Here is a 144,179-nt window from a genome sequence, read left to right on the forward strand (position 1 = left end):
CATGATTATGGGGATGTTGCAACAGTCGTAAGTGTGAAAAATGGTCATGTCACTTTTTTCAGTGCCATTGTAACTTTGAATGGTCACTCCACACAAGCAAAGTACCAGCAAAGGAAGGGAAAAAAACTCCAGAGACATTCCTGAGACAGGAAGTCTAGTCCTGCCAAGAATGTAAAAAGGGTTAACGGAGAGGCACTTTCTGTAAGCAACACCAGAATGTTTCCTTCCTGCCTTCCTTACAGGATTAGGCCAGTAATTTCTTCTAACAACCAGTTCTCTGAACTGCTTAGAATGTGAACAACCGGTTCTAGCGAATAGGTGCAAACTGGTAGAATCCCACCCCTGAATTTAGTGCAGAGAAAATTAAAAGACTGGGGTGCCATTACAGGAAAGGCTCTGTCTCCATGAATATCTATGGGGCGTACTTGACATAGAAACACAATTGAGCCCAAAATTTCTGTTGCTAAGTGAGACAGTTTTTAATAGAGTTTTGTCCCATTTTACAACCTTTCTTGCCATAGTCATTAAGTGAATCACTACAGCTGTTCAATTAGTAACAGGGTTGTTAATTGACTTTGACTTCTCCATCGATTTTGCTTGTCAGAGGTCGCAAAAGTTGATCACATGACCCTGGCACACTGAAAAACATCATAAATCTGAGCACAGTTGCCAAGAGTTCAAATTCTGATCACATGATCATGAGGTTGCTGCAATGGTCATAAGTGTGAAAAATAATCATTGAGTCACTTTTTTCAGTGGCATTGTAACTTCAAATGGTCACTAAATGAACTGTTGAACTCCATTTACATGAACTCCAACTTCTGGAGAACTGGTAGCGGAAATTTTGAGTAGTTCAGGGAACTGGCAAAAACCACCTCTGACTGGCCCCGCCTCCATCTATTCTCTGCCTCCCAAATCCCAGCTGATTGTCTTCTTTTGTTATCCTGCACAGGAGAATGGAGCTAGAAAGCAGGTTAGTGTCAACTCATAAAACATTTTGTATATACATTTTATAGTTGACAACAGAAAGGGGGGGGGGGTTCAAAGAGCAGGCAGCAGTGTGGACTTGAAAGTACATTCCATTCATATTTTCTTCAAAGACTGATTAGATGGCTGAAGGTTCTGCTGTGAAAAAAATCTAATTGGAGAGCATGATTAATGACTCTTGTCTATGGATGTCTTTTGTTGGATGATACACTCAGAGGGGTGGGAGGAAAAGCAGGATCAAGGGTGACAGTGAATTACGTATCTCAGAGTTGGCTACGCCCAGGTTAGTGCCACGTAGAATGTTAACTTCCAATAAATCCTCTTTAGTTTGGGGAGTGTGGCTCGAGGCTTATGATTTAATTGGAGTAACTGCTGGAATCCTGACAGTTAGTGGGTGGGGAGGGAATGGGCTTTTGCAGTAACCTTCCCCTGCCATGCCCACCAAACCAAGCCAAGCCCAGCAAGCCACGCCCACAGAACCGGGACTAAAAATTTTTGAATCCCATCACTGGAATAGAACTTCTGAGGCAACCCAACATACTAAATTTGATCCATATGGAATATGATGAGGGTCTTTGGGAAACATTGCTTCCAAATCATCTAAGGTTTGAATAGTTTCAGTATCACCCATATTATGCAATCTATAAAATTATGTTGCTGATGTTTAATAATTTCCAGCTTTTCTCAGCCTTTTTTTTTGGAACCTGCCATTATGGTAGTCTTTGACTTACAACAGTTCATTTAGTGACCGTTCAAAATTACAACGGCACTGAAAAAAAGCAACTTATGACCGTTCTTCACACTTAAGGCCACTGCAGCATCCTCATGGTTACGTGATCCAAATTCAGACGCTTGGCAACTGACTCATCTTTATGATGGTTGCAGGGTCCCAAGGGTGTCCTTTTGTGACTTTCTCACAAGCAAAATCCATGGGGAAGCGAGATTCACTTAACAACCGTGTTACTTGCAGGAATTCAGTTAACAATTGTGGCAAGAAGTGTGGTAAAATGGGACAAACCCCACTTAACAAAGGTCTCGCTTAGCAACATAAATTTGGGGCTGAATTATGGTCGTAAGTCAAGGACTACCTGTAATTTACGCTCCTTAAAAAAACCTACCTTTTGCTTTGACTTCAGTGACATTGTTCATCCTGAATCCACAAGTAATTTGTATAGAGAATTTGTGCAAAAATATTCTTTGTTTTTGTTTTTCTTTCTTTACCCAGTTGCTTATCCACAAGAGGGCTTGCTCTTTTATCCCATGACTGTAAAGCCATGGCGGTAAAGGGACGTGGTGGCTCAGTGGCTGACCTTTCTGTTCGACGCTGAGCTTGTCGATCAGAAAGGTCAGCAGTTCAGTGGTTCAAATCCCTAGTGCTGCATAATAGGGTGAGCTCCTGTTACTTGTTCCAGCTTCTGCCAACCTAGCAGTTCGAAAGCATGTAAAAAATGTAAGTAGAAAAATAGGGACCACTTTGGTGGGAAGGGAACAGCGTTCTGTGCGCCTTTGGTGTTTAGTCATGCCGGCCACATGAACTTCTTCAGAGGTGGCTTCTGAGAGCGCTGGCTCTTTGGCTTTGTAATGGAGATAAGCACCGCCCCCTAGAGACGGAAATGACTAGCATGTATGCGCGAAGGGAACCTTTACCTTTAAAGCTTATGGTGAAGTCGTTGATGTGGGACTTTGTCAAAGGTGTTTTGAAAACCTAAGTAGTGTAATTCACTGGCTCCCTTGTTTATTATGTGTTGTACCTTATGATTCTTGACTCTTGACGAATATATCTTCTCTTTTATGTACACCGAGAGCATTTGCACCAAGACAAATTCCTTGTGTGTCCAGTCACACTTGGCCAATAAAGAATTCTATTCTATTCTATTCTATTCTATTCTATTCTATTCTATTCTATTCTATTCTATTCTATTCCATTCCATTCCATTCCATTCCATTCCATTCCATTCCATTCCATTGTTTATAGCACCCTCCAAAAACTCTAGCTGATTAGTTAGACAGGATCTTTGCTTAACGAAGCTTACGTTGGGTATCAAGACCTGTGCCAAATACTGAAATAATTTTTGAAAATACTGAGAATGATATTTGTCGAGACTCTATGAATACTTGCTGAATATTACTTCTTGCTTCCAATATGATTTTGTTCATTTCTGTCATAACAATGTTCGTAAAGACAACAATTGTAACAGCCTGTGTTTAATACAAATATCAATTGTATTGAGGTATTCCATCAGCAATGCTATCTTTTTTATCGACACAGCAATACAGACAGACAGACAGGTCATTAGCAATCAATTTAGAACCAGGAAACTTCCCAGAAAGTCAAAAAGATTGGACTAGGCTTTTTTTTTCTTTTCTTTTGCTAAAAAGTCAGAGTAAGATTCAAAAGCAGTATTTTCCTATCTGTGGAAAATTCTGATAAAAAGTGTAGGTAAACTTCTATCTCTGAATCAAATTGCAGTTGTCAAGTTAGCAACATGGTTGTGAAGTGACTTTGGCTTCCCCATTGACTTTGCTTGTCAGAAGGCCGCAAAAGGGGATCACATGGCCCTGGAACACTGCAGCCGTCATAAATACAAGTCAGTTGCCAAGCGCCTGAGTTTTAGTCATGTGACCCTCAGGTTTCTGCAACGGTCGTGTGAAAAACGATGATAAGTCACTTTTTTCAGGGCTACTGTAATTTTGAACAGTCACTAAATGAACTGTCATAAGTCAAGGACTACTTCCTTTGAAAGTGGTATTTGAAAACGAGGGCAAACACCTATTTACTTCCTTTCACACATTCAAAAATAAAAAAGGACTAGACAGGAAGAAAGGAAGGAAAGAAGGAAGGAAGGAGTGCATTTTTAAAGTGATGTTTAGTATCATTTAGAAATGCAGAACACTCTGGTAGACTTACTTTCTTGAGAAAGTGTTGCTTTGAGATCTGCTTAACCACTTTAACATAGCATTTTCAGTGGCTGATTAAGAATAATATGAAGAAGCTGAAGATCCCTATCAAATTCTGAGAATAGGATCATTCTCTTCAGCATTCGTAATACTAATTTGCATCACTTAGCTTCAGTTAGATACGAGGATATCTTTATCTGACAAACATTCCAGTGGCTTGAATCAGTAGTGGGGTCCAAATTTTTTTACTACTGGTTCTGTGGGTGTGGCTTGGAGGGCGTGGCTTGGTGGACGTGCCAGGGGAAGGATACTGTAAAATCCCCATTCCCTCCCACCCCACTAACCTGCTTTCCAGCTCTGTCCTCCTGTGCAGGGCAACAAAAGAAAACCCAGCCAATCAACTGGGACTGGGGAGGCAGAGAATAGATGGGGGCAGGGCCAGTTAGAGATGGTATTTGCCAGTTCTCCAAACTATTCAAAAATTCTGCTACCGGTTCTCCAGAACTGGTCAGAATCTGCTGAATACTACCTCTGGCTTGAATCCTCTTTTGGATTCTAAGAAGACATCAGATTAAATCTTAGACACATTAAAATATCAGAATGTCTTGTACCTAGTCTGAATATGAAAAATGAGAGCTCAGGTGGGATGAAAATATCAAAGTTTACAATGGTTTCTCTCTCTTTGCTTCTGATTGCCTCTTCTGATAAGCTTTTCTTCAGTTTTTCTGTTAGAGTGGTCTTTTTATGCCAACAGCCCCACAATAGAATTTCTTTGTTTACTGGTTTATTAAATTTATATTTTCTTGCTATCTGATGATGCTCGGCGGTTTATACAATATGAGAACATGGAAATAGTCATGGTTGGTCACGTCATCAAATGGTTAAATCATAAAATCAGAACTCCAAATTAAAACAAACTGAATAAAAAACATAAAAGTGAAGATAAAAATAAATATGGATTTGCTTGTGAATGTAGTTAGAATATTGTCTGAACCAGTTTAGTTTTGGGGATTTTCCAGAAAGCCTTTCAAGAAAGGGGTTAACCTCATCTTGGTTAAAGGCATGGTGTTGCCACTATGAAATTGTACTGCCTAACTTTGGCTCCCTGTACATCCTAGCATTGCAGGTTCAACAGGAGTTTCTCCCCAAATGAGGTGGAATTTGCAGCTAGAATAGAGAGTGGAGTTGACCCAATCCCAGTGGTGGGATTCAATTTTTTTTACTAACAGTTCTGTGCGCGTGGCTTAGTGGGTATGGCATGGCTTGGTAGGTGTGGCTTGGTGGGCATAGTTTGTTGGGCGTGGCAGGGGAAGGATACTGTAAAATCTCCATTCCCTCCCCACTCCTGGGGAAGGATACTGTAAAACCCCATTCCTTCCCCACTCCTGGGGGAAGGTTACTGCAAAATCCCATTCCCTCCCTAGGTTTTGGTGTCACCAAACAGAGTTCTTATCATATCTGGTATTCTTGTGAGAATAGATAAAGGTTTGGTATATAGGACTTTTCTTCATAAGCTCATCTGTGGCTTTAGGATGAACAAATTACAATTTTAGATGATTGCAATTCATGTATAATTTTGTTTCTGTGTGACTATTATATAAGGCAGATCACATGAGAAGGAACAAAAAAATATTTGGATGAACAAAGAAATCTATTGGGCTATTACATCCTCAAGGTATTCACGGGTCTGAAGAAAACAGGAAAGGAATGGTAAAGTATATCCTGTAAAAAAGTCTCTATGTCTGATTATTTCTGATCTTCTGGGGGTTATAAAAAAAGTTTAAAGAATTTGAAAGGATATGCATTTCATTTCTTAGCTGAGCTGCCAGTTTACATAACAATAGAAGTCACAAAATCTGTGATATGTTTTCGCCTTCTGAATTCCCCTTAAAGGTAATTTTCATTCAACTGTAACTGACGACTGTACATCAATAGAGTCTTCAAATCTCAGATCAATATCCTAGGCGTTTTCAGAGAATACTAATTAGTCTCACAGAGCAGTTCAGCTAGGTTGCAGAGGGGTTGCGCATGTGAAAGGGAAAGAGTCATTTCTGCGCTGCACCAAGTGTTGACTGTTCAGTTCCTAGACAGAAGCATTTTTTATTCCTCAAAGGGTCAGCTAAAGACTCTGCAGAGACCTATTTTCTACTCACTCACTTACAGAATGGAATATTTTTATATTACTGTACAAAACGAGTGAGTAAAACTACATTGGTTGATGTAAATATAATGTTTATTACTGAAAAGCTTCTTATTGCCATTTTAGGAAAGTTACTGGAAAACTTTAAAACCACAAGCAAACATTCATTTTTGTATATTCTGAAATTATATGGGATCCCTCTTATGTTGTCTTATCTAGGAAACTGGTAAAATTTCTGATTAATTTCAGCAAAGCCACATCTTTTACTGTATATGTTTAACTGGAGGAAGCAATAATAATTTAAATCTTCTAGACCAGGGCTGTCAAACTCCCAGCCCATGCCCGGTTCAATGAAGGAGGAAAAAATTCCCAATATGTCATGTGACGCTGCCATGACGATGTGAGTTTGACACCCGTGTTCTAGACTGTCATGCTTAGAAGGAGAGGAACTTACATGGGCAACTGATTATGAAGGTGGCTTGAGGGCATCTTATCTATAGTTCCTCAAATCTGACAGAATCACTGGAATTGTGACCTGGGAAATCTCTGTTGGATCTCCATCATCAGGGTCAGTTATCTCATCTGTATCAGGGTGGAGAACTACATTGTTTTTGTTCTGTTTCTTCTAAACCACTATTTCATCCAACTTTACTTATTCGTGAGTCTCATAGCAATTATGAGAAAATCTTTACCATGCGGCCTTTTGATATAATTCTTACATCTTTTAGAATTCAGCCATGCTAAGAAAATAAAAGCTACTAAATATCAAAATGAGGTTAGAGACCTCAAAGGAAACAAAGAGAAAACTATCACTTAAACCTCTTTTGCCATCCCTACAAAGATTCTTTTTAGAACTAATTACAGTTCTCTAAGGGAAGTTTAATAGACTTCCTACAGCTCTGATGTTTCTAAACCTATTTTCCAGGTGTTGCTGTACTGTTCCTTTTATGGTGACATTTTTTTTTTTAAAAAAAAACCTCTCAACCTCTTATTTCTCCCTTGGTGCTACATCCCCCAGTCTGCTTTGATGATTTTTACATTTATCTTTTCCTTTCAGAATAATTTCAGTCACCCTCTAGAATACCAAATATTGAAGAGCAGCAGTAAACATCCACAAGCAACAGATGCTGGTATAATAAACAACTGACACTAATAAAATTATTTACAGGTTTTTATATACAATTTTTAAACTGTTGGCATATAATTGTTATTTTATTTCATTGGGGTTTGTTTGTTCCGCGTGCTCTTTTGCCACAGAAAACTCCTATTGTCATAGTATATACAATATTTTCATTTTATTGAAAAGGTGGGAAGTTTAGCTAATCCTTAGGGGTCATTTTACACCTATCCAAATATATACAAGTTTGTCATCAAATACACACTAGGAATAGTCAATGGGATTTATATATTAGTTACTTTGATTTGATCCACAGTTCTAGTAAAATGTTTATGCAACCCTTTAGCAAACTCTGGGCCCCATATTTAGCTAATATAATTTTATGCACGTGAATGTGAATACTCAACCACTTATGGGTAGTACTCAACTTATGATTACTTGTTTAATGATGGTTCAAAGTTATGATGTCACTGAAAAGTGTTAAGCATAATCCATAAGATAAAGCATAACCCATCTTCAAAGTTCTGACTGTCATAATATGCCTGTAATTATACAATAGCAATTTTTGTCCTAACAAGCTGGCTTCTAACAAGCCAAGTCAATATTGGATTCACTTAGCAACCATGTGAGTCACTAATGATTACAATAAAAATGCTCTTAAAATTGAGTGCAGTCATGTGAAGACTTTTTTAACCACTGCATCACTTAATAACCAAAATTCTGGTTCGAATTGTGATTCTAAGTTGAAGACTACCTATACTTCATTGGTAGAAGATATCCCATGAACTCATCACACCCTGATTGAGACTTCCACTACACTGGAAGTGAAATATGGGCTAATCTGTTGGTTATTTAAAACTAGAAAGAAAATCAGATGTTTGGTTAGTACAGAAACTTCAATTAAAGTGTGCAGAGTATAAGGAATTCTGACTGGAGCTTTGTATAACATCTATTGCGACCCTAACATCTTAATGATCAGGGAGAGAAAATTATTGCAAAAAGTTGGTCCTTATTTAGTTATTAAAGTTGCTTTTTCTTCTCCCCCCGCCTTGACACTTATAAATTGACATACATAAGAATCTATGTTTATTGCAGATTTATGGTAGACCAGCTTTTCCCAGTCATATCTACTCAATCCACCAGAGCAGGGAGGCAGGGAATGCTTAGGTCCCCTCACCTAAGGGGTTCATCTTGTGGGACCAAGAAGATGGGCCTTCTATGTGGTGGCTCCCTCCCTGTGAAACATCATCCCCATGAAGATAAGATTTGCCCCCACTTTGAGACTCTTTCACAAGGTCTTGAAGACCTGGTTCAGCCAATGGGCCGGGGGAGTGTAGAGTGGGATGAAGCCGATCAAGTGGCTTATTTGATTGACTGACTGTTGTCACCAAGGGAATGGGGGTTTATCGCTTGTTATTGTTTTCATATTGGGTTTTTATTTTTGTAAGCCACCTGGAGTCTCCAAGAGTGAGTTGGGAAGCCGTATAAATTTTCATAAACAAACAAACAAACAAACAGTATAAATAAATAGCATCTGTGCAATAGGAATCCTGGAACATGGATGCCATTAGAGAAATTGTGTCATCCAGAGCCTCCACTGAGTTTCTATAGCTATAGGTAGATCTGAACTTGGTTTCCTCCAATTCTGAACCAAATATTTAACCACTGTTCAGCATAGTCTCCAGGCTCTTTAACATATTGAAGTGCATTAAATTAAAAAGATTCTATCCTTATTAATACTGTGATGTTGTTGTCCAAACACTTCAGGCAATTCCATAAAACTATTAGATGTGGAACACCCATAAAATAATGTAAATTAGCATTTTATAGGTGGATGCAATGGGGCTGCACATCTAAATGTGAATATATGATTCCAGGCCACTGAAGAAAACACCTCTCTTGATTTAAATGCAGGCACAGATAACCACTACAGTCCATAAACACAAAAAAGGCCAACAACAAAAAACAATGCAACCTGCACCATGATATCACAATACAAACTGAGGCCTTTGTGCTTGAGTCCTGATATTGGACACATGTCACAGGGTTTGTTTCACAATGTCATAATGCACATTCCAGAACTTCCCCCTTTCCTCCCTCCCTGCCCCCCACATGCCTATAACTGCTGGATTGCAAGCAATGGGTCATAATTACCAGCCTTTGGAGCTTCCCATGACAAAAAACCACAAAAAAAGTTCAAAATTCAATTATCTTCTATCCCTGGTGTTGCATAGTGAGATTTTTTTCTCTTTCCAACAGCTCTGTGAGGGAGCATCATTTTCACCCTCTTCCTAAATAATAATCAGGTGGGGGCCATCCTGAGGTCAAGCATTTACTGAGAACCCTTCGGGTAGGGAGGGACAAACCACTCAGGGTTGTTCCCTCTAGCTAAACTATGTAGGGTTGACAGATTGCGCTTGGAGTAGACAGTCCCTAAGGTAAAAGGAACCCAGTTCTATTTTGTGAGGCTTTAGAGAGAGCTGCCATTGCCAGCAAACAAGCAGAAGCTCTGTGAGCCAGCTGTAGCCTCTGGATTGTCTTCAAGGACAGCCCCATGTATAGCAAATAGAATAATAATAGTTGAATTGATATTTGACAAGGGTATGAATCATTGTCTTGAGTGCTTTCTGATCTGGGAAAGGTTGGAACTGGTGGGCCAACTGAAATGACCAAAGGGTCTTCTGGTCATGGTTTTTACTTGCTACTCAAGCAGGAGCTGTGAGTCCAAAACAACAACAATTGCAAAGCTGCTCCTTCAAAAAAAAAGTGCATTTCTTTCAAGTGTGATAGATAAAACGATATGAAACTAGAGAACTTGTGTACCAACAAGAGGATTTATTCAAGTCTGTTCCCCTCAAATCAGACTTCACAGTTTCTCACACCAGATTAAGATTCCCGCCACCTTTTCTGTTTGCATGTGGTACCAAAAGAACAGCCAGTGCAGTTTCTATACTATGATTAGGCTTGAACAGGAATTGGAAGATAATCCGGATCATCCAAGGTCTTCTGTAGGTGCACTTCAAACACCTTGAGTAATGGCACAGATCAAAATTCATTCTAGTTTGCTTCTTTAAGTGTTGACGACTCAAGCAAGTCGCAGGGGATCTGATAAGATGATCTCGTGAGACCTTGTCTGTAATAATATAGTCTTATATGGAGAAATCATGAGTAACTTTTTTATTTTAAATAGTTTTTATTGTACTTTTGAACATTTAAAAAAGAAACATACAATCTTCTCAGCACTATGACATCGACATTTCCATTTCAGTCAATATACATATTTACATTAATTTTTGTTTCTACTTTCTAACCAATTATACCACTTCTCCCATATGTATAGTATTCCATATCTTCTCTGTCTTGCAATTCCAATGTGAGTTTGGCCATCTCTGCACAATCCATTACTTTCTTTATTATCATGCTTTTGGAGGGGGTACTATCTAATTTCCAATTCTATGCATAAGCAATTCTTACCACTGTCAATATATGTATTATAATATATTTGGTTCCTTTGTCAAATACTCCTCTGATTAGGACTGTTCTAATGTTTTCTTACACGCTTCCTTCTTCCTTTCAATTTTCAACGTTTTCTTCTGCATTTGACATTCAGCATCCTATGGCTTCTAAGCACTGCCAATCTTCATTCTAAAGGATTCTCTCTCTTTTTTTTTGCCATCACTTATTAAACCAATGCAGGAAAAGAGGAAGGCACATGGTCTGCACGAAGGAGGAGGAAGAACACATGAGGGATTTCTCTGCTATTAATGCTGAATCAGTTGAAAATATAGAAAATATCCAACTAATCAGTTTTACTTATTTACATTATTGATGCCATTGTACTCTAAGCAACTCCCATTGCTTATACCTTCTACATTCTGTCTCCTTCTATGGCTTCTATCTTTCCTGATTTCTTCCTCTCGTGAAAAGTTTGTGCAGTCTGTCTAGGCGTCTTTATTTATTTATTTATTTATTTATTTGATTTGCCAATTGTTTACAAGATAATAAGTATAAGTGTATACATAGTTGTGAATACATGAAATGGGTACATATAAGAAAAATAAAAGAAGAATAAGAGAAACAATAGGACAGGGACGGTAGGCACGTTGGTGCACTTATGCACGCCCCCTACAGACCTTTTAGGAAAGGGGTGAGGTCAATAGTAGACAGTCTAAGGTTAAAGTTTTTGGGGGTTTCATAACTCTATCAAGGGAGGGATACAAGGTACATATGTGACCAACTCACATATTGATAAGACCTTTCAAAATTAATTTACCTTTTCTACTATAATTGAGAGCTAAGTATCTACGGCCTAGGAATACTTTATTTATCACCAAGGTCAAGGTTTTTAAAACTAGGACATCTTTCTTTGCTGTTTTACCTTTCCAAGTCTATGGAGGAGTAATGCTTCCCCTTGATCCTTCCTGGCATCCATCACTAAAATGTCCAGCATGTGTATATACTTTCTTTCTCTCCCTTTTTCCTCACTCCCCCTGGGTTTATATCTTCTGTGACTTGGGCTCACCAGATGCTCCTGATATATGGCATCCTTCCATTTCTCTAAAGCTATAATTGTCTTCAGATGGTAATAAGCGAACAACAAAACTTTATCTTTGTCCCTCTCACAATTTGCTATTCAGAAAGTGGCCACAAAGTCACTTCTCAATCATCCAGAATTCCTCCCACATTCTATAACTGGATGGAGATGCCATGACTTGTAATAACAGTTACTTTTTTGGTTATCCCTCCCCTTGCCTCCTTTTGTTTCATTTTGGAGAACTTGAAAGCTTGCATAGTTCTCCATAGTACAGTTCTGAGACCTTGAGTTAGTATAAGAAAACTAAGGGTAGTTTTTTGTCAGACAGCAGCTGAGGAAGAAATCTTGCCTAAGGAGCAAGGAGGAAAACGAAGGAAAAAAAGAAGGAGAAGGAGAAGGAAGAAAAGAAGGAGAAGAAGCTGACTCCCATTAAAAAAAACAACATATACCCTTCAGGAAACTTTTTACCTGCTCTTTCCCCTCTACCCCCGCTTTCAATTTGCCCAATAAATTAATGAATATTGGAAGAGCTAGAGCTATCAGATCTGGCCTGCAGATAACCTAGATAACTATTGAAAATAAATAGAAAATTCAGGGTTTTTGCAACCATTAAGTGAAATTTTCTCAGGACAGATCAAAAGCCTTAGTGGAGCAATCAAACCTGCCATTCTAAATCACATAATAGGGATAAGAGAAATAAAAAAGAGATTTTTCACATTATCTGCTATTAGACTTTTTAAGGGGATGTGACAGTTATCAAATATGTTTATGAACTTCATTTCTCTCTCTCTCTCTCCCTCCTTCCCTCCCTTAGCAATCTTTATCTCAGGAGACCAATTTAACCCATAGCCTGATTGATAAGCTGCATGTTAGACTTTAGAAGATTCCTTGTGGATGATCAAAAAGCACCCAAGCAGTTAATAAGAATAATAACAATATTAAATATACATTTTTTTACATTTCTTTATACATTTATACATATGCTTTATATGTAGAAATTTTATAAATATTTATAAATACACATTTCATTTTATATGTAAATATAGCAAATCTATAATATATATAATATATATATTTGTTTTCTGAGGTTCTCATGGTATTTGTATGTGGATCTTTGGTTATTCGGGTTTTCTCCCGCGTAAGATTCAAAGTATCTAGGCAACGCTTTCGGCGAGGTCCCACTCGCCATCTTCAGGCTGGTGCTTTCGGCTTAGTGCCAGTGCAAGCAGTGTGTGACCGGAGCTGCCATCTCTATATATACAAGTGGTGGGGATGGTGTGCTGGGCTGGTTGGCTGTGCTGCAGCCTCTTGATTGGTTGATGGAGTTGATGTTGGTATAATGGGCTGTGTAATGGCCTTTTGTTGTAGAGATATCCTGGATCTTGTGCTGTCATCTCCTGGGTCGTTAGCCTCTTGTGTTTTAACGGCTTGGGTAATGGGTTGTGTGATGGGCTTGTGAGTTCTTTTGTTGTGGTATCCTGGGTCTTGCATTGTAATCTCCTGGGTCGTTTGTGTTTTGATCTCTTTTCCATTAGCCTCCTGTGTAGTAACAGCTTGGGTAATGGGTTGTGTGATGACCTTGTGAGATTTATTGCTGTGGTATCCTTGGTCTTGTGCTGTGATATCCTGGGTCATTTGCTGTGTTGTGACTTCTTGAGTTCTTGAGGTGTAATTTCTTGAGTTTTCTGATGTGATGTCCTGAGCGGGTGGCTGTGATGTAGCATTTTGGGTTTTTAATATGGCTTTGAGTTTGGGGTCTGGGTCTGTGTTCGTTTGGCTTCGAGTTCGTGGTCGTGCCACATCTTCATGGTGGGGGTCAGTTCGCTCATGTATGGTTCAGAGGAGTTTGAAGTGGGAAGTGATGCAGCTGCAGTGCGGCTTCTGGTCTGTGGTCGTGTCTCATCTTCTGTGTGGGTGTGAGTCTGATTTTTACGTGGAAGTGTGGTGGTGGCATCTTGTGTGGCCCTCATGGGTGTGGGTCTGGTGTCATTTATCATGTTGGGTACTGCGTCTGTTCATGAGGGCGGGTTTCCAAATGGCTGGTAAGCGGGAGGTGTCATCTCTTTTATTCATGCTGTGTGGGCATTTTTCTATCTCTATGGCTTCTCTGATTATTCTGCTGTTGTGGTGTTCAGTTTTGGCGATAGTTCTGGTATTTTTAAAGTCAATCTCATGTCCTGTGGCTTTGAGGTGTTGGACCAGGGAAGAGGTTGGTTCTTCTTTTTTGATTGAGTTCTTATGTTCTTCAACGCGTGCACTTATTCTTCTGTTAGTTTGTCCAATGTATGTGGTGAGGCAGGCAGTGCAGGGGATTTCATATACTCCTTGGTTTTCTAACTCGATTTTGTCTTTAGGGTTTCTTAGGATGGTGGATATTTTTCTGTTTGTGCCCACACCCATGAGGGCCACACAAGATGCCACCACCACACTTCCACGTAAAAATCAGACTCACACCCACACAGAAGATGAGACGACCACAGACCAGAAGCCGCACTGCAGCTGCATCACTACCCACTTCAAACTCCTCTGAACCATACATGAAGCGAACTGACCCCACCATGAAGATGTGGCACGACCACGAACTCAAGCCAAACGAACACAGACCCAGACCCCAAACTCAAAGCCATATTAAAAACCCAAAATGCTACATCACAGCCACCCGCTCAGGACATCACATCAGAAAACTCAAGAAATTACACCTCAAGAACTCAAGAAGTCACAACACAGCAAATGACCCAGGATATCACAGCACAAGACCAAGGATACCACAGCAATAAATCTCACAAGGTCATCACACAACCCATTACCCAAGCTGTTACTACACAGGAGGCTAATGGAAAAGAGATCAAAACACAAACGACCCAGGAGATTACAATGCAAGACCCAGGATACCACAACAAAAGAACTCACAAGCCCATCACACAACCCATTACCCAAGCCGTTAAAACACAAGAGGCTAACGACCCAGGAGATGACAGCACAAGATCCAGGATATCTCTACAACAAAAGGCCATTACACAGCCCATTATACCAACATCAACTCCATCAACCAATCAAGAGGCTGCAGCACAGCCAACCAGCCCAGCACACCATCCCCCACCACTTGTATATATAGAGATGGCAGCTCCGGTCACACACTGCTTGCACTGGCACTAAGCCGAAAGCACCAGCCTGAAGATGGCGAGTGGGACCTCGCCGAAACGTTGCCTCAGATACTTTGAATCTTACGCGGAGAAAACCCGAATAACCAAAGATCCATATATATATATATATATATATATATATATATATATATATATATATATGTATGTATGTATGTATGTATGTATGTATGTATGTATGTATGTATGTATATGTATATGTATATGCATATGCATATGCATATGCATATGCATATGCATATGCATATGCATATGTATATATGTATGGCATTCAGCTTTGTTCGGGTATTTTCCCACGTCATTATAGTTGTGCTTTTAAAGTTGTAGCAACGTTTCGGTAGAATCTCATCTGCCATCATCAGGCTTCTGTAGTGTGTTCGTCTGTGAGTCAGACTTTCTGACACAGTACAGAAGCCTGATGATGGCAGATGAGATTCTGCCGAAATGTTGCTACAACTTTAAAAGCACAACTATAATGACGTGGGAAAATACCCGAACAAAGCTGAATGCCATACATGTAAGTACCTGCGAAAACTTAAGAATATATATATAGTATTCAGCTTTGTTCGGGTATTTTCCCACGTCATTACAATTGTGCAGATGACAAGAAAGCCCCCAACAACTCACAACAACACCTGAAACAATTAGTATATAACGTTTCCAACAGAGAACTCACCAAAACAGAAACAGTTGTCCTAACCAAAGGATTCAATTATGCCATAGCACCCAAAAAAATCCCCACAGAATCCATCATATGTGCAGTAAAATCCAGCCGAACTAGATTAAATACAGATGAAGCTGATAGAATAAGACACCAAGTTACTAACATCCTATGCACAAGCAAACCACCCAAAAGAAACTTGCACAAAGAGGAACTAAAAGCCCTGCAAGCCCTAAGGAACGACAGCAGCATAATCGTACTTCCAGCAGATAAAGGTAATGCCACAGTAGTAATGGATAGAAAAGACTACGAAACAAAATTGACAGACCTACTCCAAGACTCCACATACAAACCCATAAACATGGACCCAACCACATATCTGGAAAAAATAACCAAGAAGAAAATTATAACCAGCCACATGAGCAAAGAGATCCAACAGACGATCATCCCAAGAGAAAAATCTTCCAGATGCCCCAAACTATACGGCCTCCCAAAAATACACAAAGAAGGCATACCTCTCTGACCCATAGTCAGCTCCAGAGGAGCACCACTACAAAACTGAGCTAAACACTTAGCAAAGCAGCTACAGCCCCATGCTGAAGCAGCAGCTTCACATGTACAAAACTCATACCACTTCTTGGAAATGATCAAAGATCTACACGTGGAACAAGAAGATCTGCTTGTAAGTTTAGACATGGTTTCACTATTCACTCAAGTCCCGATAAAAGAAACTCTTGAAATCATCAAAAATAAATACCAACCAGCTAAACACCCCAAGGAACTAGCAGAACACTGTTTAACCAACACATATTTCATATACAAAGGACAAAGATACAAGCAAATTGAAGGAGCCCCTATGGGATCACCACTGTCACCCGTCATTGCAAACCTGTTCATGGAAGAATTCGAATCCAGAGCCCTAGCTAATGCCACCCACAAACCCAAACTATGGTTAAGATACATCGATGACACATTTGTGATTTGGCCCCATGGAAAAGAAAACCTAAACAATTTCCTAACACACCTAAACAGCACACACCCCAAAATCAAGTTCACCATAGAAACGGAAACAAACAAACAACTACCATTCCTAGATGTACTAATCTACAAAAAAACAGTTGGCACACTAGGACACACCATATACCAGAAGAAAACACACACCAACCGCTACCTCAACGCCCAATCCCACTGCCACCCAGCACAGATAAACTTCGTGGCCAAAACACTAATCGCCAGAACCAAACGCCTGGCAGACAAGACACACATAAAGACTGAACTATGCACCCTGACTAAAATACTGACAGCTAACGACTTCCACAAAAGCAAAATCACCGGCTTGATCCACAAAAACACACTGAGACATAATGGAGACCTAGAAGATGAACAGACCTATGGAACAGCTGTCCTGCCCTACATAAGAGGTACTACAGACAAAATCAGTAAGATACTACACAGGCATCACATCAAGACTGCCTTCAAAACAGACAGAAAAATAGCAGCCATCCTAAGAAAACCCAAATATAAAATTGACCTGGAAAACCAAGGCATATATGAAGTACTCTGCACATCATGTCCTACCACATACATAGGACAAACCAACAGAAAGATAAGTACCCGCCTTGAAGAACACAAGAATGCAATAAAAAAGCTGGAACACACTTCCTCACTAGTCCAACATATGAAAGCCACAGGTCATAGCATCGACTTCAATGGCACCAAAACCCTAGCTACTATAGAAAACCACAGCTACAGAATTATCAGAGAAGCCATGGAGATTGATAAAAGACCTAATAGTATGAATAGAAGAGATGACTCCACCAGACTATCAATCATCTGGAAGCCTGCACTCACAAACAAACAAATCTCTATACCTCAATCCAGGCAAGCACCTGGACACACACAGACCCCCTCTAATACCTCCAGCCCAAACACGACCCAGCCAGCTATCCAAATAAAACCTAGCTTCCTAATAAATAATTATCGGCCATTCACAAGAAACCAAGCTGCACTAAGAAACCCCAATGCACAAAACACAATCCTGCTAACCAATCAAGAACACAGCAACTCGAAGACCAAAAAAAAACAACAGACCTAGACTCCCAGCCAATCAGGATGAGGAAAAAAACAATTCAAATAAAGCAGAAAGCCAGCACCAAATTCAAACAAAAAACGGCTGCCAAGCCTGACACAGAAGATTAAAAAGAACCCAATACACAAGCCTGAAACCAAGGCATATACGTACGAAGTCCCCTGTGCATCATGCCCGGCCACATACATTGGACAGACCAATAGAAGAATAAGTACCCGCCTGGATGAACACAAAAATGCAGTCAAAAAGCTGGAACACACTTCTTCACTAGTCCAACACATGGAAGCTACAGGTCATAGCATCAACTTCAATGGCACCAAAACCCTGGCCACTATGGAAAACCCTAGCCACAGAGTCATCAGAGAAGCCATAGAGATTGAAAAAGACCAGAAAGCATGAACAGAAGAGATGATTCCACCAGGCTGTCAATCATTTGGAAGCCTGCACTCACAAACAAAAAAATCTCCACACCACAAGCCAGGCAAACACCTGGGCACAAACAGATCCCCCTGATACCTCCAGCTCAAACACACCCCAACCAGGCACCCAGATGAAACCCAGCTTCCTAACTAATGATAGCCGTCCATTTACCAAGCCAAGCTGCACTAAAGGCCTCCATTAAAGTAACACAATGCTGCCAGCCAATCAAGATACAAAAGAGCCAAAAACAGACAGAAGATATCAGAGACACCCATCAAGCAGAACACAGCAAACTCCGAGACCAATAAACACAGACCAAGACTCCCAACCAATCAGGATGAAGAAAAACCATTCTGGCACAGCAATAGGCTGCCCCAAATTTAAATCTGAAACCACTGTAAAAGTCTGACCCACAGACGGACACAATACAGAAGCCTGATGATGGCAGATGAGATTCTGCTGAAACGTTGCTACAACTTTAAAAGAACTACAATGACGTGGGAAAATACCCAACCAAGCCGAACACCATACATGTAAGTACCCATAAAACTTAAGAATATATATATATATATATATATATATATATATATATATATATATATATATATATATATATATATATATAGATATAGATATAGATATAGATATAGATATAGATATAGATATAGATATAGATATAGATATAGATATAGATATAGATATATATATATATATATATAGATAGATAGATAGATAGATAGATAGATAGATAGATAGATAGATATAGATATAGATATAGATATAGATATAGATATAGATATAGATATAGATATAGATATAGATAGATAGATAGATAGATAGATAGATAGATAGATAGATAGATAGATAGATAGATATAGATATAGATATAGATATAGATATAGATATAGATAGATAGATAGATAGATAGATAGATAGATAGATAGATAGATAGATAGATAGATAGATATAGATATAGATATAGATATAGATATAGATATAGATATAGATATAGATATAGATACACCCCCCCACACACACACACACATACATACATACATACAGTATATATATGGTATTCATATATATTGGCTGGCAACATTGTGTTTCGTGTATTGGGGGCTTTTAGTGCGGCTTGGCTTCGGGTGAATGGCCGGCTATCGTTCATTAGGAAGCTAGGTTTCATCTGGGTAGCTGGTTGGGGTGTATTTGGGCTGGAGGTATCGGGGGGGGGTGTCTGCTTGTGCCCAGGTGTTTGCTTGGCTTGTGGTGTGGAGATTTTTTTTGTTTGTGAGTACAATATACAGTATATAACAGATTTGCTATATATATTGTATATAGGACTTGTCCTAAATAAATATTGCTCTAAAGGGAAGTTTTGGGTTGGATAGGGTTGGATATTTTATTGTAAGGAAAAATTGAAAATATTTCAAATATAAAAGCTTGGAATTGTCCCCAAACAATCATATTGTCTACTTTAGAATAAACTGAGACACCACTTTGAATAGAAGTTTATAATAACAGTTCCACTGTGTAAAAACTGAAGACTATTACAATCATATTTTCTACAAGGCATTGGCTAAAGAGTGACAGACAAGACTCAATCCACAGTTAGATCACTTTTGAAACTTCCTGTTGGCCTCTTTGATGTGACTTTTGAGAGGACTCAGCACCTGTCCTGCTTTCACATAACAGAGAAACAAGAAACTTAATAGGCCATTAAGTAAACCTTTGAGTAACCTTAGATGTGACTCATTAATTGAGAGTTTTGGATTTAATTATAAATGATATCAAAATGGGATAGAAAATTATGCAGATGACATTTTTTGGAAGGCCTACCATTATGTAGAATGTAGTTATTATCCCATTAGAACTGATTTTGAGAATTACGAATACTGTTAGAATTACTAATAGCGTTATGATGGGAGGTTAAATATAGCAATATATGGCTTTCAACAAACCATTGATATACAATATCTATGACTTTTTTTGTGTGTGAAATAGAAGTACTGTTCCAGGAAGAATTCCTGGATTTTTCTTCTGGCCAATGATGATGTACTTGCATTTTGTATTAATTTATTGCTAATTGTAATTTTGTGGAACTTATATCACAGCACACAATCCACAGTGTTAGCTTTCTGAAGCATCATATTAAAATTAGGTTTTAAGTGTTTGCAGTAGTAGGAGATATACACTTCATAATTATTTGACATTACAACTACTTATCTCAGAGAATACACGTGTACATAAATAGGATTTTTTTTTCTGAATCACTCACATAGGATTAATGTGTTTCCCAAGCTGCTTTTTCATACTTTCTAAATTCCCTGTACAAATTAAATTTCCCTGTATAAATATTTATTTCCACTGTATCCTATATTGCCTCCAAATTAAATTATGTAATCAATTGTCATAAAACAATACTGAGCAACTAATGTATCACTCATCTCAATAGGCAATTGTAAATATGTTGCAGTACCCATCCTATGAATGATGAAACTGTTCTACACAAAAGAATAAACAGCAGTTTTTTGGACTTAGGCATTTGTAGTAAACACTTACAGTATTCACGAGTTTAGTGAATCCTAAAAGAAGACATACAAACATTTACTTAAGTCATTGATATAACATTTGCTACAGTTGATAGCTAGTGATTACTGTGGAAGGAAGGAAGGAAGGAAGGAAGGAAGGAAGGAAGGAAGGAAGGAAGGAAGGAAGGAAGGAAGGAAGGAAGGAAGGAAGATAAAGGGTGATTAGTATTAACACAGCCAAACTGCAGTACAAAAAATGTAAAAAGGAAATAATAGAAATGATGAATGAGACAGAAGAGTTGATCCTATTCTTGTTAATGGCCAATTCACACATGCAATTGGGTAGTGGATCTTTAATTATAGCTGTCATATAATTGCACAATGAAATACAGATGATAAAGTTTGAATTAAAGTACATATTCAGTCACTTGAAAGGCTTCTTGGTATTTGGTGGTTACTTTTCCATAGAATATTTAAAAGTAAAAAGCGTAAACAACCACCCCAGCATTCTGCAAAACATAGAAAAATATCTTAACAAGCTCACCAGCTGCGAGGTAGGGATAACTTTCTGTTTCCTGGGTCATATTCATAACAATGACCTAGGGGTCAAAGTCACAACCTATTGTAATTCCCTGGAGCCATCTTCTCTCTAGCCAGCAGTGTATCTTTACCCTTTCTTTGAACAGTTGCTTCGGCAATTGTGGGGAGACATGCATTTTGGAGCAATCACTTCATTGACCAAAGCCTTTCTGTTTCTTTAATAAAAATCATCCTTTAAAATTTTTAAAAACAAACAGACAAACGAATAAAGCCATAAATAGCCTGATAAACCCTTTAACGTGAACCACGATGAAGTGAAATTTTGCTGACTGCTTTGAGAATGGCCTCTGCAGAATTAATGCAGGAGACAATTGGTTTTGAATATGAAGCCAGAGCCAGCCCTGCTGATCTTAATGGGAATACCTCAAGGGTGCTTCCTGCCATTGTTAAAAGAAAGAGGCAAAATAAATTGAGAATACATTATAATTCAATATGGATGAATATGTAAGTATGAATACGAAGGAGATTAAACAGCACTGAGGACCAGTATGAAATTCCAGGGGGGAATCCTTAACATCAACAGCCTCCCAATCAACTATATCCATAGGCAATCAATTATTTAAATGTGTTGACCCTCTTGGAACAGAAACTCTGACTTTGGCCATAGGTAACAATAAATATTAAAACCTTTATTATCAATGTTTGATAGAGCCATGAAAAATTTATCTTTGTCTACAAATTACATTTCCCCCCCCCTTCAGTTATACTACAGGAGTTTTTACATGATGTATTTATATTGAGTGGACTAATTATGATTATGATTATTACTATGGCTACTTCTACTATTATAGAGGGAGGCAAAAGAAATTATACTATTTTCATACATGGCCTTCTACCACCATTACCCACGTTCAGTGAGAACACATAGCTTCAGTTAAATAGTTCAGTCAACGCCAAGATCTCTAAGAACAGACTATATACATTTTGTTTCCTTTTTAGTTTTCATTCACATTTATTCCCCATTTATTTTTGGATGCATGTAGTGTTTAAGAAGTTGCAACTAATTTTCCTAATAAGAGCTATAATCAGTAAAATTGGCGAACAAATCTCTAGCATGAAAGCGTGGCCATTATGGAACCCAAACAAGAGGAAACCTCAATAAATTTAAATGTTAAGATATTACATTTTTATTTTAAGACATTGCAACCCAGTTTTCCACAATTTAGTGTCTTCCAGATGCTGAATTTTAACATGCAAGAATTGCCAGACATCACATTGTCTATATTGATCCATAAATTCTGGGAATTGCAGTTTGAACACATCTGAAGGTATGAAGCTCTGAGTCTATAATGTCTTAAAGAAATAAGTAACTTGTATTTCTTCAAATGCTCTTGAACCATAATTCCCCAAAACACCAGCCAATAGTAGAAAACAGCAGTTCAACAACATCCGAAAGGGAACAGAATAATCATACTGTTGTTATACATGCTCTTTCATCCACATAGAATTCTAAATGATCTTCATAATGGTTTATAAGAGTTAAGATTGCCAATATTTTATACACATGAGATCTTTTCTTGGATGGAAGCTTCTGCTGAGATGAAATATTATTTCACTTCAAAAAGAGCAACATTTCTTTAAGGATTCAAAGACAAAATGACCTTATGTCTCAAGGTAGCTTTTCTTTGGATAAAGTATCTTAGTTGATATGGTATCGACAAGGAATGCAAAAGTCTCTAACATTGTAACTAATTTTTTTAAAATGCCAAAACTCCCCCAAATGGCTAGACAACAGAGTGTGATTTTGCAAGATATATGGAATAGTTGAATGACGGCTAAGAAGTGGGAGGAAGAAAGGAGGGAAGAGAGAAAAAAAATGGAACGGACTGTGATAATGACATGAAGAGACAATGAGCTACAACAGAAGTGATACGGAGCAAGAGAACTTGAAGCCACCACCTGCACAGCTTGCTCATTCTGGAACTGGAAGTCAGAACTAAACCTGTGTGTGTGTTTTTTTTTTTAAATAAACTTTATTAATTTTACAATTAAAATAGACAAACAACACGTACGTAAATGTGAGAAAGAAAAATGAAACAAAGAAAGAAAAGTAGAAAGAAAAATCAGAAAACAATTAAAAACAGTTTCATCCTCGACAGTTTGTGGGCCTTATTTTCAACCTTATTTTATGCCCTCTGTACAATTAATCCTTGTGCGAATATATATATATATATATATATATATATATATATATAATATAGAAGCCTGATGATGGCAGATGAGATTCTGCTGAAACGTTGCTACAACTTTAAAAGCACAACTATAATGACGTGGGAAAATACCCGAACAAAGCTGAATACCATACATGTAAGTACCCGTGAAAACTTAAGACACACACACACACACACACACACATATAATTTTCACTACTACAATTATAACATATCTTCTTTTGTCCTTTATTGTTTAATTGATCTTTAATCTATCCATTCGTACCAGCAGTTCCAGCTGTCGTAATACATTGATGTGTCTTTTCCTTTTAATGCCAAAGTTAATTTGTCCATCTCTGCACAACTTGATATTTTTTGAATAATCATTTCCTCTGATGGAATACGAGGTTGTTTCCAACATTGTGCAAAGGCCAGTCTGGCCGCTGTCAAAATATGTACTATTGTATACTTCACTTTTTTGGGGAATTGTTTATTAAATATCCCTAACAGAAAGAGTTCTGGTTTGAATTAGATCTGTTCTATTGTAATTTCCTCCAATCATTTTCTAATTTTCTGCCAATATTTTTGAGCCTCTGTACAAGACCACCACATATGGAAGAATGTTCCCTCCTTTTTTTTGCATTTCCAACAAATGGAATTAGCATCTTCGCTAATCTCGAGGGGGGAAGGTGCCATCCGTAAAACAGTTCTATTCAGATAGTTCCTATTTATCCACTGACCCTCCAAATGTGCCAAGCTATCAGTTCCATCAATTACTATGTTTTCTGGGAATGATGGGAGTTGTGATCTAATAGTTAGCTAGACACCAGTTTGTTGGAATGGCAAATACAATAGCACTTAGACTTATGTACTGCTTCACAGTGCTTTATAGCCCTCTCTAAGTGGTTTTACAGAGTCAGCCTATTGCCCCCAACAATCTGGGTCCTCATTTTACCAACCTCGAAAGGATGGAGGGCTGAGTCAGCCTTGAGCCAGTGAGACCCAAACTGCCAAACTGCAGGCAGCCAGTGATCAGCCGAAGTATCCTGCAGGATTGCATTCTAGCCACTGAGCCACCGCAGCTCAATGCTCTGCTTGATAGCTGGCAACCAGTGCTATGTAGCACAATGGGATGTAAGTGAGCCAGTTTGTGTGCAAGTCCTTCTCAGGTCCACACCACCAGCAACATCACCATGCCTGAATTAATCTTCCTGTGCGATATCTTCTAGTTTTAGCAAAAGATCAAACAAACACAATTCTGATAAAGTGGTAACCTCATTAATAATATGCTGGATATATAACTATTTACACTTTAAACATTATTATTTGCTGTGACACCCCTAAACACTAGGACTAAAGCCAAGCTGCTAAGCAGACAAATAGTGTGAGTTATGAGGTGGGCAATTCCAGTTCCAATCTCATATTGTCCAAATTCACTGATAGAACAGACATATCTGAAGAAAGGGTATAGGTTTTTTTTTTTTTTAGCAATAGTCGAATGAAGACACCTGACCTGTGACATTGCAAAGTTCAAACCAAATATAATATGAAGTCATGGAATTCCCCTATCCCAACAATCACAGGAAATGTCTGTTGGGAGTGTAGATCCACAAAGATCAGAGAGGAGGGTGTTAATTGTCTTTGCACTCTCAAGTCCATAATTCTTTTATTTCAGATGTCCAGGTGCACTCCCTCTTTCTTAAATACAAGTAGTCCTCAACTTAAAACCATTTGTTTAGTGATTGTTTGAAATTACAACAGCACTGAAAAAAGTTACTCAGGAACATTTTTCACACTTACAACCATTGCAGCATCCCCATTGTCACTGATCAAAATTTGAATGCTTGGTAATTGGCTTGTCCCTTTTTCAAGAGGCAACTGGGCTTTCTGGTTTTTCTTTGAAGACGTTTGCTTCTATCTGAGAAGCTTCCTTCTTTGAAGAAACGTCTTCAAAGAAAAACCAGAAAGTCCAGTTGCCTCTTGAAAAAGCACCTTTGGGACAACCATGACCTGTATGACTGACAATCTCCATAGACATTTGGTAACTGGCTTGTATTTATGATGATTGCAGTGTCTTGAGGCCTTTTGACGATCATCTGACAAGCAAAATCAATGAGGAAGTGAGATTCACTTAACAACATGTTACTAAGTTAACCATTGCAGTGATTGACTTAACCACTGTGACAAGAAAGGTCATAAAATGGGCAGCTGCTAACCTTACAGGATACCATATAAGTAAAGACTAGGAAATACCACTGTTGCATTTACTACAATATCCAAATTTGTGAGGAAGGTTATAGCATGGCTACGGAATGTTATCAAACCACACTAATATAATGACTGACTGACATACTTAGAAGTACTGGTATAAAGCAGGACATTACATCAAAAAATTCTGCATAAACCAGTGTGAAAGGAGAAAAATTCTCAATCCCAGGCACAATAAACCAACAGGACATTTTTTTCCAAAGTGATCTGGGTCAGCGTTTTCTCCAATTAACCAAAGTCACCACTACCTGTTTCACTTCTGAGCTAAAAACACAACATGCAATGCAGTTGGCATGTTATGTCTATCAATGGAATTGCATTACTGCTCATGAAAACCACATCCATTTTTCAAAATGTTAAACCATAGTCATCTTTTCAGTGTACTATTTATGTGTGTCGTGGAAGGCATTCATTTAATGGAATAATGAAAACTTGTATAAGTGGGCCAGTTTGTGTGCAAGTCCTTCTCAGGTCCACACCATCAGCAACATCATCATGCCTGAATTAAGCTTCCTGTGCAATATCTTTTAATTTTAGCAAAAGATCAACAAACACAATTCTGATAAAGAATAATGAAAACCTGTAAGTATTTAAATACAAAGTTCTATTTAACTTACGGGTTATCTGAAATGGTTGGTGGACAAGCTTTAAACAAAGTAGAATTGTTTCATTTTTTAAAAAATGCAGTTTTCCTTACCACACTTCCCTATAGTTTTCTAAATACTGCTGTAAAAGTCACTTGATGTTTCTGCAGCTATAAATTATTGAGTATAACATTTTTAAAAGAAAGATTTATATAAACAGCAATAAGCAGCTACATCTAGGAAGCTTTAACTTATGCTCAAGGCAGCTACAATATCTCTGTGAGTGTTTAAATTTTTCTAACACTTAGAAAAGTTTTTTTTTAAAAAGGCCCTTGTCTAAAAGACACAGGGAAATGATGATAGTAGGAGATAATTAATCTGTGCATTTCTAAATAATATACTATAAACAGCAATCAGAGAAAAACCATTGTTTCCATAAGGAAACAAGATAACTTGTTTTAACCCACCCACTTTATACTCTATGTAAATGACCTTTGCGATCACCTTATAAGCAACTGCGTCCTCTTTGCGGATGACGTAAAACTATTCAACACCACCGACAATGCTACTATCCTTCAAAGCAACCTTGATTATGTGTCAGAATGGTCAAACATCTGGCAACTCCAAATCTCAACCAACAAATGCTCTGTCCTACACATTGGTAAAAAAAATCAGTACACCAAATACAAACTAGGTGGATATGACCTCATTGATGATCCTCACTCTGTTAAGGACCTTGGAGTTCTCATATCAAATGACCCAAGTGCCAGAGCTCACTGTAACAGCATTGCCAAAAAGGCATTATGAGTTGTAAATCTAATCTTACAAAGCTTCACCTCCGGAAATATCGAATACAGCTCATCAGTCTGGAATCCACACTGCATATCGGACATTAATACAATCGAGCGAGTCCAGAAGTATTTCACAAAAAGTGTACTACACTCCTCTGCTCGCAGCAGAATACCTTATATCACCAGGCTTGAAATTTTGGGCTTGGACAACCTTGAACTACGCCGCCTACGATTAGACTTAAGCGTAGCACACAAAATTATCTGCTACAATGTCCTACCAGTCAATGACTACTTCAGCTTCAACCACAACAATACAAGAGCACACAACAGATACAAACTCAGTGGAAACTGCTTCAAACTCAATTACAGAAAGTATGACTTCAGCAACAGAGTGGTCAATGCCTGGAATGCACTACCTGACTCTGTTGTTACATCCTCTAACCCCCACTCCTTTAACCTCAAACTATCCACTATTGACCTCACCCCATTCCTAAGAGGTCTGTAAGGGGCGTGCATAAGTGCACCATCGTGCCTACCATCACTGAGAAGAAGTTAGGACTGTGAGGTGGTGACTAATTATTAATGAAAGCTTGAACTGAAATTAAATGCCATCTTTTTCTTATATGAGAATTGTTCCTTCCAATCCACTGATCATCGTACTTCACTTTTTATGCTCTTTCTTCAGCTTTTTACTATCCTGTTTAAGGCACACGATGATCAGAACTGTTTATAGTATTGTTAAATGTGTGTTAGAAGTATGCAACTTGGCATGTTACATGTACGCAACCCCCACAATCTCTTGACACTGGGTATCCTCACTAAGGTGTTTGGAAGTCCATGGTTTGCACTTACAGTATAAGCAGTTTTATTTTCTACTCCTTTTCTAATGGTACTCAGTATGGAATTTATCATGTTCACTGTGACCATACATTGAGTTAATGTTATTGTTGAATAATTAACAACTACAAGACAGCATTTTTGCTACACTGCACACAGAATTGAATTGCTGCTACATGTTTTGTTGGTAGTTGTCCTGAACAGTGATACAGAAACATCAACTGCTATAGGACTTAGCTGTTGGCATGTTGATGGATGTAGGCTAAACTATGTGACACCCATGTTATCTACACAGATTACCAGCAGCTGCTATCAGAATATTATATACAGTTTAGTTTCCCTTAATCTCTCAAAGAGATATACAGATGTTACATTGTCATGCCCACATGTTTTACATGACATCTGCCCTCTCCTCTTGGAGGGGAGTGAATTTCTGTATTTTTATACAAAATATATATCCTGCATGGTATTTTCAGTATTTCCAGTATTTTTCTGGTAGTCAGTGTAACAGATTGCCAGTGTCTTCCTGTGCTCAGCTTAAAAATTATGTTCTGTGAAGCCTTAAGCAGTTTGCTGTTTCAACCCAGTTTCTAGCAAAGTTCTTAATTATTAGTTGCAGCATCCCATTAATAGATCATTGAGAGCCGGGAGTTAGGCCTCTCTCTTTGCAGGCTTTAGAACAGTCTGAAGGAAAGTGTTCTATTGTGTTTCACTTTGATATTTATGTTTGATTGCAGGCTTTTTGGAGTGGGGGGTGGGGTTCATTGCTTTACCATTTCTGTATTATTATTAATTTTATTAATCTTAACCTTGAAAGCTACTTTAAAAGGAATCTTTGGATTAATAAGTTGCATATAACATTTTTATTGCCTCACTTATTTTATAGTTTTAGAACTATAAACTTCCAGGAGTCACTGGCATTGATGGATGGCTGTTTATGTTAACTAACTAAATAAATAAAGCTAGATAGCTAGGTAGCTAGGTAGATAGATAGACGCAAACAGGCCCAAATAGCGTTATTTTTGTTCTTCCTGCATTGTTATCCATATCAATATATTTTTATGGCAAACAGCTGTGAGTTTGTAAGGTGATATAAATAAGTGATATAACATTATTTTAGAAGTGAATGGATTTTTGAAAAGCCTGTGCCTGTACCATTCTTCTCAGCAATATCCACCACCAACTCTATGCTGGCATAAACTGGATACCTATTGATTCTTCCCACCTGAGAGGCAGGCATCCAATTTAATATTCAGAGTATGTAAATCAGGCCTTATAGGCGGCTGTGGGGACCAATGGATGCAAAGTAGATCCCTCTATGCTGTACATACTTCCAGAAGGTCTCAGTAGCCCTATTATCTTCCTTCCAAACACAAAATGCTCAGTCTATATAGAGTTGTATTGGCTTTATCCACAGTGTTGCACTGGGCATATTCCCCTGTCCCAATCTGATTTTCTAATTTCATTACTTTTTCTAAGTCTCTACAGATATTCCGAAATGCTGGATGCCAACAGGATGGGAAGTGTCTTGACGGCATTTCCTCATGTGTTAAATCTCTGAAGAGTTTTCTCTCTGCACACTTTATTAGGAGCCATTAAGTATAAAAACAAACTTGTGCATTAGGCTTTGATGCAGGCTTCCTGTAATTTATTCCTGCTGCTTATGGCATGGGCTGAATTCCTACCTGATTGTTATTAGCTCCCAAATATTTATATCGCTGGAGATAATCAATGCTTATCACGGTCAATACAGATGTTACAAGTTCCTCCAAGAAAGGCATTGTCAGCATAATAACATTTTAATTATTGCAGCATATGTTTTCGAATGGATTGCTTGTAAAGAAACACACTATGCCTATAATGAATAGGCAATGGGAAAGTGATATTGTACATGTAAATTATAGCTTTCCCCAGCAAAGATTCAGAATGGTAATGCAACCTCTTCTGGAGGCATTAATGCCTGCCTTCATTAATTTAAATCATGAAAGAAGGCATTAATGCTTTCGGAATAGGTTTCTGAATCTTTGCTGGGGGAAAGCTATAATTTACATGTGCAATAGTACATGTGCCTTGTAGTCTTCTATCTCATGCCAGCTTTTGGGATGACCCAGTAGTGGGATTCAATTTTTTTTTATACCAGTTCTGTGGGCGTGGCTTGGTGGGTGTGGCATGGCTTGGTGGGCATGGCACTGGGAAAGGATACTGTAAAATCCCCATTCCCTCCCCACCCCACTAACCTGCTTTCCAGCTCCGTTCCCCTGTACAGGCCAACAGAAGAAGACCCAGCCAATCAGCTGGGACCCGGGAGGCAGAGAATAGATGGGTCAATGGCAACCAGAGGTGGTATTTGCTGGTTCTCTGAACTACTCAAAATTTCCACTACCAGTTCTTCAGAACTGGTCAGAACCTCTGGGATGACCAGCCAGATACTTTTAAGTCACCACTGCATCAAGCAATTCTTCCTTGGGGAGGATTGGGAGTTTTAGAGCTGGACTAACTTGTACTATTCCACATTTTATTCATACAGTATGACTCAGAACTTAATACATGACCATTTCTGGAAGAAAGGGAGGCGGTATTGATGGGAAGAGGTCTCGAAAGAAAATCTCATGCCATGCCTCACCTAATAATCTGTCATATCCTGATCATTCTTTGTTTTTGAAGAATTGCTTTGTAGCCATCATTTTAATGTCTTCCACAATATATTTATTTTATTCATTTATTTATTTTAGTTTGTCAAGCATGTATGAGAAAACAAGTATAAGTATGAACATAGCATATAAACATATAAGTATAAACTGGTATAAGTACATACATAATAAATGAGTACGAATAAATGGGAATAGTAGGACAGGGACGTTAGGCACGCTGGTGCGCTTATGCACGCCCCCTTAAAGACCTCTTAGGAATGGAGTGAGGTCCACGGTATGGTATGACATGATATGAGGAAGGAGTTGTTGATTTCCTCTGATCAGCTAAGGATAAGTAAGTCCAGGCTTCTTTAAATGTAAACATTTCTGCATCTTATCCTTCTATTTACAATACTTACATTTTGTGTGATTGTAGTGAATATTAACTTTATGTAATATTATTAAGTCCAAAGGGTCCCTTGTATGCCTAGAAATTTTTATTTAGATAAGATTATTGGATTCTTTTTAGCCCACATTTATTACTTTTATAAATAACTCAAGGTGGTGAATAATAATAAATTCTCCTTCGTCCTCCTATTTTCCCCACAACAATAACCCTGTTAGGTGTGTTGGGCTGAGAGAGAGTAATTGGCCAAAAATCACCTAGTCGGTTAGCAAAAGGAGCACAATAAAAGAGTTAGAATTCAGAAAGGTGAAGAGCTCCAATCTTGCTGCGATATAAACAGTCTGGGGAAGAGAGGGAGGGTAGGAAGAGGGGGAGAGAGAGAGAGAGAGAGAGAGAGAGATAATTACAGAACAGAAATGGAAGTTAGTTTGGAAGACATGTGAGTCTTTGCCTCAGAAATTTGTGGTTTGAGTTCCGGTTTGAGTTTCTTCAGCGACAGACCGAAACCTTGTCTCTGCGAGCCTTCGATCCGTGCTCGCCGCTGGAGCGCCCCGAGCCGGCTGGTTTTGGGGCTAAGCCACCCCGTAGAGGTGGCGAAGAGGGGGGAGACTGCCAGCAGGGTTGAGGAGAGCCGCATCTCTCCTCCCCAGCTGGCCATTACTCCCTTTCCCGAAGGCGGTTGCAGCGGTGGTCAGAAATGGCCACCACAAAGAAGAACTCAACCGGAAAAGAATGTGCAGGAAGAAGATAAGAAGAGAAAGTTTTGGTTGACTGGGTCAAACAGCAAAAGCAACAAATAAGGTGCCCTGGAATTGAAACTGTTAAAAAATAATAACATTGTTCCCTAAGAAGATTTTTAAGCTGCGAAGGAGAGAGAAAGGGGGAAAGATTGGGTTTTCTCCTTTTCCTATACTGACAGCTAAGCGACTTAAGCAAGAAATTGGAAAAAAATCCACTTTGACATCAATAGGCATTTAATGCTGAAAATAAAAAGTCAAAGGGATAATAAAGATTTCTGGATAATTAAAAGCTTTTGAAAACAGGAAAGGAGAGAAAAAGAATAAAAGGGTAGGATCTGGAAGGGAGGAGAATGCCTGGAATTAAAAAAGAACTTACAGCAAAATCTCAACAAGACTTCCAAAAGATACATTCTAACTGAAATATCGCAACAAAAACCCCAGGAAGAGAAAGTTGAAAAAGAAATAAGAAGATATAACTCGGGACTATCTGGATTACTTGATGATTTCTGGATTCTTGGTTATTGTTTTGAATGACTAAAATCAATCGGGTGGTTGTTTAAAACTGTTTAAAATGGCTCCACTTTTAGAAGAACTGAAAATGGAACTTAAAAAGTACAAAGAAGATGCACAAGAAGGGAGGGGTTCTTTTGACTTCGTATTTCAGTTTTTAGAAATGGAGATTTGGAATTATGAGAAACAACAAGAAATGCCTGCAGAACAAGAAGATTGCGACAAAGAAGAAGCCATCTTTAATGAACAAGTAATCTTAGATGGGGGGGGAAGGAAAGGGGGGGAAAGAGAATGGAAAGTTTAAGATTGGGAAAAACAACTCCAAAAAAAAAAAAATAGAGTGAAAAATAAGTATAAAATCAGAAAGCAACAGAAGAGGAAATGCAGAAGAGAGAATTAGAACTAGAGAGACAAGGGGGTAAAAGGGGAGGGAGAAGATGAGAGGGAAGAAAGAAAGGAAAAGAAGTTATAAAGGACAGAAGCAAAATATAGAGAAACAGGGCCTATTTAGAGATAATGGGTGAAAACTTAATGGAAAAAGGGATTCTGCAAAGATACATAAGACAGTATAGTTATATTAGAAGCAGAAATAATTTTAGAAAATATGAAACAATGTATGATTAAAATGTCTGATAAAATAGCTATCGTAATTCAGTGGAATGCTTGTCAATAAATAAATGTAAATAAATGTAACAAAAGGTATATTTAATGATTTATAAAACATATGTGAAGAGAAATAAGTGAAAAATTAATTATGGAGATTATATGTGTTTTTAAGGAAGTATGACATTTAATTGAAAAGAAGTGTTAAAGATGTTAAGATTTTAATGATTATTAATGATAGAACTGAACTGGAATGGAATGAGGGTTTATAATTACATATATTTACAATCTTTCTTTTTTTTTTTTAAAGAATATAGTGTGTATTATAAGAATGTACCAAGCAGAATTCGATTGGAAGTTATGTATTATGTGTTATATTGAAGGTCATAAACTTAAGGTATATATTGAAGTTTAAATAAGAGTTGAATGGATGTAATTAAAAGATATAAAGGTGTCATACTCCAATTAGTAACTACAGGAGAAAATTTGTTTAATGAGAAAAGATAATATGAAATTGAAACAGAACAGACAAAAGTATAAATATAATGATTTGAATTGAGATGAGATAATCAAAATAAAATTGAGAAAATTAAAAGAGGGGAAAAACTAAAATGTAAAATAGTATATGATATGGAATAGAATACAAAAAGGAGCATGAAATTGAGTTTTGTGTCTGTATAAAGAAGTTCAACCCGGGACCATGCTATTTTCAAAAAAGATGTTTTACTTGTATTTTATATGTGTGAAAACCCAAATAAAACTTTATTAGAAAAAAAAGAAATTTGTGGCTTCACTTTTTATTACATTTGTAAGTAACCGAGTACATATGGCATGTTTGTAAGTAAACCTGCCAGTGATGTTAGTTACACCTCTGCATTTATTACCTTACTCCTGAGTATTATTAACTTTTACATTCCCCATAAAATATAATTTATCACTTAAATAATTTGCTTTGTGTCAAGGTTCAGTGTGCTCCAGCGCTTTCCTGCTCATTAAATGAGATATTTTTACTTAATGAGCCGAGGATGTCCTTTGCATTTAATATTAAAATTGATTTCAAACACTCCATTTTCCCAACATTTGTGTATGTAATTTTTTGTGTGCGGTCTTTGTTTCACTATCTTAAAAGATGGAGAGAAAACACTACAAAGAATAATGACCCATGAATTCCATTGATTTTTTAAAAAAATATATGCAATATGCATAGCTGGTTATTCTGGAATAGAGCAACGAACTTTGAGTTCATTCATGCATACCGATATAAGTGCTTTGGTTATAGAATGGTGGCTTGGAAATTATTCTGTATCCTTAGTGGTTTACTCTGCAGCGATTCTCTCCCGAAGTGACTGAGCCCTCTCTCTCTCTCTATAAAAGCTGTCATGCATCTTGTCTTTATTTTGAACATTAGATTTTCATTTTTCTTATTCTGCTTCTATAACTTAGTTGTAAGTGAACATTTTGTTTTTCCTTGAAGACACTTCTCTTCTCATCCAAGAAGCTTCTTCAGTTCTGAGAAGCAATATGTCTTCAAGAAAAACACAATCCAGTTGCCTTTTGAAAAAACACCTGTGGAACAACCATGGCCTGATGATTGAGAATTTCCATAGACATACAAAACAAAGGAATTCACAATCTTCTTTCCTTTTTATTGAAATAAAATTTATTTTATTCTTTCTTCGCTGGAAAAAAAATCCCATATATATTTATGTATAACACCAATCTTTTTGCTCCAATCTGTGGTTGATTACAGTGTTTTATTTTTCCTGTTTTCCTATTTGTTTTTCTAGACCCAGAGCATTCATTTGTAAATTTCAAAAATGTGTGAATATCAACAGTTGTTGCTGAACATTTTGATGATTAGCAGGCAAGCATGTCTGTATCCCAAACACTGAATGAAAAAACGTGGGGCCAGTAGATTGAGAAGAACAAATAGTTTTGATGGGAAAAATTTTAAAAATGCAAAATTGAACAGGATTCAGAAGAAAAACAGGACAATTTTTGAGAAATAACTAATTGTGAAGAAATATCAGTACACTCAGCCCAGACAGAGTATAGATACATACAAGGGTTGCAAAAATATAAATATTCATTAGATGGAAGCAAAGAAGGTTTCATCTATCTCTTTGTTGCCATCTAGTAGTCATTTTTATTTCTTTGCACATCAGTCTCATACTTTCCACTAAGTGTTCCACTAAGTTCTATTTTGTCTGTTTTCTTTTATGAGGACTTATGATGGATAGAGAGTCAATGATCTTCCAGATGCTACAGCTCCTATTTGTCTTGCTTCCTGGAAATGATTACAATTTTGTTTCAGCAATATTGGAATGTCATATGTACCTCAGCATTGACTTTTGGGATGACGAAACTAACAAGAAGAAGTAACCCTGTACCATAACTTGGCAAAAGAAGCTAAGGAAGACCCAAAACACTAATTTCTTTTTGGTGCCAACTAGACTACAGTAACTAGATTAGAATAACAGAGTTGGAAGGGACCTTGGAGGTCTTCTAGTCCAGTGGTCGCCAACCAGTGGGCTGGGGACCACTGGTGGCCCATGAGAAAATTTTGGTGGTCCACAGAGAAATGTCACCCCCAAAGCACCCCCCAGAGCAATTAATCCAGGCTGTGTGGGAACACACGACTGCACCACCTACATGGCCCATGGGAACACAAGCTTGCATCAGTTGCATTGCAAACAACATGAAGAAGTGAGGGGATGGGGGAAAGGGCGGAGGGGGGGTCTTGCCCCACTCGCCCCACACGCCTCGGCTGGCCACCAGGCTGCTTCTTTTCACTTCTTTCTTCTCTGCCAGAAATGAGTCTTTGGGACCCTGCAAGGCATCCTGCTCCAAGAGACTGTGCCAGCATGACGAGTTTCACAAAGACTAATTTCTGGTGGAGTTTGGGGGAGAGAAAGAAAGACTTCTGCTGCTTTCCTTGCATGAAGCCAAAAGCCTCCTCTCTCTCTCTCTCTCTCTCTCTCTCTCTCTCTCTCTCTCTCCCTCCCTCCCTCCCTCCCTCCTCTTTCCCCCTGAGAATGGTATCCTGCGACCCCAAATAAAGAATGACCGATTGGTAGAAAAACAGGGTGGGGAATTTTCCTGCAGACTTTTTTGGGGATTTTCCTAGGGTCTCTTTTAAATCTGCAGGATTTAAAATTATCAGTTTGGTGGTCCCTGAGGTCCAAAAAGTTGGTGACCCCTGTTCTAGTCCAACCCCCTGCTTAGGCAGGAAACCCTACACCACTTCAGACAAATGGTTATCCAATCTCTTCTTAAAAACTTCCAGTGTTGGAACATTCATAATTTCTGGAGGCCAGTTGTTCCACTGATTAATTGTTCTAACTAATTGGTGTTTGACATCACTTTTGTAAGGATGTTTTATTTATGGAAAATAACTCATCTCTATATAAAGTTCTCTATATAAATTTTCATATTAAAACATTCTTGAGATCAACTGTATGCAGTATCAAGAATATTCACATATCTTTTCTTCTTTTTTGGCGCAGCAAAAGTCCAGTTATATATAGAAAGAAGAGGGTTGATGAATTATCTTCTTTCTATATATAATTGGACCTAAAATCTCATTAGGCTTAGCCAGTATTATGGATAATTAAAATTACAGGAATAGGAATACTGAATTCCAGTGGTTCTACTCCATTAATTATAAGTTTATATATTACATTCTGGGTGAGAATCCAGTGTATTGTGAGCAAGGGGTTTTCTTTACAAAAACCTTCCCTCTCTACCTCCACTATTTTTTGTGTAGGATATACAAAGCAAAAGGAGAATGACATCCTATGTAGGTGCCTTAGTATCAGTTAGAGTTCTCTGTGATCAAAACAATTTCCATCAAAAACTGAAAATTGTACTGAGAATTGGCTTTTATAATACACGTGTGTTACTCCTATCCATAAATTGTTCCAAAGGCCTGCTAAAAGGCTTCCATAGAAATCCTTTTAGTCGGTGGTGGGATTCAATTTTTTTTGCTACTGGTTCTGTGAGCGTGGCTTGGTGGGCGTGGCTTGGTGGGCGTGGCAGGGGAAGGTTACTGCAAAATCTACATTCCCTCCCCACCCCACTAACCTGCTTTCCAGCTCCGTTCCCTTGTGCAGGGCAACAAAAGAAGACCCAGCCGATCAGCTGGTACTCAGGAGGCAGAAAATAGATGGGGGTGGGACCAGTCAGAGGTGGTATTTGCTGGTTCTCTGAACTGCCCAAAATTTCTGCTACTGGTTCTCCAGAACTGATCAGAACTTGCTGAATACCACCTCTGCTTTTAGTGCTGCTGAGCTATCGAGATTGTTGTCAATCCACTGCAATGAAATTAAAATGAAAGATTAATCAAGAATTAGAATACATTTATATAACCAGCAAAACTATAACCCACCACAAAGATTCTATTGTAATATCACTTATAAATAGGTCCCATTCAGTACTAATCCTTTTCTAAGCTAATTGAAATAAACATGTTTTGATTTTCTTAAATCAGAAAAATGGCTGCATGTGTGTCACATATTTAGGTGGCCTCTTGAACCACACAGAAGATAGCAAAACAAATTCATTTTCAATCTTAGTGAAATTTCCTGATCATTCCGTTTTATACACTGCCCAAACTTCATCAGAGTTGAGTGGCTACAAATAAATGTAATTCAGCAAATAAATAAATAATGCAAACTCCTTGCTGGTTAGGTAGATGCAATCTACGGTATTCGATGCAGACAAGTTTGCCACATGGAAGAGTTCAACCGCACAGGACATTGGGGAAATGATCTACCCTAAAAGCTGACACTCATCTCCTGTACGGTCTGGAGGCTTCAAACACTCTGTATCATGCAATTGATCATTACCAGCAGGAAATTTCTACCACTAGCACCCTGCTGTTCCTTCTTACTTATTATAGGCCTCCTGTAAACTACAGTTATGGGACTGGAGTAAAACCTTTGGATGATAAAACGTCTTTACTTTGATGTATCAATTTCAATCATTCAATAAATGATTAAAACTAATATTGATTTTAGTGATTCAGCTGCTTAGGACAGATCATGGGGATTCATAATTTTGGAATGTATAAACTGTTCAAAACAAAAATTACATTATAGTATGCTGTTTTGAACCATAACCCCAACATAAAACATTCTATAAAAGAAGAAGAAAAAAAGGGATTTCCTCGGTAATATTTTTCTTTATAAAACCAAGTATATTTTGACATAACCCACAGTTTAGCTTTGGATTTCTCTAGCATAAACAGAGCTAAGTGCCCCCAAATTCAATTACAATAGGTATTATTACAGTAGGGATTATTTGTTATTATTAAATTCACAACAAAGTTAAAAATGACTACTACTCATGTACATATATGCTACTCCCAAGATCAGAGGTAGCCTGTTTTTTGAACATTAGTTGCTGGTAAACTATGCCAAAGGAATTATGGATCTTATGTCCTGTTTTGGAACTTCTCATAGGCACCTGGCTAGCTACCACATAAAAAGACGGTGGACCAGAATGCTGGACTGAAACAGTATGGACTCTTCCATTCTAAGGTATCTTCAGTATATAACAGAATAACAGAGTTAGAAGGGATCTTGGAGGTCTTCTAATCCAACCCCCTGCATAAGCATTTCAGACAAGTTTCTGTATAGTTTCTTCTTAAAAGCCTCCAATGATGTTTTTCCTTCTTGAGGAACATGTGATAGTACTTTATGTGCACAACACAAAAGATCTCTATATAAAAGTCTATGTGACTATAGTCTCTATAAATGGAAATGCCTTATATAGGCTAATGCCAGATATGTTGCTCCTAATAAATCTTCTGGATTCTTTTGAAGCTTGGCTCAAGGCTCATGATAATCACCCAGAATCCTGACAACAGGCATGATGAACATGAAATCTGCTAGAAGTTAAAAAAAAATATCAACTCCTAGTACTCCAGGCAATTATAAGTCCATAGTGAAGAAAGCTGGGAATTTTATATTAGAATATTCAGTTAAATCCCTTTGAAATAGATATTTATTTTGTGATGTACACACACAAAAAAGCCTTTATCATCGTAGAAGTTTCATGTTTCATGGTTTAGAAATGACCGGCTCGAGGTTGACTCAGCCTTCCATCCTTCTGAAGTTGGTAAAATGAAGACCCAGATGGTTGGGGGTAATATGCTGACTCTGTAAACCACTTAAAGAAGGCTGTAACCAGAGGTGGTATTCAGCAGGTTCTGACCAGTTCTGGAGGACTGGTAGTGGAAATTTTGAGTAGTTCGGAGAACCGGGAAATACCACCCTGACTGGAGATTTTACAGTATCCTTCCCCTGCTACGCCCACCAAGCCATGTCCACAGAACTGATAGTAAAAAAATTTGAATCCCACCACTGGTAGTAATGCACTATGAAGTGGTATATAAATTTAAGTGCTGTCACTATTGCCATAGTTAGATTGGGCTTAATGTTTAAATCTCATTCTCTTGCCAAGGCTCCACTCTCTCGTTCATGGTAGTATAATCCCACAGATTCAACGTAGAATGAATAAAACAAGTACAGACTGAAATAACCAAAAGAGTTACTTGGAAGCAGTGCAAATACGTTTTTAAAGTGTGGATAAGAATTATAATTTTTGGTGGCCAAGAGCTGTAATGTATTTATGTCACTGGAAAGAGACAGGATTGTAATTCTTGGTTGAGTTACTAAGGATGCATTCATTTTATTAGGGAGTTAATACCTCTATTTTGCATAATTTACAACTGAAAACTGACCTACTGTTTTTCAGTGTTTTATCACTAATTTTCATGCTGGTGATTTCCAAAAGCTGCAAAAATTGTTTCACATTGCTTTTAAAAATTAGATATGCCTAACTTCAAGAACAGTTTCTCAAAAACTTAGGTGTAGAATCAGAGGTGGTATTCAGCAGGTCCCGACCAGTTCTGGAGAACCGGTAGCAGAAATTTGGAGTAGTTCGGAGAATCGGCAAATACCACCTCTGATTGGAGATTTTACAGTATCCTTCCCCTGCCACACCCACCAAATCACGCCCACAGAACTGGTAGTAAACTTTTTTGAATCCCACCACTGTGTAGAATATAAGCATATTTTATTCTTAAGCAAACTCATTGCCAAAAGCAGAAGTAAAACTAAGAAGAAAATAATGCCAATAGAATATAATGGCATTTTGCGCCAGCGTGTCTGGCAAGGATGTTTAAAGATAAATCAGCTAAATGTTGGAAGTGCCACCAGATACCTGAGTCATATTATCACATGTGGTGGACCTGTTCAAAAGCAAAAAAAATATTGGATCAAAGTACATACATGGTTGGAAACAATGATAAAACAACATATTGATTTAAAACTAGAAATATTTCTTTTGTGGATCCTACCCGAAGAATATAGTAAGGAAAATACATATGTAGTTATTCATATATTGACTGCTGCCAGAATTGCATTTGCACAAAATTGGAAGGGTTAAGAGATGCCTACAGATGAGAATGTGATTAGGAAAATATTAGAATGTGTGGAAATGAATAGATTAACATTGGCAATTAAGGAGAAACAGCAAACTGAATAATATATGGTATGGGATTTATATATCAATGGTTATATAATAAAAATGGAAGTTAGAAATAGGGAAACAAAATAAAGATGATGTGTTAAAAGTGATAAGTTAATATGATGACTAACATGTTGAATACTACTATGTATAATTTTATTGTATAATCATTTAGTATAATTAATAGGTGGATATTACTATGTTAAATATTGCAGAATTAATATGTAATTTTGATTATTGTTTAACAAAGATGTTTGTATCCAGACAGCATACTGTTCAAATGAAGATGGAATGATTGTATTAAAAATAAAAAATATATATTAAAAAGAGTCATCTATATGGAACTGCTCTGGTGAACCATTGGAAAGAAAGATACATCTTTCCCAACTCTTTAGGAACAATATTTCAAAGACCATTGTGAGATCAGCAGCATATTGACCAATGATTTGCTTCTGCCTTCTTCTCTATTTGCACATTGTAATCCCAAGTTTATAGAACAGGTATTTTGCTGGCACTGAAATAATCCTCACAATGATATCCTCTCTAAAGACAAACCATTAAAATTAGTTTATTAAGAGATGTAAGATGAAGAAATGTTTGGTTAAAAAAAATCAGAGATTTGGGAAGCAGGGCATATGAGCAGGGTACAGTACAGATATTTGCATTTTCCTGATATTGTATAACTTTTATGTCCTGCTGCGCTGACATACTTTGACACTAACAACTGCACTGGGAGAGAACAGATTTATAAGTGGCAGGACCTTTTTGTCAAGGGAAGTGAAGTAGGCTTGAGGCCCTGTCCGAAAGAAGACAACATCATTCAACACTGAACTAAAATAGACCCCAGATGTCAGTTGACCCTAAAACCATGCACATTCAGTTCTTCTCTTCTCTTCTCTTCTCTTCTCTTCTCTTCTCTTCTCTTCTCTTCTCTTCTCTTCTCTTCTCTTCTCTTCTCTTCTCTCTTCACCTTCCTCTCCCCTCCTCAAATCTACACTATTAGGATCTTGTAATCTATCATGAAATTAAAATCTTCTAAATGAAAAAAGGAAGGTGTTTCTTTTCCTTATTCTTAAACATGAGGACCATCATGTTGTATGGAGAACTGGAATGCCTCATCTACTAATCTTGTTTCTATAGCTACTAATAGCCATGCAATTCTGGAGAAATAATAAGTCTCCCTCCCTTTTTACTTGTTAAGAGGAGAAGGTATCTCAAGCTTTAAACTGAAATCTTCACAACCAAGAGTCCATCACTCTTCATAGCAGTTTTTCATATTATAAAACTCTGTCCATCCTTTATAAAGTATGCCCCTTTCTCCCTGTACAAATTATAGGTGTGCACATGAAGTAGAACCTATTCCTTAAATAAAATGATTTTACTGCATGAATTAAAGCTGACTTCAGCAGCCTAATTCTCCTGTGGAACTATTACACACACACACACACACACACACACACACACACACACACACTATTTCACACAAACAATATTTCTCAACCTCTGTCTCCATTACAAGACTCATAGACATGCATAGATTCAGTTAGAAATTGTATATCTAGCAGGCAATGAATTTTGTATAGCCAAGTTCAAGAACAAAATGTATTTGCTAGGATGTTGTTTGAAACCTAATATAGACTGGATAACTTACTCATAGTGTCCCAAGTTGAGAGACAGTGTGGTGTGTTACTTCAGATGTTAGACAAAGACAATGGTGGCAAACCTTTTGGGCTTGGCATGCCAAAAATTCAGAAAACACCTAATTTGTCTCTGCCGGCGTGTCACAACCCTCCCTCTCCCTCTGAACAAAATATAATTTTCTACTTCTCCACTATCTAGACAACTTTGAACAACAGCACTTAGTGGCAGTAGCAACGCTGGGCCTGAAATAGAGGACTGAATCTCAACTTCAGGTTTCAGCCCTAGTGCTACTATTGGCCCTCAAAGAGGTTGCCTTGCACCTTGACTTTTTGTGTAGCAGCAAAATTCTGAGAGGCACAATTGCTCCCAAATATGTTTCTTTGGGGACTGACAAAAACTTGGAAAAAACTGAGGGAAGTTTGTTTTTATATATAATTGCAGCAAGACTCTTATAGGCACAATGGTGGAAAGATCTGATATTACCCCACAATGGAAGAGTGGATTGTAAAGACGATGGAGCTTGCATAGATGGCCTTAATTAGATAAAATACATTTTAAGTCCATTTTGGATGAAACAGAAAAAAATGAAATTATGATATATGGGTTTGATGACTAGAAGAAATAATAGATGGTAGAAAAATGCAAGTTATGTTCTAACAATGAGTATAATTTAAAGTTATGCCTATAACTGCTGTAAAGGAAATTTGGAAACCATTTCTTTGTATTTTTTCTTTCTTTTTTTCCTACACCTTTGGCTTTGTTAATTTATTTCTTTTCTTTATCTTAAATATTGGTTTCTAATTTTCCTGTTTAAAATTGAATAAAGTTATTTAAGGAATAGGAGTAAAGTCCTAGATTCAATCACATCCTTTGTCCTTCCTCTCTAAGAAATAGAAGATTAACATTATTTAAGTACCTGACTGAAGCTGTATGCATGTGTGTGCAAAAAAGTGTGATCAGTCTATGGATGGCAATTGTGATGTATTGGTGAAGTTTTGCCTTTGCACTTTTTAAGAATAACATAGCAGTACTATATTTCGAACATCAAGAACTCCTTAAGCAAAGATTCTTGACAAAACTCATTTCAATGGGCAGCTTAAAAACACTGGGAAGAAATTTATGCTCTGGCCTGCTTTAGTTATCTATCACTCCTTAGAGGAACATTAAAAATCCTTAACAACACCCACTACAAAAGTAGGGCTTACTGCCCAGTATATTAAAACCTCAGAACAAGAATTGGGAATTGGTGGTAGGAAATACAATGCTTAAACATTACTTCTTCATCATTCCCAGTTTTTGTGGCCCTGAGTTAATGGTAGATAATTTATTTACAACACATTAACTCCTTGGGTGAAGAACAAAACCATACTTCTGTTCTTCAGGAATAAAAAGCTAAATTGATTTCACAGTTTTGACGACGTCTTATTTTAAGTGTGACACAATAAAATAACTTAATTGTTTCCCAATCTCTCTCTCTCTCTTTTTTTAAAAAATAATAATCTATAGCCTGAAGGACAAAGTTGCTAAATAAGGATACTTGAACTGAGCTTGATTGAAATATTGCTGGCTCTTAGAAAGGGGGAGAAAATGTATATAATTCTAAATACACAGGTTGTCTGAATTATATTGACAAATGCTCAAGATGTAAAGGTGATGATGGTGTGCTTTACAGTAAGCGTTTAAAATAGTCCAATGCATTGACAAACATTATTTAATGAATAAAATATGAGGGAGTGGGTGTCATTATCATGATGAAAATTCTGATGAATATGAATCAAGAGCTGTTTCCCTATTGACGAGAGACCATTTTATGAGAGGGGAAACCAGCTAGAGCAAGCATGCACAGTTTTAAGAAATCAAATGCTAAAGATTTAATTGTCCTGTTGAAAGCCTTATCGATAAAATTATTATCACCATCTTTAAGGACGACACCCACAAAAGCATCATCAAAAGACTGGAGATGTTCCCAAATGTGAGACACTAAAAATAAAGAAATGCAAACTTTTCAAATTTGGTGCTTTTTAAAAATAACAAATTCAACCTCATAAATGAGGCTTTATCTCTTTGATAACAGAAAAACCGTGATATGTTTCAAGTAGGAAATCGCATAATGTGTGAGCTTTAAACAGAACAAAACTTTTTGTAAATAACATTTTTGTAAAGACTTCTGAAACTGATCATCTTGTAAACAATATGGAAGCAATTGGGCATAGCTAAGTCTTTCTGGATATATATATGGTGTTTAGCTTTTCAAGATCAGCCAGCTCCTACTCAATTATTACATAGCAGGTTTGCTAAAGCTCTGTAAAATTGCAAATGACATCATAGATTGTGTTGCTTATGGTTGGGTGCCATCAAGTCAATGTTGTTTCACAGTGATGCTGCAGATAGTTGTCATGAACCATGTTTTGTCCTTATCCAGGTAGGTAATCATTGTTATAATGGCATCCATGGCTGTTGTTTTTCTGTCAATTTATCATAAAGAATAGTCTCTTTAATTATTGTAATATTTGGAAATTGATCTTGTTCTTCCTCTTCCTCAATTGTTATAATAATTTTTTTTGTTGAAACTGTTGGAAATTTTAGTTCACTTCTCCAACTGCTTCTCTTGCTTTTCTGATTTTTGCTTGTCTACATTTCTGAACAATTCTGAGAGTTTATTCAATGAAATATTTTTCACTTTATTCAACCCTAACTTTCTTCATGTATTCCCATAACTAGAAATAGCATTTAGACTTATATACTGCTTTATAGTGCTTTACAGCCTTCTCTAAGCAGTTTTACCAATCTGGGTCTACCTGGGAAGGATGGAAGGCTGAGTCAACCTTGAGCCTGATGGGATTTGAACTGCCAAATTGCAGGCAGCCAATGGTCAGCAGAAGTGGCCTGCAGTACAGCACTCTAACCACTGCACCACCGAGGCTCTTATCATGTTGTTATTATCCAATGTAGTGAATTTATTTTGCAACTGGCCTTTAATTTCTGATATTCTCAAATGTCTGGTATTCAAATCAAATACATCCGTGTTTCAGGGAAAGACAATTGATATATATTTCTACAGAGGAAGTTCTATTGAATTAAATCAGTGATGGGATTCAAATTTTTTTACTACCGGTTCTGTGGGCTTGATGGGTGTGGCATGGCTTGGTGGGCATGGCGGGGGAAGGATACTGCACAATCCCCATTCCCTCCCCACCCCACTAACCTTCTTTCCAGCTCCATTCTCCTGTGCAGGGCAACAAAAGAAGACCCAGCCATTCAGCTGGGACTCAGGAGGCAAAGAATAGATGGGGCAGGGCCAGTCAGAGGTGGTATTTGCCAGTTCTCTGAACGACTCAAAATTTCTGCTACTGGTTCTCCAGAACTGGTCAGAACCTGCTGAATACCACCTCTGAATTAAATCCTATCAAATTCAGTTAAATCTATTCCCAGATAAAAAATTTAAAATTTGCAACCTTCTTGAGAATATTTCACATTAAAAGTCATGGAAGAGATATTAAAATTATTAATAAATGTAATAGAGAACTGATAATAATCCAGTTTTTATTGAAACTGGCAACTATGTATATATAGTAGATTATTTTTCCCATCTGCTAAGGTAGGCATTTAGGAAAGGCAGAGTGAAGAAATTTGTTTGATTATCATTTTAATGTGACCTTAGCCAATTTATACTTCCTACAACTTTACATAAAAAAAGAATATGATTACATGCTAAGATCTTTCTTCAGTTTTGACATATGGTTTACATTAGTTATAGTGCAATAATAGTGCACTGCAGGGCACCAAAAGGAATTATATTAAATAAAATGTTTGCAATAAATGTACATATTAGGCAAAGTGTATATTAAATGTTATATAGCAGGAGAAATACACATGAGACGCTTTAACAATTTTAGGTATACTTCCCAAATAAATTCCCAAAATGATACTGACTGTATGAAATGGAATGTGACTTGTGATCCTGATGTTATCTCAGGATCTTCCACAGCTTGGTGCCTTTCAAATGTGCTGGACACCAACTTCCATAATTCTCAGACAGCATGGCCAGCCTGATAGGGATGATGAATGGAGAGGTTGGGAGTTGAAGTTTTTTACACATGAGAGCACCAGACTGATGGATACATTAGTAAATTTTAGCAGAGCAAAACTCCCAGTTTCCTCTCGGTGTTTAAGCTACAAGTCATTGTGTTAAAGCAATTATGTTCTGTGGAAACTATTGCCTTGATCATTGTAGAAGACAGGATTAAAAAACAACAATGAAGGAGCCCAACCACCTCCCACTGGAATCTAAGGGCTTGTGTAGTTATTGCCCCCAAAGGCTATGAACAGCACTTTCTCTTCCATAAATAAATCTACAAACCCCTTTCCACTTTTGAAAATAATTTATAGGCTAGTCTGGCAGTTCATACTTAGATCTTTCAATATTTCATGGAGAATTTTGCAGATCCTTCACCATGTGGAAGGCTGTCAACTAAAACAGACCGTCAATTTGGGTTTCTTCAGAAAGGTACAATGGCACCATGGCAGAAAAAAGAGATTAGAAATAGAGATGCCTTGAATTTTTAAACTTCTCCTCCCAGATGGTAACAAATATTTTAACAACAGAAATTCTTCCCATCAATGACAAATCTAGTGTTTCCCATCTGTGCAAATCCAATTTTATCTCACTCCACATTTTATTATTTTTATACAAAGAAGAATTTAGAATTTTTATTACAAAGAATCATACACACACACATACACAGTACTTTACCTTTGTCACCACCTTAAATCCCATTTTATTTTCCAATTTTCTTTGGTCTTCTTCATTCATATTCTTTACCAACATTTTTGTTTTTAATTTATTTACTTCCCTGCCAGTTCTCCAAATATTTTAAGCTTCCTCATAACGTATTCAATATAAACTCTTGGCCAAGGGCTACAATTAGTCTTTACATAGCATATAGGTGACTGTACTCCAAGGAATTGTAGAGTTAAGGCATCCACATTTAAAACTGGCAACCAACCAAACTCTGAATATTTAGCACCTATAACAAACCAAGAAAGGAAGATTTTATCTTTTCCTCCCCTCTCTGCCACTTTCCTTCAACTTCCTTGCTTTGTCATTCTATGAGCATGCAACACTCTATTTTACAGATGGACAATTACCAGAAATGTACAATCTGAGTGTACAGGTATGCATGAAGCTCCTGAAAGCCTTTGGTGTGATCCACTCATAGTCCTCTTTTCATGTGTTCAGGCTTCCCGACTGTGAGTTCTGGCTTTTATCATGGTATAGTGTGAATTACTCTTATAATTAGCTTAGTATTGTAAAGATTTGGCCTTCGCAGAGTGCTGGTGGTGTTGGCAGCCATCTTTGGTTATTGTTTTGCTTTCCTCCATATGATCACTGAATGGAGGTAAAACATGAGAAAAAACTTCACGCATGAAAACTTTAACTAAAAAACCCCTGCACTGTTATTTCTTTCTTTTACTTGTTGTTAATCTAATGTATCCATGAATTAGTGTTCAGGATCAGATAAACTGTCCTGATATACACTATAACTAATTTAACTTTAAGAAAATCAGCACTATTAACACAATCCAATTCTGTATTACAAATTTATGCTATTAAATGGTGTGCATTGGTACCTGTAACTGTGATAAATATGTAAGTAACCATCAATAAATAGGTAGGTAGCACACATTTAATTCCTTACACTTAGATTAATTACTTGAAACATTGTTAGTAATTTCTACTTCAAATATTTTATTAGTTTATCAACATATAAAATACAGAAGTACAAAGAAAAATGAAAATAATGGGAAAATAGGGCAGGAAAGGGGGAAGAGAAAAAGTGTAGGGTAAGGGGGGGAAGAAAAAGAAAAGCATTGGCTTTCAATTCCTTTTGATGCAGTAGAATAAGGTGGCAACATAGAACTTCAATATTTTACTTTTGTATAATAATATGTACTAGCTATTTCTATAATAACAAACCCCTCTAATCAGAAAAATTGAAAATCAAAATTTCCCTTTTTTTCCCTTTAAGCTCAAAGTCAAAAACAGTCTGAAACATTATTAGTAATTTCTGGAGGAAATATCCAAACTGGATCTGGTGGAACCTTTTTCCATATTTCCTTTCTTTGGAACAGCATCAAAGTGACAGGTCTTTCCAGAGCAAGGGACAGTACTTGCATTCAGTGACTGTTCACCATATATGATATATTCAGCTTGTGGAATTTTCTCACAAGAATTGTTCAACTTCCATAGTTAGAAAAAACTTTCTCGGGTGCTCTATATCTACAGATGAAAGCATGTTCCTAAAGAAGATTGAAAGGTGATACCATGATTTAACCCAGGGGTCTCCAATCTTGGCAACTTTAAGCCTGGAGGACTTCAACTCCCAGAATTCCCCAGCCAGCTGGGGAATTCTGGGAGTTGAAGTCCTCCAGGCTTAAAGTTGCCAAGATTGGAGACCCCGATCTAGTCTGTTAAATGATTTTAAAAGATTCATTTTTAATTAAGTCTTTAAATACCAGGGATGATTTGGTCTGCAGTTTTTGTTTCCTCCAAGTAAGTGCTATTAGTCTAACTTGCTAATGCTGTTGTTCCATGCAAGAATTTCCTTCAACACAACTGGTAAGGGGGAAACCACCATCTCTTTTGGTATCTGATTCCACTGCCAAATTGTTCTCAGTTAGGATTAATATATTTTTTAAAAATTTTTTTAGTCAACTGTGGTTTCTTGTAGCCTATAGCCATAATTCCATATTTTGTTCTATGGGATGATAGATAATAAATCTCAGACTTTTATTACATACATTTTTCAAATACCCCCAAAGCAGTAAATATTCCCTTAATCATTTTCCCACTATTAAACTTCCCTCAGTCACAACTTAACACTTGGTCACCAGATTTTTTTCCCTTGCTTTTCTAAGCATTTGTTCCAGTTTCACTGAAACTTTTTAAAAATCTGAGGTTCTAAAATAAACACAATATTCAAAGTAGAATTTGACCAATGTAGAATACAGTAAAACTATTACCTTCTGAAATTTGGAAACTATACTTCTGATGTTATCTATGGTTGCATTTGTCATATTTGTAGTTATATCATGCTATTCATTTTGTGATCAACCTGTGATGACCCAGAGTAAATCAGAAATATAACAAAACCCAAAACATAACTAAAAGTCCTTTAATGCCTTCAACTTGAGTTCACTGTTTAATTGTTCACAGTGGAGGAGTAAACTATTTTCAAAATAACATTTCAAAAGCAAGAAACACAGTTCAAATTCAAAGAACCGATAATGAAGCAAAAACCAAAGACAAACCGCACTGAATAAAGTTCCATGACAGACCAGGATAGATAATTGCCAACTTCAGGAAGATAACCAGGTACAGTCCCTTGGAAGAACGCCAACCAAGATAAACCTTCTTTCGGAATAAAACACTAATTTGTCTCCAGCCTCTGTTAGCATGCAGGTCCAAACTCTTAAGCAAATCTCACACCTGCAACCCATGAAGAGGATCATGGCCCTCTCCTCCTGAGTAGACCACGTTTTACCCTGATCCTCTCCTCCCTGCATGCCTGAGGATGGATAAGGGATGGGCCTGGATCCTCCTCTGACTGCTCAACCGGCCTCTGCCCTTCCTCCCCTCCTCCACCACCTCTGGAGCCACACTTTCACTCCCTGTTGGCTGTTCCTCCTCTTCCTCACAGTCAGTCTCCACCAGGGGCATGACACAACCACAGTTCTAAAACCCTTTTGTACCAGTATTATTAGCAATACAAATCAACCTCCACCTTACATTTTAGGTAAATGAAGAACTATGTCTTTGTACCAAGTAACTTTCATTCTATTATTTTCAACTTCCTTCTATGTACGTATTAACATCAGGTGATTCTTCCTGTCTTTCTAATATTAGTTAACTCTCCCAGCTGCAGGTAAAATAATCATCTACATGGGCCTTCTACTATTCCATCCAAGTCCAAATATCTTGATCTCTCTTTCCAAATTGAAGGAATTTTTGATAAGATTGTTAGAGTCTAATTTTCAAATTTGTGAAAGATTCACCTAATAGATAACAGGTGAATCCATCACAGATGCAGCATCCAACCCTTACCCGCACTTGTTAATCATAATGTCAGAAGATATTTATCCATGGACAAAATATTATCAAATGCTTTGCTGAAGTCACAATATATATTATACCCCTAATTATCTAAACAAGATATGAAATAAGAGTACAGCAGCCTGAAAAGACTTGTTCTCATCAAATCTCTGATAAGCACTGCATTGTTTTCAAAGTGCCTATGGATAAATCCCATTATGATCTGCTCTAAAAACTTTTCAAGAATTGATGTCATATTGACTTCTGAATCTCTCTTCCTCCCTTTTTGAAGATATGGATAATGTTTGCTCTCCTCCAATTATGTTATACTTCATCCAGGTTCTATGGGTTCTCAAAAACAATGGCTACAGATTCATTATTTCCTGTAGATGACATCTTCAAATTCTCTAGGTCAGGGCTGACAAACTCGCAGCCCATAGGCCAGAGACACACTGGCCATTCCCACGCCCAATTTAGCAAAGGAGAAAAAGTCCCAATACATCATGTGATGCCATCCTGATGACATGAGTTTAACATTCCTGCTCTAGGTACTTAGGTGGTGAGCCAATGGTACTTTGCTAGATCATCAGCATGAAGTTTGCCACTGGGAGGTTAGGGGGAATACTTAGGTATAGAAGATCTTCTATGTGCCCTGGAAAATAGAAAGGCACCCAACACTGAGAACAGCTGACTTAATATTTCTTGGATTCAAATCTATGTTCTATTTTCAGCCTCTAGGTTGAAAAAGCTGATCCTACTTCCAATTTTCATTACAGATAAGACAGCAAAGGCAATTGCTGTGGGAGAGATGCCAGAAAAGTCAAGATGATGCCTCTGACTACATAAACAAAACCATCTGTTTTACTTTGTGTCCTACTCCCTACGGATGGCCCTGTGGGACAGTGCATCTACAAAGATCCATTGGCTGGAAAGTCCAGCAGAAGTAAACACGTTGGTTGGGGAGGAGGTGCAAATTCCCCTGTTTGGTATTCAATTAGTAATGTTCTGTGTTTTAGCAAAAGCTATGTATGTATGTATGTATGTATGTATGTATGTATGTATGTATTTATTTATTTATTTATTTATTTATTTAATTAATTAATTTATTTATTTCTTCAATAGAAATTCAATCTTCAATAGATCACTAGAGATGTGCTATGTTCCTTCCTGCTTCAAACATTCTACCATCATCCCAGTGCCAAAGAAGCCCTCCATCAAGGAACTGAATGACTACAGACCAGTTGCTCTAACATCTGTAGTTATGAAAATCTTTGGAAGGCTTGTGCTGTCCCACCTGAAAACCATCGCGGATCCACTGTTAGATCCCATGCAGTTTGCATACCGAGCAAATAGATCGACAGATGATGCTGTTAACATGGCTCTGCATTACATCCTACAACACCTTGAATCTCCAAATACCTATGCAAGGGTCCTCTTTGTAGACTTCAGTTCAGCATTCAATACCATCATTCCAGACACTCTTCTAAGTAAATTAAACCAACTAGCGGTACCTGGACACACTTGTCAGTGGATCATAAGCTTCCTAACAGACAAGAAGCAGCAGGTGAAGCTAGGCGGAATCACATCCGATACCTGTACAATCAGCACAGCCCCCCCCAAGGCTGTGTTCTATCTCCACTTCTCTTCTCCCTATATACCAATGATTGCATCTCAAACGATCCATCTTTTAAAATACTGAAGTTTGCTGATGACACAACAGTGATTGGCCTCATTCGAGACAATGATGAATCTGCATACAGACAGGAGGTTATACAACTTCTCTCGAGGTGTAACCGGAACAATCTGGAATTGAACACACTCAAAACCGTAGAAATGGTGGTAGACTTTAGAAGAAACCCACCCATACTACCACTTCTTACAATACTAGACAACACAGTATCAACAGTAGAGACCTTCAAAATTCTAGGTTCTACTATATCACATGACCTAAAATGACACCTAACATCAAAAACATCATCAAAAAAGCACAACAAGAATGTTCTTTCTGCGCCAACTCAGAAAGCTCAAACAGCCCAAGGAGCTGTTGATACAGTTCTGCAGAGGAATTATTGAGTCTATCATCTGCACTGTCTATCTAATGCACTGTCTAATTATTGAGTCTATCATCTGTCTGGTTTCGTTCTGCAACCCAACAGGACAGACACAGACTTCAGAGGATAATTAGGACTGCAGAAAAAACAATTACTACTCACCTGCCTTCCATCAAGGACCTGTATACTGCACGAGTCAAAAAGAGGGCTGTGAAATGCGGTTTTTTTCATCCCGCACCTAATGGGCCGCTCATGGGGTAGGCCTTACAATGCCGAGAAGGAAAAATGACATGAGCCAGGTTCCTTGGAATGAATGAGCAAGCGAGCAAGCCCAGAACAGTTTGGGGCCTGCTCTTTTATTAACAAGAAGTAATAAGAACAGTTACATTGTTTGCTAATCAGGGCCAATAATCTCCTTCCACATACTGGCCCATACGGAGGACCAATCATCTCCTTCCACATACTGGCATAACCTGGTGCATCATGGGTTTTTTTGATCACCCTATACTGAGCACGTGCTGAGTTGCTGGATTTCCTTGTTCCTGGTTCATGACCTACCTTCTGTGTCATGTGGCAGTTAGGCAGTCACTAATAAGGAAGCAGAATGGTTCCAGCAGTGAAAATATTTACTGACCCCTCACATCCTGGACATAAACTGTTTCAACTCCTTCCCTCAGAACGACGCTATAGAGCACTGCACACCAGAACAACTAGACACAAGAACAGTTTTTCCCCGAAAGCTATCACTCTGCTAAACAAATAATTCCCTCAACACTGTTCAACTATTTACAAAGTATACACTACTATTACTGTTAATCTTCTCACCACTCCTTATCACCCATCCCCTCCCACTTGACTGTTTCCTAGTATGATTTGATTGTTGATTGTACCCTATGACTATAATTAAGTGTTGTACTTTATGATTCTTGATTCTTAATGAATGTACCTTTTCTTTATGTATACTGAGAGTATTTATACCAAGACAAATTCCTTGTGTGTCCAATCATACTTGGCCAATAAAGCTATTCTATTCTATTCTATTCTATTCTATTCTATTCTATTCTATTCTATTCTATTCTATTCTATTCTATTCTATTCTATTCTATTCCTGCCTTTCGTATTTTTACAAATAACTCAAGATGGAAGAACATATCCAACACATCTTCCTCCTCCCATTTTCCCCATAACAACAACCCAGTGAGATGAATTGGGCAAGAGGGAGTAACTGGCCCAAGGTCATCCAACTGGCTTTCATGGCTAAGGCATCACAGACTCCTGCCTTCTAGTCTGGTGTCTTAACCACTAGACCAAACAGGCTCTCTAGGTATCATTGGGTGTTTTCTCTATATAAAAATACAAAGAGGTATGTGGGTACATCTGTCTATTGTAAATCATAGTTTATATACCCAATAGCATTAAATGACAAATTTTTAAAAATCTTTGTGCATTAAAATATAGGTGTTACTTGATTGTTCATGACACAGAAGCAATAAAGAGTCACTGGAACTCTTATTTGCTCCAGATTCTTTTCAAACCTATCCTAATGTTTTTTTCAATAAAATGTTGCTTTGAATATTTGTTAAAATGCAGCAGTCATCATCCTTGGTCACCATGGCTTATCTATGGAAAGATGATTCTGAACTCCCATTGATGAGTGGCTACACAGTTATCTTGGAATTTGGGTTTTACTTGTAGGAGTTGCTAATACACTCACTAGAGAAATACATCAAAAGGGGCAAGACATTCTAAATATTCTTGGGGATTCCAGGAGATAAAGAGCCTCCAAATTCTGAAAATCATACAGAACATTTGATGTACTGTAAATAAATACCCAAGTGCTAAAAAGTATTGATGTAGAAATTCAAGAAAAGGAAAGGATAAAGTACAGCAAGGGGGAACATTAGAGGCATGTAATTATTTGTTCTGCTACATTCACTAGGAATTACCTTCAGAGAGGTATGAATCGGACTTCAGTTCTTAACATTGAACAAGACCCCTTGGAAAGTCAAGGATAGCTTGAGAAAAGCTAACTAGGTAACCTCTATACTATTCAGTGGTTTGTAGAGCCCAAATAGACTGACAAAGAAGCCCAGATGTTGAGATTTTGGAAAAAGTGCTAAGAAGAGCAACTAAGATGATTAAAGGCTGGAAACAAAAACACATGAAGAACAGTTGCAGGATTTGGGTTTGAGAAGTCTAGAGAAAAGAAAGACTAGTGGGGACATGAAAGTCGTATTCCAGTATTTGAGAGGTTGCCACAAAGAGAAGGGAGTCAACTTATTTTCCAGAGCACCAGAGAGCAAGACAAGAAACAATGGATGGAAACTAATCAAGGATAGAAGCAACCTGGAATTAAGGAGAAACTTCCTAACAGTGAGAACACTTAACCAGTGGAACAGCTTGCTGTCAGAAGTTGTGGGTGCTTCATCACTGACGGTTTTTAAGAAGAGACTGGACAAGTCATGTTTGAAATGATATAGGCTCTCCTGCTTGAGCAGGAGGTTGGAATAGAAGATCTCAAAGATCCCTGCCAGCTCTATTCAGATTAAATATTAGGTAGGATTGAAGCTGCAGAGCTCAAAGAATGCCAGAAAAAATAAAATAAAGAGCTCTTTGGCTCTATATTCCCAATGCAATCAACATCAGCTTTATGCAGCTCCTCCATCCAAATGGAAGCTCCATAGGTGGCATAATTAATTTTATAACTCAAATAGAAAAGAGAATGCGTTAAAACAGTTCCAGAATTTTTAAAGCTATAGTTCTGTTGCCACTGGTGAGGTGCGAGCAAGGGTGAATGCAGCCAGGATGCTTTGGCAAGAACTCACCAGTATGTTATGTGACAGACAAATGCCGACCCATCTTAAATCTAAAGTTTACAAGACAACCATCTACCGTGTTGTACTATATGGCACTGAATGCTGGGCAGGAACAACAGGGACTGACAGCTATCTTCCATTCCATGGAAATGCAAATAATCCGTTGGATATTGGGCATCTCCCTTCTTGACCACATCACAAATGACACCATTTGACAACATTTTGGTGTGGCACCAATTATAGAGAAGATGAGAGAAGGCTGACTTTGCCGGTATGGACATGTCCAGAGAGCAGCACCATGGACTAGAAGTCAATGGCTGGCAACCTCACAGGCATCCAAAACAGAGATGGCAAGGCACCATCAACAAAGATATGCAAGCCATGAGCCTGCGCCCTGGAGACGCAGCTGTCCATGTAAAGTGTCATTCAATGATCCAAAAAGTGGACCCAGCACCTGCAGGAATACGCTAGGAAGAAGAAGATAGTCATGTTGCCACTAGACATAGGCAGGTTGTTGCTAATACAACAAACTATAATATGCTTGAAATGGCCATTGACTTCTAGTCCACGATGGATGGTGTTGCTCTCTGGACATGTCCATACCAGTGTCCAGAGGACATTCCAACTAATATTGTCTAGAGTAAAATTCTGTGGAATGCCAGCCTCCAGACTTCCACCCCACACCCAAGTAATGCTCTAAAGAAGATTCCACAATAGGTTACCATCTTCTTACAGAGCAGAGGAAATCGCACCTGCCCAATTCAAGAAATATGTAAAGCAAAGCACATCAGTAGGGAATCAGACAATTAGGGCAAGGGTGTTCAGCTTATTATCAGAGTCTATGGTGCACTCCCTCTACTGGAAACGTAAGCCAAAACACTCTGACCAGAAAACATCATGATATCTTAAGAAGCGGCTCAACGAGAGGAGAACAGTGTTTTTCTAATGGAGCATGTAGTTGTCTTGGAGGTGTGTCAGAAGATAAGAACGGAGTTTCAAGTTTCCCTGAATCAATGCCCAGTGTGGGAAGTGGGTTTGTGACTGCTCTTTTGGCAACAAAGAGTGTTTATCTGATAAGAGTTACCATAACAATCAAGCCTATGGTGACACATTCTTACCGCATATTGTATCCAATTAGGAGCAAGAAGGGAGCAGATATGGAGGGCAAGCACTTTTTCAAGCAAGCAAAATTAGCGAACTACTTCTTGGCCAGGCAAAAGATTAGCTAGTCTATAAACAGAACTTGCTTTGCTTCTCCGGAATAAACACAACAGCACTTGAGAATCAAGGCATAGAGATTCATTCCCTGGGATACGAAAGAGAGAAAATACAGTCCCCAGACAGGGACATTAAGATCAAAGCATCATCTATGCAGGAACCTCAGCAAGGATGTTTCAGTGCTTACAAAGCAGGAACAAGGCAGGAGCGCTCAGGATGGACCAGCAGGAGAATATTTTTTGAACAATTGTTTTCTTTTTTCTTTTTTTAATCCCTCAGAATAAAATAAAATAAAAGCTTTCAATTAAAATGGGTAATGGAAATCCTGGGTCAAGATGTCTCATCGGATTGTTTTCCACGATACAGACAATCTAAATTCTCTTAGCACTGTATTACTAAAATATAGCTCTACATCCAGTAACCAGCTGAGGCTGTTCATTTTTTAAAGCAGTTCATACAAACTCTAATAATTGAACCAATAATGAAATGGACGAGGAGACTTTCTAAATAGAACAAATTGAACTCCTGAATTTGAAGGGAAATGGAAAGAGGTCACAACCTCTTTGGGATTCCTCCATAAACCTCAGTGAAAAAGGGAAGCTTCCCAAAGTATTACGTGTTACTCATAATAACATTAATACCATAGTTAATAATTGGAGACATACTGCAAGATAAACACATAAGAGCAAATGTTGTATCTATATTATTTTGATAAAACACACAACATTCTGGAAATTGGGTCAAACAACATCAATATCTTCATATTGCAGATGGCAGAGTGGTTTATTTAAGACCATATTATGATTTCATGGTTCAAGTAGCATTTGAAGTGGACACTTCCAGTTTCCCTGGGTCCCTGTAGCTATGGTACTTTATGGTAAGGAGGAAGGACAATCCTCCTTTTGTAAGTTCTGTCCTCTCTCAAAAAGTGTCCTCCTACGTGTCCTCCTTTTTGATATTTGAAGACTAATCGGTAAATCTCTGTGTTTGATCGATGCTGATCCAATCCGTTGTGTGTGATGTGACGTATTTATATTTGACATGGCGATCCATCAAGGCTCGGTACAGTGCGTCGAGACGCGATTATGAGATGCATGTGCTCCACACAGGAGAATTGTTTTGAGAGAGTGTGCCGCGCGCAAGAGTGCACCATGAGCAAGAGTGCACCGCATGTATAAGTATGCTGCACGCAAGAGTACGCTCCACGTAAGAGTGCACCACGTGCAAGTGGCTTTGTTTCTTTTCTTCAATTTATTTGTGTCCTCCTTCTCATTGTAAAAAAGTTGGTCACCTTATTTATGGCATAAATTCTCTTCATTTCATGAAAGTAGATTTGTGATAGTACAGAGTACAGACACTTTGCCTCGAACAAAACTTTGGGGAGCAGAGGTGGTATTCTACTGGTTCAGCCCAGTCCTGCCAAGCCGGTAGAGGAGATGAGCACAGAGACTGAATTGGTTCTCTCTGACGCTGATGCTGTAGGTCCCACCCGCCTGCCTGGGCTCCCATACTAACCTTTATGTCCTGTTTTTGAAGAGCAGCTGCATGGCAGCTGCTGAAGCGACAAGGAGAGCGCAGGATTGCATGAGGCGAGTTGGAAAGCCTCTGCGCCTGTGCAAAGTGTGCGTTTGGTGCACATGTGCAAAGTGTACCAAGCCACACCCACTGAACCAGTGGTAAAAAAATTTGAAACACACCACTGTTGTGGAGTCAAAACATGGACAGTTTGTAAGGAAAAGGAACGAGTTGAACAAGACAATGGCTTCAGGAGTGGAACATATTCCCTAATGTTCTTCTAGATAGTTTATATATTTGTTTATGGTATACCATGAAGCAAATGTGGGACTTTCCTCTGTTAGGAAGAATGCAGCAGTTTAATCAATTAGCAGAATGTTCTGAGCTTTTCCAAATATTCCTTTCTCAGGGGAAACGAACCGTGCTTGCCTCATAATGTCTTTTGATCTTCCCAAATTACCTTTCCTCAGAGATGGAATGAAGGAATCACGGTCAATAGTGAGGAAAAAAAACCCAGCTCTCAGGCCAAGTTTCGTTGTCTCATCCTGCTGTTTGAAGAACAGAAGGGTGCATCAAGTTGTCCTTTAGACAGCAACATCTCTTGACTCAACTCCAGCAAAAATGGAGCAGTTTGAAGAAAAGGTGTAATATTCTTAAATCAAACTGGTACAACTTTTTTCCTGAGAGAACTGGAAGTCAAGGATAACCCAAAGAGAATTCTTCCCCAGCCTAGATTTCCTATCCAACAGGTGTCTCTTCATCTGGCCTATATATGACACTGGCTCTTACTAAATTTAACAATTCAAAAAAGGAATCTTGATCTTGAATTTTTCTCTCTATGCAATGATAACATATGTGGATCAGACTGTCGGTACCAAGGGGCATAGATTGTACTGAATCAAGTAAAATAGAATAGAAAAGAGATGAGAGAACTGTTTGGGGTTCATTGGTAACAACAGCTCTTAACCACCATTGTCATTGTCAATCTGTGCTTTCCAACTGACTGGGCAGTTATAGGAGCAAAGAGAAGGAGCTGCAAGCTGTACTTTTCTTAGGTCCCTCTCTGAGTAATGTAATACAACCACAGATAGAGACAATGAATGGAAGTGCAACAGTGCAAGCTACTATAGGTAGGAAAGCCCATTGAGAGGATCCTCCATTCCAAAAGTGAGGTTCATAATATTAGCACAACATAAAAAGATAGTGCTTAGTTTATCTTTCCAATAGAAAAGATAAAGAGCAATGTTTTTACACAGAACCACTTCTCTTTCTCTGATGCGTTTGTATAGATTAATAGAAGCAAACAGGAAAACTTTCTTCATAAAGTAGTTCCTAAAGTCGCCTCTATAAATCCTCTTTCTACCCTGTTTCTGAGAAATTTAGGTAGCAAAGCAAGTCAGTGCAACAACTAGCTTTGATCATGCTAGCCACTGAAAGAAGAGAACAAAAGCAAAGACGGGTTACAATAAATAAATTATTGTTACAGATTCTATATTGGAAGTCAGGTTTGCCTGGGCTCAGGTAAATTCACTGTTATTCTAGACTGTGCACCATTTTGTTGTCCTTTGTAAAAAAAAAAAAAAAAGAACCCTGACCTAACCCAGAAGTTTATTCAATATGTGTTGATTTAACAAGTTCCTGATTTATGGCCACTGTTTTAATTTATAATGTGACATGATTCCCCTCCTCCCCCCAGTTTTGGACAGCTTATTGCTGTTTAAAAGGAAGTGAAACAAAGAGAACTTGGGACTTTTTAAAATCTCAAACGGAATGTTAGGAAACCTTTGAAATAAAACTCAACCCATTTTTTTTACAAAAGGAAAAAGGAAAAGACAAAAGAAAAAACCAGCTCCTCTTCCATATGGTAAATGGTTCTCAAAATTAAAGAGTATTTCTAAAACTTGGAAAAAGGAGGGGCCTAGAAAGTTCCTCTGGGACTTTGTGGTTCCTGACCTAAGTTTCTACATCTCTCTCTCTCTCTCTCTCTCTCTCTCTCTCTCTCTCTCTCTCTCTCTCTCTCTCCTGTTTAAAAATAAAATTAAACAAACATGACAGCAACTCTACACCATTGGGATAAAATTGAGTAGACTTATTAATGAAAACAAATAAGAGATCTCATGAAAAGGCCTATGCTACACACATCAGAACCATATTGCTCGCCTCTGACATATTTAAATAACTTTTATTTAAAATACAGTTTTGGCTCCAGATGGATTTATGTCCCTCTATGTATTTATGAATTATTAAACTCTGCGGAGGGCGATTTCTTTGAAAATAAATTATCTTTTTTTGCACTGGTGTGATGTGGCACCACAACTGGACCCTTCTCAGTACCCTTTGAAGGAACTCCAGTCGCCGTGACTCCCAGAGCATCAATTCCTTGTATTTTCCAAGTATTCAACAGATCACTAACATGATGCCTTTTGCTTCCCCGACCTTCTCTATAACAAGCATCTCGATCAGATTGAAAAGTATTCGGTTCTAAAGGAAGCCTGAAGGAAAGTAAGAAAGAATTTGAAAAAAAGATCTGGAAAACGTATTTCTATCATTCCTGCACCCACCCATCCCCCAAATGGGGCATTATCCATAAAACATTTACTGCAGTGAGCTCAAGGCCAACTTATTCTTCCTCCTGTATACTATTCATAAAAGGCCATTGACAACCCAGTGACAATTGGTCAGCTTCAGTTCACTGAGTTAAACTATAAAAGAAAACTCTTTTTTTTCCTCTGCCAGAAATATTCTGAAAATAAGACGGAACATCTTTGCCCTTGAAATATTCAGTTATTTCTAACAATGCACCCTAAACACATGAGTCAAGATTGTTTTTCAGTAAAAAAACAGGAACTGATCCCTTCTGCTTAACACAGGCTACAAAGTGTTTTATCTTGATTGTTAGTTTGCTTGCAATTTGAGATACGGAAAACTGCTCTCCAAGAATTCTAGGTACGTTGAATGTCAATGAAAGGGGGGGAAAAACTTTTCTTTTGCAGTTCTCTAATTTCTTTGCTTTTGTGCTTTCTGTTCACTTTTCCCCAAACCTGTTGGAAGAAACAATAAAAGTATTTGATCCTCACCAGGAATTAGTGGAAGCCCACAAGTTAAAGAGGAGAAGCAATAGGCAGATGAGGACAACTTAAATTTTCTGCAACCATTTTTCCACCATGGCAGCATTCTGGAGCTGAAGTTAGGAAAAGAAAAAAAAATGCTAAAGACAGTAGTTACAGAAGGGAAGCAGCATGTAAAGGAACAGTCAAGTATGACTCCTTCGTTTCCAGTGTCTATGCTGCATATGGACCTCCATCTGCTTTTTTTTTGGGAGGGGGGGGGCGGATCTTTGGTAAATCTCCATGTTTCCTAACTTACATTAATTTTGCCATCCATTTTGCTAGTGTGACTGAGGACAGATGCATGGCAGTCTGAGATATTGGAGTTCAATATCAATGATGTATTATCTGTTATCTGCATTACTAGGACAATTCTCTGGGACTCAGTTCTAAAACGATCTAAATAATCCGTCTTTTATGACTTTTCACAAGCATCTGAGCTTTGCGTGAGTTTTGTATGAAGTTTTTGAAGGTAAATTCCCAGAAGTTCAAAAATTAATGTCTCATGATGTTATTTTTATGTACATGCAATACAATTTAATTATAAAATGTTGTCCCAATAAAACTATTTTTTGGTTCTAAATATTTGGTAACATGTATTCCTTTTTGGGCATGAGTTTTACAAATATTACTGTGAGGCGTCGTTGGTGATCTCTGAGCTTGGTTGTTTTATTGCAGATGTTTCATTACTCAAACTAGGTAACATCATCAGTGCCACATCATCATTTCAACCCTGAGCTACAAATATAGTGGTCCTTTACTGGTTTTAGTGGAGGTGGGAAGAGGGAGGGAGAAATAGAGAGTGAGATAGAGAGAGCACGAGAGAGAGAGAACATTGAATTTTATTCAGGTCTATCTTTGGGAGTGTAAAAAATCTGCTTTCAGAGTGGAGTTGTAGCTATTACTCTTAGAGAAGTTGAAAATGTTATTACAAGAGTGCTCTGCCCTGGGGTATACCCATTCATTTCTCTATAAGCACGATTCATAGATTTTTAGAAATGTTTCCAAAATACAATAGGTTTCTTCTCAAAGGAGAGTAGAACTGCCAACTTTCAAGATTGGTCCTGATATTTAACTTATAGCTAGTGTGATGTCTTTTTTAGCTATTGCATTCAGTATACCCTCTTAAGATACCAGATCATAAAATTTCTTGTTTCTTATGTTTTCACTTCTCAAAATATATTTTCATGGCTCCTCTTCTTTTTCTCTCTCCATTGAGCCATTTTCCTGAAAGTTTCCTGAATACTTTCCACCACATTTTGTACAGCAAATGTCATTTCCCTTTAGTAGTAATCCTGATGCATAGTGTCAGATGTAAAATGATAGCTGGGCTGCCAGCACAGTTGACAGTGCTATAGCTGTAGAAGTAGGGGGAAAAATCCCATCCTCTAGAGGAAATACCAGAGACTTTCAAGTGTAGAAAACTACAGAAGAAACAGACTTTGTGGAAACAGAGGTCAAATCCTTTGGGAGTAATTGAATTGAATTTCTAGAAACTAGTTTGAAATTAAATCCCTTTCTTCTTCTTATAATTATTAAGTCAAACATTCCAGGTGTGTTTTGAAAAATCTGTGAGATCTCTAGGACTGTGACAAAGCAGTAGTTTTTGAACCAAGATATTAAGGCTATTATCAATACCTAAATGAAATGAACAATGACCATATAAAAATAACAATAGCCTGATACATTAAATAAATAAACAAAAATAACAAAAATAATGTGCCAGTGTAAATTTATAGAAAATACAAGACAAGAAGGATTTAAAAAGATATCAGGAAGAAGGTTGAAAATAATCACCTTAATTTACAGGTTTGGATTCACATTTAGTAACATTTAGAACTTAAGATTGAATTCTTTGTTGTTTTACCCCATTTTTAAAACCTTTTTTTGGCCAGAGTTGTTAAGTAAATTACTGCAGTTATTAAATGAATCATGTTGTCAAATAAGCAAATCTGGCTTCCCCCGTGGATTTTGTTCGTATGAAGCTAGCTGGAAAGATTATAAATGGTGATCACATGACGACAAGGCAGTGTAAATCTGCAGCCACCAACTTTTTGAGCATCAGGGACCAGTTCTGTGGAGAGAAGTTTTTCCATGGACCAGAGGGGCTGTAGTTTTGCATGCTGCCTTCATCCTGCAGATTGGGATTCTCTTATTTGTGCAGACTGATGGTAGTCCATGGACTGGAAGTTGGGGACCCCTGGTGTAACTGTCAAACATGGGAAATCAGGAGTCCAGGCAATTCAAATGAATATAAAGCTTTATTGCAAGCTTAAAGTCTCTGCAAGAATCTGAACTATTAATGGTCAAAGCAAACTGGCGGTAGGTAAAAGTCAAGGGAATTCAAGGTGGGCTGGACTTAACTCTCTTTTGGGTGTGAAGGAACTTGAGACTGATGAAATGTTTGACTCCTCCCTCAGGCTCTGCCTGGTCATCTCCTACATCACCCACCCCTTCACTTTGCCCCCTCTTTTCCATGTGTTCTTCTATGCTCCTTTCCTCCTCCTGCAGTGTGTTTTCAAAGTCTGAGTTCTCATGAGAACTTGGCAAGGACGGAAGGAAAAGAGTCTCAAAGAAATCCACCTCCCCTTCCCCTGAAGGTGCTGATGAGCCAGATGGTGGTTTCTGCAACACAAAAACATGGTTAGAAGTTCTCTCCCCTCCCCTGCCCAAGCCAGATGTGGAAGGCCCATCACAGGTGAGTGTTGATTAAAAGACTGAGAATGAGGATTACTCTTGATCTGTCTGTTGAAAACTCCTCTGCTTGTGTGCTGATGAATATACTTTACATTCACCTAGGAATCTTCTCAGTGAATCTCTGTGGTAGGCTGTTGGGAGTCTTGAAGATAAATGTGGCGGTAACTGGCAATTGTGCCTGGGCAGGTGGGGCCTGTTGCTGTAGTTGCTGCGGAAGTCCTTATTGAATCAGGATCTGTACTTGCTGGATTAATTGGTGAACACTGGCTACTAAATTCCTCACCTCATCTTCTTATCTTTCTTGATGTTTGCTCAGAGACCATACATCCGGTTCCCCTGCTGTAGCTGCAGCTCTGGGATCTGAAGCCATGGCTTGAGCATTTTAGTTTAGTTTAGTTTATTGTCATAGCACCTTGTACAATGAAATCAAACACCATCTTCAGGGTTCATTATGACTGAAAATAAACACAAACACACATCCTTCACACTCCACACATTGAACCGAAACCCCCGACACTGCACTAACACTGCACTATAGAGAAGAATTCAAAAGAGCAACTGCCCTGGGATAGAAGCTGTTTTTCAGCCTATTTGTCCTTGTTTTTATTATTCTGTACCATCTGCCAGATGGTAATAGTTCAAAAAAAGGGTACCCAGGATGAGAGGGATCTTTGAGAATGTTTTGAACTTTCTTAAGGCAGCGGGAGCTATAAAGCTCTTCCAAAGAGGGGAGAGGGAAACCAATGATCTTTTAGGCAATGACATTAACCTTCTGGAGTGCTTTCCTATCTGCCACTGTGCAATTGGCAAACCATACAGAGGTGCAGTATGTTAAAATGCTCCCTGTGGTGCAGTGGTGGAAGGTCACCAGCAGTTTTTTATTCAGTTGTTGTTTTCTGAGAAGTCTCGGGTAGTATAATCTCTGCTGGGCCCTTTTGACCGGGGCTGCAATGTGAGCATTCTAAGGTCCTTGAACATTTTTGGTGTAAAGTGTGTAGTTAGATTAATGTCAAGCACAGGAAATCAGGAGTCCAGGCAGTTGAAATGAATAAGTTTACTGCAAGCTTAAGCTGTCTACAAGAATCTGAACTACTAATGGTCAGAGCAAACGGGTGGTAGATAAGAATCGAGGGAATTCAAGATGGGCTGGACTTAGATCTCTTGTGAGTACGAAGGGACTTGAGACTCATGACACATTTGACCCCCTCCCTCAGGCTGAGCCTGGTCATCTCCTACAATAACGGTCATAAATACAATCCAGTTGCCAAGTGCCTGAATTTTGATCAAGTGACCTTGGGGATACTGCAAAACTTGTAAACTGGGAAAATCAGTCATAAGCCACTTTTTTCAGTGCTGTTATATAATATTCACCAAATGAATAGTTATAAGTTGAGGACTACCCGTAGTGGAATATACGTTATTTATAAGCAATGTGCTATCTTCATTTCATCTTGGAATGTTTTAAATGATTTCATACAAAGGGAAGATGACTCAATTATTCTTAATTAAAATATTTTACTTGCAGCCTATTGCTTTTGCCTTTAACTGTATGTGTGGAAATGTGAATTTTTGGCAGGTTATTTGCATATGTGTTTTGGAGCACAGCTCTAAATGTATGGACTTCACAGTTTATAGTCAGTATTTAATATCTGCAATGTTTCATCATATCAGCAGGAGGAGCCCTTCTGACAGCGTATGAAGTCCCTCTCTTGTCAGGAGAATATGTACTGTACATTGGACAACTTTGCTTTCCATCTTTAGCTCCTTGAAGTGAAGTGAATCTCAGGCTGATAGTCCCTGCTGTCATTCAGTGCATAGAAGTCGAATGAAGGATTGCAGAATTTTGTATCAATACAGGAAGTCCCTTTCTCCAACCCAGAAAAAGAGAAAGGATCAGCAGCCATTTCATTCTTTTCAAGCTGATCACCAAATCACACATAGGAAGTTCTCATTTGGGAGTTCTGTAATCATCCTTATAGAAACATGGCTTGTGGTTGTGGGGAAGGTAATGGAAGACAAGATGTCGGTGAATATTGTAATTGTGGTGTAATGATGTAAAGAAAGGAGAGTATGTTAGAAAGATGAGTAAGAGGTAATAAGAATAACAGAATTGGAAGGGAGTTTGGAGGTCTTCTATTCCACCCCCCTGCCCAAGCAGGAAACCTTAAACCATTTCAGACAAATATTTAAAACCTCTAGGGATGGAGCACTCACAACTTCTGAAGGCAAGCCATTCCACTGATTAATTGTTCTAACTTGTTCTAACTACAATTTCTCTTTAGTTCTAGCTTGGATCCAGAAATGGCATTCAGCAGGTTCTGACCAGTTCTGGAGAACCGTTAGTGGAAATTTTGAGTAGTTCGGAGACCGGCAAATACCAATACTCTGACTGGCCCCGTCCCCCATCTATTCTCTGCCTCCCGAGTCCCAGCTGATTGGCTGGGTCTTCTTTTGTTGCCCTGCACAGGAGAACAGAGCTGGAAAGCAGATTAGTGGGGTGGGGAGGGAATGGGGTTTTGCAGTATCTTTCCCCTGCCATACCCACCAAGCCACGCCCACAGAACCGGTAGTAAAATGTTTTGAATCCTTCCACTGGATCTCTCTTTGATTAGCTTCCATCCATTGCTTCTTGTTCTGCCTTCAAGGGCATAGGTTGATCCTCTCTTCTTTGTGGCAACCCCTTAGATCAGTGGGGGCTAACCTTTTTGGGCTCCTGTGCCAAAAATTGTGTGCGCATGTGCATGCACAGGCATGTGTGCCAGCACCCAGAAGGAAATGCATGCGTCCCCCACACCCTGTACACATTTGTGCGCAATCCCCACCCACCCACCCCCTTCCACCCCCTTACCTGCATTGTGCCTCACAGCTGATTTTCGGCCAGTTTGAGGCCTTTTTCGGCCTCCCAGAGGCTTCAGGAAGGCTTCTGCAGGCTTTGCAGGCTGAAAACTAGGCCCCGTTTTATCCTTTCCGGTATTTCTGGAAAAACAGGAAGGGACAAAACGAGCCTAGTTTTTGGCCTGCAAAGCCTGCAGAAGCCTTCCTGAAGCCTCTGGGAGGCTGAAAAAGGCCTCAAACCGGGCAAAAATCAGCTGTGAGGCACGTGCATGCACAGTGCAGGTGTTTGCCTGCAGCTCGCGTTCTGGCATAAATGGCTCTGTGTGCCACCTGTGGCACCCGTGCCATAGATTCGCCATCACGGCCTTAGATCAAGGGGCCCCAAGCTTCAGACGATGGCCCACTATTGGGCCGCAGCCTGTTCAGAACCGGGTCATGCAAGCATCAGGCGAGCAGTGTGCGTGCGCAGCTCCACTTGCGTCAGCAGCAGACACACAAGCTCCTCCACAAAGCTTCATTTGTGTGAGGTTTATGCACGTGAGCATGAGCACCTGCCACTCACATTGAACTATCGCCTCTCCCACCCCTGCTGGGCCACCAAGCTGGAAAGGTTGTGGACGAGTGCCTTAGATATTGGAACACTTGCTATGCTATCATATCAGCCCTAGTCGTTCTTTTCATTAAACTAGACAAACCTGGTTCCTACAACCATTCTTCATATGTTTTAATCTCCAGGCCCCTAATAATCTTTGTTGCTTTTTTCTGCGCTCTTTCTAGAGTCTCAACATCTTTTGACAATTCAGCTTTGTTTAGCCCCTTTTAGGTAATATTGGAAAACTTGTGGAAAATGCCAACAAAAAGTTTTGTCAATTTATCATTTAATTTTTTTACATAACATAATCTCTGACTTTCTGCCGTTCTACTATGTCCCTGAGCATTATGATCCTCCATAGAGATCTGTCTTTGAATCTTTTTTGTCATGAAATCAAATAGGTTCCTGCCCAGGGACTTTCACCTACCATCAATAATAACATTTTTAAAATTGCCTGATGAAGAGCTGTGTCACTGTGAATTTCTGACAAGGAGGAAGGGATGGGGTTGAAATTTTATCTATATTTGATCAAGACCATTTACTGCTGCTTCTATGTTTGAATTTATCTGGTATTTCTGCTTTGCTGAATTTATTTTTTAAAATACTTTTAAGGGTATGTTGTTCCCTGTGCTTTGACTAAAAGGTAGTTTATGCATTTTCTTCTTTTTAAAAGAAAATTGGATGGAAGGAATTTCATCTGTAGGTTTCTCAAAAGCTTTTGGCAGCTATTGAATAGGAGCAGGAAGGAAAGAATCCAGAGAAAATGAACCACCTATTAAATAATCCAGAAATAAGGCCAATGGAACTCAGTTGAACTTCCTTCTGGATAAATGCATGTAGAATTGTATGACTTCGCCATATCTGGCCAGAGTGTGGAGCAAAGTCTATGAAAATTGTTGCCCTGTTCATGAATTATTATATTCTCTTGGTGGCTATACTACATGGTTTTAATTGTTTTTAATGTTTGGTACTGTCTGCATGGTTGTTTTATTCTGTGTTTTTTTAGGACTGTTTATATTTTAATTATAAGCCACAAAGTATATTAGTAATTCAGATGAAGTTATCACAATGTTTGAGTAGCAAACCATTTTTGAAAAACCTTGCTAAGAAAACAGCAGGGACTTGTTTAGGTAGATTCCAGGAGTCACAAGTGTGCAAAGTATGGATTATCCCCTTGATCTATTATTTGACTAAATGGTATACAATAGTGTGCATATTTAAAGTCAATCAATGCATATCAAGATCAACTGGATTACTTTCTAGGAATTGTGTAAGTAGACGGTTCTAAATATTGTTTAGAATCAATATTTTCTGCCTATATTCAGAAAAGGAATGGAAACTAATTTATCATTTCAAATTATTTGAGAGCTCTAGGCTAACAATGTGCATGCTCTTTCCTTGAGGAATATTCTTCATCTCAATTTATTAATAATTCTATTGCTTTTCTTTCACCTTTCACCAATATTCAAAATGGTAAGATTTGTGTCAAAAGAAATTAAACATTTTTAACAGTGAAATCCTCACAAGGAGGTTAAATGTAATGTAGTTCAGCTCAAGATGCTGAACTCAGCTAAACCAAGACAATACATTTCAAAAACAGAGTTAGATTTGAGGGGGGGGAAAATCCCTATTTCTCATTTAGGATAGAACAAAGAATCAATAGTTGGGATGAAAGTTTTTTTCCCTTTTTGCCCTGAAGTGAAATGCTAAAGTGATGGGAAAAACCTTTATTATAAATGAACTACTGCATGCAAAAAATGTTGCGGTTCATAAATGAAAGAATATTTCTCCCGTCAATGTTGTTAAATCTTTGTTCATTGTGTTCAATACTGTTTTCTTCATTCTGCTCATCTCCCTGCTTTACATATATTTTGTAATTGGTATTAGATGACCTAAACAATAATGAAACCATAGATCACAAAATATCAAATTGTGTAATCAGGTCTACATTACTTATGCTGCGAATGGTTAGAGAGAAGAGTTCATAATTTTGCATGTTTCTTTGTGCAAATGCAATTAGCACAGTGCATATATTACATTAGGAAAAACTACCGTATATACTCGAGTATAAGTCGACCCGAATATAAGCCGAGGCACCTAATTTTACACAAAAAAACTGGGAAAACTTATTGACTCGAGTATAAGCCGAGGATGGGAAATGCAGCAGCTACTGGTAAATTTCAAAAATAAAAATAATTAATTTGGGAAACGATCTCACTATCTCACGTCGCCTCGGGAAGGGAAAGGCAAAGCGCGCTTTTTGCCTGTGGTCGCTTCTTTCCTTCCCGGCTGGGGCTGTTGGGAGTCGCTGCGCTGCGGCTGGGCCTGCCTTTGCCTTCCTTCCCGGCTGGGGCTGTTGGGAGTCGCTGCCGCCTGCCTTTCCCTTCCCGGCTGGGGCTGTTGGGAGTCGCTGCCGCCTGCCTTTCCCTTCCCGGCTGGGGCTGTTGGGAGTCGCTGCCGCCTGCCTTCCCTTCCCGGCTGGGGCTGTTGGGAGTCGCTGCCGCCTGCCTTCCCTTCCCGGCTGGGGCTGTTGGGAGTCGCCACCTGCCTGCCTGCCGGGTTGGGGTTCCCTTCCCAGCTGGGGCTGTTGGGAGTCGCTCTGCTCGGCCTGGTGCTGCCGCGGCGCCCCAGTCCCGCCGCCTCGGGAAGGGAAAGGCAAACGCTTTTTGCCTTTCCCTTCCCGGCTGGGGCTGTTGGGAGTCGCTGCCGCCGGGCGGCCCCAGTCCCGCGTCGCCTCGGGAAGGGAAAGGCCACGGCTTGGAAGGCCGCCGCTGGAGCGGCTGCGCGCAGCGCTGCGCTAGCATCAGATCGGGCACGCCGGACGGTTCCGACCGAGCCCCGAGCGTCGTCTTTGGCGCCCGCCCAGTGCCGCGGAGCTCCCTGTACCGGGAGAAGGGGAGACCCCCGGGCGGGGCAGGGAGAGGAGCTTCTCCCACCCGCCCCTCTTTCCGCGCCCACCGGTGTCCACGCAGGATGACCCCGCCCGCAGTCGCTGCCGCTTGAAAGAGACGGGCCGGGGTGGGTAGAAAGGCGCCGGGCGCCCTTGGAGGAGAAGGTCCCGCATTCGCCTGTCTGCCCGCGGATGTCAGCGGAGGTTTGCCGCTGCTTCGTCCGGGGTCTCTGGGCAAACACGTCCACCCGAGCGGGGCTTGTCGCCTCCGCACGCAACGAGCGCTGCCCTCGGATTCCCTGTCCGGTTGCCCCCTTTTTGAGGGCGATGGCAGTAAACTGTTCCTGTAGCAGCGGCTGCTCCGCAGCGACCTTCTCCTCCAAGGGCGCCCGGCGCCTTTCTACCCACCCCCGGCCCGTCTCTTTCAAGCGGTGGCGACTGCGGGGCGGGGGTCGTCCTGTGGGGACACCGTGGGTGCGGAAAGAGGGGCGGGCGGGAGAAGCTCCTCTCCCTGCCCCGCTCCGGGGGTCTTCCCCTTCTCCTGGCACAGGAGCTCCGCGGCGCTTGGCGGGCGCCAAAGACGACGCCGGGGCTTGGTCGGAACTGTCCGCGCGCCCGATCCGATGCTAGCGCAGCGGCTGCGCGCGCCGCAGCGCGGCGCTTCCAGCGGCGGCCTTCCAGCCGTGGGCCTTTCACCCTTCCCGAGGCGCTACACATGGGACTGGGGCGCTGCGCCGGCGGCAGCGACTCCCAACAGCCCCAGCCGGGAAGGGAAAGGCAGGCGGCAGCGACTCCCAACAGCCTCGCTAAGGAAGAGCCAGGGAAGGGAAAGGCAAAAGCGCTTTGCCTTTCCCTTCCCGAGGCGGCGGGACTGGGGCGCGCCGGCAGCGACTCCACACCATTTTTTTTCAGAGGGAATCTGACTCAAGTATAAGCCGAGGGGATTTTTTCAGCACAAAAATGGGCTGAAAAACGCTTGCCTTATACTTCCGAGTATATCGGATTTTTTTTCAGCTCAAACTTTCAACAAGGTGAGAAAAGAGAATTAGTTGGATCTTGGACTGCCCTTGTGCTATTGGAAAGATCCTTGTGGTTACAGAAAGGTCTGAGATCCAGGAAAGGCTCCCACTGGACAAGAGAGGAAGACAACTTTCACCATGCAATAGTGGTGAATATCTTTCACCATTTTCTCAAATAATACAGAATGGGTTTTTTTTTAAAAGGATGGAAAAATCATTAAAAATATTTCCCCTCCTTTCTCCAGATGTATTCCTTGATGTCTGTGACCTATTTCTGGTATAGATGTACAGTAAGTATGGTTTAGAGGTTTAACAGGAGTTGATCTACGGGAACTTGGAGTTGGATCAAGCAGCTTCAAGACTAGAGCAGGAACTGAACTACTAAGAAAAAAAGAACATCCATGAGTTCTATGAAATTATTAAATCATCCAAGTTCAGAGTTCCAGATTCTGCTCTTTCCTGGTCCTCATGATCACTTTTTTTTTTTTTTTGCAATTCTATCACCTCCTGGGTAGAATCTTCCTTTCATTTCTTTAGTTTCATCAGTGATTCTGTCTTTCTTATCAAGCCCACTAGTTTCCTTTGTCTTGGAGCAGGAACCAGACAGAACTCGAGACAGCATCAGAATAATTTTTAAGGAGCACTAATAATACTTTAAATTTCTTTCAAATTATTTGGGATCCTGTCATATCTCAATTGGACTATAATGTTATGATTAAGACTGAGCTGACCTAAAACTCCGCAGACCAAATACAAATGAAGATTGGTAAGCTTTTTACAAGATTGAAGGGAAACTTTCTGAACAAACAATTTCAATAAGAGAAAAGCCTGTGCAATTTGGATTCAAAATGTGTGTTGTTTAAAGCATTACCATAATTGAAACCTGATGCTTTACAGTGGAAGAAGGAAGGAAGGAAGGAAGGAAGGAAGGAAGGAAGGAAGGAAGGAAGGAAGGAAGGAAGGAAGGAAGGAAGGAAGGAATGAGAAAAATTACAGTCTCATGAAATTCACAGTAACTTAGTAAGATCCATTGGTTAGATGTAGTAAGCTAGATAAAACAGAACAGGAGGCCCTCATTTCAATCTCATTTGTATTTTTTATTTATTTGATTTGTATGGCCACTTAGAGTCACTTAGGTTAATTGTTGGCCTTACAAATCAAATCAAGTCATAAATAAATGCCAGACAAAACCCAGAGAGGTAAGCATTCCAGAATTAGTCTAATCCTTTCAGACTCCATTCAAAAAAAGTAACAATGAAAATTCAGTTAAATATATATATATATAGTGTGGAAAATAAAATCTATGTTCTTCTTGATGTTTATAGCAATCCTCTGGTTCTATTTCAGAGTAAGGGAGGGGGCAATTTTTGTTTTGCTAATTAACAAGGAATGCATGTTAGACATTAAACATGACACAAGAGATATGAATTATGCAGCAAAAGCAGCGTGCGCTGATTCACGCAAAGCCCAAGGCACAATCGACAGACATTCTGTGAAGATCTGTAATGAGTTTCAAGTACATCATTTCCTGATGGAGAACAAGAAAACTTCCATCAATGCTAATTTACTCAGTTGTTAGCTTTTAGGAATTCTTTACAGTTCTGGGGGAACAAAAGAAGAACCTTCAAACTACGGCTTGAACAAATTGCAAATGGGGCCCCAATAGCAATATTATACATCTCCTCATAGACTCAAACATCCCCTGAACCTCTTGCAGGGTATCTCTTCCGAGATGCTTTGGAGATTAATAGGTTATGGGGAGGTGGGGGTGGGGTTGATGATGACCCAGGGTTCTTTCTTTTAGGGGCAACCTAGGATGTTTTACTACCTGAAATAGAATAGAAACTGGTCAATTAGAAATGCTCCAAGAGAAGACAATTAGTGCTTCCCCACTATTACCCCTCATATACAGTAGGTCCTCCCAGAGGACAGGGACTGCATTCCAGAGGAATAAGAGGCCATTCTGTTTAGATAGTTTGTGTGAGAGAAAGAAGGTGAAGACAACTCCTCCTTAACAGTTCTCAGTAGTACTGGTAGGTGCAGATACTAGAATGCTTCAGTTTTGCAAGATTCTGTCTATAGATTGGAACAATAAAGAACTCAGCTTCGAAGAATCACCACATGTTTTGCTTGGTTTTGGGGCCTGACATCTCCTATGCAGTTCTCTCCAGTGGCAGCTGTGCCACATCCAGGCTCTGGTTACCCAACCAGCTAGCTACCTTGCAAATATCAGTCAGACAGAATCTGTCTGTTCTAGCCTAGCTGCCTTCAAGCATTGTATAGTTCAGTTCTCAGATTTCAGTAGCCAGCAAACCTATAGCTGAATATTCTAGGAGCTAAAATCCATACAGTCTGGGGAAGACTGATCTGAGAAGACTTGTAGAGGAAGACATTGTGAAATGGCTGTGGCAACTCCCTTTCCTACTGAACACTGTACATACTTTACAAGATAAGGATCCCTCCAGAATAATGATGCAGAATGGTTGTCTAGATAGCAATTGAACTCTGGTCAGCCATGTGTCTTAGGCTGTAATGAAGCAACTCCTGTAGATAGCAGTCTGGAAAGGCAATAAGTAGCATTGGTCCCCAATTTAATGCTTATGGAACCAGATTTCTTTTTCCAGTCAAATGACATAATGTCCAAATGTAATGAACTATCTGTTTCTCTCTGCTCTGAGGAGGCCTTCTTATATAATTGCTGAACTATACTTTAAGTAGATGTGAATTCTGTTTTTTTAATACACTCTGTGTGTGTGTGTGTTCTTAATTCACAATTCAAGCTTCCCCATATTGCACAATTCAAATTCTAACCTCTCCCTAGACACACACACACACATTTCTTTTTGAGTATCAGAAAATAGCAGTAAGTTATAGTTGCAGGCTTAATTCAGAACTTTTGAACTCTCTGTGAGGTTGTCTGATGGGTTTGGTTGGTTGAAGACATGAAAAATTCCACTGATTCCCTGAAAGAGAATTGAGTTGCAACATTCAATTTAAGAGCCCTATTCATAAGTAATAAAACTGAAGATGTTTATGTTGCTCCATAACGGTTTATTTATATCTGAGTTGATTACAGATAACTCTCTCACCCCACTTCTAAATTATTCTCAGTAAATCAACTCTGCTGAAATTAATTTGTACCATCTTCACATTGACAACATGATTTTCAGTTACCTAGGTCTGTGCACGATGATAAACTAGGATGAAGCCTTATAAAGCCCTCCACCCCCAATGTGCAATGTGGTAGCTTGTTAGTGAACAACTTACTCAGATGCTACACGCCACTGCAAATCAACTATTAAGCCCAATATGATACACAGCTGTCTTTCATGTTTTGTGGAAAGTCAAGGATACCATTACAGATCATCAGTCAACTGTCAGAGATCAATTTTCCAAATATTGCAATCAAATGTATTTGTGTGTCCAACTTTCTGTGAATTTTTGGAAAAAATATTTTTATTACAGGTAGTCCTTGACTTACAACAGTTCATTTAGTGACCATTGAAAGTTACAACGGCACTGAAAAAAGTGACTAATGACGGCTTTTCACAGTTATGACCTTTCTAGTATCCCCATGCTCATGAGATCAAAATCCAGCTGCTTGGCAACTGGTTCAAATTTATGACTGTTGTTATGTCCCAAGGTCATGTGATCACCTTTTGTGATCTTCTGACAAGCAAAGTCAGCGGGAAGCCAGATTCACCTAACAACCGGACTACTAACTTATCAACTGCAGTGATTCACTTAATAACCGAGGCCAGCAAGGTTGTAAAATGGGGCAAAATTCACTTCACAAATGTCTCTCTTAACAATATAAATTTCGGGCTCAGTTGTGGTCATAAGTTGAGAACTTCCTGTATTTATTTATTTATTATTTCAATTTTGAGGCCACCTACCTCTAGGGTGACTCTGGGGGACTTAACAGAGAAACATAAAAACAGCTAAGTGTTTTTAAGTGAATTTTGCCCCATTTTATGACCTTGCTTGCCACAGCTGTCGAGGGACTCACAGCAGTTATTGTTGTGGCTCTGAGGTTTGAGCCTGCATTGTTAGAGGACGAAGTCTCGGACAATGGGGAAGAGGAGGATTTGGAAATGCCTTCCTCCCCAGGACCTTCCTCTTCGGCAATGCCTTCCTCCCTGATTGTGCCTCAGGTGTCGGCAGATAACCGAGAGGGAAAACCTGAGGCTAATCAAGAAAAGGAGGAGGGCATATCAGAGTCTCTGACTGAGAATCAAGCAGAGGAATGCTGGCTTGATGCGAGGCAGCGTCGCAGGCAAAAGTGTGAGCTGCAACGCAGGAGGAAGGGACGAATCAGAGACTGAGCTGAGGGACTGACATACCCCACAGGGAATAAAAGTGGGTGTGTTCGCTCTGAGAGTTTCGTACGGGACAACGTGTGACTTATTCAGAGGAGCTCCGGATTATTCTGTGTTGTGATAGCTTGTGTGATTTATATTCTTGCTTTCTTGTCGGACTTGGTAGCCAGCATGTGTGAGACTGCCAAGAACTTTATTGGCTCAAGGAATTAACTCTATAATTATTGGATTTGCTTGCTTGTTTGTATTCAGTTGGAATTTGGGACTTCTCACCTCCTTTGTAAAGGTGAGACATAACAAGTTATTAAGTTAGTAACGTGGTTGTGAAGTGAATCTGGCTTCCCCATTGATTTTGCTTGTTAGAAGGTCCCAAAGATGATAACATGAGCCCAGCACAATGCAACTGTTGTCAAGCATCCAAATTTTGATCCCATGACCATAGGAATGCTGCAATGGTTGTAAGGGTGAAAACCGGTCTGAGTCACTTTTTTCAGTGACGTATCTTTGAACAGTCATTAAATGAATTGTGGTAAGTTGAGGACTCTGTATTTTCCCCTCTTTGGGGCCAATTGGTTTTTGGAGGAATTACAATCCATGGAAAGCTTTTGTTCCCACTATAATTAAATTTTATGAAATAATTCACCGGCATTTTTTTCATCCCCATGTTTCTATCAAGTCGAAGAGATGCCAACTTAATCTACTAAAATCTTGTAGAATCCCAGTCTGTTATAAATGCTTTTGGGATGTATCTGTCCCTTCATGCTGGGAGACAGTGGTCTTGAAAGTGCAAATGTTTAGCACATATTCAGTATCTCATTAAGATAAGAACAAAGCAAACCACACACGGGCAAGCCGAAATGGAAACAAGCATAATTTCCTAAGCATAATAATTAATGGAGCAAACATTCAGAATAGAGCTGACTTGCAAAATGTGTTTGCATCCACTCTTTTCTCCTGCTTGCTAGATTTGTCTGGCGGGTCACATTAATGGACAGATGGATTTAACAACACATCTCATTTTGTAAATTAAAACACTGTAGTACAGTCAGCCACACTAGCAAATAGATATCAATTGGTGTTTTAATTATTTCATTTCTCTGGTTGCTCAAATGGGGGGGGTAGAGCAAATGGGGGAAACAATGTCAAACATAATATGATTGTCCTGACAAGCCATCTCTATTTAGCCTCAGTAACAAGATAGCTGCACAGCGCTATCCTTATAATTTTAATGTGGAATAAGTAAAGATCAGTGTTTGATGTTTGTTTGCATTTTTCTGCATGTTTCTCTCCCAACAATATTTCCATTCCTGTCTGCCGAACAGCAAAAACAACCAGTTTTTTGCTTGGCATTGTGGTAAGATGGGATTACATGATAGGAACCTGGGAATTAGAGCTCTGGCATTCTTTCATTGCAAGATATTAAATGAGTATGTGGACAATTATATTTACATCAAAATAAGCCACCTTTCAAATGGTAGCCTGCTGGCATAAGGTGCTCTATGATAATTGGTTATGATCACATGACTGGTATTATCTGGGAAGGTTGTAGACATATATCTGTAGTAGTGCAGTGGTTGGAAGGCAGTATTGCAGGCCGACTCTGCCCATAGCCAGAAGTTTGATCCCGACCAGCTCAATGTTGACTGAGGCTTCCATCCTTCCAAGGTTGGTAAAACGAAGACCCAAATTGTTGGGGGACTTTGTAAACTGCTTAGAGCACTATAGAGCTGTATATAAGTCTAAATGCTATTGCTATCCCTCCCAAATTAGAAATAGACACATTGCAATGTATGATTTTATACACTATACTTAGATTGGACCGAAGGTGGCGTAGTTCTAGGTTTTCTAGGTCTAGAATTTCGAGTCTGGTTGGTGGTACAATAAAAGGTGCAAGACAAGCAGCAACCTCCAGCTGAAACAACTCTACCATTTTACCATGTGCCCAGATATCCTTTTTTGATATAGCACTGCAAAGATCGACATCAAGATTTTTAATAGATTAATGGGCACTCTTTATTTTATTTATTTTATTTTATTTATTTATTTTTGTCAATTGCTTACAAGATAATAGGTATAAGTAAACACATAGCTATGAATACATGGATACATATAAGAAAAATCAAAAAATAAAAGAAACAATAGGACAGGGACGCTAGGCACATTGGTGCGTTTATGCATGCCCGCTACAGATCTCTTAGGAAAGGGGTAAGGTCAATAATAGACAGTCTAAGGTTAAAGTTTTTGGGGCTTGGGGAAGAAACCACAGAGTCAGGTAGAGTATTCCAGACATTGACCACTCTGTTGCTGAAGTCGTATTTCCTGCAATCAAGTTTGTTGAGATTTACCTTGAGTTTGTATCTATTGTTTGCTCTTGTGTTATTATGATTGAAGCTGAAGTATTCATTGACAGGTAGGACATTGCAATGTATGATTTTAAACACTATACTTAGATTGGACCGAAGGTGGCGTAGTTCTAGGTTTTCTAGGTCTAGAATTTCGAGTCTGGTGGCATAAGGTATTCTGCAACGAGTAGAGGACTGGAGAACTCTTTTTGTGAAATATTTCTGGACTTTCTCAACTGTGTTAATATCAGATACATAATGTAGGTTCCAGACTGATGAGCTGTATTCGAGTATTGGTCTAGCAAATGTTTTGTATGCTCTAGTTAGTAGTGTAATATTACCAGAGAAAAAGCTACATAAGATTAGGTTAACCACTCTTAACGCCTTTTTGGCTATGTAGTTACAGTGGGCTCTAGCACTTAGATCATTAGAGATGAGTACTCCAAGATCCTTTACAGAGTCTGGATCATCAGCAAGGTCTTGACTATTCAGCCTGTATTTTATTTTCTGACTTTTTTTGCCAATATGTAGGACAGAGCATTTATTTGTTGAGATTTGAAGTTGCCATTTGTTTGACCATTCTGATAAATAGTCAAGGTCTTTTTGAAGGGTAGCAGTATTGTCTGTGGTGTTGAATAGCTTTACATCATCAGTGAAGAGAATGCAGTTGCTTTTGATATGATCACAGAGGTCATTTATGTAGAGTATGAAGAGAGTTGGTCCTAGACCACTGCCTTGGGGGATGCCACTGTACAGAATTTGATAGGACGCTCTCAATTTTGACCATTTGTTGTCTGTTGACAGGAATGCTTCTATCCAGTTATGCAGGTGTCCAGATACCGTAAGATTTTAGTTTTAGGAGTAGTTTGTCGTGTACCACTGAATCAAAGGCTTTACAGAAGTCTATGTACATTGTGTCTATTGCTTTGCCCTGATCGAGTTGTGTAGTCCATATGTTTTTGCAGTGTAAGAGTTGCAGATTACATTATAGTTTTTTTCCTGAAACCAAATTGTTTATTAGAGAGTAGGTTGTTTGTTTCTAAGTGGAGGATGATGGATTGGTTAATAATTGATTCCATGACTTTACAGGTGACGCAGCATAAAGAGATTGGTCTGTAATTTTCAACTAGGCTGGGGTCTCCCTTTTTGAAGATGGGGATGACCGTGGCTTGTGACCATAGTCTTGGCAAGGAGCTGGTCCTGAAATATTTTTCAAAGATTATGCTTAGAGGTTCAGCTCTGGCAGTGAATAGCTTTTTTAAGAAGTAGGCACATGTTCCGTCCAGTCCAATAGATAGAGATGGTTTTAGATTGCATAGTGCTTTTTCAACATTGTCTTCTGTAAAATCGATATGTATTAGATCATTGTAGTTGTCTGTGGTTCGACTAGGAAATACTGGGCATGATCCATTGCTGTTTACAAATACTGAGCCAAAGAATGTGTTAAAGAGGTTGGCTTTAATAGTGTCGTCATTGCAGTCTTTACCATTAGGTCCTTTCAGGGGTGGGATGGACCTTGAGTCTTTTAGTTTGTTGTTTACAAAATTGTAGAAAGCGTGGGTGGAATTGGTGCGTAGAAGGTTTTCTTCTTGTTTAATGTGATAATTGGTGCATTCAGTTTTTGTCTGGTGGCATAAATTTTTGTATCGTCTTTTGAAGTTGGCAACGTGACCAGATTTGTTTTTCCACCAAAGTGATTTCTTTTTGGATTGAAGCTTCCTTATTGTTATGGTTAATTTGTTTTTCTGGTTTTGGGAGTTGTTAATGATACATATAATGACTTTAGCTGCATCCAACCACAGCAAATGTAGAACATATTCTTCATGGAAATCAAACTGTCAGTTGTGACGATTTTGCTGCAGTTGCTGCAAGGAAGAAGGAATGACACCTTTCCTGAATAACGCTTCCAGAATGTTGTGGTTCGAAGCCATCTATAAAAATTCCTGTAATTTCTCGGTAGGCTTTCTAAGAAAGTGCTCTCAGGAATGGAAGTGCCACCAAAATCAGAGAGTGAAAGTCCAGGCAGTGGATGAACATTAAATAAGTGGAGAAGATAAGAGGCTTCCTCCAAATGAAAAACTGTAAAGCCAGCCCCCTTTCAGTAGAAGCAGTGGACAACTCACACTGATAGAAATTCTTTCCTAGTCAAATCGACTTTCCATGCAAAGAACTAGTTATATTAGAAGTCTTGGGTTTTGTTTTGTTTTTAATGAATAAGCAAATGAATGAATGAATGATCCAGCCCTTGCTTGCCAACAAGGGTGCAGAAGCTGTGCTTTGAAAAAAAAAAACCTGGAGGTGCTTTAGAACCATAGTAAATGTATTAATAAGGATTTTGCATAAGACCAGTTCAGAAAATGGTAGCCAGGCAAGTGTTGTCAGTAAGGAAAGTCATTGACTTACAACAGTTTATTTAGTGATCATTTGAAGTTACAAAAAGTAGGACTTAGCACCATTTTTCACACTTATGACCGTGGCAGCATCCCCATTGTCACATGACTCATATTTATGATGGCTGCAGTGTCCCAGAGTCATGTAATCCCTTATTGCGATCTTCTGACAAGCAAAGTCCATGGGGAAGCCAGATTCACTTAACCATGTTACTAATTTAAGAGTAGCAGTGATTCACTTAACAAATGTGGTGAGAAAAGTCGTAAAATGGGGCAAAACTCACTTAACAACATATATGTATATTAACACAATCCAATCCAAAGCGACTATACAGGAAAAATCTCCAAGCACATCACCCAGGATAATCATTATCAATATGCCAAGTTTTGGGTAACAAGAAAGCGAAAAAACCAATGGTTTAATATAGGTAGCCCTCACGTAATGACTGGTCCACTTAGAGACCATTTAAAGTTACAACTGACCCACCAAAAGCTACTTACTTTCCTGTTCTGGAATTCCAATGGTGGCACCCCTTATGGTCACATGATTGCATTTCGGCCACTTGGCAACTGGCTCACTTTTACGACCTGTTGCATCACTCTGCCATCACATGATCACTATTTATAATGTAATTTGCATGTTTCTGGTTTTTCCGCCTGCTCCTGGCAAAAAACCACCCATAGGAATGAATGGATTCACTTTATGACTGCTGTATTTGCTTTAGAACCACTGTAAAAAAAAGGTCATAAGATTGGACTGCTCATATGGGTGCCTCAACATAACATTGTCATGACTTACAATGGAAAATCCAGACTCCATTATGTAATAAGTTGAAGACTACCTGTACCTACGCCCCCTTCCAGTTCTATTCTTGCTTGGCACTGATCACATATCAATACATATAAGTTATATTATTTCAGCGTACTTCCCATGTTTTCTCCTTGATAGGAATGGTGGATGAAAGCAAGGCCTATATAAAAAGCAATTAAAGCTTGCACTAACCATTGATGTAATCTCTTTGAAAGGAAAGATGATAGATTATCAAGTGACATATCAGAGATTTTCCTTTCTGGGCTAAACATCTGCTCCATTATTACCTCACGAGATTTCGAATTCTAGTGAAATAAGAGAAGGCTTTGTGAATCAGCAAAACGGATTGACATTACACATTACAAATAGCCACAATATCTTTGTTTTGCAAACTGCATATACAGTCATCGTTTCTCCATGTTAGCAATGTTAACGTAAGAACTTCAGCTCCATGTATTTCACTGTATTCTGCAGCCAGCATCTGAGGAGGGGAATTATTACTATGATTACATAATAATTTTGCTTTCCTTTTTAGACCAGTGTTTCTTCATCTCAGCAACTTGAAAAATATGTGGACTTTGATGCCCAGAATTCTCAGATAGCAAGCTGGCTGCATATATTAAAGTTGCTAAATTCACATATATTAAAGTTGCTAAGATTGAGAAACACAGATCCACAGATTATTATTAAATTATTATCTGTTCCTATCCTCAGTGTTCAGAATAACAGTTAAATCACATGAACAAGTCTCTGTCTCTCTCTCTCTCTCTCTCTCCCCACCCTTTCTCTCTCCCTCCCTCCCTCCCTTTCTCAAACACAGACACACACATGCACACTGAAGATATGGAGAAAGCAATGACTTGTGATCAATGTCCTATAAAAGACCGAGCCCAGCTCTATGAAGCATCAGATGTGCTGCCTTTCATGGCAATAGAATCACCAGCCTGCTGAGCCATTGAGGTAAATCGGATACAGACAATTGCCTGACAGGGAAGCACAATCAGAGAAGGAAGTACAAGCTGACAGATCCCAAACCGTAAGGCAAATGAAAAAGGGAAACGTCAGCAAAAGAAAAATAAGTCCAAGACCCAATGAGCCAAAGATTAAGTACTGCAGACTGAAGGGTTATCTGGGCAGGTCTTTCCTCTGCTGATATTTTGTTTTGTTTTGTTTTATCTTATCTTATTTTTATTTTACTATTTTACTTTACTTTTATTTATTTTAATTTTATTATTTTTGTAAATCATTTAAGGCAGCAAACATATCTGATATTCCCTTCTCCTGTTTTCCCACCACAACAACCCTGTGAGGTGAGCTGGGCTGAGAGAAACTAACTGTCTGGAAGTCAACCGGCTGGCTTTTATGCCCAAGAGAGGACTAGAACTCACAATTTCATGGTTTCTATCTGGTGCCTTAATCCGTAAGCCACACTGGCTAAATAAGACACTGATGTCCCTGAGGATTTTTGGCTGGAAACATAGATCTCTGTAATTCTTTTCAAAGTTACTATCCCAATTCTAACTTCAGTCTTTGAACATGCGGATTGTGCAAATAGTTGGAAACAGAATACAAGTCAAAATATGCAACATTCTTTTTCAGTTTTTCCTCTAGTAACAATAATTAAAAAGCCATTGTTTGTTTGTATCAGAAGCCTCACAATTAAAATAAGGCATATTAAAAGCCTCTGTATTGAACAAGAAATCAGCCATTTACATGCAACTTGTAGACTGTCCATCTTCTCCTATCTGAAGAATATGGAATTGATAACAAGACAACCCAAAGACGTGATCTGTTTCCCCCCCCTCCCGTTATTTCAGATTTGAGCCCTGAAATGATCAAAATAAGGGCTATATTAGGTAAAGATGCAAGTGATTTAAATTAAATAAAGTGGCAAATGATTGTCCCATTTTTTTTTCAAATACAGGTAGTCCTTAACTTACAATCATTCGTTTAGTGACCGTTCGAAGTTACAATGGCACTGAAGGTTTTTCACACTTATGACTTTCACACTTTTCACAGCATCCCCTTGGTCATGTGATCAATATCATGCTTGGCAACTGGCATGTATTTATGACAGTTGCAGTATCCCAGGTTCATGTGATCAGCTTTTGCGAACTTCAAAGTTAACGGGGGAACCAGATTCCCTTAACAACTGTGTTACTAATTGAACCACTGCAGCAATTCATTTAGCAACTGTGGCAAGAAAGGTTATAAAATGGGACAAAATTCACTTAAAAACTTTCTTGCTTAGCAATGAAAATTTTAGTCTCAGTTGTGGTAATAAGCTGAGGACTCCCTACATACGGTGTTTTTTTCCCCCTTTACGTATATATGTATCTATGTTAATCTAAACATTTTTTCAGCTTCGTTCAACCCATTATTTATCATATGCTTTTTCTTGATATTCTGGTCCCATTTGCTTTGTTGCAATTTACAGTTGAGTCCACCACTGTTGAATACATGAAGAGATTGCGAGAGACAAGTGAAATGGATCTAAAATGGCTGGTTCTGTGGTTAGCACAGTGAATCAAAACCAGGATGGTTATTATTTGCTTTTTAAAAAAAGAATAAGGACAAAGAGATAGGTAATGAAAGTAAACATAATTATTTTAATGAGGTATGTATAAAAAATAACTGGATATGTATATCCATAAACACACATACATAAACAGAGATACCCATACACACATACATATGCACAAATGTACAGTAAAATACATACATACCGGTACATACATTTATTTATTTTAACATTACGTATCTGATATTAGCACAATTGAGAAAGTCCAGAAATATTTCACAAGAAGAGTTCTCCACCCTCTACTCGTTGTAGAATACCTTATGCCACCAGACTTGAAATTCTAGAACTAGAAAACCTTGAATTACGCCTGCCTTCGGTCTGATTTAAGCATGGTATATAAAATCATACATTGCAATGTCCTACCTGTCAATGAATACTTCAGCTTCAACCATAACAACACAAGAGCACACAATAGATACAAACTCAAAGTTAACCGCACCAAACTTGATTGCAGGAAATACGACTTCAGCAATAGAGTGGTCAATGTCTGGAATACTCTACCCGACTCTGTAGTTTCTTCCCCAAACCCCAAAAACTTTAACCTTAGACTGTCTACTATTGACCTCACCCCTTTCCTAAGAGGTCTGTAGGGGCGGCATAAGCGCACCAACGTGCCTACCGTCCCTGTCCTTTTGTTTCTCTTATTCTTCTTTTATTTTTCTTATATGTACCCATTTCATGTATTCACAACTATGTATACACTTATACTTATTATCTTGTAAACAATTGGCAAATCAAATCAAATAAATAAATAAATAAAAAATAAATTTGGCAAAATTAGCATGAGTATAGGATCATAAAACCGAATTGTTGAATTACAGAGATGGTAGGCGCTACAAGAACCCTTAGTTAACACCAATTAATCCATGATTAAGATGTGATTGTTCAGCTTCTTCTTGAAACCCCCAGAGATGGAGAATTTACATGTGTTTCATAGGCATACAGGTAATCCTTGACTTACAACCATTCATTTTATGAACTTTTGAAGTTATGTTGACACTGAAAAAAGTGACGTGACCAGTCCTCACACTTACAACTGTTTCAGCATCCCTGAGGTTCCATGATAAAAATTCAGGCACTTGGCAACTAGTATGTATTTATGATGGTTGCAGCATCCCAGGATTTCATGATCACCATTTAAGGAGCTTCTGATAAGGAAAATCAGTGGAAAAATCAGGATTTGTTTAACCACCTCATAACTTGATTATTGACCATGGCTAAAAAAGTTTGTAAAATTGGTTCTAGCTCACTTAATAAACATGTTGTTTAGTGGCAGAGGTTCTGGTCCCAATTGTGGGTATAAGTTGAGAGCCACTTCTAAGTATATGTTTGATGTGGTTTTGAAGAAAATCAAGTCGCTGCTTTTCCATCTCGTACATATATGAGGTCTTCCCATATCAGTGATATTTGATCTAAAGATTCCTTCTGTGCCTCTGCTATTTTCCACTGACACTCGGAAGGAAACTTATGCATTCAAACAAATAGAAGTGGATAGAAAATCCATTAAATGCTTGAGGGTATAGACAGTTATGATGCAGTTTGTGGATGGCTCAGGACATTTTTGCACAGTTAGCAGGCACCTCTGAAACCACAACAATATCATATTTCATTATTTAAATTCATTTTTTTAAAGGTCTCAAGGTTGCACTAGAAAAACCAAGACATCTAGTAAGAAAGAGTCACGTAATGGCCTAAGCATTTCTTTTTCTTTTTCCGCTGCTACACATTTCTTATGCATCCCTTAAGATGGGAGTTCCTTAGCGGACAACTTTACGGCAAGATTGGCAACATCCTGTGCTGATGTGTATTGGAGATTTTGATGGAGCATATGACATGTGACAAGAACTGTTGAAGGCAGCTGGCCATGTTTATATCATTCACCAACCATGCTAATATAAAATATATAGATAAAGGCTTTTAGACGTGATTATTAAAGTGTAGAGATGCTCAGTCTTTACATGAAGCAGTGGCAAAATAGAAGTAGAGTATATTCCACCTTGTAATTTCTTGAATATTTTCTCCACTCTCAAAAACTAAACTAAAATAAAAAAAAATCAGCTTTGGCTTTTCTGTTTTAGTTTCTTGACATTTTATAATCTCATTACTTTTGGTGATCTGCTTGGGTTTGGTGTACTTTACCAGGTGGTCACTGAGTATTATTTGCTTCTAGTTACAAATATTTTCATAATCTTGTGAATTCCCTAGCTGGATTTATTCCTGGTTAGGAAAATATATATATATATAGGAGGACTGTCTTGGACAAGCAATTGCATGTATACCATTCAGAATTTCAGTGAAATGTTTCATTCCTTTAAAAAAAAAAAGTAAAAAACTATTTTCCATCAAATGATAAATAATATGTCAATATGGTATTTATAAATGTATTATACTAGTTTTTATCTTTTTTAAAATATTGTTTGCCACCCAGAGACATGTATTTGACATGGGTGCCCATATAACAGGAATGAGTGAGTGAGGGAGTGAATGAATGAATGAATGGTCATATTAAAGGGAATTTGGTTAAAAAAAGCTATGAGGAAGGAATTTCAGCATAACAGTAGTAAAGTATGACTTTGGGGATAAATTTAAAACCTAAATTTAGTACTCTGATGCTTTAAACATGAAAAGTCAGTGAGAGGTTTTGGGGAACCTGGATGTTATCTGTGGTTGGCCCTTGTCCTTCGACGGTCAAAATACTGTCTTAAATAGTGAGGATTTAATTCTTGAACCCCAGTAATTGTTACTTCTTCCCTTAAAATAGATTTTTCTCCTGGAATCTGCCTGGCCAGTTTGGTAGTGTATATAAAATATAAAAAACACCATTCAATAGCATTCATTGTTAGCTTAAATACATTTAAATACAGACCAGCTTGGTAATTTTCTCCTTCCCCCGAACTAGGCCCTAGATGACAATTGTCCATATTGTTTTAGGGTATTATATAGATGGTACAGAATGTCAAGTTATCTTACCCTTTGCTGCTAGAAATTGTTGTAACTTAATGATTATGCTGAAGACATCAAAGCTTCCTTGGGATAACAATTTAGAGGAGTGAGGTCAGATTTGCAAAAGAGCTCAGTGCCAGGCATTCTAGTGGGACCAGCACTCAGCAGCTCCCGCCTTGCCAATTATGGTCGGATGTTCAAGGGTTCAAAAAACATAAAAAATAAACCCTCCATCAGATTTCTCAACCTGGTGATTTGCATTATGTCTCAATCAAGGGAAAAGCCACGGTGCAACATGATTTGTTATTTCTGAGTTTGTCTGCAATAATAGGTCAAGTAAACAAAATGGGTTGGATCCAAAACAATTTCTATTCCTTCCTTTGCAAGCAGAAGGCTTTTCCTGATCTTTGGATGAGAACAGAGAATTAGCAGCAAGTATTTAACAACCAATTATTGATATGCTTAGGTAGGATGTAGGATGCATTGTCTATCTGGATCAAAATATGGAAGTGTATATATGTGTGTGTTCGTGTATATAGAATGAGAGAATGACAGCAGAACTTGGATAAATAAAAATGCCTTTCTGACATTCATGTTTGGTTGAATAACCCACCTAATTTACACAAGTTAGTGTCTTGGCAGGAAATATCAGTCTTGGAATGTCCTTCATTGCAGACAGATCAGCAAATTAACGTATCATAAGTTAACTCATGTCTTTCACCCGCTCGTCCCTTAGAAATGTAGCATTTTTGATACATAATCATTATGATCCATAGCTGTGCTGTCAGGGAGATGGTAGAGTAGGAGGCTTCAGCTTCAAATATAATTTTCATCAGCTCACATGAGAACTTCCTTGGTCCCCTCTTTTTTATTGGATGTTGCTTGTAGGCAAGATCCTAATACGGTCAGAAATGTATCTCAGCACAATAGATATCTTCATGTCCTAGTTATTAGCATAGAATTGTTGTTATCAGCTGCTAGCCAACAAGATTATAGATAAGTCTTCCTCTAATTCAGTTTGACTCCTGTTTCTTGAAAGCAATATGGAAATGGTTTCACATTGTCTTTTTGCAGGAGTTTCCATCCATATACTGAAAGCTGGATGTGTGAATTTGGGCCAATCACTCTCACAGCCCAAACCTCATCACAAGATTCTTGTTGTGGGTAATAGAGGAGGAGTATTAAGTATGTTCACTGCCTTGAGTTATTGATAAAAATAACAAAGGTGGGGAATGAATGAATGAATGAATATCCAATGTTTCATTCATCTTTCTGAATCTAGCCTGTTGCTAGATCTGAGCTCTTACTTTTCAGTTTTTGTTTTCACTCTCAGCTTTTACTATTCAACATTTTAGTTAACGCTATCTAGCATAAAAGCAAAATCAAACTGAGAAAGCGTAGAAACACATATCTTGGCTCAGATGTATAGGAGGCTTGGAGATAAAATTACAATGCAATCCCTCTTTACTACAGAAAACTAGGAACATTGGGTTGGATATCTTTCTCAAGGAATCTGATGAACATCTGGAAGTTTTAAACTCAGAAGAAAGTGTCAATTGGTTTTTAAGACAGAAGAGATTTAAACAGGTAGTCCTTTTTTGCTCATATATTTGAGCAAATGTACAGTTCCATTGTACATTTTGGAACATATGGGCAGCTTCAGGCAAGTATTTTCTGTTGTCATGGTAGCTTGTTAGATATAAGAAATCTTGTGTCAGAAGAACTAGAATTTCCATGTTATTAAATTTAATAATATAGCTGCTCTGGAAATAATAACACAATTGTAATTGTGTTAAACATGACAATTGTATTTGTGTAGTATAAAAGGGGGGAGCTTTCCAAGCTTTTATTTTTCCAAATTGGGTTCTTTAAATGGAGACATAATGAATAGTCTCTAGAAAAGGACACACTTAAACACTTTCAATTTACTTCAGTAAATGAATATTCAACACTAAAGATAGATGCTTGGTTTTCTATATGTAAGATTGAACAGAAAAAAGTCAGATCACTTGCTATTCATCGTAATTGGCTTGTAAACTTTTCATAACAGAAATATTGACATTTGCAGTTTCATGAATTACATTGCTGATGGGGATGGGAGTAATCCAAACATAATTTGCTTCCCTTATAAGCAAGCATGAGGGGAAAGTTTAATTATTTATTTAAAGATTTTTTTTAATCTCCATGTTTCAATTTAAAGGTATTTTTAAACCCTCAAGGCAGTTGAGAAGTAATATTAAACTTATCACAATGGCATTAAAGTAAACATAAAATATAGGCAGGATATGAGAACTAAATAAAACAAAAGTAGAAGCAATAAACATAAAAAACACAGTATATTAAAAGTTTGGGGCTCATGTAAAATAGCTTTAACCAGAAACTAAAAAAAAAATTGGGCAGGATGTGAACAGTTTCGGAAAAACTGTTTTAGAAACTGGCTCCACTGTTAGCAGCACTAGTGGGCTTCTATGTGTTTGTGTGATTTTTATTTAAATTTTTTTTAAAAGGTAAAAATTAATACAAAATACAACTTGAAATCAGGGAGACTCAATCTCCCTTTTTTCTTTTGCATTGTGTATCACCTTATGTTTAACTCATAGAGGGTTTTTTTTGCCCCCTCACACAAATCTACACATATCCTTCTGCCGCTGTACATCAGTTGTCAAGGAAACAGGAACTGGAGAACTGAAGAAGCTTCTTGGATGAGAAGCAAAACATCTTCAATGAAAAATAAAGGAAGTCCAGTTGCCTTTTGAAAAAGAAAAAACACTTCTGGGACAACCATGATTTGGATGACTGAGAATCTCCATAGACATTCTGAGGGAGAACATTACAGAGCCGTGCAGAAACAATCCTTTTATTACACAATTTGAATGGATGTAGTTATCCTACATAAATCCCCTCTTGACAGATTTATGCAGTCCTACTGGAACTTCTGACTTTCTCTCTATGTTCAGGTGTTTTGGTTGAAGGGGAAATTTTAGGTTTGCTTTACATTTTCTTAACATGAACAGCTGAGGAAAATGTAGCGATGTATGAAGATCTCCTGTCTTTATTACATTTTGAGTATCTTACCAAAATCTCTTCAGATCTCCTACCTCATCAGATCACTCAGATATTTCATACCAGAAGGAGTTCTTGAATTTATTTAGCTGAAGAAATGCCCTAGGAAATATACCTACTCTTTATGAGTATAAATACAATGCCCTTCTTCTTCCCTGTCCTCCATCCTTTGGCAATGCTGTCATTGCTACTGAAGTGTTGAAGTGTTACCGAAGTGTTGATAGCTGAATGTGGAAGGTTTAAGAGTGATAAAAAGGAAATACTTATTTACACAACTCATACTTCAATGTTTTAAAAGTAGACCAAATTCATGGGAGATATGGATATTGGTCTCAATGGCTCAGACCCAACGGCAGTATACCCTAATCGTGAGTTGCTTGGAAGCAAAATGGTACAGGATGTTGGTTATGAATTTCCCAGGTTCTTCTGGTTAACTGCATGCCAGAATGCTGAGTTGGGAAGGCTTGGGGACTGATCTTGGATTTTTGGCTTAGCTGAGGCCAGAGAAAAGCAGAACTACATCGGCATTCAGTTCAGCACAACCGTCAATGGCTGTTGGGTTATACTTCAACAAAAGCAAAGGGAGTTTATCACAACTGAAGGTATGATAATAAATACAGTAATTTCAGAATGAAACTCGTTGCATACAATGAAATATACATACATACATACATTACATACAATGAAATGTCTCACATGTCTTCTTGTTTTATTATTTTTCGTTTATAACAAAAGATCAAATTGGACAATAGGCAAAATGTGCGACTATTGTGGGAGAAGGCAGTTCACGAAGCTGTTCCTCTCACAATCATTTGGTGAGATATTGATTCAGAATGGCTGATGCAGAGACTTGATTTTAAAGTGCTTTTTGTTTTGTGTTTGTTTTAAACCCCTTTACCGGTTGCATTTATTTCATCTTTTCTTAGTTTAATTAGTCTGGACAGAGTATAATGTACTTCAAAAGTTAGTCTTCCTCCATGCTTATTAAGGCAAACAACTCTTTAAGGGAAAGAAGAAAGCTTACTGGGAGATTAAAAAAAAAATAAAAATAAAATCAGCTACCTTCCTGTTGTCTAAGAACACAATTCGGGGCAGAGGGAATGCTGAATTCTTGGTGGCCTTGTCACATACAGGGAAAATTAAAATACATTACAAGGGAATTTTGTTTATTGTGTTTTGAGATATGAAAGTGCTGCATGTCCACTTTTATTATGGATGTAAATTGATGTAAAGCTGCATGACTGACATCTAGTGGATGTTTGCCAGAGTTGCTGTTAACAATTATGGACTCTCACAAATAGTGGCTTTTAACAAGAGCGACAACAAAAAAAGACACTAAAACGTAGGAGTTAAATACTAAAATCAAAATTCTGCTACAGTCTCTCTCTCTCTCCCTCCCTTCCTCTCTGTCTCTCTCTCCCTCTCCCTCCCTCTCCCTCTCCCTACCCCGCTTACTGGGGCAGTGTAAGATGGATCATAGAATGATATGAATTTTTTTTAGGGATTCACTAGATGTTGAAGTCAGATGCAAGAACTCCATTGCTAGAACATCCATGTCAGAATATCTGACATGGATGTCAAAGCATCCAGCATCTGCTTAGAAATCTCTAACAAAGGACAATCCATCACTTTCTACTGTAATCTGTTCCACCCAAGAAGCTCCTTCTTAGGGTTAGCCTATTACCTAATTAAATGTATCATTTAATTTAGTTATTCTTACAGTTTTAGATGTTGCCCATTGCAAATGCTATTGCTGGTTTAAATCACCAGTAAATCAACCTTAAAGAGACATAAATATAAATAAAACAACAGCATAAAAATCTCTGAAGTTCTAAAAGGTTTGAGTCAAAACTTAGAAGTATTAAGAAGGAAGCTTGCCTCAATTCCAGTGACAACTTGTCCCACAATGAACCATCTTACAGGATTGCCCCAAGAGTAGTAGTGCAATGTATGTGTCATTGATACCATGTCTCTGTCAACGAAGGGTGCCATTAGTTGATCAACTGAAGCTAATCAATACCCTTCCCTTTCCCACATTGTCCAGCAGGCAAGGTGAATCTTATTCTTTAAAGTTAATGAATCTATTCCTTAAAAGAAGTGCCTCCCCCACAAACAGCATCTTACTTGCTTCCTGAATCTCACCGTTAAAATCAGCAAGAACTCCATCTTGTTCAAATTTGTCTTCAACTTGTTCAACAACCTCTCTCTTCCTGGATATACAAAACTTGAAAATTTTTAATCCTATACCTACAGGACAGAAATATACCTGAATATGTATGTATGTATGTATGGTATGTATGCATTTTATATGCCACCCAACTCCCTATCCAGCCTGACTCTAAAAATAAAGAAAAAAGTAAAGATTTCCAGTCGTGTCCTACTTCAGGAGGCTGTGCTCATCTCACTTTCTTAGCCAACATTGTCTGAAGACACTTCGACAGTCATATGGCCAGCATGACTATACGCTGAGGTTCACAGAGTGCTCATACCTTCCCATCAAAGTGGCACCTATTTATCTACTCACATTTGTATGCTTTCGAATTGCTAGATGGGCAGAAGCTGGAGCAAGTAACAGGCACTCACCCTGTCGTGTGGTGCTTGGGTCTTGATCAGTGGTGGGATTCAATTTTTTTTTTACTACTGGTTCTGTGGGCGTGGCTTGATGGGCGTGGCTTGGTGGGCATGGCAGGGGAAGGATACTACAAACTCTCCATTCCCTCCCCACCCCACTAACCTGCTTTCCAGCTCTATTCTCCTGTGCAGGGCAACTAAAGAAGACCCAGCTGATCAGCTGGGACTCGGGAGGTAGAGAATAGATGTGGGTGCGGCCAATCAGAGGTGGTATTTGCCGGTTCTCCGAACTACTCAAAATTTCCACTATCAGTTCTCTAGAACTGGTCAGAACCTGCTGAATACCACCTCTGGTCTTGATTCTGGGCTCTCCAGCAACAAGCTGAGCCATCACAACCCTCCTAAAAATGACTCTATTACCATCATATTGATGGCATCATCTCTAATTGGTGGTAACTAGCTCCAAATCCACGCATACTCCTTTCCATCGGCTCCATTTAGATACTGAGTCACTATCCCTTCAATCTTTCCTCATAGGAACTGTTCTCCAGGAAGTCTGTGTAATTGCAAGAGTCATATGACATTGGATTTCTTAAACTCTGGGTACAGTCTTACACATCAGCACTTTTCCTTCCACTCTGTGGTCTTGATCCTGATGTTCCCCCTGTGGCTGCTATTTAAAGTACAGAACTCAGACTTGTTAAGTGCTTACACATGTTTAACAGCATATCTAGTTTGGTCCTTAGCTCCATGAAATCAGCAGGGACAAAACCTGTCAATTCTGTTTTTCTTTTTATGGAAGTCTGAATAGCATCCCGCATTCCAAGCAAATTGCAGTTTCTCTGGTGTTAAAGTGACACCAGGGAAACTGCAATTTTCTCAGGTAGCGCTGGAAGCTATTCGTCATGTGGGGCTGCATCCTGAGCTTCTACCTTCTTGCAAGGCCAATCGGGAATGGACTTTTACTTGCCCTCAAGTTCAGGTAGCAGTTGCTCCCTTGCCTGATTTATTAGAATCCTGTTGCCACTGGATAATCCATTCACCAGTGTTTGGAAGAGAGAATAGCAATAGCAGTCAGATTTATATACCGCTTCACAGCGCTTTACAGCCCTCTCTCAGAGGTTTACAGAGTCAGCATATTGCCCCCAATAATCTGGGTTCTCATTTTACTGACTTCAGAAGGATGGAAGGCTGAGTCAACCTTGAGCCGGCCAGGATCGAACTCCAGATAAAGAGCAGAATTTGCCTGCATTCTAAACCACTGTGCCACCCCGGCTCCAGAGAAAAGTTGACAGCTAGTTTATCTGCATCACCTCACATACTATAGGTGACTCTGACTGATTACGGATTTGAGGATTGTAGCTGTTGTGATTTAACTGATTAAGCCCTAGGGAGAGCAGAATTGCAGGAACAAGTCCAGTTTTCCTGGCATCATTTTCAGAATTGGCCTATCAGGATCTCCTTCTTAAGCCCAAGAAGAGAGAGCGATTGGTCACCCACATGACGTTCATACCTGTGGCTGAACAAGGTCATAGCCTCCAATCCTGCACTTTTAATTATTATACCAAATGGGGCCTCCTTCTTATAGATAAAAGATAAGGACACTGGTGAGTGTTATAAAACATTTCCCTGCAGACCTGCCAATACTTCCATATTGATTTGAACTGAGTAGAACATATGTTGTTTAACTTGGCTGAGGTAGGCCCTCTATTTAAAACATATGTTGAATATAAGCAATACGGAATGTAAGTTTTACTGATTTAGGAAAGATGAGTGACTGCAAAAGAGTCAGTTACGATTCATAGTTTTCTGTATTGCTCTCCCTTTTTTCAAATATCAAACAATTCTGCTTCATTGTGATTTATTTTATATAATTTAAAATAAACGCCTCCACCATAATCATCGCACATGTGTATACTTGATAGTGTTCAGATCAATATCCATAGTATTTAACATAGCATTCTAGTAGGATCTATACCAAATTAATATTTAGATCAATTGCAGGATTAAAAATTGTGGCATTTTCCCTCCTCAAATCATAGTGCAGATTTGTGTCCAAACCTGTATAATTCTCACAACTTTACCATTCTACTATCTGGTACAGACGTCCCTAATACCCAAACTGTGACCTGGTACCAGGCCGCGGCCCATTTGGAACCAGGCTGCACAAGCAGAAAGCAAGCATTTGAAAAACTCCACTTGTGCAAGTGGTGGGCACACATGCTTGCGTGCGAAGCTCTATTTCTGCTTGTGCAAATTGAACTGTACTGGCCCCCACTCTCATGAAACCATCTCCTCTCCCCACTATCACCACTGATCTGCAAAGCTGGAAATGTTGGGGACCACTGATCTAGTATCTCTTAGATTTTTAAAGTTTCCAACTTTTTTTATATGTGACAAATCAACCTCACTGAAACAAATTTTGTGCCCAGGATGTGAAGGTGGAGTGGGAATCCTCCAAATTTATTGAATACGATGAATCATGGAGTGGATATAGAGGAATGTCAAGTAAATTTCCACAGTTCATAAGACAAATGGATTAACTGGGTCTACAACAGGGGGTGTTTAAACTCATGTCACGGCAGTGTCATGTGACATATTAGGACTTTTCCCCCCTTTGCTAAACCGGGTGTGGGCATAGCCAGCACATGACGCATCCAGTCCATGAGCCAGGAGTTTGACAGTCCTGGTCTACACATTGACTGCTGCACTCCTCCAGTTTTGGAAGGAGGAGTGGGAATCCTCCAAATTTTCTGGACTAGACTTCCCCCCTCATTCAGACAATACCAATGGCCCAATGGCAACTTGATACAGTTTCATCTCGTCTGTGTTGAGATTAGCATTTGATGTTGATAGGAAGTGTATGGGAGCAAATTTGCCCCTTGCTTTGCAACACTAAAGCTGAGCAATACATCCTTACATTATGAAGCAGTTGTGCTATTCTTCACTCACAGAAGAAATCAAGAACCTTGGGAGGAACTGGATGGTAGTTTATACCTAGACCTCGACTTACAACGGTATGTTTAATGACTAACCATGTCACTAAGAACTGCAGTGATTCACTTAACAAATGTGGTAAGAAAGGTCGTAAAATTGGGCAAAACTCATTTAGCAAAATAAATTTTGGGCTCAATTGTGATTGTAAGTCGAGGACTATCTGTAGTTGGATGTTATCCTGATCTACTCTCAGGATTCTGTTATCTACACCTAACAAATCTAGGCAGATCTTCAGCGACCTCACAGATACAGCTTTAAGCTAGGATAGAGAAGTGTGCCTTTAATCTGCTTGTCTTGAATACTTTGAGTTATCATATTTCCTTGAAAGAAATAGATTCTGACAGTGGCATCTGCAATCACATTAACTGGAACATGCATTTCCCATTTTCATTTTCATTTCAAGTTTCTTCCTAATACGCTGCACATAGGACATTGCTGACTTGACTTAACAAGCGACGGTTTCCCCTGAGGTAAATGGATTTTTCTTTAGGTAGATTTCCAGAATTCACGACAGATTTTTTTGAAAGGTGCCATCTCAACTATTAGGTGTTAGGCATTACCTGAAGTCAGTCCATGGCCTGCTGATGGAAGAACAGAGGGAACAACTGTGTTTGGAGGCATACCTTCATTGCTATGAAAATTACCAGCAATATTGAACTTTTTCCTATGATTGAGTTCACTTATAATAAGTTAGTTAATGCCTCTACTCATAGATGCAAACCTTATTGAACCATTTCCTGTAATTAAGAGATCAATCCGGTGATTTCTACCTACAAGGAAAATATATCAAATCTACTATTTGGGAACTGGTTCAACTGCTTGTTTCTTGCATGCTCCTCAGTGTCTCATATCTTAGTGGTGGGGATAGAGAACAATAATTTGGAAGTAGAACATAATTTTGATTTTGATCCCTCCCTCCTTCCCCCTCACCTCCTTCCCTCTCTCCCCCCCTCTCATTATTACTCAGTAGAAATGCTATCCAAACATGGGATATCAGGGAAAGTTCAAATGATATTTCTGACTCTGAGGGTAAGAGTAATATCTCTGATGATTTGAATAGGAGATATTGGCAAATTTATAAGGAAAGAGTGTGTGGAGAAGAGAGAAAAAAGAGAGAGACCCATGGATTTTTGAGGGGGAAATTTCTGGACAAAGGAAACACACACACACACACACACACACACACACACACACACACACACACATTCTAGATGTATGGCATTTTATACTGACAGAATTTTAAAAACGATACATATCTTAATACAAATGAAGCTTTAACAGATCATTGTGCCAAAGTAATCTTTTTTCAGACCAACACACACCAACAGATATTCCCGAGATGATATAGATAACTTAATCTACTTGATTTAGTTTGGTATCCATAGTGATAAACATGAATTGTTAATTTCATATAGCCCATAGTAGACACATGCTGAATGATTGTGGTGTTTGCAATATATATCAGTTACAAATAGCATTATAGCAGCCATTCCTCAAGACTGACAACAATTTCGAATTAGAAACTGATAGGCCTCACCTGCTCATGAGTTCAACTGTGGGTCACTTTCTTGTCACTTTCAGCTAGACCCCCATTAAAATGACATCTGTGTTCATAAAGTGGTTGAGAAGAGACCGAGAGTGGTTGAAATTGGGGAGGAATAAGAATAAGGTGTCACTGATTCAGATAATGTAGTGTTCAACTTTGGCCTTTCACATACCTTGGTGTTTCTGCCACTTGACTTGACTTCCAAATACAAGATCCAGCACTGTAAAAAGCTCATCATTTTTCCTTTATATTGTTATCTAGAAGGAGTTTGGTTTTGTGTTGTGCAGCTCCCATTACAGGAAGCAACTATGACACATGCTTAGACTAGATGTATTGTCAGAATGGTCCACCTTCCCTTAAATTTGCAGAAAAGAGAGAGAGATGGTGTTGTAGTTATTATGATTGGTCATAGAGTCAGCCATACTGGATTTGGCATTTTTGACAAACTATTGTGTCCTTACCAAGGACCTGGGATAGGCAGATATTGTTGTTTGATGTTGTTAAAGGTATCCTCACAGAATGTATGTTGTTCCAAGTAAAGTAGCCTTTTGCTAATGATTGATAGTAATTTTGTTATTATTATTTATATGCCAACTGACTTCCAGCAAAACTGGGCAGTGCTACATAATGTGATGTCCCTATGTATTCCATGCCTCTCTTTTGAAGAAGGAGAGGATTCTGTGTGATACAGAGGTGGTATTCAGCAGGTTCTGACCAGTTCTGAAGAACCGGTAGTGGAAATTTTGAGTAGTTCTATTCTCTGCCTCCCAAGTCCCAGCTGATCGGCTGGGTCTTTTTTTTTGTTGCCCTACACAGGAGAATGGAACTGGAAAGCAGGTTAGTGGGATCGGGAGGGAATGGGGTTTTGCAGTAACCTTCCCCCAGGAGTGGGGAGGGAATGGAGATTTTACAGTATCCTTCCCCTGCCCTGCCCACCAAGCCCGGCCTACCAAGCCACACCACGCCCACCAAGCCATTCCCATAGAACCTGTATTAAAAAAAATTGAATCCCAGCACTGGTGTGATATTTTCAGTTACACTGACTACCTATATGGAGGCCTATATGACTAGTTTCAGGATATTCCTTTCTACACCATTGAGCACCAGGATGTGAATAGGTCCTAAAACTTACTCACTGTGTATGATCATCTAAACTGTGTTGATCAATGACTTCAATTTCTTGTAGGGGATTTGAACCCCAGAAAATAACTTCTGGCTACCCATATTTGAAATAAGGATGAAACTAATCACATGGTGCCTCTGAGTGGTTAATGTAGGTCAAATTAGGGGATAGCCAACAGCAGCTCATGAACTGTATGTAGTTCTTATAATGATTTGAACTGATCTGCTCATGAACTCTTGCTAAATGTAAGTGCAGTGTGAAGAATGTCTACAAATTATACGGTAAAGAAAAAAGAAATATCCAAGAATGTTCACAGCAAAGACCTAGCTCAGCTCTAGAGTGCATGATTCACATTTAAAAGTGCTCAGATTGAAACCAAGGCATCGCCAGGTAGCATAACATCGGTCTCAGTTAATATCTACAGCACTGGTATAGACATGATAAATAGGTATGATAATGAGTCTTTGAATGAATTTTGGAATGTAACACCTTAACAATGTCAACAGAGCAGGCAAGATTTGCTAGGAACATCAGAAAGAAGCCCCTCAATTTCATTCTAGCTTAAATTAAAAACTGGATAGAGGGAATTTGGCTTTTGCCTGTACTATATTTCGTGATGTTCTGCCCCCCCCGCTCCCAGGCCCCAGCTCTTTTTGGTCTAGAAAACCCACTTGCCTGCATTTTCTGTTCTGAAACAAAGGATCTTAACAATAATTTTTTGAAGAGTAATCTGAGAAACCAGGCCTGTGTGAACAATTGTTGGTAATTGACTCCAACTCTGTGTGTGTGTGTGTATGTGTGTGTGTGTTCATCCGGACACAGACACGGAGGTTGTGACTAAAAATGCAATTAATGAGAGGGAAGAGAGATGACACAGGGAGGTTTGGGAGAAAAGATTTAAGCTGAGGGACAATATGTGTTTTTTTTTTCAAGAGCAGCCATTGAAATGAACTTTGGTTAAATAAAAATTACATTACTGCCCAACTTTCTCATCTTATCTGTTCCCTTACTCCATGGCTATAGTAATCTCTATCAGAATAATATAGTTGGAAGGGGCGTTGGAGATCTTCTAGTCCAACCCCTGCTCAAGCAGGAGACCCTATGTCATGGCAAGGGGAAGTTCTGCCAATCATTCTAGTTAAAATTTATCTTCAGATTGTAAGGAAGGTTTACATGCCATGCACCTATCACTGCATAACCAGCAACAGATTTAAAACTAGGTTAATTATCATTTTTCTACTGTGTTTTGATACTCCTCTATATCCCCAATATTTTCATCTTTTGATTGTTTTGCAATTAAAAAAAGGGTTCTCAGAATAAGAATAGAACTTTTGATATTGACAGAAAAGCTCATGAAAATTTCTGCCCAACCTTATTTAAGATCCCCTTCCTCCCTCCAAAGACTTTTTTAACCAGTTTGAAGAACCATTTTCCTTCAAAGTAAAAAAAGTGAGTGTACAGGAGTCAACAGTTTTAAAAATGATTTGGGTATTGATCACTTTTAATCTTCTTTTCTGAACAACTGGAAGATCTATTATCCCTTGAATCAGCCAAGGGAGAGAGAAAACAGGTCTGTTCTTTAACCTGCCCCAATTCGCTTGGACATATTTTATATCTCCAGGGATTTAACCACAAGTCCATTAGTGCATCAGCGGCCGTCAGGTCAAATCAATTGTCCATCTTATAGACAAGGTAGCCATCATTTACTGTAATGCTCTGCCGTCATGGTAAAGGAGAGGAGAGGTTAAAAGCAGATTACAATGAGGGTTTCTCATCTATCTTTTAGTATATGGGTAAGCCCTAAACAGTGCTTAAGGAAATGAACATGTAATTGTGTACCCACAAATAAGCAGAACATGAAGCCAGAGCTGACAAAACAAGACATTTTGTTGTTTTCCTAAAATATGCTGAAACAAAGACTCAGAAATTAAAAATCCAGCTTCTTCCAAAACAATATCTCACATTGAGATAATTTAAGGTCAGGGCTGTAAATTCCTATGATTGCTACAGAATTATGAACAATGTAAGTGTTTTGGAACCTGTATATGTGTGCAAGAGAGAAAAAGTTGGGGGGAGGAGAGAAAAGGGAGAGATGAGAGAAAAAGAAATTATATTTAGTATCCCAACATCTCTGCATTATATTCTGCCTAAGAGTTTTTGTGCATTTTGTGGTCACATCAGTGGTGGGATTCAATTTTTTTTTACTACCGGTTCTGTGGGTGTGGCTTGGTGGGCATGGCAGAGGAAGGACACTATAAAATCTCCAGTAAGTGGTGGTATTTGCCAGTTCTCCGAATTACTCAAAATTTCCGCTATCGGTTTTCCAGAACTGGTCAGAATGTGCTGAATACCACCTCTGGGTCACATGATACACAACATAATAGTATAATACACTTTTTAAATCTACAGTTTGACGTGGCACTCCAGAGTCACACTGAAGGGAGGATACTAAGCCCCATTTATACAGAGAGTCCTGGCAGATGCTGTGTGAGATACAAATCCTACCCAGGATTGTCTATTGCTGATATAGTACTTCAAAGCTTGGCACCTTTATTTGTGGGTTCATTTATATGCCTTCCTATGACTGGGTGTTCAGCAACTAATTTGGCTTTCCATTGGGAATCAATGTTAAGTTCTTGGGCAGATGTTATGCAGTGCCAGTTCGGCATTCTTGGATTTGAGTCTTCCTGCTGATAAAGGAGGAAGGTCAGCATGCACTAGTAGGAGTGAGTTGTGACTCACCGTAACCAGCTGTGAGGTAAAAGCATATACAGGTGCAGTAGCTGATTTTTTTAAAAAAATATGTAAACGATGCTGCACTTCAGTTGATAGATGGCCTAGACATTAGTATTTCAACATAGACCTTTTTTAACATTTATATTTCATTGTGTTCCACTAATGTAGATGAAATGTTAATATATATTGCTAGTCCATGCATGATATGCCATACACTAAATAAGTAACACTTCTTTATTACATTCTTCAACGTAGTTTGAGGTTTTGGCATTCCATTGTGAAATCACATCCTCTATTTTGTTTTGATGGGGATATTCAGAGGCCATTGGAATTGGGCAGCTAATTAATTAAATTAAAATAAAATAAATAAATAAAGGATCGATTGATTGATTTAAAAGGTCGGAGATCACAGTTCCATCTTCCATCTGACCACAGAGGGTCTTAAGTTGGCCAGGTGATTTTCAGTGGAAATGGGAAGATCATTTTTGTCCTACCTTGTCTCCTAGTTCCTGATTATGTATCAGGCTATTCGTTCAGCCACCTTCCATTACCAGAGATGAAAGCAAAAACGCTCATATTCGAACCCTGCAAAATGCAGGGATCTAGAAGGGGTAACAAAAGTTTATTGCCATAGCAACTAGATTTTTTTTTTTTTTACAATTTTCACCACATTTGTTTATGTATTTTAACAAAGGACTTTCCCTTACATCATTTCCCTTCAAAGTATCTCTGGAAGTTTGTTAAAACAATGGGCTTATGGGTACAAAAAGGGAACAAAACAAGCAATGAACTCTTTTTAAGGGACCTGTGTCTGGTATTAAAATATTCACTTTAAAATCTATCAGCGTCACCAGTGTAATAAAGTCTCAATGTGAGGAGAAACAGAAAGGTACTTGTGAAAAAAGAAACACAATTGTTGATAGGACTCCTATATTGCAGATAAATGAAGTATGTTATCTTCTGAAGCCCGTCTCTTTTAATTCTTTTAACTAATTAATTTTAAATTTTAACATTTTTAATTTTCCAGTTTGGGATGCAGTCTAGCCAGAATGGGCATTAATCTATGAGATCTATTACTGTCATCTCCTCAATGAACATCATGCCATAATTTGTCATTATCACTTGAGAAATGAACTATTTAAATATAGTCTGGACAGGAGGAGAGCCATATTAGTCTATGGTGGCAAAAAAGAAATCAAGAGTTTGATAGGACCTTTTTCTGGCTTAAGAACTTTGATTAAAAGGACTAAGCTTTCATGAGCTGCAGCATACTTCAAATGTATAGAGTGGCCAGATCTTATAGGATCTAAATCTAATAGGATTTAAATTGGGATAGGGATAAAGATTGGTTGATTATGCAGATCCAGGCATCCAGGCTGAGGGAGATTGCAAGTGCTTTATTCGTTAGCAATCATAATGGGTGAAAAATCCATTGTGTTTGTTGAATTCTGAGGTTGCCTTAAAGTAGGTGAGTTCAGCAATCTTTTGCTCAGTGATTTGTTAAAATCTAGATTTTCCAAACCAGTGGAACTGTCTATGAGGTTTGCCATTGAGTTTTCTGGAAAGTTGAAATGCTCTGATATTGTTTAAGGCTGATGTCAAACTTCTGTCCCTTAATTCTTCCATGCAATTTTTCCGTTTGTCTAGTTTGTCCTCTGTCAGAATTCTAAGGGCAATTTTGGCAGGTGATTACAAATACTGTACCACATTAGAGAAAGTACATCTGTAATATTATGTGCAAAATTCTTGGGGCTAATATAGTGCTAAAATATGGTTAAAATAGTCATCTGGCTGTGTTCCCAAATTTGTATCATTGTCCTATTGTTTCTTGTTGCTTACAAGAATTTGTTTTAGGTTGGGTGGTTGTTTGTATGCAAGTATGGGCCTGCCACCTAGTGACTGAGAATGTACAGTGACATTTTCCAGTATGGGCTGTGGCTTATTCATACAGTAATATGTTTGAGTGGTTTGAATAGTGAGATGTTAATGACAATCATGGATGGTCTGTGGTTTGGGTTCTGTAGCTTGAACTTCCTGGGAATTGATCTGGTTGTATTGATTTGTCTGTTGATCTCATTGGATGGGTAGTTCACCTAAATACCTGGTTTAATTCCATGACTTGAGCAGAGCAAATGCAGCTATAACACATAATTTGCCTATTGATAATAATTTGTCCATGGGGTCATGATGGGTCAGACATGACTTCGCAACTAACAACAACAAAATAATTTTACTGATGTGTTTTGCTTAGAAGCTTGAATTATTTATTGAGACACTGAAATCTGGACAATGCGATGTTTATTTATGTTATGTATCCACTGTATAGTTCACAGCAACATCAAGGAATAAGACTTATTCTTGTAGAAAAGTCTACCTGAGATTGATGATAGAGTAGAAGTTTATTTTATTCATTTGTTTATTAATCAAATTTATATAGAGGTTTTTGAAATCATGATGGAATTTGATGAGAGGTTCATGAGTCCTTATGATAAAAACACGATAAGTGAATCTCAAGTAAAGGAGGGGCTTCAGTAGGTAAGAATTGTTTTAGATCACCCATGAAGCTCTGGACATATTGAGGAACCATGCCTATGGCTGTGCCACATATTTGCATGTGTGTATTGCCAAAGATGAAATAGTTATTAGTGAGGGCAAAATCACGAGTCTTAGTGGCAATGTATACTTTTTGGCATCAATGATAATATTCTTGATGGCTTTAAATTTATGTTTCTGGGACATCATATAATATCTCAACATTTATAAAAAAAAAAAAAAAAAAAAAAAAAAAAAAAAAAAAAAAAAAAAAAAAAAAAAAAAAAATAAAAAAAAAAAAAAAAAAAAAAAAAAAAAAAAAAAAAAAAAAAAAAAAAAAAAAAAAAAAATAAAAAAAAAAAAAAAAAAAAAAAAAAAAAAAAAAAAAAAAAAAAAAAAAAAAATTTTTTAAAATAAAAAAAAATAATTAAATTTTTTTTTATAAAGGAGGGGAAGAAAAAAAAAAAAAAAAAAAATTTTTTTTTTTTTTTTTTTTTATTTTAAAAAATTAATAAAATTTAATTTATTTTTTTTTAAAAAATAAAAAAAAAAAAAAAAAAAAAAAAAAAAAAAAAAAAAAAAAAATGGCTAAAATGGTGTTGTAAAGGAGATTGCCTATGGATTTGAATATTGTTAGGAAATCTGTGATGTCTCTTATGGAGCTGGGAATGCTGGTGGCATAAGGTGTAAGTACAGAATCTGTGAAATCTCATATTCCATTAGCGACAACTGTAATGCTTGGGACACAATTTTCTATTTACATAAAAACACCGAGGCAGGGTAAATATTTACATGCAACTAGATAAAACAACCAAAATTTGAGGTTTAGTTTCAAGAATGAAAAACCTAGCTGTATGTTCAAAATATGAAAAGAGCCAAATTAGAAACTACAAATGGAATATTTTGTACAAATGCGTATTGATTAGCATTCCAGCAATTTTGCAGAGTGATTCATTTTTATTCTCTCTCTTCTAGGGCACATATTTGTATTACCATCTAATCCATTTCAAGTTCCTTGAAATCCTGTACCAATCTACAAGTTGATATTTCCCAAGTATACCATAATGAATTTGGCTCAGGACTGTCACTTTCCAGGATAATGGGAGTGCTTTAACAGTAATCGGGTCCATCATAAAATTTCATAAGCTTCCCTCTGGAGCTGATATAACATACTCTGATATTAATGTTCCATCTTCAATAAATCCACATTGAGTTAGTAACTATTTACAGGATTAAATGCTTAAGTGCTTGTAAGTTAATACCTGTGGTCCACTAAAGTTGTTGAAGGTTATGAGAACTTGGAAAGAAGTCAAACATTTAAATTAAGATCCTCTTCTCAAGTGATAATGACAAATTATGGCATGATGTTCATTGAGGAGATGACAGTAATAGATCTCATAGATTAATGCCCATTCTGGCTATATTGCAACCCAAACTAATTGCAAATAGCAGCAGTTAAGAAGTTAAGATAACATATGTCAAGTGTCTTCCATCACTGTTAGACTTTATATTGCTTCCTGGACTAGGTAGGTGTAATTAGGGGGAGAGGGTTGAAGAAGGGGGTCTGCATTGTAATAACTATTGCTGTAACAAATGGTTATTCTGTAAAAAAAAAAAAAACCTTCATTCCAGCTGTGAAATGTAATGTTTTTTGTTAATTTTTTATGTGCAAATATACTTTTCCACGCAATGAAAAAAAGTTCTCCCTTGCTTGATAGTATCTGTTCAGATATCATATATATATACTCCAGACAATGGAGATGCGAATGCTCCGATGGTCGGTAGGCCTCACCCTACTCGATCGTGTCAGGAACGAAGAAGTGCGTAGACGGTTCAACGTCGTGCCCATCCCCACGGTCATGAGGCAGTCCCGGCTACGATGGTTCGGCCATGTGAGTCGCGCCAAGGAAGAATCCATCATCAAATCTGCGATGAAGGTGACTGTCGGAGGAGCGAGACCGCGTGGTAGACCTAAGCAACGCTGGATGGACACGATCAAGGCCGATTTAGAGATTGCGAAGGCAGACCTGACATACGTGGCAGACAGAGAGGCGTGGAAGCAGTACTCAAGGACATTAGCGGACCTCGCCAGAGCGCGAGACAAACGCTGAAGAAAAAGAAGATATATATATATATATATATATATATATATATATATATATATATATATATATATATATATATATATAATAGAAATAATGAACATGCTGACTAGGTTCACACACCTTGTTAAAGCAAAGTGTGGTTGCTGGTTTCTGTTTTAGAACAATCTATAGTCTCAACTCCTATGTCCAATTAATATAGCAGATATGTTAACTAATTGTTTTGGAACTATTGTAGCTTGCTTTCTCCCAATCATGAAAATCATTTCTACCCAACATTTAATAATTGCTTTACTATGATACACTACCTTCCTCATCGAGCATCACTTACTGAAAAATTTGTTGGGCCTACCATTATATTCCAATTTGAATTTCCTCTGGAAAGTCTTGACTTCATCTACAATCTTCAGAAACAACTTACTACTCATTTATTCAGTTGTTTGGCCTTTTGGAAACATCTGGAGATTCTCAAATGATTCAGGAGAAAGGCAGATTTAACCTCAACAATTCTGAAAATCTGGTATTTAAACTCTGTGTTTAAATATGAGCTGCACCAGTTTTGAAATCTGCTCCTGAGTGATTTTCAGAAACTGTCTTCCTTCAGAGTTCATTGCAATCAGTGAAGGAAATTCAGATGGCAAACTTTATGATTTAGAACATGCCTCACTGCCACTAACGATTTAAAAACAGATTTAAAAACAGAAAATCTTCTGATGGCCCAATTCTTTACTATTGTGGTTTGGACTGTAGATCTAGTCATTCTGAAGCTTTATTTCAAATTTTAATGCATAGTCCAGTCAATGAGACCATCAAATGTCTGCTGAAGACAGGGTAAATATGTTGGGATGGCAACTCCCAGAAATCTGGAGTGGAAGTCCCAAAATATTTATAGAATATTAAATTTGGGGAAGCTAGCCTGTGGTATTGGGGAGAAATTCTGTCTAAGAGCACACTAGGATAGAACTTGAATAGATTTAGTAAGCTATGGGGAATTGATGTATTCATCATGAGATCTGTATAATACTTTTTATCATGTGAGAAGCTCGTCATAAATGGTAAGAGCTACTGCGGCTCAGGAACATTTTTAGATGTATCCGTATTACCTTTTAAGCTGCTCTTGTCCTATCTTCATTCCATCTTAGCTTTAAGGCAGTTTAAGAAGATCCTGCTGGCAAATTGCTAAGTATTTAGTCCAGACTATAAGCTACCACAATTCCCATTGTCCTCTCACCTGTCTCTTCCAAGAAAAATGATTGACACTTTCCTTCTTGTAAACTGAGAGAGAGAGAGAGAGAGAGAGAGAGAGAGACAAGAATGACAGACACACAGGCACACATGTGCATTCTTTTCACTCTATTGCTGTCACTCTCACACACAGAGTAAAATGAGGTTTTGAAATGGCAACCTTATTTATGTTGTGCACACCTTAACCACAATGCTATTCAGCAATGATGGTAAGAGACAATGTAGAACTTAATAGCAAGCCTCATAAGCAATTGCTGAGTGGAAGATGCAGTCCAATGAACTTCTGAGATTAACAGCTGCTAGCCTGATGTGGAATAGGAACACTTGAGGCAGTGGAAGGGGGAAAATGAAGCAGATCAGGGAAACATACTGTAAGGTTCCTTTGATGGGGAACAAGGAATCAACAGGGTGATATAATTTGTTTCTGCCCTTCAGCAATGTTTGCCAGTCTATTCTGGCAGTGGAGCAATTGAGTAGTATGGATAAACCTTCCATCATTATGCTTTTCTCTTCTTAAAAATCTCACATAATGTATTTAGATTTTACAAGTTAACCATGTTAACAATAAGAGAAATAACGCTGAATTACGTAAAGCAGGGGTGTCCAACCTTGGCAACTTTAAGACTTGTGGACTTCAACTCCCAGAATTCCTCAGCCAGCAAAGCTGGCTGAGGAATTCTGGGAGTTGAAGTCCACAAGTCTTAAAGTTGCCAAGGTTGGACACCCCTGACGTAAAGCAAAGATATTTTGAAGTTACAAATAAACCATGGAAATATTTGGCATAATGAATCAATCAATCAATAGAATGATATTAAAAGTAAAAAGGGTGATACTGTATTATAATATTCTATTAGTATTATTCTAATTTGTATGAAGAAGGATATCCCACTGGAAAAAAATAGATGCATATCTGAGAAAACAAATATACTGAGGATTAGAGAAGAATATTGAAAAATTATGAATGGGCTATAATGATAAGAGAAGTTTCAGAAGCAATTAAAAAGAGTAGCCAGGAAAAGTAAATGGGCCAGGTACAATATCAAGGCTGTATTACCAATGTTTTGAGAATGAACTTTTACAATGGTTATAAGGTAACATTCTAATTCTAATTCTCGCAATTAATTCTATTTTACAAGTGGAAAAATGCCAGAAATCTGGAAAGAGCTAATATAATGTTTGGTATTATTCTTTTGTTTAAGGCTTTGGAAGATATAAATTTTGGGGAGAATTTTACAAAATCAATGAAATTAATTTATATTTCACAGGTGGCACAAATAATTTTTCATAGGGTGTTAACCAAACCATGTGAGATTCAAAAAAAGTATAAGACAGTGTTCCCATTGTCTCCTCTTTTGTTTCTTTTAGTTTTTGAAATATTAAATGAGGTTATTAGAAAAGATGAGTGGGTCACGGACATAAATTTTTTTAAAAAGTCATACAAGTGAAGAGCTTTTGAAGATGATTTGGTTTTGGATGACTTCTTAATGGGAGTTGAATTTTTAATGTATAAATTAAAAGAATGTGAGACCTTAGCAGGTTTCAAGATTAATAAACAGAATACAAAGATCAGGGGTAGGATCCGACAGGGTTAACTACCAGTTTGGTCATTTACAAGGTTTGGTGATTTACGATGGGCTTCCCTGCACTGCTGCCGGCCTGTAAATCATCATCAGCATGCTGCATGCAGAGAAGCAGCCTTTCAAAAAGCCCTTTTTTTCCTGCTTTTCTAACTGCAGCTGTGCCTCGCACGGCAGCTGAAGTTGAAAAAATCAGGAAATAAAGGTCAGGTAAGAGCCCGGGTGGGCGGATGGACAAAAACATCAGCAGACATAGAACCGGTTCTATGTCTGCTGCTCTTCAGAGCTATCGGTTCTACAGAAGTGGACAGAACCGGTAGAAACCCACCCCTGACAAAGATTGTCCCAAAGGTGCTTTTTCAAGAGGCAACTGTACTTTCTGGTTTTTCTTTGAAGTCATTTTGGTTCTCATTCAAGAAGCTTCTTCATCTTCTTGGATGAGAACCAAAACGTCTTAAAAAACAACAACCAAAGTCCAATTGCCTCCTGAAAAAGCACCTTTGGGACAACCATGATCTGGATGATTGAGAATCTCCATGGACAGAATACAAAGATGTTAGCAAAAAATATGAAGACGAGATCAAACAGAATTGCTGAATAAAGTGGGCTTTAAGATTGAGAAGAAAGAGAAAAACTTAGGTATAACTATGACAAATATGAATTGTAAGTTATTTCAAATAATTATGTTAAGACAGGAATGAAATTTTAAAAAGATATGTCACGATGGGATGAATTACAGTGTCATTGTTAGGTAAAATTTCTGTGATTAAGGTGAATGTTTTACATAGAATTCTATTTATGTTTCATATAATATCTGTTTGATAATTGATGTATTATTTAAACAATGCCTGAAAGACGTATCTAAATTTATATGGCAGGAGGGGGAAAAAAAATGAGTTAATTTATTAATGAGTTAATAAGGTGCTACAAGATGTGAAGGAAAGAGGAGGATTGGGCCTACCAGATTTGAAATTATATTTTACTTCTTGTTGCTTATGCCTGCCTTTGCTTTTTTATCCTTTGTTAGTTTCTCTTTTTATGTTCTTTGTAAAATCATGAATAAAACTTGTATGTATTTAAAAAAAACCTCACATAATGTGCAAAGAGACCTACTTGTCCTAAACTGTCTTGTTTTCTCAGATTTCTTTGTGATCAGATCACAATTCCACAAATCACTTTGATTTTTTGCTGTAGCTGACAGTTTTAGGCTACTTTAATGATGCCTTGTTCCCATCATTAACCTGGTACTCTCTCCATTGTTTGGGGTGTCAGAAATTGTAGAAGAATTTAGCATAATAGGGCTTCTAGGAGTTCAACGTATATGGAGGCACCATATCTTTTAAAAGGATAACCATTTATCAATGGATAACTAAGAAAACAAAAAAGGTCATACAACAAATTAATAGAGTTCTCGCTTGAGATTCAAATAATTGTATTTAGAGACATTATGCAAAAGACTTTGAAGAAGTCTTAATAGCTGGGATAGATGGAAGGAAGGAGAAGAAAAAGAAACAACTAACAGTAAGCTGAATAAATTTGATTACAGAATCAATGGGTCTACTACTGTCAGACTTGAAGAGCCAACAATGGTATCAGATCACACCAGAAAAAGTCTATCTATATGGCCACTGAAAGTTGGCATCAATTTGTTTTCAAATTGTCAATCAATAAGGGGGGGATAGTAGAATATTGGGTGGGGGAAGGTTTGGGTTTGGGGGGAGTATTTCTTATTTTTGTAGTTTTTTTTAAACTTTAAATTTTTTTTATTTTGGTTTTTTTTTTTTTTTTTTTTTTTTTTTGGGGGGTGGGGGGGGGGGGGTTTTGGGGGTTTTTTGTTTTTTTTTTTTTTTGGTTTTTTTTTTTTTTTTTTTTTTTTTTTTTTTTTTTTTTTTTTTTTTTTTTTTGTTTTTTTTTTTTTTTTTTTTTTTTTTTTTTTTATTTTTTTTAAATTAAAAAAAAATAAAATAAAAATAAATTAAATTAAATAAAAAAAAAATAAAATAAAAATTAAACAACATGTAAATTGATTGTAAAAAACAAGAAGAGGCCAGTGGGGATGATACCAAGGACTTATTTCAGGGTCTGGGAACTTGTAATTCTCTGGCTATCGTTGGATGTTACTGATATTGGTTACACAGAGCTTATTGAAGTAGTAGTATTACATAATCTAGATAACTATTCAGGTGTTCCCAGAAAGGTCATAAGTTATAAAGGCTATCGTTAAATTATTAGGTGTTCTTATTGTTTATCTGTCTTAGGGAAGAAACAAAGAGGCAGATCTTTCTGCCCTCTTTCCTGGAAGTATACAGCTGGTCACTATTGGAAACAGGATGGAGACCAGATCTGGGTTCTTCATGACTTCTTATGCTTTTTAGAATTGGTCCAGACAGAATGTGCACTTGGCTATTGACTCTACTTTGCAGTAATTAGCTTTTGCAAAGGGAGAAAAGAGCATTAGCTCTATAATGCAAAGTCAATCTTTTGCTTAAACCTCTCCCTTTTCCTGCCCTCAATGCAATTCAATAAAACTTGAGCATTACAGGGAGCAGTGCATGCATGCTACACATTGTGCCAGCATTTCTAATTCTGAAGAGACCTTTGGAAGAAAAAAATTGAACATTTGATTTTACAATAATTCCAGCCTGCACAGAAAACAAATGTATTTTAACGGAAATCTGTTTAAGCAAGGAAATCACTAAGGAATTCCTCAAAGAGTTATATATAGCTCCAAATTGACAGACCTCTCTGAGAGCTTCTTTTCTCCTTGTCTGCAGTAATTAAAATGAAAGTTACCCTTTGACTGTTTGCCGTTGGCAAGATGTATTTAGTTTAATCTTCTCCAAATGCTAAAGAGGTTACTACAGTTATGGGGAAGTAGTTATAACTGACAAACAAAAGAGAAAGTCATCTATGAACTTGCCATAAGGTAATATATTGAAGGAGACATGCCAAAATCATTGAAAGGGGAAACTGTGAGGTCATAAAAAGTTAGACTTGGACACTGAAGCTCAGCCAATTGTAGCACTGCAGGATTAAACATGATGGCAGAAAATATCTGATGCAGCCTTAACCTTGGGACCTTCGGACATCATCATCAGCCCCAGCCTGTTTGATGGGGGATTATGGGAATTGGAATCCTACATACTTATGGGCTGGAAAGGCTGACTTAGCATAACAAGATCCTAATCATTCCTAAGAGACAGTCTTGAAGTGAGGTCCCACATTCTTGTCAATTGTAATCAGAGGTGGTATTCAGCAGGTTCTGACCAGTTCTGGAGAACCGGTAGCGGAAATTTTGAGTATTTTGGAGAACCAGCAATTGCCACCTCTGACTGGCCCCACCCCCATCTATTCTCTGCTCCCTGAGTCCCAGCTGATCAGCTGGGTCTTCTTTTGTTGCCCTGCACAGGAGAAGGGAGCTGGAAATCAGGTTAATGGGGTGGGGAGGGAATGGAGATTTTGCAGTATCCTTCCCCTGCCACGCCCACCAAGCCACGCCATGCCCACCAAGCCACGCCCACAGAACCAGTAGTAAATATAGACATCCATGGCTCAAGGCAAAGCACAGTGTTAGGTAATCTCAAAGCAGCAGCAACTTCACTTAACTTTCAGATTATTAAATAACCATGATCTGGAAGCTTTTTTAGAGAGCACCTTATTTGCTCTGCCACCATGGTGAAAGGAAGTTCATGGTTTTGATGCAAATGCTTCCCTAGTTATTCTTGACTTCAAGCCGAGTTGGGAAGTAGTGTCCAGTGGCACATTGGCTTCATCTTAGTTGAAAACTTCTTTACTCAACAATCTGATCTTTGATAGTTTTACAGTACCCGTAGGATTTAAAGCCTAGTGTAAAAATATTTTAACTTTTTTGATTGCCAAAAAGAATTTCCTTGGATGCTTTTTGGATATTTCCAACCACTAGAACAGCTTCTTATGAAAGGAAAATTCAAATTCCTAATATGAAATATGAATAGAAACACTTTGTAACAAAGTAGCAAAATGAGAATAATGAATATTAAATAGAAAGATTTTATTTTCATGATTGGAAAAAAGATTTTAAATGATCAGGTAATACACAGAGATCAGTAGCTGAAGGCCTTGCATATGGCCCATAAACATACAAGAATCTGGCGTTTCTATAGTAAATAAGAAATGAGAAAAATTTCTGTAGCAAAGGAAGTCTGCTGTGTGTTTACATGTTATGCACAACATAAAATTTCCGTGGATTAAATCTGCATTTGAAAGCTCCCTACTCATGACAGGCTTTTGAGGTAAGGATCAAGTGGTTTATACAGTTAAAAAGCTATTTTGTTTGGTTCCTTGTGATTCCGTTTCAGATATCAAGCATTGTTTCTGACACATAGCAACTGTAATGCATATAAAAGGCTTAAGTTCATTAGACTTGCTTATGTTTCTGTCAAAATCATTGCTGAATATAGCAAGGTGATATTCTTGTTGAAGGAGGAGAAGGAGGAAATACATGTCCACTGATAGGAGTCTTTTTGTAAGAAGAAACAGAAGTGCGTTATTTATGTCATTATCAACTAGATCGGGGTGTCAAACTTGCGGTGTCACAGTAGCATCACATGATATATCGGGACTTTTGTCTCCTTTGCTAAACTGGGCAGGGGGCAGGGCCAGCACGTGATACAACCGGCCCGCAGGCCGCGAACTTGACATTCCTGAACTAGATAAATGTTCAAATGCCCTGGTAATAAGCTTCCTTTAGTAGTTATTCTTGCTACGTTATTTTTATGAAATGATTGTTCAGTCATTAATTTTTAACATTTTTCATTTCCAGAAATCCTTTCTCAACATATAAAATGCTCTATGAAAAGGAACCAAAAGTACACAAGACGTACAATAATAGGTGGAAGCAAATTCAAAATCTTTCCTTCAAGGATTAAACTGAGAGCCAGTTTGATCTGGAGCTTGAGGCACTAGGCTAGAAAGCAGGAGATTTAGTCTCACCTTAGCCATGAAAGTCAGCTGGCTGACTTTGAACCATTCAGTTTCTCTCACTTCTACTCATCTTACAGGATTGTTGTTGTGGGGAAAAGATTTGCTAGCCTTCTTGAGCTGTTTATAAAAAAATAATAAAGGTGAGAAATATACATACATATGGACTAAGAATGGATGGATACACTTGCCAGTGACATGGTCCTTCTCTTCAAACAGAAAAAGGAAGGTATCAGGAACACTTTTCTGGATAAGCTTTCCACAGCTGGAAGACCTCTGGGGTAGGCAAGGTGAGTATGAATAGAAGATATTCAGCCAAAGACCTCACATTTAGGACATGCATAGTTTTATTGTCTCTAAGTCATATGCACCCACATCCAGAGGTGGTGTTCAGTAGGTTCTGACCAGTTCTGGAGAACTGGTAGCAGAAATTTTGAGTAGTTCGGAAAACCAGCAAATACCTCCTCTGACTGGAGATTTTATAGTATCCTTCCCCTGCCATGCCCACCAAGCCACACCCACAGAACCGGTAGTAAAAATTTTTGAATCCCACCACTGCCCACATCCTTCTCTTTTTTACAACCTTGACAGATCAGGCTGCTAAACTGCCAAAAACCAGGACCTCAGTTTTCTCCTTTGTGAGGGTAAAACAAAAAGTTAATTTTATTGTAGACCTCAGACGTACAGACACATATACACATAGCCTTCTTTTGTACATAACCCCTCAAATTCTCAGAAATCTCAGCTGTGCCCATTTTAATAATGTCACTGAATCATTCCTCTACTCCTGCCAGACCTTGGCTATCCTCACACCAAAACTAATAATAATAATAAAAAACCCTATCAGAAATACTTTCCTCTCTCCTCATTTAATCATTTATGTATATTAAAAGTAAGAATAGCCCTTTAAATTCTATATATAATCTTTTTTAAAAGATTAAAAACTAACAAGCACTAATATAAAATAAAGAAGTATAAAGAAGAAAAAGAGACAGATAAAGAAAATAAACAATTGCAAAAAGAAAAGATGAAAAGAAATATAAAGAGACTTCTAATTTTCTTTGCAGCAAAAACAAGTATGGTTACAAAATTATCTCTTATCTATGGGCCGTTAGTACGGACCAACTTTTTCCAACAAAATGCTCTATAGTTGTATCGAAATGGCATCTCCCAGAATTCTTAGCATTAGAGCAGCTAGCTAATTGGACTTGAAATTTTGGGAACTGTGGTCTTTTCACAATCGGAGAATAGCCAACTGAATAAGGCTGATGTGAGAATCTAAGCTTATAGATTCTTCCCATGCTGAGTGCAATTGTAATGCAAATGACATTCCTCAAGAGATATTTCTGAAAATATAATCTAGGACTAAGACTCAACATCCTACCTCATTTATTTACTAGCCCATTTTTGTTTTTCTAACAAAACCCTCATTTTCTTGAGATCCTCAGGTCAATTTTGTGGTACTAGGGAACTCCTTTGTGGTTAAAACAGTGGCAGCAGGTTAAATTGTCTGACTTTACCGATAACCTTATAGCGCATTAAGTCCTGTTATAATGAACAGGGAAATCAGTGGATTCATTACTAGACAAGCTTTAGGATTTATGTCTCTTTAAACCGAAACCAAAGTGCTTCATTTATAATGGAGATTACGGTAAGAAGAAAATGAAGCTGTCAAAGGGAAAGTGATGTCTCTGGAGTATTTTCTTCTGGTTCGGCCACAAGTTAATAACGTGACCAGCACTTAACAGCAAAAATGCAGAACTGCATTATCTTTTAGCAGATGCTAATCATGTGCAATCCAAACAGGGCAATTATGAGCACATCTCCAAAGGTTTGGCCTCAAACTTCACCCAGAGTTTGATATGCTGAGAAAAATCTTGAGATACGCACAGAGAGAACAAAACAAGCAGGGTGCAAGCCAATATTATATAAATGGAGTTTGATCCTTCAAGGAAGAGGCTCAGTTGGCGATACAATCAGTTCCGTTTCATTCATAATTTATTGAGAATGAATGAATCAAATGTGTAGCAACAGTGCAAACTCACAGCATGGGCTATAGACTCAGGCCTGCCTAATTCTGTTATTTCTTCATTGCCCAGCCCTGGAAAGTAAAAGTTGACCGAGACAAGGAATAATACTACAAGTGGTATTATGACCTCAATTGAACCCAAAATTTATGTTGCTAAATGAGAAATTTGTTAAGTGAGTTTTGCCTCATTTTACAACTTGTCTTGCTACATTTTTGTTAAGTGAATCACTACAGTTGTCAAATTAGTAGCACCGTTGTTAAGTTATTGTGGGATCCCCATTGACTTTGCTCATCATTAGGTCACAAAAGAGGATTGGAGGACCCTGGGACACTGCAACCATCATAAATGTGAGCCAGTTGTCAAACATCTGAATATAAATCATGTGAACATGGGGATTCTGCAAAGTCATCACTGTGGAAAAAGTTTTAAGTCACTTTTTTCAGTGCTGTTGTAACTTTGAATAGTCACGAAACAAACTGTTATAAGTGAAGGACCACCTATAATTGTACTAATTTGCCTTGTGTTCTGCAAGCTTGTCCAGACATCAGATTTTAAACTATTTGCTTATTACCTCCTAACACTTCATAAACTAATTCTGGAATAATTGCCAAGGCAGATGTTGTTCCCAGCATTTTGGAGAAGGGAGGGGGGGATTGGTGTCTGAAGATGAAAGTGGCAAACTACCTTTGTCCTGTAACCAGAAAGTTGTGATGAACCGGAATGTAACACAAATGTAACAAAATCCAAAAAGTAAATAAATGTTCTTTAATGCCTCCAATTTGGCCCCACTGTTCAATAATTCTCAGTTGGAATAAAACGTACTCAAAAATAGTCTTCAAAAGAAAGCAATACAGTCCAAACTTAATGAGCAGATAGAGGTGAAATAAAAAACCAAAACAAACTACAATGAAGGAAATTCCACAATGGACCAGGATAAGTAATTACCATCTTCAAGGAGATAACAAGGACGCCAACCAAGATAACTTCAGCCCAAAATAAAACACGCTTTGCTTCTGGCAATGCTGTGTTTTAACTGTCTCTCTTATATTGTATATTACTCTCCCCAGCTGCAACCAATGAGGGGGAACATGGCCGCTTCCTCTCACGTAAGACAAGTTGCTTCCTTCTCCGTTCCTCCCTGCATGTCCTAGGATGAAGAAAGGATGGGCCTGGTTCTTCCTCTGACTGCCCAACTGGCCTCTGCCCTTCCCCAGCCTCCTCCACAACCTCTGAAGCCACACCTCCATTCCCTGTTGGCTGTTTCTCCTCTCCCTCAGAGTCCAACTCTAATAAGGGCATGACAAAAGTCCTCAAAGATATGTCCATGAGTTTGGGGAGCTGGACTCAACTTACATAAGGATACAACACAAGTTTTATCAAATCCCAAATGATCACAGAAACAAGAATACATGATTAGCAGGCCAGTTCCTAAAACTAAACATTTTCAATGGCTGGCATAGTTAGAGAAGATGGAAGTTAAAATCCAACTTTGGAAAAACCAGGCTGGGCAGAGAAAAAGACAGCAAGAAGATCTACCAAGAAGAATAAATAGTTAAAAAATTATCTCCGTCCTGTCGCATTCTTTGAATGGCTAGATTCACACCATGCCATGCTACAGCTTCTTTGGTTTTGGATTAAGCGTTCTGTGAATTCAGTCATAATTATATCGCAATCTATAGAGTCAGAGTGATGCATGGTTGATGTTGTAATGCCACAGTTGTATACTTGTATCACAACAGCCTCCTGAGGTTCAGACAGGGCTGCAGAAGGTCAGCAGAAGAGCAAGAGTACAACCTCAAACACTTTCCTCATATTCTTTGTGATCATATCAAGAGCAATTGCTTCTCTTCGCTGATGATGTAAAGCTGTTCAATACCACAGACAATACTACTACCCTTCAAAAGATCTAGACTATGTATCTGAATGGTCTAACATATGGCAACTCCAAATCTCAACAAATAAATGCTCTGTCTTACATATTGGTAAAAAAATCAGAAAATAAAATACAAGCTGAATAGTCAAGATCTTGTTGATGACCCAAGCTCTGTAAAGGACCTGGGAATACTCACCTCTAATGATCTAAGTGCTAGAGCTCACTGCAACTACATAGCCAAAAGGCATTAAGAGTTGTTAACCTAATCCTACGTTGCTTTTTCTCTGGTAATATCTCACTACTAACCAGAGCATACAAAACATTTGCTAGACCAATACTCGAATACAGTTCATCAGTCTGGAATCCTTATCACGTATGTGATATTAACACAATTGAGAAAGTCCAGAAGTATTTCACAAGAAGAGTTCTCCACTCTTCTACCCGTTATAGAATACCTTACGCCACCAGACTCGAAATTCTAAAACTAGAAAACCTCGAATTACGCCGTCTTCGGTCCGACTTAAGCATGGTATATAAAATCATACATTGCAATGTCCTACCTGTCAATGAATACTTCAGCTTTAACCATAACAACACAAGAGCACACAACAGATACAAACTCAAAGTAAACCGCACCAAACTTGATTGCAGGAAATACGACTTCAGCAATAGAGTGGTCAATGTCTGGAATACTCTACCCGACTCTGTAGTCTCTTCCCAAACCCCAAAAACTTTAACCTTAGACTGTCTACTATTGACCTCACCCCTTTCCTAAGAGGTCTGTAGGGGCGTGCATAAGCGCACCAACGTGCCTCACCGTCCCTGTCCTATTGTTTCTCTTATTTTTTTATTTTTCTTATATGTACCCATTTCATATATTCACAACTATGTATACACTTGTACTTATTATCTTGTAAACAATTGACAAATCAAATAAATAAATAAATAAATAAATATTCCATGAACATGACTTTCCTGATCTGCCATATCTTTTTCTTCCAAAGGGAATAACTGACATTCAGGGAAATGATTCTTCCTTCTCATTTCCACTAATTAACAAATTTCATTATTTTTTTTATGCAAAATACATCCCAACATGCTCCCTTCACCAATACTAGTAACTTCTATGAATTACTTTGGGGGAAGTGGGTGGAATAAGAGCAGAAGCCCCAAACTCTTGAGATACATAATGCAAGATTTGCTTTTTATGAAAAGAAAAATGGGCCTTCCGTTATTGACTACTCTGCCATAAAAAAATAAAAAATCAAGAGAAATACAGATTCAGTATGCAGCTAGTAAAACAACAAAATCAATGAAATAGCAATTTAAAATTAAGTGATAACAATCTTTAGGAAATGAATGACTGAGATGAAGAAAGATATTTCAGCACTGCCTGAATACTATTTGAACCCAGTGGAACAACTGAAATATTTTCTTCAAATAGCAGATACTATTTTCTCCCTGTGGATATCACCGCTCCTTTAGTTTTGAAAAAGGTTTGCTACAGGCAATGGAAGCTGTGGAATGGAAGAAACTCCATAGCTGCTGGAAATGTTAATGGAGGTACAGTCAGGAGAATACACACAAACACATACTCATACATATGCAATCAGAAAGCTCATTTTTCCAGTGGTCTAGCTAGCTAGCTGAATGAATGAGTGAGTGAGTGAGTGAATGAATGAATGAAAGAAAACCTCTCTATATAAAAGTGAAACACCACTCATGCATCATCACAAAATCTCCAGAAACATAAAGCCTACAAACTTGAAATTTAACATGTTTGTTCCTCTTGGCTTCTAGGTGCTCACTAAGAAAGGATTTTGAAATGACCATCAGAGCATTAGTATTTTGTCTATTATCATTAACACACTCTGATGCTAAGGAATTCTATTCCCCCTCCCCAGCTGAAAAGAAATCTGTTCCAAATGCAAAACACAACCAGAGGCGAGGAGTTTCAGTTTTAGTTTCACAGCAGCAACCAGCTTTAGTATGGAACAGTTGAGCTAAGCCACGTCCAGGCTCCTTGCTGTCTCCTTGCTTACACAGCAAATACTGTTTCACTTTCCACTTTCCAGTCCTCAACTCTCTCTCACACTGACAGGGCACTGAATAGATGAATACCAATGGATGCTGGTAGGCAGAGGCACAATTTCCCCCCTTATTTTCCTCCCAAAAAACTAAGCCCGATCACATAGTTTTGTAGCAAACCACAAGTATCAAGCTAGTAAATACCTAAACAAACACATAAATGTTCCAATTGCTGAAAAGCAATCCACATCACAAATGCCATCATTGGTTGCCATAGCAAGCTGTTAAGATCACAGCTGCTGATATCACTGCTTATGACAGATGATGTCATTAGTAATTTATTCATACACTGTATGATTTTTATCACTTCCCCTGGCACTGGATGGGATTTGGGAAAATCAGCACTCTTCCCAAACTTCCCCCAGGTTTCCCAGCTTTCCACTGCTGTATTACACTTTGAAGCATTTACATAATACTTGCAAAAATTACCTAGGGTTCCAGTATGAAAATTCTGTAAAATAAATCAGTACCATATTTTGCTTGCTTCAAATTAACTAATGAAATCATGGCAGTGGCAAGACTAAAATTTACATGCTTCCTGATTCTCATGTCTTCATCCTATGTTTCTTATTTTCCAAATAAAACATTATGAAAACATGGAGTCCATTCAATTAAATAAACACCCCATGCTATGTTTTTACTTTTACATTTGAGGGCAAGAATGGTCATTATTGTTGCCTTCTATTTGAGCATCATTACCTTACACACTAGATAACTAAATCACTAGACTGATAATGGTTCCAATGAAGTAGTCGGGGTGGCAACTGGTCTTATGTAAGATCAATTTCAATTGATCTGCCTTAAAATCTGGACAAAGTACTTCAGGCTTCTGTTCTTGCATCAGTTTTGTAGATTTGAATTACCTTTGGTTCAATTTCTACCTTCAAGGTTATCTTCAGAAAGTAGAACTGGAGATTCTTCTACTTAGCTCCACCAATATGGTTCACCTATTTAGCTGATGTGTGTCTTGACTTTCTACAGTTAGGTATAAATTAGAGCATTTGAAATGATAAAAATAGTAATAAACAAACAAACTGTTATTTTAACAACTTCAATGTTATCCTTTTCCAGGGATCCTGACCTTACTTGTCTCTTTGGTGCATGTTGCATCTTATTTTACTGATTACTGCTACTACTTCTTACCACTTACGTTTTACCTTATACAAAAGAGACCTCTTATTTACTGAGATAGCGAACATACTCATTTAGTATGAATCATGAACTACGACATGAAATTTTACTTGCTGTATATCGTCCTCCTGCTTTTTTGCTTACTAAGTCTTAAGCTTAAGCATGGCCTAAAATCTTTGTTTCCCAGGAAGACCAGAAAGAAAAAAGAAACCAGAAAAAAAATCCAGCCATCGAAGTCTATTTGATCAATGATAAATTGCACAGAGTTTGTATAGCTCCCTGCTTTCTTTTTCTTTCTTGGCACTGTGGAATTTAATGTTACACATGCCAGAGCCCAAATACAATAGTTTTGACAGCTGTAGGGGATGGGGAGTGCTCAGTGTTGAAACTGAACTCTTCACCCAATCTCCTGGCTGTGATGGAGAGGACGTCTGCATTGAGACAGATGGCTCCAAAGGAAAGTCATCAGAAAATGTTGACATAGTTGTACATTCTTGCTTCCATGTTGTAGCTCACTTTTTTTTTTTTAAAAAAAGAATTTTATCTCCTTTTGCATCTTTCTTCATTTTAATAAGAAAGATTAAGTTTTACCTCAAGAGACATAGGAGCAACAGTCTTCATTCTTCCTGATAAACAACCAGGATGCCATGTGTACTATTACCCATAAACTGTCCATCATGAGCTTGGAGAACATGATACACTGTAAAAAAAGGGAGGTAGGTTGGGCTATAGGATATTCTTCCTTCTATGATGTTTAAAAATAATATGTTACTTACCATACTTTATCCAGGAACCAGGGCAAATATTTTACAAGTCTGTGTATTAAAAATACTTCCATACTGTTAAAGTGAGCTGCCAGGAAGAAAAGGGAAAGCAGTCATATTTGTGACCCACATTGGAATCATTTATACCAGCGGTCGCCAACCGGTGGGCCGCGGCCCACTGGTGGGCCATGAGAAAATTTTGGTGAGCTGCAGAGAAATCTCACCCCCAGAGCACTTCTTCAAAGCAATTAATCCAGGCTGCGCAGAAACACAAGGCTGCTCAGCCCACATGGTCCGTGTGAACCCTTCACCCCCCCACTCCTTACCCGGCAAACTTGTCTGCTAAGTTGCTATTTTTCCTTTTTCCGACCATCATCTGTTCTGCTGTGCCAGGAGATTTAGATTAGCTAGAAAGTAGGAAATGGTTGGATTTCTTGCTTTCTAGCTAAGCACAGCCGAACCTCCCTTAGGACTGAAGATTTGCTTGCAAGCAAATTCAGTGCAGACTCACGACAAGCAAATTTGAGAGACTGAGCTAGCCAATGGCAGATAGATAGATCACTGAATGATTCTGTGAGCAACTCAAGCTGCCTGCTTTGCCTGATTTTGGATAAAAGTTGCTTTTTTTAAATAAAAATTCAATATTTACATACATGGTGTGTTGTGAGTTAATTTTGTGAGTTTGCTTACAAGCAAATTTTATGTGACAGACTGAGCTAGCCAATGGCAGATAGATAGATCTCTGAATGAATCTGTGATTCTGTGAGCAACTGAATCTGCCTGCCTGCTTTGCCTGATTTTGGGTAAAAGTTGCTCTTTTTTATAAAAAATTCAATATTTATATAAATATTTATAATATTTACATACAAGCCATGCCCAGCCAGTCACATGACCACCAAGCCACACCCACAAATTAGGCCACACCCACAGAACTGGTTAGTGGTCCCTGGAATTTAAAATTATGAGTTTGGAGGTCCCTGAGGTCCAAAAGGTTGGCGACCCCTGATTTATACCATACCTTTTTGATGGAGAAACATGGTGTTTGGTTTGTTTTAGTTTTAGTTTTAGTTTTATAGTTTTAGTTTTAGTTTTAGTTTTATAGTTTTAGTTTTAGTTTAGTTTAGTTTAGTTTAGTTCAGCTCAGCTCAGCTCAGCTTAGTTGTTTAGATTAGTGGCACAGAATATTTTTAAGAAAGGTATTCCTTCTCTGACTTCTGGAGAAGAAATGGTGAACTGAAAATGGCTCTGAAAATATGGAGTCAACAATCATGGTGACCTGAAGAGCCAGTAGGTAGACCAGCTCTTCAGTCATTCCTCTCCAGATGAAGAGAGAGTTTGAGATCACCCACAAGTGCTCCAGACAACTGCCCCTTCTCAGGAGACTGCAAGATAGTGGTCTCCAGTGGGTTCATTGCTCTGGGAGATAAGACAAAACCATCTTGTTCAAACTGCATTTGCACCATTGAAAGGGCACTAATTTTGCATATTTTCTAATCACTTTTGGAAATTGTTTGTTAATTCCTTTTTAAGAACTTTTCAATTGACAAATTTTACAGCACCAGGTATGATAGACTACAGTGAAATGGCAGTTTCCCAGGGAGGAGAGAGCACAGTCCAAGAGGGGTGGGGTGGGCATGAGACAAGAGGCAACACAGTCCAGAACTAGATAGGAGACAGAGGAAGAGAGTTAGGATAGCCACTCCCTAGAATCTCCCAGGGCATATCCATTGGGGTGAGAGTAGTACAGGTTTAGTCTGGCAAGATGCTGTCTATTGGATATAAGTAAATAAAGAATTAAACTTTGGCTATATTGATCTATCTTGTTCTTGGGCAGGCCTGACACTGGGTAAGTTTCCTTCAATCCTTAGCAAAAAATGTTTTAACTACAAATTGAAGAACTTTCTTTCTTTCTTTTTTGAATAAACAACAAAAGATGATTAAAACCTTAATTTTAGAAAGTTAAAATGGACTAAGGGTCCAGATAAATTTGAAGTAAGATGTGGAATTACTTATAAAGCACCTGTCCCATGGGAAAATGAAAATTATTCATTCCAAATAAATAATAACAATAATAAAATGCTATTGGTAGATCTTGAAGGATAAAACAAACGATCAACATTTGTCTTCAGTTTGGCATGTACAACCCTCTCATAAAAAAGGCTATAACTTCTGTGTTTTCAGGTAGCATTTAACGGAAAGTACACTAAAATAATTAAATAAATATATCCTGCCACTTCAAAAAAAAACACATTTGCCATTTGATGTTTACCAATTATAATCAAAGAGACGCGTGAAAGCTTGGAAATCTGAATCGCAGTGGAGATCTGAGCTTGGCGCATAAGCTTTATCTATTTTTGAAAGCAGTTGTGGGTGGAAAGAGTCAGGCCAGTCCTTTTGGGATGTGCCAGGAGATGGATAAATGACTGCCAAGAAAAGGATATGTCAGTCTTATTCTGGAGCCTACCCATGTGCAGCACCTGAGCAAGAAAAAGGGAGACTTATGGAAAAGGACAGTTTCTTCACCCAGTCCAAGCAGAAGAACATGGAAAACCAGGCAAAAATTATGTTCTGTTCCCCCTTTGCATTGGGATACGTGTTCTGCTCTCAGCCCAGCTCACTGTTGTGGCCCGCCAGCAGCTGGCGGAGCAGGCAGCAGAGTCGGACAGTAGTGAGGAGATAGTGGAGGAACCTGGGCCAGTCTTGGAGGCTGAGGAAGGCTCAGACAAGGGATCTACATCAGAGGCAGAGATGGGGCCAGGGCAGGGTGGTAGTCATCAGCTGCCTTCGGGCTCAGATAGAGGTGAGGCTGGGGAGCAGTTAGAACTGGTTCCCAGCCTGCGCGCACACAGAGCTACTAAAAGAAAGGAGCAATTGAGAACTCAGAGTCAACATGGGAGCAAGGCCACAGGTGGATGATGAATGGCCCCTCCCATCAGGATTAAAAGAGGAACAAAGGGGAGGGGGCTTTTGCGGGAAAAAACTCGCTTGTTCAGTTGTTGTTTTTATTCTAGCCTTGTGATTTCCTGTAAACCCAGCCTTCCCTGCCAACAGTGAGTGTGGAACACCGGGCAGTGTTCCAAGATTGATAAAGGTCTGAGATAATTTGTCTACCTTTGCAAGACTATTTGCCCAGCTATTGGCTGACTGTGAATGAAATAATTCACAGTATTGTAACTAAAGAGGTTTTTGCTAAGACTCAGAATTGACTGAGTGCTTTTTAGTGAGGCTTAGGACAGAACACTCACCAGCTCCCACATTTCTGCTCCTTCTTGACTACCTTGTTTCCCTATAATTCTATATGGCACCTCAACTATAGAGGATGAGGACATCCTGAAGGATGTTAGGCTTGCTTTGTCCACCCCATGTCTCTATCTCTGAGCTTTGACTGGGGCTAATGGAAGTATACCATCAGGGGAGAAGAAATTTCTGGAGGTAAGGAGCTCCTGCTTTTCATGCTACCCAGCTTTTAAACACCCCTCAGTGGGCTTCCCTATGATGACCCAGACAAGGCTAGCCCACATCACAGTTTATCCATGCCCTGCTTAGTCCATGCTAAGACGGCCTGTTGACAGTTTGTTGAGTAGATATCCTTGTAGCAGAGCCCTCATTTCAATGTCAACCTGATGTTGAAACAAGCTGAAGCTGGGTGAGAATATGGAGCAGGAAACTAATGTCTTTCATGGGGAAATGGAACAAGCACTCTTGTGTTCCAATATTTGTTAGCGAGGGATATAATGACCTGTAAGGCTTCATTTGTCCTGCTGTACAACCTCATACTCCCATTTCAATTATGTGGGATGAGGGAATATTGACTACATGGAACACCAGTTCCCATCCACAACCGTCATGCAGCATGCTGTTATCTCCTACCATAGAACACCATACCTACCCTTTCCTCTCCTACTTGCCTGCCCCTCCATCAAACATAGATCCTTCTCATTCCCTACCATTTGGTCTCTCTGGGGGGACCTGTCACTCCCCAAACAAAAACAGAGAAAGGTTTTTTTTTTTGTTAGTAACTTCTTTTGTATGCTTGGATTTAATAATGACTTGATTAAAATTGGAACAAAAATATAGTGGCAGTGCTTCCATAATATATTGTGCCCCAGTAAATACTCATATTATAATGAGTGTTCCCAAAGCAAAATGAACCACATATTTGCCAATTCATTTTAGTTTGTTTTGTTATTCTGGAATTCCTAATGGTTTATAGTTCCAAGTTTTCCATGATGCTATTCTCTGAGTTTCCCGCTGAATCATACTTGTTTATTGAAGGTAAGAGTCAGGACCTTTTCCATGAAGCACTTAGATATAACCTGGAAGGTTTTGAAAGCAGTTTAAGCATTTATTAACCACATGGAGGTTGTTTTATTTTATTTTTAATTCAGAAATACTGGCATGATTTTAAAGAGGACTGTACCCTTGTTTGATCTACTTGTAGCCTTCTTTCATACAGTCTTTTGCAAATGTTTTTGCATAAGATTCACTCTAGCATCTAGAAAGAATAATCGACCTTCCATAAACCCTGACATTTTTCATCATGGTTTGGAAAGAATGTAAGGCAGAATAAAATTTGTACTTGGTCTGAGGTCAGGAGCCACTTTAGCTTCTAATTTGGCTTTCTGACATTGTTACATAGTATTATGTTATCATGTTGATGTGATCCCTGATAAGATGGAAACTGAGCGAACAAAAATAAACCATTTTCAAGCATTGTCCTACCGGGTGACATTTGAAGTAAGGACGCCATTCATTTCTTATTCCAAAAATGTTCACCCAGACAAGTCATTCACAATGACTAAGTACTTTAATGTACTAATCTGACTTTGGACTTCACAATCCCAGGAGCCCTTTAAATTTAAGAAGAGCCGAAAGATAAGGTTAGCAAGAAGACATAGGTGTGTATCAAGTAGGAAAAACAGGAATAGCTGTTAGGGAGAGATGGGCTGCAGCTTTCCTCCAGAGGTAGCGACGATGGGAAGGACAAGACCAGGCTCATTGCTTGTAATAAAACAATTCCTCTTTTTCCCCTCACAATGAAGGAGATTCAATTGATAAGAAGGGTTTTGAGGGAGGCAGTTTGACAGCTTCACTCAAACTGATGAGGGAATTATGTTTAAATTATGTCAGAAGCTGGAAAAAAAATAAAATATTTTAAAGCAATGTTGACACCGATATCTTTTCAGGAGGAACACGTTGCACACAATTGGTCCTATTCCAGATCAAAGTTAAGGTGCTGTATGTTTGTATAAGGAGCCAACTTCCACCGGGATGTGCCTATGCCTTAGAAACTGATTATATTTAATTTCACACTCTGTTTTGAACCAGGAAAAATATGAGATTCATTTGACTCTGTTCTGCATTTAATTATAATTTGACAAAAGAAATAACCACATGACCTCTTTGATTTGCCAGAACTTTATCCAAGCGCCACCTGTTGAGCCCTCGGCACTCATAGCTCTGACATATTGCAGAGAAGAAAATTATGCCGCTGGCATGCAGACTAGCAAGGATGCCAACAAAAGCACAATATAGCCTTTGTACTCAAAGCACAGAAAAATATATATTAAGCTACCAGCTATAAAGTTTTAAACAAGCCACTTTGAATTATATGTGGATATATCTTTTTAACAGGGAAAGTCCTTCTAAAAGAAAAAGAAAAGGGAATGGTAAGGAAGTTTCAGACTACCATTTGGGTATGGTTTACATTGGTAAATATTGTTTGCCTGAAATAAACAAGGTTTCGCATTATTACCATGGTTTTAGATTGGATGTGGCAAGAAGATAGTCTGTTTGTTTGTGCAAACTGATCTTTCATTGTAGTCAGTGCCTGAAACTGAAATGATAAATATGATTTTAAAAAATGGAAATGGGACCCAGCTAGTAGTCAGTTCTCTTGTTTGCCATATGCTAAGCTTTGAATGAAACAGCACAGAAATGAGCTTAGTGTGTGCTGCCTGACCCAGTTAGGGGATATATGTGTGTAGAAGCAGGTTTGTGTTATGATATTTTTGTAGCTGATTTGAAGGATGTTTGACAATCTGTATGATAGATATGATTCCTCAAAATGTTTAGGCAGTAAGTCCTCATACGTATGACTCCATCAGCTGTACGATGACAGCCACCAAACATTGTTAGGGAGAAAGAGCTGCTTAAGACTATTCCTGTTTATTTCAGAGTTGTATTAAGACGTGACAGCTATTTGTGTAGAAAGATGACTTGCAAAAATTCACGATGCCAAATAAGGCTTCGATTTAGCCAAAGTTGAGTTCTCCTATTTTTGATGGTATGAAATCCCAATGAAAGGAACACAATGAAATTTGTTGAAGAGATTAATTTCTGTGATATTGATTCAAAGGACAAGACAGATTTTTGTATGTAGATGACAATTATTGGATGGAAGCAAAATCTGATTTTGGCACTAATTATTTTGGTCTTGAAAATACATTTTTAAAATGAACTCCTATGAATCACTTTGAAATGGAGGCTGCTTTCAAGAATGAACCAAATTGGATGTTCCTACTTCATTTCAAAGCATTTTTGATGTTTCGCAAACCAGAATTTATGAAGTACTGCACAAAATTTTAAACATTTCCAAAATGTGTAACTGATATTTATGGAGATCTATATTTTACACTAAAATTCTGGACTATTTTTTCATGTCTTCTTTTTATGTGCTGCCTAGACTACATGCATACATATATAATTTGGTGTACTTCATTTTGTTCATCCTTGTTCTACAAATTGCCCAACCTCTCAAAATTTTCAATTGGTATATATTATCTCCTAAAATATGCAGTACTGTATTTCTTAACCCTCCACATGTTTTCATAAATGTTTTCCTTTAAAGATCACATGCATTTTTTTAACTACAGCTCAGAATTAAAAGAAATATAAATGAAAGGATAACTGCATTTCACTTTCCATATTAGTTGAAGAACTGTGAGAGCCATTTTGATCTAGTGGTTAAGGCACAGGCTAGAAACTAAAAAACGGTAAGTTCTAGTCCTGCCTTGAAATCAGTTGGGTGAATTTGGGCCAATTATTTTCTCTCAGCCCAGCCCCCCACACAGGGCTGTTGTTGTGGAGAGAAAGAGAGTAAGAAAGAATAATATGAATGTTCACTGCTCTGAGTTATTTATAACAATAATGAAGGCAGGATAAATAAAATCTAAGAAGAAAGTTGCTCATCTAAAAATTGCAGACTAAATGACATTTTTATTGAGTATCAACCTCTTGAAAAAAACTCATGAATTTTCTTTCACTGAATTTCAGGAGGAACTTTCCCACTGCCTAGAGATTTTCTTTACCTATTTAACAGGACATTGTGTCACTGAATAGTAGAGCTTAGTTTCATAAAACATTAATGTTTTCTTTTTCCCCATGTAGAAATGTGATTAATCTCCGACTCTTATTTCAGAAATCATTACCTGTCTTATCAAAACTCTCTTTAGTTCCCTCTATTTTTCTTGCATGTTTCTCCAAAGCAGGAACTTCTAATTCACTTTGAAATTCTACTTCAGACAAAAAAGCAGTGCCATCTATGTGAATTAAGATAATCACATAGTCCTGCTGGCTATGGCTGGAGACATGTGGAAAGCTATGGTAATTAACTTGCTTTGGAGGTGAATTATCTTTAAAAACAAAGAAATTGACAACAATACTTATGAAATACAATAGTCATGAAATCTAGGAGCAGTTGTTGATATAAGCAGTCAACCTGATAGGGAGGTCCACATGACTAAGAAATGTAGGGATTTTTATAGTATTAGCTTATGCTCAGCAATACAGTAGCAGCATTCCCCCCCCCCCCCATTTCTTGGTACCATTCTGGGTAATTCCAGATAAAATAAAAAATGGGATCATAACTTTCATTCAAATAATTCTGTGAACCTAATTGCCTCAGCCAGTACAACTTTCAATAAGTTAACCCGCAAGTTAGTGGCTTTCAAAGTAGATAACATGAAAGAAAGTAGATGGTAACAAAATTAATTCATGAATTTAAGAAAAATCTGGGATTATTATTTTGAATACCCAATTTTGGTTTTAATTATTCCCATTTTGTCTTTCCCTGATTACATTCATTAGCCAACTTGCCACATGGCCCAAGAACTACAAAATGGTCTTCCTGGATAAATTCAAGAAACAGAAGAAGTTCATTTACAACAGAGGAGGACATATTGTTTTTATTTTTATTTATTTAATGTATTAATTCATCAAACAAAGCTTATAAATGGAAAAATTAAAATGTGACAGGGATGGTAGGCACATTAGTGCATTTATTCATACCCTCTTAGGAATCTCTTAAATATGGAACGGGTCCACAGAAGTTGGAATTAAAACTGTGAGAGTAACTGGTTTTTATTAATATTTTTAACAGTTTCTGAGAGATAAAGCAAGGTGTGATAGTGACAGAATGATAATTCCCAAAAAGCATACTCAAATATTTGTTTCCCCCTTTTATGTTTTTGTGGAAGGATTGGGAAAATAAGCCTCCTAAGCCTGCTTGAGATATCTTTTTATTTCTATATAATAACCCATGAAAACTGTTGTGCAGTCTTAGGCGCTAGGAGGACTGTATGAGAGCTAGGGCAAGGGATTGTCCACCTCTGGTTTAAAGGACTGAAGATACCAGGTGAAGAAAGTTTGTTACTTCACATCAAGAAACTTCAACTACCCAAGAAATCAGGAGTGAAAGGACGGAATAATTGGGCCTCATATGGCAGCGGTTTAATTCTGTCAAAGGAAGTTGCTTGCTTAAAGAATCCTCTAGTGATTTGAAACTTCATTCTGTCTCTTTAATTCTCACCAAAAAGCTAAATGAAGGTTGCCCTTAAGAAAGGAATTGAAAGTTGAGCCACTGCTGAAATTAAGAGACACTCTTTTTAATTATAGTTTCTCTAGGGCAGTGTGCTCAATCTCAGCAAATTTAAGATGTGTAGACTTCAACTCCCAGAATTCCCAGCTGGCCAGGAAATGCTAGGAGTTAAAGTCCACATACTTTAAAATCTTTGAAACTGAGAAATACTCCTCTGGAGAGAGTAGAGCTATTGAGGTTCTCCAACAATTCTGAACTTTTTTTAATGACTACTTTTCTTTTAAGTAGAAAAGCACGAAGGGGAAAAAAGTGCACACTAAGCCTCAAATTGATGCTTTTGGCTTCCAATTCCACCCCGCAAAATGCCTGGTGAAAAAGAGACTTAGATGCATTCCAGCATCTAAGTCTCTTTTAAATATTTGATCCTTGAATAAGCCACACCCTTGTTGAGGATTCATTTCTCAACAATTGCAAAGAAAAAAATTGTTGCCAGGAGAACAAAATACATATAGCTAGGTTTCTGCATATTCCTTTAGTCCTGGTTATAGTTTTTAGAATTGCACTGAAATAATTATTTTGTTTTCTGAAATAAGTGTTTGTATTTTATCTCTTTTTCTATGATAGTTGCTGAAAAGAATAGAATTGTAGAAAACATGTACTATCTAATGAACAAGATAAAATACAGGATTACATAATATAGAAATCAATAGACTGGAATTCTGTCTCAGCTTGTATGAGTGAGTATGAAGTTACGTTCAGGTTTAGAGTTTCTACACACATTCCCTTTAAAGTGACCATCAAAAAATATACAAAATTGAATGAAGCAAACAGATGTTTAAAAAAAAATTAAAGGCCAGAGATGACAAAATATTTGTGAATATCATTTAAAAAAAAGAAATATGTCCTTTGAGAGCTGCAAAGCACATCGTGGTAATCTGGTGCTCCATCGATAGAGTGGCTAGAGTGTTGGCCAAATTTTTCAACCTCTTAACTTTTTTTTAACATTATAAAAGAAAATTCATGTAAAATATGAACTATCAAATATTAGCAACTATTATATTTTAATTACTGAAGAAATAACAATGACACCTCTATTACTATTGCAATTCAAACTTGTAGCTCCCAAGGTTCTGAGACCAATTCTCACTTCTAATCTGTGGAACATCAAACATGATATTCAGGCAGAATTTAGTAATTTCCTCTTGAGATAAATTAAACTATGACTTCTTAACTGCATCATCTCTACAGCTCCTGAAGTTCTAGAAATCCACAGCATCTGTAAATTTACTTGATTGGTGAAGGAACTTAATTTTCTTTTATAATTTATAGATGTGTATATTTTCGGATATTTGAAAAGACCTCTTGAATTTGAACCTGTTTCCTTTATGAACCTTCTTTATTTCTAGGAGTTTAATGAGTAGGAATGTTGTATGTGTTGATGGGAGTCATGCAGCAAATGAATATTTATTCAGTAGATTCTTGATAAAAATATATAGTACGATATTTGATATTTTCTGCTAGGAAGCTCTTGCTTGGGTTGAAACACTTATAATTACTAACAGCTGATTTTGTGTTTTTATGTGTATATTGCCTGCATGTGTAATATACATCCATATGAGAGGAAGTATATTTAAACAGAATAGAAACATTCAAGTCTGCTATAATTCAAAGCAATGTCTTCCTAGCCTTTCTCATATGCTGGAGCCAATGTTATGGTGGAGGAAATAGAGCAAGGGAGATGGGGAGATAATTGCTTATGAACAAGAAAGAAGAATCAGACCAAAAGAGCTAAAGGCCTCTTTCCACAAAATTAAAATGATGGGCTGCTATTACCTTGAACAGTATTTTAGAATACCTACAAACTGGTGTGCAGGGCACTGTTGCAGGAAAAGTACAGTATTGTGTTGCATTTTGTTGTCCCTTCCTGAGTTACCAGTCCAACCATCTGCTTGTTTGTATAGTGGAGAACACAAGATAAAGTCAGCCTGGAATAAATGACAATTTGCGCTGCCCCAGCTCAATGAATTTTCCTGGTTTGTATCTACATAAGAAGCCAGGTCAGGGCAGCTTGATGCAGTCAGTAAGAAGGGAAGCACCTTTGTATTATCATAAATTGCTTTCAAGTATTGTCTCAGCTTCTGATTGTCTTTAAATATACAAGGAACTATTTCATTCACCAGGAGATTTCCTCCTCAGGAGTTCTGCCAGTGAAATAAAACATTTTTTTGCCACTGAAATCCTGAGAGGATAACTCTTTTAAGTTGATGTGATATGCTGGAAAATCTCTTTTGAGGGTAAACACTGCCACCCCTCTTCATTTTATGGAGTCTACTGAAGTTTGTAGCTTGGGCTCTGGTGCTACAATAAAACAGGGAGCAGATCAGAGCTACCTCCCTATGCTTACTTTCAGATTCTTCCTAGTTCTTAGATCATAGAACTAGTGGATTTATCTGTGCAAGGAAGATCGATGGTCCATTGTGTCTGCTGAAAGCAACCACTTTCAGAATGAAGTTGTCATGGTGCAACTATGGACATATGCAGCACATTTCCAGAAACAACAACAACAAAAAACAGCACTAACAGCAATAAATAATATGCATCAATGAACTCTTTATAATGGTTATAGACTAGCATAAAATATATACATCACCTGGCTCTCAATTATTTTCATGATACTTCTTAAGATTGGAGTCAACAAAGAGTTTAACAGCACTTTATTTATTTTATTTTTATTTATTTATTTTGTCAAACGCTTACAATATAATAGAAATAAGAATAAACATAAGTTTAAATACATGAAATAGGAACTAATAATTGGGGAGAATAAGACAGGGACGGTAGGCACGATTGTGTGCTTATGCATGCCACTTGCAGAGGGGCCAAATGGGTTAGAGGAATAAAAACAGTGTTGCAGCATTGGGACACAAAATCCTTCTCTGTTTTTATCTGTGTTCCAATGTTGCAAAGGGTCTGGGCTTCAGCATGATACCACCATGGCGCTTTCATTATTTTGACAAAAGCATCAGGATCATGTGGATGCTGCAGAAAGAGTTTTCTTAACTTTCCATTGACTTCTTGATGCCATCTGGGTTCTTGCAGTGAAGGTATGATAATTATATTCTTTTTTGGGGTTGTAAATGGCCAAGTGACATCATCACTATTTTATAAACTGATTGCCCCCCCCCCCAAAAAATAATTTGTATTATTTTTTGGGCGGAGCAATCATAAATGTCAACTTCATGGTTTATATTTAACGTGCCTGACTGAACTCTGGCTTCTTCAGTTAAAGTTGAAATGACAACTATTTTTAATTGATTCCTTGCCTGCATGATGTGTCTCAGTGATGACCCCATTGAGTAGGAACGTACTTCCAGTTGTTTTCACCCTGGTCCCTTTTATCATAAGCTTTAAAAAGACATATCAATACTCTACCTCAGGGCTATCAAACATGCGGCCTGCGGCCCAGATGCATCATGAGCTGGCCACACCCATGCCTAGTTTAGCGAAGGGGGAAAAAGTTGCGATATGTCATGTGACGATGCCATGACCACGCGAATTTGATACCCCTGCTCTATCTTCTTTTGAATCTTGCATGTGAGTGAAGAAAATTAAGTTTGAAAAAGATGTAAATGCATCTAGTCTTAGTCTTTCAACTTTTCCTCCATAGCAATGGTGGGATTCAAAAGTTTTTACTACTGGTTCTGTGGGCGTGTCTTATTTGGTGGGTGTGGCTTGGTGGTCATGTGACTGGGTGGGCATGCTTGGTGGTCATGTGATTGGGTGGGCGTGGCCAACTCAATGTCACTCATGTCGAGGGGTGCCTCGCCTGGCCCCTCCCCTCCCAGCCATTCCTTATCACACCCAGCCTCAACATATCTATAGTTCTGTAAAAATGTTATTCACCTTTTTTTGACTTTGTTATCTACATACTATAGATGTACTTTCATGGATCACTGAAAGGAGGAAATGGCTCACATGCTTTGCCCAAGATTGTGATAGGCAACAGGCTTTTAAGGGCTGCCACAAAGAAGTGGGGGCAACATATTTTCCAAAGAAGCAGAACGCAAACAAGAAGCAATGGATGTAAACTGAGCAAAGAGAGAAGCAACCTAAAACTAAGAAGAAACTTCCTGACTGTGAGAACAATTAACCAGTGGAACTGCCTGTCTCCAGAAGTTCTGGGTGCTCAATCACTGGAAGTTTTTCAGAAAAGATTGGACAGCCATTTCTCTGAAATGGTATAGGATTCCCCCAAGGTCCCTCTAAGTGTTATTCTGACACTTTCCCAGGATCTCTACTCAAATTTATTTCATAATTTCACATATAAAATAGCCATTCGTGTAATACAACCTGCATATTGTTCAAAACAGTAATTATTATGGCTTATGTTTGACATCAAGCCTAAGTCAAAGATCATAAGACTGCTTCTTTCTCTCTATGTATACAAAATATCACATACCAGGAATAGCATATTATGCTGGACTTATGCAACCTGATGTACAAAATAAACACACACCAGAGGTGGTATTCAGCTGGTTCGCACCGGATCGGGGTAATTTGGTAGCGATAATTTGGCATGGGTCACTGAACAGGTAGCGACTTCTGGCTGGCCATGCCACCGAACCGGTTCCCAGTCACAGCTTGCTCACTTGCCCTGCCCTACGCTTGCCCCGCCCAGTCACTCCTCACTCCATACTGGGTCTTTGTGGCTTAACCTGCTTTCCCACATGGTGCCTGGCCCTATGTCCCAACTGAGCAGCTCTGATCTTCCTGCTGAAAGGTAAGTCTGCGAGTCACGCTAGGCACCCCCCGCCAGAATCCCCGGAGCTTGCCTTCCCTTTCCCTATCGTCCCCTGAGCTTGCCAAGGCCCCACCACCATTCCCGGGCTCACTTGGCTCGCTTCATTGCTGACGCGGCCTAGCTAGCATGTGTGTGTGTGTGTGTGTGTGTGTGTGTGTGCGTGCACATTTGTGTATGTGTGTGCATGAGAGAGAGGGCTGGAGTGGGGGAGCACCACCCATTTCTTCCTTTTCCCCTGCCCACTGCTGACTGGAGATTGTCCCAGACCAGCCAGGGTGTGTGTGTGTGTGTGTGTCAGGGGTGGTGTGTGTGTGTGTGTGTGTGACTGGAGATTGTCCCAGACCAGCCAGGGTGTGTGTGTGTGTGTGTCAGGGGTGTGTGTGTGTGTGTGTGTGTGTGTGTGTGTGTGTATAACAATGCTATCATGTTTCCCCCTAGTTCTTCTTCCCTCTGCTGGTAGATGCTTCTTTTCTTCTTTTGGGGAAAAATATTACAGTTCCTTTCCCTACAAACTATGGAAATTGGATGGTAAAAAAAAATCAGGATGATGGCTTTATCTTTGTGAGTGTGTTTGTATTTCTGCATTTGTATGCATGTGAAAGAAAAAGAAATAGGAAGGGAGAGAAAGAGAGAAAACTCTGTGCTATTATTTTTAATTGTTTCTCTTAGCTGTTTTCCTGGAATCCATAGCTATGAAGCAACAAACAATGGTTTATAGTAGTTTATTTTCTATGTACAGTAAATCAGCAAGCACGGTAGACCCGAACAAGGTTAGCGCTGGAAACAACCGCCTTCCAGCTCAATTTATCCCCGTACTCCACCCACCTAAACGCTTCTACTTCCGCCCTACACTTGTGTCCCAATTATCCTATTACTTCTAATTTCCCAAACCCCATAGTCCTACATCGCATGCTCACTATCCACGATTCCCAGCTATATCCTTAGTTTCCTCACAACCATACTCCTCCTGTTCTATCCCCTCCCTTAAGCAGTTTAACTGCTTGCCAATTATCCCTTACAGCAGGGATTCCCCCTCACATTCTGCTGCAACTCTTTTCCACTGCTCCTTTCTTCGGCCTTAGTCCGTCCCCGATAAACAAGCTGGCTGGTTAAAGCATGTCCTCCCCCTCTCTTCAGATTAAACTCTCTTCTAAACTATTCAGCCTCTAAACTACTTGGCTGACATTGATGATGTGTTTTTTTTTGACGAGGCTATCTCTTCTCCCGTCCGTGATCACGCTGGTGTCGGGCGAGGATTCTACAGGGCCCGACAGTTTCATTATTTAACGTGTGTTAATATTTTATACTGTCCCTACCTTACATCTAGAGTGATTTTACTGCTTTTCTTTTGCCCAGGGCTACCACATATTTTTCAGGTATTTACATCAATGTCTAGCCCAGAGCATAAATATGTGTGTGACTACAAACCTCTTCAATATTATGCAAAACTTTATACAATTCCCTTCAAGTTGATGTTTGAGGGTTATCAGTTACAATGTATAAAAATAATAAGCAGTTGTAAAACACTGAAAACTAAAGTATTTCTTTCTTTAGATCAATGATATTTTAAAGTCTGGTAAATAGCATTCACTAAATAAATAAGTCCAATAACAAAGAATCCTTCAACTGAGAATTATTTCACTAAAATGGACCTTTATTTTTTATGTTTAGTCAAATCAATTAAATATATCCATTCATTAGACAAATCTTTTTTGATGGAAACACTGAATAGATATGCTGAAAATTTTTGTCTAACTTCCTTAAGATTAGGAAAATAAAAGTTTATTAATGATTGCATATACTGCCAGACTGGTTTGTCTTCCCTCTCTCCCTTTTAGTGTTGCTGTTTTTCATTTTCATTTTCATTTATTTTAGTTTTTGGTCTTTTGCTTGTTGTTTTTCCTTTATAAAAATACAAAGAAATCCCAAAGTCATGTGTTTAAATGTCTATTTAATTCTGAAAGTCCCTGTACTTAATGTTTTTAAATGCAGATTACAAGGAAATGAGTTATGGAGGAGACAACTAAATGAAATAGGCAAAACTGGATACACTAATCCAGGGGTGGGCAAACTACGGCCCGCAGGCCACATCCGGCCCGTTGGTCTGTCCAATGCGGCCCGCCCCTGAAAAAAAATCACTGCCATTGGTCTGTCCAATCCGGCCCGCCCCTGAAAAAAAATCGCTGGGCGTGGCGTAATTGCCCTGTGCCGCGTGGCCCCCAAAGCTGCAAAACAGTGCGGAGCGATCTAGGGGTAGGAAAGAAAAGAAATTAGCAAAGGCCTCGGCTGGGAGTTCGAAATCACCTTCGAGTGCGACCTCTCCGAGGTGAGTCCCCGCCGATCCCCCTTTTTTTTCCGGGGCTTCCAGGCTTAAACTTTGCAAAGGCAAAGCTTGCAGGCTGGAGCGTCTTCCCGCCGAGGAGCGGTTCCACCCGGCGGGCGGGGCGGGCTGCTTGAAGCCACCTAAAGCTAGGCCGCTGCTGGTGGAGCTTTGCCCTGCCTTGGTGCCCCGTTTCCCAGCTCGGCGGTCCTGCTCGGGCGGCACTTTAAAAGCCTGCTCCCAGCACCCGAGCAACTTCCCAGCAACTTTCGGCTTCCGTTTTAACGGCGGAGGAAGCCGGGGGCGGGCAGGCTCTTGAGGAGGCGGGCTTCCTCCGCCAGGCGCGACCGCGAGTTAACGCAAGTTGCTGGAAGTGCTCCATTTTCCAGGGCTTTGCAAAGCAAAGTTTGCAGGCTGGAACGCTTCCCGCCGAGGGCGGGAAGGTTCGCAGCGGCGGGCGGGCTGCTTAAACTTTGCTCGGTGGCACTTAAAAGCCTGCCCCAGGAGGCTCCCAGCGGGCTTTTCTCGCGGGTGCTCGCCGCCCCCGCGTGGCGGAAGGGAAGGCGGGCAGGCTGCTTGAGGAGGCTCGGCTTCCCCACCAAGCACGGCGCCCGCGAGTTAAAAGAAGCCGAAAGTTGCTGGGAAGTTGCTCCGTTTTCCAGGGCTTTGCAAAGGCAAAGTTTGCAGGCTGGATCGTCTTCCTGCCGAGGAGCGGGAAGGGTTCCGCCCGGCGGGTGGGGCGGGCTGCTTGGAGTGGGCTGCCGTGCGGCTCGGGCGGCGCAAGCGCCCGCGAGTTAAAAGCGAAGCCAAAGTTGCTGGGAAGTTGCTCGGGTGCTGGGAGCAGGCTTTTAAAGTGCCGCCCGAGCAAAGTTTAAGCAGCCCGCCCCGTCCTCCGGGCGGAACCCTTCCCGCTCCTCGGTGGGAAGACGCCCCAGTCTGCAAACTTTGCCTTTGCAAAGCCCTGGAAAACCGAGCAACTTCCCAGCAACTTTTGGCTTTGTTTTAACTCGCGGCGCTCGCGCCTGGCGGAGGAAGCCGGAGCCTCCTCCAAGCAGCCTGCCCGCCCGCCCGCCGGGCTTCCCTTCCGCCGCTGCGGCTCGGGGCCAGGCATGAGCGCCGCGAGTTAAAGGAAGCCGAAAGTTGCTGGGAAGTTGCTCAGATTTCCGGGCTTCAGGCTTAAACTTTGCTCGAGCAGCACTTTAAAGCCTGCTCCCAGCACCGAGCAACTTCCCAGCAACTTTCGGCTTCGTTTTAACTCGCGGGCGCTCGCGCCTGGCCCCAAGCCGCACGGCGGAGGGGAAGCCGGCGGCGGGCGGGCGGACTGCTTGGAGGAGGCTCGGGCTTCCCCTCCGCCAGGCACGAGCGCCTGCGAGTTAAAAGGAAGCTGAAAGTTGCTGGGAAGTTGCTTGGGTTTCCGGGGCTTCTAGGCTTAAACTTTGCAAAGGCAAAGTTTGCAGGCTGGAGCGTCTTCCCGCCGAGGAGCAGGAAGGGTTCCGCCCGGCGGGTGGGCGGGCTGCTTAAACTTTGCTCGGGCGGCACTTTAAAAGCCTGCTCCCAGCACCCGAGCAACTTCCCAGCAACTTTCGGCTTCCTTTTAACTCGCGGGCGCTTGCGCCTGGCCCCGAGCCGCGCGGCAGAGGGGAAGCCCGGTGGGCGGGCAGGCTGCTTGGAGGAGGCGACCCGGCGGTGCTCCGGCAGCAGCAAGAGGCAGTTTCGCCCGGGCTCCGCTCAGGTGTCCGGCTGGGGCTGTCAGGAGTTGCTACCGCCGGCGCAGCTCCGTGTGGCTCCAGTCCCGCGTTGCCTTGGGAAGGAAAAGGCAAAACCAGGAGCCGCTGAGCCTGAGCCTCCGGTGCTGCTGCTCCCGTTGCAAAGCACCACCGCGGCTCTTCCTTTTTGCCTTTCCCTTCCCGAGGCAACGCGGGACTGGGAGCGCGGAGCCGCGCTGGCGGTAGCAACTCCTGACTCAGAGGGCCTCCGAGGGGAGGAGCCTCCGAGGGGAGGAAGGAGGAGAAGAGGGGGGAAGGGGGGCGATTCCCAAAAAATCTTGTGCTGACCCGGCCCGTCTGTCAAATTTTAAAAGTCAATGCGGCCCCCGAACCAAAAAGTTTGCCCACCCCTGCACTAATCTGTCACTCTCTAATTTTGATGAAACAGGCCTGGAAATATAATTGAACATAGGATGGTTACTTTTCATGTATGTTTTTTAAAAGCTGGGTTGAATTTTGGCCCCATAAGGTGATACTCTGTTCCTAAAGTTAAGCTAAACTTAAGAACACAGTATGCAGATTAGTTGATTTATAAAATTTACATAATTACTGAATTATCCCAAACTGACTTATTTTAATTTTAGTTTTTTTAATCTCCATTTATATTAATTTACAGCTTTCCCAAATATATGTTTGCAACTTTTCTAACATGCACAGGTTTTTTATTAATTTTTAAAGAAACCCTTTTGAAAAAAAAAGTTTCTGTGCTATTTTTTTAAGCTATAGACATTTCTGATGGGAAAATTTTCACGTGCATTTCTAGAAGCCTCTTTTAAAAAGGTAGCGATCCCCCTTTGTCTGAAAATTTTGCAACCATATGCTCTATTTGTGGAGAAATCCTTTGCAAGCAGATGGTATTTGTATAGATTTTTGACAGGAAAATGACAGGTGCAAGCTGATTTTTCAGAACTTTTGAGTGTGATGTGGCAATCTGTTTTCACAGATCCTGCCAATCAGAAATCTGTGAATATATATATATATATATATATATATATATATATATATATATATATATATATATATATATAGAGAGAGAGAGAGAGAGAGAGAGAGAGAGAGAGAGAGAGAGAGAGAGAGAGAGAGAGAGAGGAGGGAGGGAGAGGGAAAGAGAGAGGAAAGAGAGAGGGAAAGAGAGAGATTCCTTTTCCATTCTTTTTTTCACTTTTCTCAATGCAGGTACATTTGTTAATATATTTGCTTTTAGATTTTTATGCCACCTCTTTCTAGATAGCATATATAGTGATTCCTCTCCTAATTGTTCTGTAAAATGCCCTACCCCAATGTCTTAACCACAGTACCATATTGTCTCTCTCTTTTTCATTCAGAAGACAGTGACTGAATCTACATTCCTATGTTTGACTTTTAAACACCTCGTCCTTCTCTTTCCCTCTTTTATTCAGAAAACATGGCAACAGAATAATCAAGCAATGAAATGAGGGTCAATGTCAAATTTCATCACCTTGTCAGAATTGTCTAACTAGGCCTTAATATCATCACAGTAAACCTTAAAGTAACAATGCTGTATGCCAACTAAACAAATACTCTTTGTTTTTAAAAGTATTCTTTTATTACAAACAATAGATTTCTTAAAAGGGGCAAAATGAGCTTTTTGCTACTTTCAGGCAAGCAATCTTACATTACTAAATATTTTAAACTATCTAATACAGGGGTGTCAAACTCACGTCATCACAGCAGTATCAGGTGATGCATCTGGCCCGTGGGCCTCAAGTTTGACAGCTGTGATCTAATAGGATAGATGCAAAGTTATATGACAAGATCAATTATTACTCATGTATTATGTCTCCAGATATATAATTTTCTAGAACCAAAGGCTCATTAGCTTTGATCAGAGTCAATACACTTCTAAGCTAAGTAGACACTTAGTAGATAGTAGATTTAAACAGGAATCTTATTGCTCCTTTAAATATTGCTGTATTGTTGGGCGTCCTGTATCACTGATAGCCAGATCTTTAAGCAATATGGATTTCTCACATTTAGTAGACTAGAAGGATTATGCCTAATGCCCCTTTTCAGCAAACTGCAATGTGGGCTACCTGTGAAATTCCATTTAAGGTATCCAAATTTAAAATATATTTATTTCCAATCTCATGACATGCATGATAGTTCTGCTCATAAATGTGGGTATAAAAAGCATACTTGAAAGGTAATATTTCCTCTCAAACAAGACAGGTCTGTTTCATTCTAAAAGAGGTAGGCAGTCTGGTTGTCATCACATGTGCTGAATTTTGATTCTTAAAAAACTCAGCCAGCAATCAGTGGTTTATAACTGTGGTCAAAAACATCTGGGAATACCAGGTTGCCTATATCGAAACTATCCAGAGACTGAAATGAACAATTGGGTAAAAAGAAAATTAAACATGATTTAAACCAAACTTCCTCACTGCATTCTACAGTGAGCACATTTTTATTTTTCCGCATTGTTATCTTGAATTAGAAAATTACATTTGTAACTTATTTTTATGCAAAAGCTATGGTGATTCACAGTAATGTGCCTTCTAAACATCCTCCTATATCAATGGGCTACTTGTTATGGAAGCGAGTTTTGATTGGAGAACCTGACAGTGGAGGTAACAGTAGACAACTTCGCCTTGAATAATGCTGTTTGGCTGGAAGAGCCATTTAAATTTCCATACTACTGATGGAGAAATGAGCTAAACAGTGAATGGAAGCTATTAGATTGAAGAAATCAGTTGCTAATTTAAAAATGTTTTTTTTTTTAAAGAAATGCTAAAGATATGGAAAGAAACTATGTGCATATTGGTTTGTAGTTATTCTAATATACACTCTGGCAAACAATTTGTTGTGAGAACTTTTTCTAGGTAAGTTTCAACCTGTACCCACATTATTTGATTCTCATTAATATTAATTTTCTGTGCACCTTCCCAAATGCATATATTGATCTTTAAAAAAATAATAATCTGAAATTAATATTATTAAATTCAGGAAAATAGGAATTTTCATTTTATTTTGTTTCACATGCTGATTTGTGAAATATGAATAAGGTGACTTCCCATTCAAATGCTATTTAAATATCTCCCTCTATTCAGGAAGAGAAAACCAGCAGAGGGCACTCTTAAACCTTCTTTAAAATATACAGTACTATTAAAAAGCACAAGATTCCCAGGACTGGAAAAAATTCACCTGGTTTTTTTTTTTAAAAAAATCAACATCTGAGATTAATGCAAAAGGAATGTACAAAGGAATCTGGGGTTTTAAAAAGTAATGAAGGCTTAGCTTAGCATCCTTATTCTCTCCCTCCCATATCACAGCACGCTAGGAGTACATATTCAACTCTGACAAAGTCAAAAGTCTTAAATATTTTTTTTTTTTTTTTATTTTTATTTTTTTAAAATTAAAAAAAATTTAAAATATTTTATAAAAAAAAAAAAAAAAAAAAAAAAAAAAAAAAAAAAAAAAAAAAAAAAAAGGGGGGGGGGTGGGGGGGGGTTTTTTTTTTTTTTTTTTCTTTTTTTATATTTTTTAAAGGAATGGGGGGTGGTGGGGTGTTTGTTTAGGTTAGGTTTTGGTGTGTGGGGGTTGGGGGGAGGTGGGGGGTTGGGTGGTTTTTTTTTTTTTTTTTTTTTTTTTTTTTTTTTTTTTTTTTTTTTTTTTTTTTTTTTTTTTTTTTTTTTTTTTTTTTTTTTTTTTTTTTTTTTTTTTTTTTTTTTTTTTGGTTTGTTTTTTTTTATGGGGGGGGTTTTTTTTTTTTTTTTTTTTTTATTTTTTTAGGTTAAGGTAGGGGGGGGGTGTTTTTAATTTTTTTTTTTTTTTTTTTTTTTTTTTTTTTGGTATTTATTTTATGGGGGAAGGGGGTGGTATTTTTTTTTTTTTTTTTTTTTTTTTTTTTTTTTTTTTTTATTTTTTTGTGGGTGTGGGGGGGTTTTTTGTGTTTTTTGTTTTTTTTTTTTTTTTTTTTTTTTTTTTTTTTTTTTTTTTTTTTTTTTTTTTTTTATAAAAAAAAAAAAAAAGGGTGGGGTTGGGTTTTTTTTTTTTTTTTTTTTTTTTTTTTTTTTTTTTTTTTTTTTTTTTTTTTTTTATATTATTGGTTTTTTTTTTTTAGGGTTTTTGGGTTTTTTTTATATTAATTTTTTTTTTTTTTTTTTTTTTTTTTTTTTTTTTTTTTTTTTTTTTAAAAATAGGGGAAGGTTTTTTTTGGGGGTTTTTTGTTTTTTTTTTTTTTTAGGTTTTTTTTGTAAAGTGAAAGGTTTTTTTGGGGGGGAGGTGTTTTTTTTGTGTTATTGTTTAGTTTTTTTTTTAAAGCTGTAAAATGTTAAAACAAACCCTTTAGTTCTACCACCACCATTACTACTACTGTCAGGCAGCGCATGAATCCCTCCATTATATAACACCTGATGATTCCAATCTCACTGGAAACAATATGGACAAGAATGCTGCAAAATCTAAACTTTTGATGCTAAACTTTGTACTCTTAGAAGGGAATATTTGTAGCTCAGGGTTGAACTGTTCTCTGAGCTTGGTGGTTTTCTTGCAAACATTCCATTACCCATCGTCGTTGTTGTTGTTATTATTATTATTATTATTATTATTATTATTATTATTATTATTATTATTATTATTATTAGTCAAAAGCTTACAATATAACAGAAACAAGAATAAATAAACACAAGTTTAAATAGAAGAAATGGGAACTAATAATTGGGGATAATAGGACAGGGACGGTAGGCACGATTGTGCTCTTATGCACACCCCTTACAGACCTCTTAGGAATGGGGTGAGGTCAATAGACGTTAGTTTGAGGGTAAAGGAGCAGGGGTCTGAGCAAGTGACAACAGAATCAGTTTGTGAGTTCCAGACATTGACCACTTTGTTGCTGAAATTGTACTCCCTGCAATCGAGTTTGGAGTGGTTTACATTTAGTTTATATCTCTAGTGTTGTTGTTGTTAAAGCTGAAATATTCATTAACTGGTAAGATGTTGTAACATATGATTTTATGTACTATGCTTAATTCTAATCTTAGTCGGCATAGTTCAAGGTTGTCTAAGCCAAGAATCTCATGTCTGGTGCTGTAAGGGTATTCTGTTGTGAACAGAGGAATGTAGTACTCTTCTGGTAATAATACTTCTGGATTCTGAACATAATCAGTGCTAGAAGGGAGTGGAGTTTGCTCTTATTTTTGTATAGTCGTAGCTTGCCACTTCGAACAAGCTAACCATCATTGAACTACCAAGACCTCTCCCATAAATCTGACAGGGCAAGCTACCCAAACCTGTTCTGGCAGCATGCTGTATAACAAAACAATTGGTTAAAAACTTGTCCATCCGTTTGTTAAAAACATGATGCTTATAAGACATGAAAAGGAGAAGGAGTTCAAGATAATTTGAAAACATGACTTTGTATTCAAATTTCCTATAAGAGGTAACAAAGGCTGTTAAATATTCATGACCTTCCTTCATGCAAATTATATTGACAGTCTCTCTAGGATCCAGCTTGGCAAAAATATGTTCTTTATGCAATCATTCTAAGAGACTGGAGTGAAAACAAAGTAAGAAGCATTAATGGTTACAGATTTTCAGAGCCTGCAATCGTGAATGATCTTTATGGAGCCATCCTTCTTTCTTAAAATGAATCAAAGCACTGTCTGGGATGGATGAAGCTGTTCGGGAAAACTTGTTATTGATCCATTTCTTTAGCTTGCTCTGTTCTCTTTCTGCCATAGTAGCACCTTTCAAGAACCTGAGCCACAGGAATAAGGATTATTGTACAACCACAGAATGTCAGCCCTCCTCAGTTAATGCAGACAAGAAGCACCATCTTGGGTTCTGATGCTACATTTATTGTAAGGTTACAATAACAGAATCTTGCAAGTCTGAAAAATGTTCCTCTCCTTCATTTTTACTTTCCAGAGAACTAGAAATGATCCCTTCTGAGATGCTTCTCACAACCCTTTTGCTCCTGTGGGTTGAGATACTGTTTATATAACAGCTGTCTAGTCTCCAATTTTTCCTTATGACTCCCAAGGTCATTCCCACATACCATGACACTTAAATGGGAGAGTGGGAAGAAAAGATCTGCCCTTCCCACTTCCCAAACACATTCAGCATAATCAGC

At 38.4% G+C, this 144,179-nt stretch overlaps 1 long non-coding RNA gene across 1 annotated transcript in view; it reads left to right on the top strand.

Annotated features, from left to right (window-relative positions):
* Nucleotides 1–7,109, top strand: part of LOC148131282 (uncharacterized) — a 10,842-nt gene extending 3,733 nt beyond the window's left edge. Inside the window, exon 3 of the long non-coding RNA XR_015748346.1 lies at nt 7,083–7,109. This is a non-coding gene — a long non-coding RNA (uncharacterized LOC148131282). The remainder of the gene's footprint in view (nt 1–7,082) is intronic.
* Nucleotides 7,110–144,179: the final 137,070 nt, after the last annotated feature.

This window comes from Notechis scutatus, chromosome 3 (genome assembly GCF_049901735.1).
Source record: "Notechis scutatus isolate UNSWTSFEM ecotype Mainland chromosome 3, rNotScu1.2, whole genome shotgun sequence".
Lineage (NCBI taxonomy): Eukaryota > Metazoa > Chordata > Lepidosauria > Squamata > Elapidae > Notechis > Notechis scutatus.